The sequence below is a fragment of the Musca autumnalis genome, unplaced genomic scaffold (genome assembly GCF_047663935.1).
Source record: "Musca autumnalis isolate F117 unplaced genomic scaffold, ASM4766393v1 scaffold_5, whole genome shotgun sequence".
NCBI classification, from domain to species: Eukaryota; Metazoa; Arthropoda; class Insecta; order Diptera; family Muscidae; genus Musca; species Musca autumnalis.
Genome location: NW_027412088.1, coordinates 153,722,544 through 153,866,722, shown reverse-complemented (window position 1 = coordinate 153,866,722; position 144,179 = coordinate 153,722,544). Strand labels below are relative to the sequence as shown.

The 144,179-nt window shown below is 38.0% G+C and overlaps 3 protein-coding genes and 1 long non-coding RNA gene across 4 annotated transcripts; 1 reads left to right on the top strand and 3 right to left on the bottom strand.

Moving 5' to 3' along the window:
• Positions 1-11,216: 11,216 nt before the first annotated feature.
• LOC141405311 (odorant receptor 45a-like) lies at positions 11,217-12,977 on the bottom strand. The gene is made up of 5 exons (XM_073989512.1): positions 12,551-12,977; positions 12,306-12,492; positions 11,721-12,198; positions 11,505-11,660; positions 11,217-11,430 (listed from the first exon to the last, which is right to left on the bottom strand). Exons 1-5 carry the CDS (start codon positions 12,900-12,902, stop codon positions 11,374-11,376), a joined length of 1,230 nt encoding a protein of 409 aa, XP_073845613.1. The 5' UTR covers positions 12,903-12,977; the 3' UTR covers positions 11,217-11,373.
• A 9,544-nt stretch (positions 12,978-22,521) lies between these two features.
• LOC141386798 (odorant receptor 45a-like) lies at positions 22,522-24,052 on the bottom strand. The gene is made up of 5 exons (XM_073955709.1): positions 23,701-24,052; positions 23,451-23,637; positions 22,885-23,362; positions 22,672-22,827; positions 22,522-22,603 (listed from the first exon to the last, which is right to left on the bottom strand). The coding sequence occupies exons 1-5, from the start codon at positions 24,050-24,052 to the stop codon at positions 22,547-22,549; spliced, it is 1,230 nt and encodes a 409-aa protein (XP_073811810.1). The 3' UTR covers positions 22,522-22,546.
• A 21,529-nt stretch (positions 24,053-45,581) lies between these two features.
• On the top strand, positions 45,582-130,921 carry LOC141387714 (uncharacterized). The gene is made up of 4 exons (XM_073957806.1): positions 45,582-46,281; positions 123,596-123,837; positions 129,684-130,030; positions 130,095-130,921. The coding sequence occupies exons 2-4, from the start codon at positions 123,623-123,625 to the stop codon at positions 130,583-130,585; spliced, it is 1,053 nt and encodes a 350-aa protein (XP_073813907.1). The 5' UTR covers positions 45,582-46,281; positions 123,596-123,622; the 3' UTR covers positions 130,586-130,921.
• LOC141406699 (uncharacterized) lies at positions 114,113-115,701 on the bottom strand. Its single transcript, XR_012413476.1, has 2 exons — positions 115,603-115,701; positions 114,113-115,504 (listed from the first exon to the last, which is right to left on the bottom strand). It is a non-coding gene; the product is annotated as an uncharacterized lncRNA (long non-coding RNA).
• Positions 130,922-144,179: the final 13,258 nt, after the last annotated feature.

The following is a 144,179-nucleotide window of genomic DNA, read 5'->3' as shown; positions in this document are numbered from 1 at the left end:
AAATCGGGAGATACCGTTATATGGGGGCTATTCCAAAACATAGACCTATGTTGGCAGTTTTCGGTGGAGATATTTTGTGATTACTAGGAACCTCAACTGTCAAATTACAGGTAGTTCGGTCAAACATTTTAGCTAAAATCCTCAAAATACCGAAAATCGTGAGGTACCGTTATATGGGGGCTATACCATAACATGGACCTATGTTGACGGTTTTTAGTGGAGATATTTTTTGACCACTGGGAACCCCAAAAGTGAAATTACCAAAAAAAAATACCAAAAATCGAGGGGTACCGTTTTGTGATTACTAGGGACCTCAACTGTCAAATTACAGGTAGTTTGGAGATATTTTGTGATTACTAGGAACCTCAATTGTCAAATTACAGGTAGTTCGGTCAAACATTTTAGCTAAAATCTTCAAAATACCGAAAATCGGGAGGTACCGGTATATGGGAGCTATACCGAAACATAGACCTATGTTGACGGTTTTTAGTGGAGATGTTTTGTGACCACTCGGAACCTCAAAAGGCAAATTACAGGTAGTTCGGTCAAAAATTTTAGCTACAATCCTCAAAATACCGAAAATCGGGAGGTAACGTTATATGGGGCTATTCCAAAACGTAGACCTCTGTTCAGAGTTTTTGAAGGTGATATTTCGTTATCACTAGGATCCTCAACTGTCAAATTACAGGTAGTTCCGTCAAACATTTTAGCTAAAATCTTCAAAATACCGAAAATCGGGAGGTACCGTTATATGGGGGTTATACCAAAACATGGACCTATGTTGACGGTGTTTAGTGGAGATATTTTGTGACCACTGGGAACCCCAAACGTGAAATTACAGGTAGTTTGGTCAAAAATGTAGCTAAAATCCCAAAATACCGAAAATCAAGAGGTACCGTTATATGGGGTCTATACCAAAAAGTGGTCCGATATAGCCCATCTTCGAACTTGACTTGCCTATGGAAAAAAGACACTCGAGTGCAAAAATATAGCGCTCTAGCTCAATTATTTCGAACGCTAGAGTGATTACAACAGACGGACAGACGGACATGGCTAGATCGTCTTAGAATTTTATACTGATCAAGAATATATATACATTATATGGTCGCAAATGATTAGTTCGATGTGTTACAAACAGAAAAACAAACTTAATATACCCTCCATACTATGGTGGAGGGTATAAAAAACATTGAGCTTTTGCTGCAAATTTCATGAAAATCGATTCAGTAGTATTGGAGATATAACATATTGTTACGAATGTAACTGATAGGTTTAAGTTAGTTTAGTTTAATTTCTGTTAATTTAAAAATTTGAATTGTAACGTAACGTTTTATTACGCAGTTATTTTATTTAAGCAACAACAACTACCATGTAGAACTCTCTTCATCATTCTAGTCGTTACATTTTTGTTAATGTTCTTTTGTTTGTTTTGCCATAATCATGTAATTATCGTTTAGTTTGCTACTTCTTTTCTTGCATTTATTTGTTGTTGTAGTTACGTCATTACTGTGCTTGTCGTCCAATTGTATTCCCCCATGTATGTATGTGAGTATGGTTGTTCGCTTAGTGCGAATGTGCGTCTGTGTGTTCGCTGCACAGATTCGAGGTGTTGCCATATGTGTTCTAGAGGACTCTAGAACAGGGAGACTTTGGGGTATAAATACAGGGGAACTGGCAATGACGAGTTGAGTTGTGTTTTAAGCGTTGAACTGAACAGATCGGTTAAATAAGAGCTGCGTGCTAACTAGAGACTTGCTGTGTGCTTTGTAATTAAAGTCGGTTCTGAATAAGTGTAATAAAGTAAATAAAGCATTGTAGAAGCGTAATCTAAAACGAACCCTGTTTTATTTGGTACAAATTGTATCGGGGAATAAAACAACGTCTACACGGAGATTAGTTAAATCTAATTCCGTAACAATATTTAAAAAAAGCAAGCGTGGTAGGGTGTTTAGGCCCCAAAAAAGTACCTAGATTGTAGATTAATTCGTAAATTTTTAAACCGATACATTCATAATTTTGCAAATATAGCGTTTTTTTAACTATGGCATAGGGGAGATACCCTGCCCCCTCTGTAATTTAATGAAATATGTAGCTTGTTCTCGGGACCCATTCCCTAACAATTTCAGGAAAATCGGTTCAGTAGTTTTTGTAGAAAAAAAAAATAAAATTAGAAATTGAAAAATGTGGGCATGGTTCAATTTCCTGTCCATAGAAACCTAAGATGAGTTATGACGAACATTTCAAAAAAAGAATTATCCACATAGGTCCAGCCGTTCTCAACTCAAATGCAATTACCAACGAACAACGTTTGATTTTTATTTATAAAGGTATAGCATTTTTAAAGAAATAGGGTATAGGGGAAGTACCCCGTCCCTTCTGCAATTCAACAAAATATGTATGTATTCTCACCGGGGGCCATCCCTGTACATTCCCTGACAATTTCAAGAAAATCAGTTTAGTAGTTTTTTAGAAAAGATTAAAATTGAAAAAAGTGGGTATGATCAAATTTTTTAATAAACTATGTAGCCTATTTTCACCTGTGGCCAACCCTGTACATTCAGTGACAATTTCAGGAAAATCAGTTCAGTAGTTTTTGTAGGAAAGATTAAAATTGAAAATTGAAGAAAGTGGGTGTGGTTAAATTTGCTTTGCATAAAACCCTAAGCTGGGTTATGACGAACATTTCAAAAAAAGAATTATCAAAATCGGTACAGCCGTTTTCAACTGATATCATTACCAAGGACGGCATTTGATTTTTATACCCTACACCACTATGTGGTAAGGGGTATTATGTGTTAGTGCATTTGTATGTAACATACAAAAGGAAGCGAGATAGACCCATAGTTCCTTCTAGGGATATACATAGAATCACTTTCTGAGTCGATTTATGCATGTCCGTCCGTCCGTTCGCAACATACAGGTCGCATTTACTGACCGATTTCGCTGAAAATTGGGGAATACCATTTTTTTAGCCGTCGGAAGATCAAGTTCGAAGATGGGATATATCGGTCCACGTTTTGGTATAGCCCCCATATAACGGTACCCCCAGATTTACGGTATTTTGACGTTTTCAGCTACATTTTCAGACTGATTTGGCTATAATTTGACATTTAGGGTTCTTAAGTGTCAATAAACATATATAACAAAACTTGTGGACATAGGTCCACGTTTTGGTATAGCCCCCATATAACGGTACCCCCCGATTTGCGGTATTTTGACGTTTTTAGCTACATTTTCAGACCGATGTAGCTATAATTTAACATTTAGGGTTCTTAAGTGTCAATAAACTTAAATAACAAAAGTTGTGGACATAGGTCCCCGTTTTGGTATAGCCCCCATATAACGGTGCCCCCCGATTTACGGTGTTTTGATGTTTTAGCTACATTTTCAGACCGATTTAGCTATATTTTGACACTTAGGGTTCTTAAGTGTCAATAAACTTATATAACCAAACTTGTGGACATAAGTCCACGTTTTGGTATAGCCCCCACATAACGGTATCCCCGATTTGCGGTGTTTTGACGTTTGTAGCTACATTTTCAGACCGATGTAGCTATAATTTGACATTTAAAGCTCTTAAATGTCAATAAACTTATATGACAAAACTTGTGGACAAAGGTCCACGTTTTGGTATAGCCCCCATATAACGGTTCATTTAAGTTCATATTTTCGTATAGCCCAGATACCTCCGAACTAGCTGTTAATGACATTTGAAGTTCCCACGTTATGTACCGATTTTCGATATTTTGAAGATTCTAGCTAAATTTTTTAACCGAATTAGGAGTTATTTGACATTAAAGGCTCCCATCAAAAACTGTCAACATAGGTCCATATTTTATTATAACTTCTATATAACAGTACCTCCCAATTTCAAGCCCACCAAAAATTGTCAACATACATAGTTAGATATAGGCACCATAAAAAAGGGCCTCCCGAATGAAGCATAAATGTACATAAACATTATCTGACATTTTAACGTACCCACTTAAAGTTGGGGACAGGAATAAAAAGTAATTATTCCATTTTAGTTAAGAATATTTTATGGTGGAGGGTATGAAAAGTTCGGCCCGGCCGAACTTAATGCTTTTTTACTTGTTATTTATAAAGATGTGGTTCTGGTTTCTGGACTAGATGCGTCCATAAAGAATCAGGAGTCATGTGAGTGGGGGGTTAGTTGGGCAGCTAAAGAAATGCAGCATGTCACGCAACTGCATCAGGGTTAATGTTATTCAAGTCACCCTCATAGTCTCCTTGATCTCGCTTAAATCTTTCCAACTCTATCTCTCCAGATCATGGAGATCTCTACTGACGAGCCTGTGTGGTGGAAGCCCCTCCACTAGATCGTGGCATGAGGATGCACCCTGTTACAATTCTCAAAGCGGCTTCCAGACATGTTTGAATATTTTTCCACAGCGCCGCATAGCTTATCACAGATCGGCCTAAGATCGTGCAATCATTCGCAGATATTAAGGACCTGACGCCAAGATCGTACAATCATCCGCATATATTGCGATCTCTATGGAGGGTGTGGAATTTTGAAAAAGGTAGACGTTAAACAGTTCAAGAGATATCACCCCACCTTGGGGAACTCTCTGTTTCACTCCACGGGTCTTAGACTTCTTATTTCTGAATTCCTTAAGCAATTGGTGTCCACTAGGGTTATGACTTTTTTTACAACCTCCTATTTCGGTATCATATTTTGATGAGTTTTTACCTAAGTTTAGATAAAATCGTAATTATAAAGTGATTCGATAAAAAAAGTTCAAGCTAAATTTCATTTGAAACATTTTCTTTATGAGCTTTTTTGACAAACCTTTAAAGTCGCTATAAGCAGATACATATAACTGAAAACAAGTGGGCCGACTATATGATACCCTACACCACTATCCGTGTACATAAGCTTTTCTCCGGTAAACATTTATTCTAGGGAACATTATCCGACTATTACAATACTCAATATACATCTTCCTCCATGGGACCCCCATTAGCCACCAAAATTTCGACGATCCGATCAAAATTGCGACCTGTAGCATGATTACAGAAAATGAAAAACTTGGATCCATTACCGACTATTGTGATATCTGCATGTTTGACCTCCTTTGCCAACCTAGTTTAAATCAATGTAAAGGTGATATTTTCTTTTTCCATTGATAGTCCTTGCCTTTGGAATACCCCTACTAGAAGCCGAGATGAAAGGTCAAAAAGTCATAACCCTAGTGTCCACACATATAGTTGATGATCTAATGTTTAGAAACGGCTGAAGAAAAAGAACCACCATGACATTTCGGTGGTCGCACGGCCACTTCTGCTTCCTTCCTCACCTAATGGATATGGCGTGTGGTACTGTTCATTATCCGGAATCCATGCTGATGTACTTATGGGAAGTACTAGTATCTCTAGAATCTTTCCTACTGGTAACAAGAGATCAGCATTTACTATTCACTTCTGCTGGCATCTTTGACTGGCTTCAGTAGGGTACAATATGGTTGGCTAACGATAGATTGAGAATACTTGTTAAACACTCAACCCTGATGAGTTCATCCAGTTGCTTAAGCGTTATTATTAAGATTCCGTATAGGTCCAACGCTTTGGATACTTTTGCGTTTCGCATGACATCTGCAACATGGCCCATCGTAAATTGTGGTGTGGGCTTTTCAGCTGAGCACACTCCTCTTCGCCCTATCACTCTCGGGATGTTCTATAAATTATCGGTGAAAATAACACGCGCGCGCACCTTTTCATATCTGTCACTGTCGCGCCCTTTAAAGTAACAGCCTTTCTATCATCTTTCTTTCCCGGATTCTAAAGTGATTTCATCGTGGCCCACAATTTACTGAATACTGTACCAGTGTTGCATTGTTCAGGCGGTTTAGCCGCTTATGCTAGACTATAAATGTAGGTCTGCACTTTCATATAGGTAAAGCTCCATATAAAGGTAAAGCTCCACTGAATAAATTTTTATATACATTTTCTGACCTACAATATTTAGTTAACTGGGGTGGGTATTCCTGGTCAAAGAACTTATTCACCTAAAATTGTGGAAAGGAGGTGGAAGGTGGAGGGTATACAAAAGTTGGACCGGCCGAACTTAACGATTTTTTACGTGTTTTTTCACATTCAGATGGTACACAGAAAAAAAATATTTCATGAATTTTTACATATTTCCGTTCATAATGTAGTTTTTTATACCCTCAGCATTTATGCTAACGAGGGTATATGGCGAAAAACAAAAATTTTTTACAATCGATGAATCCGAGTTTCACCCTTTCAGAATTCGCGAACTGTTAACATATTCTATATAGTATGATATACATTCTTTAAACTGAAGTGTTTTAGGAGGAATCCCATAAGGTCGACCATTAAAATTAATTTACGTGGAAGCTGTGTTGGCATCAATGTAGAAAAATAGGTAAAAATGGGTTGAAGCCAACAAGTTTTTTTATGCTCCCTTCCGATTTTAGGCTTAACCTTACATTTTATAGACATATGCCCAAAGAAAGACTCAAAGAATACTTCATGGGCAATATGATACTAGTGTATCATTTTTCGATATATCCTCTGCATCCACCTAAAATCGATGCTGACATTTTGAAGCCGGAATTTCGGGGTTTTTTGAATTGTTTTAATAATTCGGACGCGCAACAAGATGATACTCAAAACTCACATTATGATTATAAAACTCGTGATTCTACGTCGTTTAATGCATATCTCATGAGTGTGCTCCTTACAGCATCCTAGTAATTGGAGTCTAAAGGCCAATATTTGATGCGTGATTTTTTTTAAAAAACCTATTTTTTGCGTTTAAAATTTACAAGTGCCATTCAATTTCCTTTGTACCCCGCGTGAATTTAGTTTTTTTACGCGACGGATTTAATGAGACCTTCCGCGATCGAATCCATCCACTAAAACCGCGGATATAGATACCCTGAAAATAGGAAAAGCAGCAAAAAATTATTTCGACAAATCCGCGTACTAAACCGCGATTTTCTTGAATTTTTTTACGTAAATGGAATCCTTTATACGCGATTATAATATTTGCGAAAACGCGTGTCATAAATTACAGAGATTCGCGTGTAATATGGGTTTTTCACCAAAAATAGAATGTGGAGGCACATCCGCGGTTCTTGAAGAATCTAATTAAAATTGGTATATTTGGACGTATTTTTGATAGGCGCTGACGAAACCGGATGCGCATCAAAATCGTATGTACATTGCGCGACTTTAACTTTAAGGTTTTTGGCAGTGTATGATGCAAGTGGCGGCACACAATGGCCCCTGAGTGAAACATCGAAATATGCATACATTTTGAAAGAGATTGATTCGCTGTATCCAAAAACGGATGCGCATTAACCTACTTAAACTAATTCGCGAATAACAGGCTTTTTAATTTTAATATTAATTGAATGATTGTAATTTCAATATTACTCTTAATTTCCTACCCTTATAAGTTATCACAGTAATGAGTTAAACTCTCGCGATGGTAAACCATATGTTTTGATGAAGTTTTAACTGTATACATTCATTACTCTATGGGATTTTAGCAAAATAGTTGGAGAACTCCCAAATATTTTTTTCTAATTTGTAGAATCAAACCAAAAAAATATTTGCAACAATATTTTCCAACAATAAGTTTTTCTCTTTTGTTGTTGCTATAATATGCAATTTACGTACCCAATCTCTATAAATTTGGTATCATATTTTTCTACGCATTGTCTAGATTCCGCATATATTCTTTAATTTATTTTTTGAGGGTTTGTACGGATTCTGGGACAGGATAATTTGGATTTTCTTCAAAATTTTTTTATTATTTGTTGACTTTCCGCGAAAATAATAATAAATTTAATAACTATTTAAACATCTACGAATAGATATGGACTGCTGTTAACGATTTATGCATACATTTTCTCATAACAACAAAAAAGATATTTTTAAATATTTTTTCTTTATATGGGAATAAAAACCGCTATAACTTTTGCGCGCATTGGCCAATTTCGTGAACGCGAGCAGATTTGAAACCGGATTTTTTTCCTTTACCTCTGTACCAAAAATCGTAGATGTGCTCGTAAAAAAAATTTTTAATTTTTTTCAAATGGAATTGTAAAGGAATTTTGTTATTCGCCATATACACTTTCATACGGGCAAAATGTGCCTCATCGAAATAATGGTTTTAGACCCCAAATATGTTTGGACGAAATGTGTTTTGGACAATTTGGAGTCGATTGGGCAATGTCCGTCCGTCTGTCTGTCTGTCCGTCTGTCTGGCTGGCTGGTGCGCACGATAACTCTCGAACGGATGAACCGATTTGGTCCAAAATTTGGCTTTCATAATATTTTGTCCAAACTTAGTTTAAGTTCGAAGATGGGCTATATCGGTCCACTCCCTCCGGTACCTCCACGATAACTCTTGAAGAAGGTAACCGATTTAACCCATACTTTGCACATCGTGATATTTCTACTATACTTAGATGAGGTTCCAAAATGGACTCAATCGGTCCACTCCTTCGGGTACCTCCCACACAAAATTTCGGATAAGTTCAGATTAGGACCTGCTCTCGAATCGCTTTGATTTTTGTTGCAACAACTTATATTCATTGCCCCCCATACGACGGTACAAGTTTCATCAGGGGCAAATCCATACTTCCTGAGAAAATAGCCTGAAAGCTGCAAAAAGCCCCTATAACACCGTGTGTAGTGGATGGAGCGCACGATAACCCTCGAACGGATCAACCGATTCGATCCAAAATTTGGCTTTCGTAATATTTTGTTCAAACTTAGTTTAAGTTCGAAGATGGGCTATATCGTTCCACTCCTTCCGGTACCTCCCCCACAAAAGTTCGAAAATGTTCGGAAAATTTGTGTGCACGATAACTCTTGAAGGGAGTGACCGATGTAATCCATACTTTGCACATCCTAATATATCTACCAGATATAGATCAGGTTCGAATATGGACTATATTTGTCCACTCCTTCTGGTACCTCTCACACACAATTTCGGATAAGTTCACTTTATGGCCTGCTCTCGAATCACTTTAATTTTTGTTGAAGCGATTTGCAATTGCAACCTCCATTACGACGGTAAACGTTTTTTCGGGGGCAGGTCCATATTTCTTAGGAAAAAAATCCCTATGTCACCATATGTGACTGTCGGAGAGCACGATTACTCTCGAACTGTTCAACCGATTTAGTCCAACATTTGGTCTTCGTCATATTATATCCAAACTTAGTTTCATGGGGCAATACCGGTCCACAACTTCCAGTACTTATCCCCAATATTTAAAAAATGTCACTAAAATGCTAGGACAATATCACTTGAATGGGGCAACCAATTTGGTCCAAACTTTGTATCTACTAATATTTTGTCAAAATTTTATTTAATTACTAAAATGGGCCATATCTGTCCTCCCTAAGTGTACCTCCCCTACAAAGGTTCAACATTTGTGTCTTAGTGCAGTTAATTCCTAATCCATAATTGTCGGCAAGTTCAAATGTCCAAAAAGGGCCACAAAATTCTGAATTTAAGGTCTCAAATACATCGATCAGTCCGTAGGTGAAAGTTTCACTTCACACTGGCTGAGGGTATATATCTGTCGGCAAAGCCGACTGACACTTTTTTACTTGTTATACTGTAACATAAGATGCATTTGCAGTTTCTTATGTCCATCCGAAAGCCACTATTTATTCAAAAATATGTAAGATTTTCATGAAATGCAAAATCACTTCCTTATTTTTCCCTATATTCCCATTATTTGCTCTCATATTTCCACTCTTGTTTGGTAAATGCTCTTTTTTTGAATGGTCTCATCGTCTCATCATCACATTGACACTGTATCAACAAACCACAGCCAACCAATACGAATGCAACCGCTATGTTTGTGTGCTCACAGACACGAGATTTTCTCTCCCTCTCTCGATAAACTTCGTGTGCGTTAATTCTTTGCTAAAATTGAAAATCACGAAAACAAGCGACCGCACCATCTTCCCCGTTGAAAGCTATGCAGACACTAATTTTGTTTGTTGTTAGAAAACAAAGAGTATGATCGGTGGTGAAATAAACGTTGAATCTCACCACAGCCGGTTTATTGCTGACATTACTTCTTCTTGGCTGGGCGGAATACATTCAATACCATCTTCTGGTATTGGATCTGTTATTGAACGCCAACAGCTTGGACAAATGCTCCTTTCATATCCTGAGCACATTATATGTATCAGCTACCAAATTACCTTGCTGGACTCTACAGGATGATGTGCCTGTACCAAAGCAATTGGACCAGTTGATTCGAATATGCTGTGGCTATCTGTTGTGATTGTAGCTTACCGATGTCTAACTTTTGTGTTGTGTCTGTTTGTAATTTATTTGCTACGTTTAACCGGGTACGTACCTTTGCTGCAACAAGGTGGTGGTCAGAGACTATATTAGCTCCTCGGAAGGAACGGATATACTTCCAACACGCTCGATGAATGTCTCCCATCTATCACAACGTGACCAATTTGATTTCTTGTTTTCTGATCTAGAGACAGCCAGGTGCCCTTATGAATGTCGAGATGCTTAAATCTGGTGCTGTAAAGTCTATCGGCCTCATACCGTTGTCAGATGTTTCACTGTGGAGACTGAATTTCCCGACTGTTAGGCCAAAGATATTCTCCTTTGCAATTTTGGCATTAGAATCGCCTAGAATAATTTTAATGTCATGGCCAAGACAACGGTCATATGTTTTTTCTAAGCGCTCGTGGAATATATCTTTGGTCTGTTCGTCGGTTGGAGTATGAGCGCGGATAAACCTAATGTTGAAGAATTTTGCTTTTATCTGTATTGTATCAAGTCTTTCATTCACTGGAGTGAAGCTAGAGACCAGATGTTTTAATTTCCGTCCAACTAAAAATCCGCAGCCAAACTCATGCTTTGTGTCATGGCAGCTATAATACAGTGCGTCACTTTTAGGTGTTGTTGCGACGCTTTTCCCATTCCATCGTATTTCCTGTGTGGCAGTAATGTCGGCCTTGTACTTTTCAAGTACATCTGCCAATGCGTAAACTGCTCCTTCTCTATAAAGAGTGCGACATTACAAGTGAAGATTCGCAAATCATGGCCCTTAAAACGTCAACTTTGGAGGGGATTGTGTTTTCTTTTCTTTCGTTTTTCATATAGGTATCTTTCATTCCCTACGTCACCCGATGATTAGTATCACCACAGCAAAAAATAAAAGAAATCACAAACCTCATTTTGAAAAAAGTGTTCGATTTTACTCAGAATTCCATAAATATATATTTTATATTTGTGATCTAAAATGTCTACGAAGTGCTACTAATTCACTAAGCCCATCCAGGTAAATCTAAGTAAGACACTTTGACTTATTATGTGCGTAGTTCGGGTAATTACTTATCTTCCATTGACATTAGCATTGTCATAAATGATCCAGCAGTTCTGTAAACCTAGAAATAAACAACGGAATAACAATTAGTCAAACAACGTCTACTTTTAAAACATTTACTCATACAAAACTCACCCATACAAACAAACTTAAATCAGTTGTGAAAAAAATTCCTCTTATTTCGCATGGTTTTTGTGTTCTTATTAAGGTTATCAAGAGCAATTTTTGTGATTTAATGCTCAAATCATGCCATTGAAAAGTCTCATAGATGGCCCAATTTACAGAAGTGCTCTTAAAAGTATTTGGGAAAATTTTTCTTAATTCAAAGAAAATAAATTACAAAACACCTACCGTATCTTGAATCTTCTGACCACCATGGCAATATAACATAAGCTGGGTTGTTACCGCTATCAAAAAGAATAAATTAAATAATTGATCGGCAATCTCACCACCCAAGGGAATTATGAATGAAAGGCCTGCCAGCTGCATACAAATAACCAAAATTTTGATAAATACCAAACCTTTGTAGACTTCGCTAAACCTATCGGACATTTGAATGATGCGTCGATGATAATGCACACAATCTATTAGGGATTTAATAAACGCCTCCTCATTGTGATTTCCCATTGCCTTTTGAGCAACAGTTTTCTCCGACAATTGGCGATAGCGTAAATTTAAAATACGAAACTGAGCCGATATATTGCGTACAAACCACGAGTACAGGGTATCAATAGACAGGGAACCGTTTGCAATATAATAAATACCAATGACATTCCATGTAAAGCAAAGTATATACAGCAAATATGAATCGTTTATATTAAAAAAATATCTGAAAAGAGATACAGAATTTATATTCAAAAAGAACTGTTCAGCGAAAAAAAGTTCTTCTGATTTGTAAGACTTCTTTTTTCGTCCCTAGCAACCTTTTGTACTTACTCAGCCTTAAACGGAGCTTCCAAAGATTGCATAAAATCCAGACCTTGCCAAGCCTTTATTGAAGCTACTGCCATCGGCGCCAAGGCTGCCAACGCCCCCGTAATATTTACCATTGAATAATAAAACTTGCAAATCTGTGCATCATATTTATTTTCTTCCTCAATAATGTGCAGCTCCTGCTCATTAGCTGAAACATAAAACCATAAGAAGCTTGGGCTTCACTATTCACTACAACCAACGTTTACCTTCCAAGGTCCATGTCCACACCTTACGCACCTGCTCCACAATTTTCTTTCTATTCAACATAAAGACAAAAAACTTTACCGTTGCTAAGAAGGCCTGCCAAAAGGGCGAAAGAGCCGACATGGCTTTACCCAAGTCAATTGTTATATTATTAACGGCATATATGCCCATGGGTCCCAAGAGGGCCATGATACTTAACAATGGTATAAATGTTAACCAGGGCCTGAACATTGTCCTCTCTATCGATGTTGGATCCAAACCAATTGCCGCAAAGCAAATTTTTTGAATGAAAAAGAAATTCCTCAATGATATTTGCGGCGGCAAAGCATCCGGTGCTTTCGGTACGTTAAACATTTTTGTTGTAAATTCTTTGGTTGAACTGAAAATGTTTGCTTCTGAGGCTATTCAATTCCTTTTTATAATGTGTATGAATAACATTATTGCAAGGATTAAAGGATGACCATAGACATTTAGTTAAATTACAGGTTTGCAAACCAATGACAACTTCCGGCATTCAACTGCAATGCCCATCATTAAATCTCTCAATTATGCATTGTGATTTCAATAATACGGAAATTGAAATTAGAAATATGAAGGATAAGTACATACTTCGTTCATCAATCAATGACGCTTTGTAAATTTTTTTCGTTTAGATAATTTCGAATTTTTTATTCGATTTAAATGGGTGACGTAGGGAATGAAAGATACCGAGGAACAGTCCTGACCGGCTTTAACATGACGAAGCCCAGGATTTATCTTGGTCCCTTTTTCATCTCAAGTCGACACTGACCTCCCCGTGGTGTCACCTGGGGAACTGCCTTTAACACCCGTTAAAGGTAGTGAGCCAACATGTGCGTGCGTTCACCCATAAGAACGTGAAAAACTTGGGTTTGGGCGTCGGGTTAGTAACCCTCCCCTAGAAAAAGCAGCCTACTATGAAAGAACGAAAGAATAGAGATACAAATCCCTCTAAAGTTGACGAACCCCGCAAACGTTTAAGGACCATGATCTGCGAATCTACACCTGGAATGTTCGCACTCTTTTTAGAAGGTGCAGCTTACGCATTTTCAGATGTACTTGAAAAGTACAAGGCCGACATTACTGCCATACAAGAAATACGATGGATTGGGAAAAGCGTCACAACAACACCTGAAGGTGAGGCAATGTATTATAGCTGCCATGACGCAAAACATGGGTTTGGTTGCGGATTTCTAGTTGGTCGGAGGTTAAAACATCTGGCCTCCAGCTTCACCCCCAGTGAATGAAAGACTTGCTATAATACGGTTAAAAGCAAAATTCTTCAACATTAGCCTTATCTGCACTCATTCTCCAACCGAAGACAAGGACGAACAGACCAAAGATATATTCTACGAGCGACTAGAAGAAAAAATTGACCGTTGTCCTGCCCATGACATTAAAATTATTCAAGGGGATTTTAATGCCGAAATTGGAAGGCAGAGTATCTTTCTCCCAACAGTCGGGAAATTCAGTCTCCACAATGAAACATCTGACAATGGTAGTTAGCAGTACTAGATTTAAGCATCTCGATATTCATAAGGGCACCTGGCTGACTCCAGATCAAGGAACAAGTTATCAATTTGATCATGTTGTGATAGATGGAAAACATTCATCGAGCGTGTTGGATGTATGATCGTTCCAAGGAGAACACAGATTCGGACCACTACCTTGCTGCAGTAAAGATACGTACCCGTCTAAACATTGCAAATAAAGCACGAACAGATACAACGCGGAAGTTGGACATCGGTAGGCTGCCAGCACAACAGATAGCCACAGCATATTCCACTCAACTAACCCAATTGCTTAATGAAAGCACCCCTCGTCCCGATAACATATCAGCACAATGGCAAAATATTACGCGCTCCATGCAAACAGCCGCAAAATCCATGCTTGGATACCAGAGATCTCCACCAAGGAATCCCATGGTATGACCAGGAGTGTCGTGCTGCCTCCGCAGAGAAAAAATGCCGCATATAGGTATTTTCTGCAATCATTACCAACGCGTAGCGCACGAGAGAGGTATCGGGAGAAAAGGAGAGAAGGGAAACGTCTTTTCCACAGGAAAAAGAGAGAAATGAAAAAGCGTGAGGGTGAAAAAAAATCGAGATGTACAGGAGCCAGAATGAAATCCGAAAGTTCTACCAAAGAGTGAAACATCAAACTGGTTTTGGTACAGGCACATCCTCCTTTAAGATGGTATTGAATGTATACCGCCCGCCCAAGATAAAGACAGCAATAAATCGGCTGAAAAATAATGAGGCAGCAGGAGCCGATGGATTGTCATCCGAGTTGTTCAAAACCGGAGGCGACACGCCGATAAGGGTTATTCATCAGCTAGTTAGCACCATCTGGCAGGAAGAATGAGTACCCGACGATTGGAACCTGAGTATCCTGTGCCCTGTCCACAAGAAAGGAGATAAGGCTGTATGCACGTAGAGAAGACATATTTTAGGAGCAATAATATTCTAAGAACAAAATAGCGTATTTCAAAAATCTGAAAATATTTATTGTTCTTTCAACCACCGCGTCCAGATGGCATTGAGATTGTAACGTATGCGGATGATTGTACGATCTTGGCATGAGATAACTTCCTTGATATTATTTGTGAAAGGCTCAACTCTTATTTGACTGATCTTAACAACTTTTTCCATGTGAGGAATATGCAAATATCCGCCACTAAATCTACATCCACTCTGAGCAGAATTCCGAGGACCCACTACGCCAAAGTCACATTCGACAGCATGTTCCCGTTGTCTGCGCATGCCACATTTATTTGCGACAAGCTGAGGTGTAGGAAGAAGGTCCTCAAGTGCCTAGCCACATTTAACGCCACAGGTCGGTCTGTGGTAAGCTATGCGGCGACAGTGTGGTTTGCCAAAGTAGGTGATACGTAGGGTTTTGGGTAGGGAAATCCCGCACCGGGAATTCCCGGGAATTCTCGGTTTTTTGGTTACGGGATTTTCCCGGGAAACAAAATCATATTTCCCGGGAAATATCTTTTTACATTTATCACAACTAATACTGAAGTAATGAATAAACTATGCCCGTCACTTTTAGACTATAGAATCAGAATTCGATCAGATTTTACGGAATCAATAAATTACAAATTAGTTGGAAATAACTTTAATCTACAAAAAGTGCGAAAGAATATTTTTAATTTTAAAGTCCCATTTTTATACCCTCAGCCATTGGGCTAAAGAGGGTCCGGCTTGCTGGCTGGTGCGCACGACAACTTTCGAAAGAAGCCACCGATCAGGTCAAAAATTTGGCATTCGAGATTTTTTCAAACTTACTTTTAAGTTCGAAGATGGACCATATCGGTGGTCCACTACTTCCGGTACCTTTCCCACAAAATTTCAATTATCGCTAAAATGGTGCGCACGATAACTCTTGAAGGGAATAACCGAATCGGTCATAATTTTGCGTATGGTCATATTAGTTCCAGGCTTAGAACGGGTTCCACACAAAATTGGGAAAAAGTGAAGTTTTAGAGCTCTTCTCGGGTCGATTTGAAATTTTTTCAGCAATTTGTCTTTACGGCCCTTTTTACGACAGTAAAAATTTTGTCGGGAGCAAGTCCATACTTCCTGATATAATGTCTTAAAAGCTCCAAGAAACCTTGACAGGAAGTTTCTGATTGGTCCAAACTTTGCATATCGTATTATTTCATCAAGTCATGTATCAGGTTGGAATATGGACTATATCGGTCCATCCCTTCGGGTACCTTCAACACAAAATTTAGGAAAAGTGCAGTTTAACAGTTCATCTCGAATCGTTTTGAAATTCTTTCCCAAAAATTCTACTTAAAGGCCCTGTTACAACGGCGCAACTTTTGTTGGGAGGGCATGTCCACTCTTCCTGAGGTAAAGGCACAAAATCTCAAAAAAGCCTACCGATACCAACTACATTGGGTAGTATGTAAGAAGAGAGAAATCTCCCATACTCTCTCTTTTAAATGTTTGGCAACATGTTTTGTGTGCGACCCTAGTTAAAACGGAAAATTTTTTTCGGGGCAAATCCATACTGGCTAAGAAATTTGTTCAAGAACTCAAAAAGTCCCTAGAAACGTAAGAAGTATTGTGTTTGATTCCTTTCTTTAAGTCCGAGTCCGAGGCTGAGGGTATATCTCAGTCGGCACAGCTGACTGATACTTTCTTACTTGTTTCAAGCAATCTTATCATTTCTCATCAATAACTTCATTGTTTGAGCCATATTACTTTGCATAGAGCGATTTCATTAGCTTTGAATAATGGAAATGGCCAGTGTGGGCAAAATCCGGGCAACATGATGCATTTTTTCCATATTTTTTCGTTTTTAATCGATAGAGCGAAAACGTGTCATCCATTTTTGAGCCCGCAACCCTTTGAAAATATGTATTGTATTTCATATAAGTAACTATGATAAGATAAAAAATATGACGGAAATATTGATCCACTCTCGTATTTCTAAATTTCCCGGGAATGATAAAAACCGGGAAAACCCAAAACCCTAGTGATACGCAATGGAAAAAAACAAGAATGCAGCACTGAGAGCCACAACAGGGTGTCTCCTCATGTCGTCAGTGGACAATTTACATGAGGAGACTAAGATTTTGCCAGTGCATCGGAACAACAGAACGTTGTCGATGCAATATCTGCCTGGATGCTATGGGCAAAACTAGCATCCAAGTCAGTAAAGATCTTCATAATCTAGAGGGGAGGTCCAAAGATGCAAAAGAGAACCTCTAGATCAACAGGTTTATCAGCCAGGATTGAGGGATATTCATACTGATGCAGACGTCGAGGTTATATAATGTCGTGCTCAGAGATCACCCACCATAAGGGTACGCACGATAACTCTCGAAGGCCGATTTGGTCCAAACATACAAAGATCGGGTTCGAACATGGACTATATAGGCTCACTACTTCGTGTACCTCCCACAATTTATTGAGCACCCCGACACAGACCAGGCGTATAGAAGTGTTTTACGTAATTAGTGATCTCTTCCAGCCAAGGCTGTTGCAGATGTAATGGTGATGCTAAAGCAGCTGGATGAATCAGTAGTCGAGTATCTGAGCAAGGTCCTCAACTTATCGTTAGCCACCCAGGGAGAGGTGATAACTCCGGAACTGCTAAACCTTTCTGCAATTCCACTCCCTCCCGACGGCATCATAATAATTACGTACGCGGATGAGCTCATGGCGTCAGGCCTCACCTTTGATAAAATTCTTTGAGTTCTTCTACGTCACATTCTGTACATTATACAAGTCGTTGGCGCATGTCACAGCTATCAAACAAGGTCCTCAAGTCCCTAGCCGGCAGTACATGGGGATGAGATAAAGAAACCTTGGGGATGAGATAAAGAAACCGTCTGTGGTAAGCTATGCGGCGCATATCTGGTTTTCCAACGTAAGTCATACGTCATGGAAATTATTGCAAACTTCGCTGAATATAGCCTTTGGAACCATAACAACGTGCCTCTTCGTCCCAGCAAAAAGTTTGCCTCCAAAGAGGCAGTTAAATGATATGTACAAGTGATATGGAAGTGCATCAAATTATGCATTTTCACTCATGATTTTTACAAGAGCGTGACTACTGAAAGAGGCACTCCATTGCACTGCATTTTAACTGACCCTTTGGCACTGCATTTTAACTGACGCTCTGGCACTGCATTTTAACTGACCCTTTGGCATTGCATTTTAACTAACCCTTTGGGGTAGAATAGGAGGCAGTCCAAAGCACGTGTTTTGATACAGGCATTCTGCGGAAATTGTGCAAGCCCTTACAAAATATGCCAGAACAAATAAAATGCATTTATTATTTGTGTAAAACAAAAATATTAACAACTTTGTTACATTAACAGAAATTATGAAAATTCTCCATTGAATTCAATCGCAAACATGCGTGTTTCCTCCGCTTGCATTTGTTCCAAGCGGAACTGTTTTTGCTTCATTTGCTAAATGGTTTGTCTTCCCATCCCCAGTTAAGATTTCGACACGTACTCCAACAGCACTCCATTCGGAAATTTTCTTCTCGTTAGTTGCCGGAAAAATGTTCACAATTTAAATATTATGTTAACACGCTTATCTCTTTTTGGAAATGTACGCCGCTGCCTGTAGAGATGTACAATCTGATTTATGTACATGTAGGGATCTCTAACAACTGCTAATAAAATGTAGCGAACGGAGTGCCTTTTTCACGGCTCCGTTTGGACTGCATCCGGATGCTGTTAAATTGTGAGGAATTGGAGTGCCTTTTTCACGACTCCGTTGAACTACATCCGGATGTTGTTAAAATGTGACAAGTGGATGTAATTCTTTGGATTGCATCCAAATGCAGTTAAAATGTGAGGAATAGAGTGCCTTTTTCACGAATCCGTTTGAATTGCATCAAAACATGCCGTGAAAGAACTAATCCACATCGCACTACTTCCAATTTATTTTGCTGGGGTGTCTTCTTGATCTTGCAGGTACATCGACACAACAGGATGTTGTCGATGCAATATCTGCTTGGATGCTATACCATCGAAATCACGATACCCTCTCAGGTATGTCAGTAAAGATCTTGATGATCTAGAGGAAGATATTCAAAGATACAAATGAAAACCTCTATACCACATTTACCACCCTAAACCATCACCCATCTTCTGCATAACCGCAAGAACAACAGCTGCCTAAACAAGCCAGAGTTGTTTTTGCACAACTGAGATCCGTTTGGTGTGACGTCCTCAATTCTTATTGGGCCAGCATGCACAACGCAGAACATCTGCCCAGCATGCAATACCAGACCGAAAGATACGCTGCACCTTTTCAACCGTCCAGCCAAACCAACTCAACTAACATCACTCTCATTGTGCCAATGCTGTACAGGTGGGGTCTCTTCTGAACTTGGAGTTGAAAGTTTTACGGGGGATATAGGAACCCGCACACCTATACTGAAAATTCTCTTCGGGAATATTTAATAATACAATGGAAGACTAAATAACAAATTTCAGTCTTTCGGTGCGTTGTTGTGGCCACAACCTTTAAAGTTTTATACCCCCAACGAAGACTAAGTACCAAATTTCAGCCATTTCGGTGTGATAATGAGTGGTACTGTTTTATGGGAGCAGCCATTTCGGTGTGATAATGAAGCTAAAATCTTCAAAATTCCGAAAATCGGGTGATAACCGTTCTATGGGGGCTATATCACGGCGTGGACCTATACCGACAAATTTCTTATGGAACGTTCAATACTCCAAATGAAGACCAAGTACCAAATTTCAGCCATTTCGTTGGATTATTGTGGCCACAACCTTCAAAATACCGAAAATAGGGAGGTACCGTCCTATGGGGCTATATGAAGGCGTTGACCTATACCGACAAAATTCTGGGAGAAACTTTTATACCCCCAACGAAGACTAAGTACCAAATTTCAGCCTATGGGGGGCTATATCACGGCGTGGACCTATACCGACAAATTTCTAATGGAACGTTCAATACCCCAAATGAAGACCAAGTACCAAATTTCAGCCATTTCGTTGGATTATTGTGGCCACAACTTTCAAAATACCCCCAACGAAGACTAAGTACCAAATTTCAGCCATTTCGGTGTGATGATGAAGCTAAAGCCTTCAAAATATCGAAACTCGGGTGGTACCGTTCTATGGGTGCTATATCAAAACGAGGACCGATATAGCCCATTTGCAATACCAAACATCCTAGGAGTAATATAGACTTCTATATCAAATTACAAAGCACTATCTTAAAAATTGCGAGCTGTATCTTGATTTCAACAGACGGACGGACAGACGGACATTGTAAATTGTAAAACTTTATAGAATTTTTATCTATAATATAGTCTACAGCGAAATTGTTAAAATTGTATGAAGTATCTTAGATTGGCATCCTACAGACAAGTCATGCTTCTGGCTTCGTAGGATAAGTTAAATAAGCATATCAATGTAAAAATCTCGAAAATGAGCAATAAGGAATTGAATAAATTGCTGTTCGAGCGCACTTTAAGGGCTGTTCGACGATCGCGAAAAAACTTTCCACACCGAAAGAAAGCTTTGATGTTTTGTTATGCATTTACACCAAGACCTCGCTTTGCGTCGTTGATACGTTCCAAAAAACACGACTTAAAGTGAAACGACGCAAAGCAAATTATGTTTTTCTAGGGAAAACCATGTAAAGTTCGGAGATAGGTTCCAGTGTAAAAATATTATTGTTTCTTATGCCCACAATTTTAGGCGGAACAAGTAAGAAAAGAGTTAAGTGCGGCCGGGCCGAACTTTTTATACCCTCCACCACGAACTGTATTGCAATGAATTCCAAAAATATCGAAAATTGGGAGATATCGTCCTATGGGGGCTAAATTAGGGTGTGGACCTATACCGACAAATTTCAGGCGGAAAGTTGTATACCCTTAACGAAGACTAACTACCAAATTTCAGTCACTTCGGTGGGATATTGAGGTCACAAGCTTCAAAATACCGCAAATCAGGAGGCACCGTTCTATGGGGGCTATATTAAGGCGTGGACCTGTACCGACAAGTTTCTGGGAGAAAGTTTTATACCCCCAACGAAGACAAAATACCAAATATCAGCCATTTCTGGGGAATATTGAGGCCGCAACCTTCAAAACACCGAAAATCGGGAGGTAAGTTCTATGGGGGCCACATAAATGCGTGGACCTATACCAACAAATTTCATATGGAATGTTTAATAGCCCAAATGAAGACCAAATACCAAATTTCAGCCATTTCGGTGGATTAATGTGGCCACAACCTTCAAAATACCGAAAATCGGGAGGAACCGTTCTATAGGGGCTATATGAGAGCGTGGACCTATACCTACAAATTTCTGGGGGAAAGTTTTATACCCCCAACGAAGACTAAATACCAAATTTCAGCCATTTTGGTGTAATAATGAATCTAAAAGCGTCGAAATACGGAAAATCGGGAGGTATAGTCCTAGGGTGCTATATCAAAACGTGGACCTATGTAAACATTTTATGGCAGAAATGTTTCTTAGCCTCTGGAAACACAAAATACAAAGTTACAACCGATTCTGTGGTCAAATGGGACTAATACATTCAAAATATCGTAAAGTGACGCGTACTATGTATATATGGGGCGTTATATGGGGCTATACCAAAACGTGGACCTATATAAACAAACTTTGGTACAAATATTTTTTAGCCTCTGGAAACACAAAATTACAACCGATTCGGTGGTAAAATGGGACAAATATCGTAAAAATTCCTTAAAACGACGACGCGTCACTTTGTATGGGGGCTATACGAAAACGTGGACCTACATTGCCCGCTTTCAATACCAAAAGTCCTATGTACATATAATAGATTTTACCAAAATTGCATCCACCTACTTCAATCCGTTCGGACGCCATCTTATGGTGGAGGGTATAAAAATTCTTGAACACTAGGAACCCTAGATGCCAAATCATAGCTATTTTGGTCTAATTCGGCCAGAAAATTTAGCTAAAAGAGGGCTGTATATGTGGGCTATAACAAAACGTGGACCTATGTTCATCATTTTTGGTGGAGAACCACGTTATGAAACGTGCACCGATGAAGCCCACCTTCGAACTTAAGTTGAGACCATATACACATCTGTACAAAATTTAAGCCCTCTATTTCAAATCATTCGGAAGATGCCGTGATTATAGCATACGGAAAAACGGACATTGCTAAATCAACTTAGAATTTTACGCTGATCAAGAATATAAAGTATACTTTATGGGGTCACAAATGATTATTTCAATTCGTTATAAACGGAAAAACAAAGTTAATTTATCCTCCCTACTATGGTGGAGGGAATAAAAAAATTAGACACTCAAACTAAAAACAACGCAACATCGAAAATCGAACGACGCATGGTGAAAATTGGTATTAACTAAGCAATGACGCAAAGCGAGGTTTTGGTGTATTTATTGAATTTTTATAACGACAAATACAACATTCTTGAGAATATATTTTCCGGTTAAATCGGTTTAATTATTTTATTTATCTTCCATTGACATCAGCATTGTCATGAAGGAGGCTGCGGTTCTATACACCTGAAAAGATTTAATGAAAATTCCAAAAATTTGAAGAACCTCTTATGTATTCTATGCTTTATACGCACCCATACAAACAAACTTAAATCAGTTGTAAAAAAGATACCTCTTATATCGCATGGTTTCTGGGCTCTTAGCATTGTTAACATTAGCAATTTTTGGGAATTTATACTCAAATCATGCCAATGGAAATACTCATAGATAGCTCCATTCACAGAAGTACTCTGAAACGAAAGGAATTCCGATGAATTGTCTTATTTCATAATTCACAAACTTCTTACCGTATCTTGAATTTTCTGACCACCATGGCAATATAACATCAGCTGGGTAGTTACTGCTATTAAGAAAGATAAGTTAAATAGCTGATCTGCAATCTGTCCACCCAGTGGAATTATGAATGAAAGGCATGCCAGTTGCAAACAACTAACCAAAAATTTGATAAACACCAAACCTTTGTAGACTTCACTAAACCTTTCGGACATTTGAATGATGCGTCGATGATAGTTTACACACGCGTTAATAGATTTAACAAACTCCTTTTCATTGTGATTACCGGCTGCCAGTTGTGCCGCAATACTCTCCGACAATTGGCGATAACGTAAATTTAAAATACGAAATTGTGCTGCGATGTTATGCACAAACCACGAGTACAGGGTATCAATGGATAAGGCACCGTTTAGAATGTAGTGGATACCCAAAACATTCCATGTATAGCATAGAATATAGGCCATATATGATGCTCTGGTGTTATAGAAATAACTGAAAGGATAACAGGAAAGTTGAGTCGACTATTCACCAAGGAAGGCAAAACCCTGTAAGTGTCATTTTGCCCAAAGATTCAACATACTCAGCCTTAAAGGGCGGATCTAATGTCTCCAAGAAACCATAACCTTGCCAGGCATAAATACCCGATATTGCCAATGGTGCCAGGGCTGCCAAGACCCCAGTCATATTTACCATCGAATAGTAAAACATGGAAATTCTTGCATCACCTTTCATCTCTTCTTCAATGATTTTAAGTTCTTCTTCCGTAGCTGAAAGTGAAAAATTCCAAGAAATTAAAGAAATCACACACATATCCAAACAAATTTCCTTACCTTCCAATGTCCATGACCAAACTTTACGCACCAACTCCACAATTTTCTTTCTATTCACCATGAAGACGAAAAATTTCACTGTCGACAACAAAGACTGCCAAAAGGGCGATAGAGCTGTAATAGCTGTACCCAAATCAATTTTCAAATAGTTGAAGGAATAAACACCCATGGGTATGAGGAGACCCATAAGACTCAGCAATGGTATAAAGGTTAACCAGGGCCGAAACATTGTTCGCTTTAGCGATGTTGGATCCAAGCCAATTGCCGTAAAGCAAACCCTTTGAATGAAAAAGAAGTTCTTTAATGAAGTTTGCGGCGGCAAAGCATCCGGTGGTTTTGGTACGCTAAACATTTCTCTGGGAATTTTCTTGGATTCTGATGAAAACGTTTTTTTAGTTGTATTTATATTAGCGTCCTTATTTTTGTATTTTAAAATTTCTTCACTGAAAAGCAAAGAAATGGCTACGGTAGGCATTTAGTTAAATTGCCAGGTTGGCAGAGACAATGGTGACGAGTTTAATTTTCAATTGTGTTATTCATTAGTAACTAAACCTCTGTATTATGCATATGACGTATTTAAATAACTATGACTTTGTTTATTCAACATGTCACAAATTATTACAATAATATTGCAGTTACCCCGCCCATTTACATACATATGTGGGAATTCGACAATTTGTGACAAGTTAATGTTATGTGAAATAGCACGAATCCGACAGAATCGTTTAGAGATTACCAACTGCCTCTAGGCATTGGTTATTTATAAACTTTCTCGGTGTAGGGGTTAAAAGATACCAAACAACGGTCAGGGTAATCCACTTCTGGAAAAAAACTCCTACTATGTACAAACAAGAAATATTTAAAACAAACACCCTTAAAGCTGACTCCCGCTAACGTAACATGGATCATGATCAGCGGAATGTCCTCACTCTTTATAGAGTAAGTACACAGAAAAAATTTGTAACCATTTGATAAAAAAAATCAAAAATCTGAATAATTTGTAATTGATTTTTTGCCGATAAAAGTAATGTTCATATTGACAATGGTCGATAAAAAATTTTTAGTTTTCATTACAAATTATTTTGATAAAGCAATTCTCATATTAAATAAGAATTTTGTTGAATTTTATTTGTTATATTAACAAACTAATTTATCGATTTTTTAATTTTTATTTCACATATACAATAAGGTTTGTTAAATATTAAAGTAAATATCGACACAAATATGTCCATATTTACAATTACTTTATTGATTTTTTCGTTAAAGCCACAAAATAATAGATACATACACACACGTTTATAAATGGTGGTGGTTGCTTCTTTTATTGAAATATATAGAAATGCCAAACACAAAAGCAACAACAGACGCTAGGTACATACACAATTACGTACAAGAAATAACAAATTAAAAAAACGGAATGGAACAATTTATAACAAAAGTAATAATTTAAATAGAAGAAAACAAATAAAACACTTTTAAATATAAAATAAGGGAATCTCGTTGAACGCTTCTCGTTAGTTGTGAAATAAAACAAATGTTAAATTAAAAATCATCAGCGGAAAATCGGCATCTGGAATAAGATGTAATAAATAGGTACAGCATATTGCAAATATATAAAATAGAATTACCGTGCGATTGTTTCTTTTTTATTCTCCATTTTCCGATTTTGGGATTCAATTACAAAATTTGGTTCCAATCATAAAATGTATAGGCACCATTATTTACACATTAACACTGATGTATTTTCACATTTTTCGATTTGATCACAGCGAACGTCTTAAACAAACTGCCTTATTGCTTTATCGAAGCAGAACAAAACATTTTTTCTTTCCCTCTTATTTGTTAGGTTCACAAAAACAACAAACCAAAGTTTTAGTATACATCATAGATGAACAAGATGAGCACTCGCCTTTACGTTTTCGTACGATTCATAATGCAAATGTTCTCTTCGTGTTCATCATTGGTATACATACAAGCATTCACCGGGGCAACAAGTTGATAAACTAACTAAACGCCACACACACGTTCCCTCTATGCCTCAAAAATGTCATACCCATGCTTTGACATAAACATAGCAACGACACACAGAAACACAGCACATTGTTGTAGCGGAAAACCTCTCTATGCCATAATAAGTTATTTTCTCTCGCTCTTGAGAGCGAGAACATTTGACAATAGTTATAACAACAAATATTGGTTAAAACGCTTAAACAAATTTCAATGAATTGTTTGAAAGCGTTTATCGGTCGCTTTTTAGTAACATTCTCATGTTTGATAAATATTTTCCCAAAATGTTTGTAATATTTTATCGATATTCGACAAAAATATGGTGATGAAACTTTTAATCAAAATTTTCGGAGTGGCTTTTTTGTGTATATTATAGTTGCCATGACACAAAACAAATTTTTCAACATTTGCTTTCTTTGCGCTCATGCTCCCACGGAAGACAAGGACGAACAGACCAAAAATATAGATTTCACGAGCGCTTAGAAGAAACTTATGACCGTTGCCCTAGGCGATTTTAATGCCAAAATTGGAAAGGAGAATATCTTTGGCCCAACAGTCGGGAAATTCAGTCTCCATAGTGAAACATCGAATGAGACTGATAGACTTTGTAGCGGCAAAAAAACATGGTTGTTAGCAGCACCAGATTTAAGCATCTCGACATTCATAAGGGCACCTGGCTGCCTCCAGATCAGAAAACAAGAAATCAAATTGATCACGTTGTGATTGATCGAATACATTCATGGAGCGTGTTGGATGTACGTTCGTTCCGAGGAGTAAACATAAACTCGAACCAAAGGTACCTACCCGGTTAAACGTAGCAAATAAAGTACGAACAGACATAACATGAATATTAGACATCGGTAAGCTGCGATCACAACATATAGCCATAGCATATTTCACTCAACTAGCCCAATTGCTTAATGAAAGCACTCCTCGCCCCGATAACATATCGTCAGAATGGCAAGGTATTGTCCACTCCATGTAAACAGCCGCATAATCCATACTTGGATACCATAGACCTCCACCAAGGAATCCATGGTATGACCAGAAGTGTCGTGCTGCTACCGAATAGAAAAATGCGGCATATGGGTTACCTTACCATTAGTAACAACGCGTAGCGCACAAGAGTGGTATCAGGAGAAAAAGAGAGCGAAGAAACGTCTTTTCCACAGGAAAAAGTGAAAAATGGAAAAGAGGGTGTGTGAAAATATCGAGATGTACAGTAGCCAGAATGAAGTCCGAAAATTCTACTAAAGAGTGAAACATCAAACTGATGGCTGGCACAGGCACTTCTTCCACTAGAGACCAGCAAGATAATTTGGTAACTGATACAGATAGTACGCTCAGGATATGGAAAGAGGAGTTTTCGAAACTGTTGTTATCTAATAGTAGCGAAGACGACCAAGATACCACAGATCCAATCCCAGAAGTGGGTATTGAATGTATACCGGCCAGCCAAGATGAGGTAAGACAGCGATAAACCGGCTGAAGAATTATAAGGCAGCGGGAGATGATGGCCTACCAGCCGAGCTGTTCAAAACAGACGTCCTGTGCCCTGTCCACAAGAAAGGAGATAAGAATGTACACGGTGTGCCTTAACCAAATTTAAATGGAAGGTGCTTACACCTGGGAAGTTTTTGCAGATTCTGAAACTACAACGTTCATAGATGAGAAATATCAAGAAACAAAAAAAATCGCCGGAGGGATTTTCAAATAAATCGGGATTTAACTTCACATTTTAGGGGTTCTTTATGTTTTCACGATTTTGCTTTAAAACCGCGAGTCCTATGTAAATAGGCTTAAAGAAAATGTTGTAGCTGTGAAAATTCTCCACAAGATTGGCTTTTATGATATTTTCGTAGGTTTTTAATAAAATAAACAGACAAAATCGCTGAAGGGATTTTTAAATAAATCGCGATCCAAATTGACAATTTTAGGGTTTTTTTAGGTTTTCACGATTTTGCTTGGAAACTGCAAGTCGTATCGAAATGAGTCTAAAGAAGGTCTTAAAATTTTTGAGATATGGAGGTTCAGTTAAAATTTTTATGTTTTTGTCTTAAGTCTTCAAGATTATGCTTGGAAACCGCAAGTCATACCAAAATGGGACTAATGAAAATGTTGAAGCTGTGAAAATTCTCTTCAAGATTGGATAATTTATTTTTTTCTAGGTTGTACCATTTTTAAGATATATAAGTTTAATTTGGGAAATTGCAGTAATGACATTGTTTTATAAGGAGGCGATACAGTCAGTGCATTGTCTCAATTTGAACTTCTATATCTCAAAAACGGTAAAACCTACGAAAATATCATAAAGGTCAATTCCTTAGGACCATTTACATAGGACTTGCGGTTTCCAATCAAAATCGTGAAAACCTAATGAACCCATAAAAATGTGAACTTAAATCGCGATTTTTTTGAAAATCTCTCCGGCGTTTTTTTTATTTCTTGATATTTCTCATCTATGAACATTGTAGTTTCAGAATCTGCAAAAACTTCCCAGGTGAAAGCACCTTCCATTTAAAATTAGTTAAGGCGCACCGTGTGTATGCTCTAACTATAGAGACATAAGTCTTCTCCCTATTGCCTACAAGATATTGTCAGGGATATTGTGCGAACGACTAAATCCTATGGTCAACGAAATAATTGGGCCATACCAATGTGGTTTTAAACCTGGCAAATCCACTATTGATCAGATATTTACGCTGCGGAAAATCCTGGAAAAGACCCAAGAGATTCAGATCGACATCTACCACCTTTTTGTCGATTATATAGCAGCTTTCGACAGCCCCCTACTTGCAAAAGTATTCCAAGCCATGTCTGAATTTGGTATCACCGCAAAGCTCTGTAAAATTGCACTAACTCGGTTACTCGGTCCTCGCTTAAAGTAGGAAATAACCTCTCCAAAGAGTTTAGTACCAAAAGAGGTTTCAGACAAGGAGACAACCGCTCGTGTGACACACATGTTACTTGCTTATGCTGACGATATATACATCATGGGCCGATCGGTACAAGAAATAACTGATACCTTTCAGAAGATCAAAGGAGAATCTGCTAAAGTGGCGGTAAACGGCGAGAAGGCCAAGCTGATGGTGTCGACTCGCAATGCCTCCATAGTGCTCGGACCAACTGTAGGAGTTGGTTCCTAAAATTTTGGGGTAGGAAAAGAATTCGTCTACATCGGCACCGCCGTAAACACAACAAATAAAATCAGTTGTGAAATAAGAAGAATTGTATTGGCCAACAGATGCTACTTTGGCTTAAGTAAGTAGTTTAAAAACAAAGCCACATCTCGTCAAACAAAAGCAACGCTTTACAAAATACTGACGCTACCCGTGCTAATGTATGGTTCCGATGCCTGGGTACTTGCGCATGCAGATAAGGCAGTGCTTTGTTAGGCAGTGTGTTTGGGAGAAAAGTTCTTCGAAAGATTTACGGGCCAATCTGCGTTGACGGCAAATATCGACATCGTATGAATCACGAGCTGTACCTGATATATAACGATATCAGTACAGTTAAACGTATCGAGATACAACGATTGCGTTGGCTAGGCCATGTCATAAGAATGAGCGATGATGAACCCGCTTAAAAAGAGTACAAATAGGGGCCATATGGCGGTACACGCAGAACTGGCAGACCAAAGCTTCGGTGGAGCAAATAAGTGGAAGAAGATATGCAAAGACGTGGTATTCAAAAAAAGCAAAGCAACAAACAGAGAGGAATGGAAATCTTCTAGTTCGGCTTATAGCACAAATGTACTGTATAAGACCAAAGTAAGTAATTTTTTTGTATATTTTTAGATTTTTTTTTGACTAACGGTTCCACAGATATCGCGCCTTAAAGAAGATCAAATTCTGTAAAAACTATATGCAAAGAAATACTCATAAAAGCTTTGTTCCTTTACTTCTTTAATGGTAAAAGTGGTAAAATTGCCCTCTCATGACCAGTTTTACCAAAAAAGTAAAGGAACGAAAAAATGGTAGATCTGGTAACAATGTCAAAAAGAAACAAAAAAAATCAATTTTCTTTTTTAATTTCACTGTTTTTCATTTTGTTTTGTCAGCGTTCGCTTTTTCTGTTTTTGTTTTTATCATTGCCAAGAAATTGTCAAACAAATGTCGAAAAATCAGTTCTGGTAGCCGGTGGTAAAAGAGAAAGTCATTTTGGTTTCTCTCTCTCTCTTAAAAATTGCTTCCAGTTTTAACACTTAGGGTTAAGGAACGCTTTGCAGTTTAATAATGGTAATCTCAGGCAAGTTAACGGAACACAACTATTATGTTTGCGTTATTTATATGTTGGGGGAACTGAGATCTACCATGGCAAAGACCTCCTTTACTATGGCAAGAATTCGGTCTAAATTCATTGTGGCGCCCAATTATCACTTGTAAAGTTTGAGCAGATCCTAAACATCTCAATGCATGCTCGAACTATTGTGTCATTCTAGCCTTTCTTTTGTTTATTCTGATGCCTGAAAACCGGAAAAGGTTCAGTAAAATCTTTTAATTAATTTATTACTCATCGCCTGATAACCAGCGATCACTAACTAGTCAGTTCTTCCGCACTGAAAATTTTGAATAATTATCTGTAGCTCTGAATGGCTACCCAAAAGCTCTCAAATGCTTGAAGACCTACTGAAAAAAGATAAATCTTCAATCGACATTGGCCGAAGCAACCAGTGCTGTCACCGACACACGGTGGTCGAAACCACTGATCTGGCGGCGCGAAATTAATAACTTGCAAACTAATTGAGATACGTTACTCAAATTTTGCACCCTGTGTCTGTGGGTAATAATGGGCCAAATATGAACAATATCGGTTAATTATGTGGTATAGCCCTCATATAACGGAACCTTCAGATATTCGATATTTTGAGGATTTAAGCCACATTTTCGTAGCAAATTTGATGCAATTTGGTACTTAGGGTTCCTACTGGTCACAAAACAGTTTTACCAAAAATTATGAACGTAGGTGCACGTTTTGATATAGTCCCCATGTAAACGTACCTCCCGATTTAAGGTATTTTGAATGACCAAATTTTTCAACCGACTTGGCTGCAATTTTGCATTCCGTGTTCTCACTGCGTGTAAAATCTTATTACAAAACATTTTCAATAGGAATTTATGTTTCGATATAGCCCTCTTTTATGGTACCCCCGAATTTTTACTTGTTATCCCATATTTATTAACATATTTAGCTATAATATGGTGTTATAGTGTCTCCGGGGGTAGAACTCCTCCTTGCAAACATTTCTCAAGATAGGTCCATATATTGATATAGCTCACATACAAATGCACCGCTAAATTTGTGTCAATTTCGTGCAAAATCCCTTATTTTAAAAGTGAAGTCATCAGAAGATTTACATATATTTGCAGCCCAAATGTGGTTGTTCCGTATCCAGAGAGTCGATTTTAATTCCCCAAAAAATAATCGAATCCAAGTTCGGCCAAGTTTACAAGATGCACTCTATAGAACAAGCTCGTACAACCCATAAAAACACAAAAAAAATATATTTTTTTTAAATTTATTGCTATAAAACTAAGTACTTCCAGACCCCAAACTACTTTTTATAATTTTAATCATACCCTCTGCTATTTATAAAAATTAATGTTGTCCAGTTTTATTACGAATTTACTTAACATTTGAACAAATATGAAGTTAATTTGTTAGCAAATTTTTTTTTAAATCTGATGCAAAAACATTTATTTTATTTTAAAGTGAATAACTGAGTGAATATTTACAACAACAATAATGACAAAACAACATTTTTGTCTGCAAAGTGTCTGTAATCGATACAATGGAAAAAATTTCGCAATTTTATGGTTCGATTTATTGACTTTCGCGCCCCTAGATCACTGGTTTCGAACAGTGTGCGACGGGGCCGAGAATTTTTATTTTTATGTTTTGGCTTTTTAGGGCCAATGCCATTATTTGTGCAATTTTTAAGACATTTAATTAATCACCTATATGACCTAAGGAGATTCGATTGAAAAAATAATATCTAGCGAAGTCCTACACATTAACCGCTATCTGACGATCGTTTCGTTAGGTTAACATCATCAGGCACATTAGATGTTGTTGTTGCTAGACAATTTTCCAATTTGTTTTAGACATTTTTTGTACATTTTACTCACTAACATCAAATTTTGTCCGTTAATTATCTTGAAAAGTTGCAGCCTTGTACTTTTCAGAGATGGCCTATCAACAATTTAGACTATTAGACATACCTATGCGACGTATTATACATAAGTCGTTAACGTAATTTTTTTCAATTTTGGACAAATCTCTTACTTGTCCTCTTTACTGATTCGCTGTTGTATGTATTCGGAAACTAACATAGAATGAGAACTTTAGATGGCTAAATGTTAGGATATTTCTTTTGCCAAAGTGGCAGCTTTGCCATCCGATGTAATGTGAGGACAGAGATTTAATAATAAATAATCTTCGGATTATTCTAAAATGCATTATCTAGAATATGACTTTTACTATAGCTTTTTGACGTTTATAAAATTTCCTACAATCGAACAACAACAAAATCGCCATATGGTCATCTCTAGTACATCTGCATAAAAACCTTTTTTACTTCTTGGTACATTTATACATATGTACATATGTACGAGTATATGTTGTCATTAAATATTTATCTTGAGATTATTTCCACACATTGTTTCGCAACGACCAATGAACTCTTAATCACACAACGTTAACGTGGCTATAACAATGAAGGCTACTTCAATAAAGTATTATTAAGGATATAAAGACGACAACTTAATTGAAGATGAAAAGAAAACATCAATTTCAATAAATATAATAAAGTTGTCGTTGTAGTTGTCAGGAAACACACACACCTACATAGATGTAGCGAACGAATCAATATTCGTAATATTCGTAATACACGTTGTTAAATTTAGAATAAACTGCCCGAGACATGTTGTGGTGTGCGAAAAATTTTGTGTAATAGGTACCCTAAGAACTGGAACGATATAGTAATACAGTACATATTCGATTCTGATCTATGTTTGGAAGAATTATAAAGATGTACACTAGGGCTATGACTTTTGTACCTTTTTTCTCAAAAATGATTTCCTGTAGCGGGGATGAATGAACTCTTGCCTATTAATGACTAAAATAACGTTTATTCAATTTAAGTATTAAAAAAGACCACTCACAAAGCAGAGACGTAGTCAGAAATGCATCTCGACACTATTTCGGGGGTCCAGCAGACAAAATTTGATGTTTTGTGAGTAAAATATATAAAAAATGTCTAAAAAATACCATTTCATTGTCCGGACGCATTTAGGGTTTAAAATATTGAAAAATTTTAAATTCTTAGAAACAAAATAAGTAAAACAAAATGTCCTTTAACGAGGCTCGAAAATCAAAATAAAATATTCTACATATTTATATGAAAACAAGCCGTTAAGTTCGGCCGGGCCTAACTTGTTATACCCTCCACCACGACTTGTATTGAAGTAAAATGGAACAATTAGTTTACTTTAGTTTATGAAGAAGACTGAATATAAAATTTCAGCAATTTCGGTAAAATAATGTGGCTAATCTTCAAAATACCGAAATTCGGGACGTACCTTTCACTATATCAAAACGTCGATCTATACCGACAGATTTCTGGTGGAAAATTTTTAGACTCAAAGAAGACTAAATACCATATTTCCGATGTTTAGGTAAGATAATGTGGATAAAACCCGAAAAAATCAAGAGGGGATATATGAAGACGTCGACCTATTCTGATAATTCTCTTCTGGAATATTTTATAACACTATGGAAGACTAAATAACAAATTTCAGTCATTTCGGTGGGATTTTGACGTTCAGAATTACGATAATCGGGATGTATCGTTCTATGGGGGCACACCGACGAATTTCAGTCGAAAAATAGACAAAATACCAAATTTCAGCACTTTCGGTGAGTTGTTGTGGACACAAACTTCAAAATACCCACAATCGGGAGGTATCGTTCTATGGGGGATATATGTAAGCGTGGACCTATACCGAGAAATTTTATATGGAAAGTGTTATACCCCCAATGAAGACCATATACCAAATTTGAGCCATTTCGTAGGAATATTGAGGCCACAACTTTGAAACCACCGAAAATCGGGAGGTACCGTTCTATGAGGGCTATATTAAGGCGTTGACCTGTACCGACAAATTTCTAGAGGAAAGTTTAATACCCCCAACGAAGACTAAATACCAATTTTTAGCCATTTCGATGGATTATTGTGGGCATAACCTTAAAAATACCGAAAATCAGGAGGTACCGTTCTATGGGGGCTATATTAAGGCGTGGACCTGTACAGACAAATTTTTGGGGGAGAGTTTTATACCCCCAACGAAGACTAAATACCAAAGTTTAGTCATTACAATTGATTATTGTGGCCATAATCTTCAAAATACCGAAAATCGGGAGGTGCCGTCTCATGGGGGCTATATCAAAACGTGGACCGATATAGCCAATTTGCAATACCAAACATCCTAGGAGTAATAGAAACTTCTGCACCAAATTACAAAGCTATATCTTAAAAATTGCGAGCTGTATCTTGATTTCAACAAACGGACGGACAGACGGACATGGTTATATCGAATTAGAATCAAGAATATATACTTTATAGGGTCTCCGACGAATATTTCGATGTGTTACAAACGAAATGACAAATTTAATTATACCCTCCATATTATGATACAAAAACCGTACTGTGACCTATTAGTTGGTTGGTTGCCACTGTAACTACTCAAAGGAAATGACTTCCAAAATAGATCCACTCCCAAGATGAACCATGTGGGTTCATTCCTTATGTATCACCTCTACATAAATTAAACACTGATGAAGTCTAATCCAAATTAAATTTATTAGCAAGGCGGCGCACAGTGGCCAGTGCGTGTAGTTATGAAAAAATATATACGTTTCTTGTTTAGTAAGCGGGTATATATTTTACCTATTTGGTAAAAATTTTTTCTCAATATTTAAGTTGTCATTTTTTTATTTTATAATATCCAAAATAAACAAGGGTTTTTAAATATTTTTTTTGTAATTGTAATGAAAGGTGTGTTGAAACGAGTTTAAAATATTCAGTGTCGCCAATGAAGTGCGCGTTTTTTATACCCTCAGCATTTATGCTAGGTTAGGTTAGGTTAGGTTGAAAAGAGGGGCGAATATAAGAATCGCCACATGCCCGTATGGGGCATACACTTAAGCCAGTATAGGCCTGTTGTGCGCTCTAATTTCGGAAGCCTAAGGGGAATAAATTTTTTATTGCTTAATTTATTGAAAAGAAAATAAATTTATCAGTTAAGAAATTCTGTGCCATTGACATAATCTCTTAAGTTTTTGAACTCGCTTGCCCTAATTTGGTGGAGTTCTGGTATAGTGTTATTTCCTAGAAATTGGTTTCTTAGCGTCGCGAAGGCTGGGCAATGACAGAGATAGTGTTCCAACGTTTCGTCGTCCTCTCCGCATGCTCTGCATTCGCTGCTTTCTGCACAACCGATTTTGTGCAGGTGTGCTTGTAGCCCTAGGTGTCCTGTAAAGATGCCTGTCAGTCTACTAATGTCTTTTTTACTCATTTGCAGGAGTTCCTTTGTTTTATCCTGGTCTGGGTTTCCCCAGAGGATTTTTGTATTTTTCCCTTTCTCTTCAGTGTTCCAGAGGGATGTATGGGCGTTTTCTGTCCATGCTTTTAACTCTAGACGCGTCGCTTTTAAAGGCTTAGCATTATCTAGGCTTATCGTAGCTTGCTCTCTGGCTTGCCTTGCCAAGGAGTTGGCTATCTCGTTACCCCTAATCCCTTTATGTCCTGGTACCCATATAATGTTAACAGAACCATGGTGGGAGTAGTCGTTGATTGATTTTTTACACTGCAGGACAGTTTTTGATTTCACCGTCTTGCTTGTTATTGCTTTAATTGCTGCTTTACTGTCCGTTAGGATGTTTACAGTGATTGGCCTTGTGTTAGCTTTAAACCAGTTCAGACACTCTGTGATCGCTCGGATTTCGGCCTGTAGGATCGTATTATGATCCGGCAGTCGAAGGGAGATTCTAGTTTCCTGGTCTTCGATATATAGACCCAGACCCGTTCTCCCCCCTAGAACGGCCCCATCTGTGAACCCACAGCTTCCAGTTGGCATCCGTTCTAGGGTTCCATCGATCCACATGTCCCTGTCTGGTATTAAAATTTCACACAAGGCGGATTCAATTGTTTCAGGTATACGGTCTGATACAATATGATCTATTGACTCACCCGTTGTAACCTGTAATATGTTTTGGTGGTATGTTTGGTGGTCTCTTACGATCCACTCGCTCATCGACTTAAGTCTTATAGCTGCGATGGCTGCCTCATACCTTACCTGAATTTCTATTGGGTGGACAAATAAAATTGTCTCTAAAGCCCTAGTTGGTGTAGTCCTCATTGCCCCGCTAATACTTAAGCAGCACGTTCTTTGGACTTTTTGCAGTACTTTTACGTTGCATTTCTTGTCCGTAGCTGTCCACCATACCACAGAAGCGTAAGTTAGAATCGGTCTAATTACGCTTCTGTATAACCAGTGTGTCATCCTAGGATTGAAACCCCATTTTGAGCCTATAGCTCTTCTGCAGGTTGACCAACATCTGTGGGCTTTATTAGCCCTTTCCTGAATATGGTCTCTCCATTTAAGTTTCCTGTCTAGAATTACTCCCAGGTACTTAATTGTTGGAGAAATGTTTATCATCTTATCTAGGAAAACGGGTTCTTCGTAAGCTCCTATTTTCGTTTTCCTAGTGAATAGACATAATTCTGTTTTTTCCGGGTTGACATTTAGACCTCTCGGTCTAGCCCAGTTGTATGCTATTTTTAGAGCCGTTTCGGCCCTTCTACAGAGTATATTTGGATTCTTTCCCCTAAGAAGTATTATAACGTCGTCTGCATAGCAGATGGGTTCAAATCCTTCGTCGGTTAAGTTCCTTAGTAGACTATTTATGGTGGTAACCCATAGGAGAGGTGATAGTATTCCTCCCTGTGGCGTCCCCTGACCAACTTTGTCTCTTTTTGTTACGTCTTGTAGCGCGCAGCTTATCCATCTATTCCTTAGCATGTGGTCTATCCAGTGCCTCAAGGCCCGGTTTACCTGAAACTCGTCTAAGGAGTGGATTAGCGTTTCGGTGCTGACGTTGTTGAACGCTCCTTCGATGTCGATGCAAACTGCGAGAGTATACAATTTCATCTCGAAGGTTCTCTCTATGTGGTGTACTACCTCATGTAATGCGGTTTCCACTGATCTACCTTTTACGTATGCATGTTGTTTGTACTTGAGCATATCGTTAGGGATGTTACTCTTTATCATGGTGTCGACCGTCCGTTCCATTGTTTTGAGTAAGAATGAAGTTAAACTTATCGGACGATAAGATTTTGGTATTGCATAACTTGACTTGGCGGGCTTGGGAATGAATACTACCCTTGCCTCTTGCCAGGCCAATGGAGTATACGCAAAGTTTAAGCAAGCATTGAAAATCTCGACCAGATTGGACGAAATATAGTCCACTTCCCTTTGAAGTAAGGCTGGGAAAATCTGGTCTGGTCCCGCTGCTTTGTATGGTGAGAAGCTCATTATTGCTTCTTTAATCATCAAGTTGTTGATTTTTGGTGCTTCTTCTGATGCATAAGCTATCTCCATCGGTGACACCGTATGTGCCGTAGTACTCGACGGGAAGTGCGTTCTCATCAGAAGGCTTAGAGTTTCCTCGGCTGTTTCCATCTTTTTACCCGTCTCATCAACCAGAAGCTCGGGTTGTGAGTGAGTTTTAGATAGAAACTTTTTAATTTTAGAGACGTCATTCACGCTATCTACCTGTTCACAAAAAAGCTTCCAGGAGTTCCGTTTGGCGTTTCTTGTCATTTTGTTGTATTCTTTTAGTTTTGTTTGGTAGTTGTCCCAGAATACAGCTGCTTTTTTACGTTTTGCCCTATTGTAAAGTCTTCGGACCTCTTTGCCTTTGTTACGAATTTCCCCTGTCATCCAGGGTTTTTCGTAGGCAGATTTCCTCTCTCGAAGTGGACAACTTTCTTCGAAAGACCTTACTAGAGCCTCTGTTAGTTTATTGACATTCCTATCAATATCTTCTTTGCTTAGGCAAACCTCAACTTCTTGCCCTAGTCTATCTTTAACTTGTTTTCCGAATTTAGCCCAATTAGTTTTGGATTTATTTCGGAAAGTTATCGGATTCGGCGGTGGCCTTGATATTTTAAACCTAATATACCTATGGTCAGAGAAGGAGTGTTCCTTTGAAACTCTCCACTCATGTACCTCGTTTATTAGATTTTCTGAACATATTGTTACATCTAATACTTCCTCCCTAACTCTGTTAACAAAGGTTGGTGTATTTCCTATGTTAAGGGTACTACCCCACGAAATGTGGTGAGAGTTAGCATCGCTACCTACTAGTACTTCGTTACCTGTTTGCTTGATTTTCCTCACCAGTTGCTGTAGCTCCGACGAAGGTGGTAATGTCGGCGAGTCGAACGGCAGGTAGATTGATGCGAGGTATATATTACCATTCCCTTGCTTCAACACTGTGGCGTCCGAGGTTGACAACTCTGGGGAGAAAAGAAAGCATAAGTTTTTATGGCATATAATACAGGTCCTCGGTCGGTTTCCTGTATTAGCGTAAAAGAGTTGGTAATTAATGTGGTTTAGTCCGGAAACCTTGTTCTTTACGGTCCAAGGTTCCTGGATTAAACCGATGTGTATTTTACCTTTGTTTATTTTATCCATCAGGGCTTGAGTTGCCGTTTCGCTCCGATGGAGGTTTATCTGGATGACCTCAATCATGAGTCATCCAGTAATCGTGCTTCTTGGGAGTCGCTGATGGCTTCGACCCCCTCTTCGGAATTGCTCGGTGGTTTGTCCTCCTTGCTGGTTTGGTGGGCATCCTCTTCTTCTTCCCCGACTCGTGCCCTTCCAACTTTAAAGGTGACTGCATTACAGATGTAGTACGCCTTACCCTTTGTCTTTGTAAGACTGGATAGTGAGAGGTCGTCAATTCCAACCACAAGGAGAGTGCCATCCTCTTTCTCCTCCCTGTGGAAGACTTCCCACCTCTTCACTTCCAAGGTCTCATTTTGCTTGCCAAAGACCTCGAGCATGCGTTCTGTCTCGAACTTGCAGCCATACCCTTTGACGTAAACCGTCGCTTTAGTCAGATGAGGTATCTCGTCCTTCCTCACCAGCTTCAATTTTCCGCCTTCCCAAGGAGTTGTCACACTGTTGATGACTTCCTCGAGAGCGGCCGGGTTCGCGTGCGGTCCCAAGTGGTATACTAAAAGGTCCCCTTTGAGCTCGCTGCTGACTATTTTTATTGGCCCACTCTTTAGAATGTGTTCCAGTATTTTATCGCTGACCATATTTTCGATGGCCTGCTGGTGTTCTTTAGGTAATCTGCCGGACCCTCTACTGGTATCGATCACTGCATAGCACCTCTCGTCCCTGTAGTTCTTCCTGGCCACCTTGGCGTAAGTAGATGGCGGCTCCGAGCTAGTCTCTGCGCCCATCTTCCTCTTCTGGAAGGCCCTGGGCTTCTTATCAGAGCCCTTGGTACTTCCAGAAGATTCCGCGGTCGCGCTCACCTTCTTCGTGCCCGAGCACTCCTTTTCGCCCTCCGTCGAAGGGTTCTTTGGGCAGTCTCCTTCGCGTGGGTTTTGAGAGGAATTGCTTGGGGCATTTGATGGTGGGAAGCTCATTTTCTTCTTACTTGGTTTGGCGGTATTTTCTTCCTCTGGAGATCTAATCCTCTTCGCCGCTTCCGAGGAAGTGGAGGGATTGTTGATCTCTTTTGGTGCGGCCCGCTGTTTTTTGTTTAGCTGTGCCTGGATCCTCTGGTACCTACGTCTCTGGGCTCCAGTCCACCGAACTTTTTTCTCCGTTGTAAGTTTAGATATGCTTTCGCTTACCTCTTCTACCATCTTGTGGACCTCCTCGTTAACGGGCTTCTCCACAACGGTGGTCTTGATTTTGCAACTGCTGTCTGATTCGGAGTCAGGGTCGCTCCCATCCTCGGATGGCTGGGTCCAGATTAAACTCCCCCTTCGCTTCCCTTTCTCCTCATCTTTTTTACCTTTCGGTTGCGTGCTTGTAGCAGTACCGTCGACCACAGATGCCAAGGCACCCACATCTGTGGGAGATGTTTGCTCACGATCGCTTGATGACGACGAGGTGTGACTCGCAGGCAGATCACTATTCCCCGCCGGTACTGGGTCATTTAGGCCCTGCACCGTAACTTTTATTCCTTCTTTGTCCTCCATGTTTGTTTTTTGTTTTAGGGGAACACCCCCGTAGTCAGTTTTTTGTCCGCGGGAACCTCAGAGGTTCCAGAGGTAGGTGGTCGTGCCACTCCACCCTAGACGGGTCATGTCACAAGTGATTTCCCTCGTAAATGATAGAGTCGCCCGACCATCCACCTCCCCCTATCCGCCGGTGGGGACGCGCCCGGTAGGAGAACTGACAAACACCCTCGGGAGCATTTATGCTAACGAGGGTATATAACTCTTGAAGGAAGTAACCAAATTGGTCCATACTTTACACATCCTAATATATACCAGATATAGATTAGGTGCGAATATTGACTAAATTTTTCCACTCCTTGGAGGTACCCGTCCCACATAAAATTTTGGATAAATTCACTTTAAGACCTGCTCTAAAATCACTTTGATTTTTGTTGAAGTAACTTGCATTCGCTGCCCCAATTACGGCAGTAAAAGTTTTTTTCAGGGGCAAGTCCATACTTCTTGAGAAAACAGCCCGAAAGTTGTAAAAAAAACCTCATGGCACCATATGTAGTGCCTGGAGCTCTCGAACCGAATACTGCCTTCGTCCACACTTCGGATATTGTAATATTTCATCGAGTATTAAATTAAATTCGACGGTGGTGCTTATAGGTCCACTCCTTCCGGTACCTCCCCCACAAAAGTTCGAAAATATTCGCTAAAATAGTACGCGCGATTTCTCACAGATGTAGCAAACGAATTGGTCCAAACTTTGGATCTCTAAATGTTGGCGAAACTTAGTTTATGTTCAAATTTGGGCCATATCTGTCCAATCCTTGCCCCCGCAAATTTTTGAGCTTTAATCCTGTCCATACTTTTGTCGGTGCATACGCCCAACATTTTGAAAACCATCCTAAATACATAGGTTTTTTTGGAAAAAAAGTATTTCAATCCACACAGGCTGAGGGTATATCTCTGTCGGTACAGTCATTTTTTACTTGTTTTTTTTTTTATACCCTCCACCATAGTATGGAGGGTATATTAGGTTTGTTTTTCCGTTTGTAACGCATTGAAATAATCATTTGCTACCCTATAAAGTATATATATTCTTGATCAGGATAAAATTCTGTGTCGATTTGGACATGTCCGTCTGTTGTAATCACTCTAGCGTCCGCAAAAATCGAGCTGGAGAGCTAGATTTTTGCACCAGAGTATCTTTTTTTCCATAGGCAGGTCAAGTTCGAAGATGGGCTATATCGGCCCATTTGTTCGTACAGCCCCCATATAACGGTACATCCCGATTTTCGGTATTTTGAGGGTTTTAGCTAAAATTTGTAACCGAACAAGCTGTAATTTAACATTTGGGGTTCCTAGAGGTCATAACACTACTCCACCAAAAATTTTCAACATAGGTCCATGTTTAGATATAGCCCTTATATAACACTGCGCAACATTTTTAAGGTGATCTTGTGCAGACAATTCGAACTGAGGATTTTTGAAAGTACAGACCCAAACGACAAGAAACCCTAGTTGGGTTTTGTTGTGTCAGATCCAGCTCGGATGTTATGGCTCAATCTAAACATGGTTAAATATTGAGTTTTTAAAGAAATTCCGGGCTATATCTCTGAAACCAATGCGAATCTTCTTCTGACATATGAAGCAAATTTGTAGATAAGGACAAGAATAAAATACTTTGAGAAATAATGAACTCGAAAAACTACATTTATTGCCTCAAATTGTAAAATATATGCAAAAATTCCACAATTTTTATACATTTCGCACCGTATCTTCAAAACCGTTAATTTTTTCTGAATATTTTCTTTTGGAATGTAATACACAACTCTTCAGATCATGTCATTGTTGTAAAATGCCTCTATGCCGTTGTTTTCAGTGCATTTCAACGACTATTTAATAAAAATGTCGATAATGTGGTGAAATCCGAAATGCGAGAATAAACTGTTGGTGTGAACTGTGTTTGAAATACGTGTTGTAAAAGATATGATGCAAAATACCGCTGAAACATTTTAGAGTTTCAGAATGTTCTAAAGAATTGTTGAGAACTTTATTTGGAAGATTTTTGCAAAAGGTTACTTGGTTCAACTCCCAAAAGTTTAGCCTCGTACCTCCCGATTTTCAGTATATTTAGGGGTTTAGCTACAATTTTTAATCGAACTGGCTGTAAATTAACATTTGAGGTTCCTAGGGGTCATAACACTACTCCACCAAAAGCTATCAATATAGGTCCATATAACGGTACCTCCCGATTTTCGGCATTTTGAGGGTTTTAGCTACAACTGTTAACCGAACTAGCTGTAATTTGACATTTGAGGTTATTAGGGGTCACAGCTCTTAGGTATAGCTACCTTATATAGCGGTACCTCCCGATTTTCGGTATTTTTAGAGTTTTAGCTACAATTTTTAACCGAACTAGCTGTAATTTGACATTTAAGGTTCTTAGGGGTCACAATATTTTCCACCAAAAAGTGTCAACATGAGTGTATGTTTAGGTATAGCCCCCATATAATGATACCTCCCGGTTTTCGGTATTGTGAGGTTTCTAGCTACAATTTTTAACGGAATTAGCTGTTATTTGACATTTAAAGTTCCTAGGGGTCATAACACTACTCCACCAAAAACTGTAAACATAGGTCCATTTTTAGGTATAGCCTCCATATAACGGTAACTCCCGATTTTCAGTATTTTGAGGTTTCTAGCTAAAATTTTAACGGAATTAGCTGAACTTCGACGTTTAAAGTTCCTAGTGGTCATAAAATATTTCCAACAAAAACTGTAAACATAGGTCAAACTATACCTCCCGATTTTCATTATTTTGAGGGCATTAGCTACAATTTTTAACGTAAATAGCTGTAATTCGGCGTTTGAGGTTCCCATTGGTCATAAAATATATCCACCAAAAACTTTCAACATAGGTCCACATTTTGGTACAGCCCCCATATAAAGGTACCTCCCGATTCCCGAAATTTTGAGGATTTTAGCTAAATTTTTTGACCCAACTAGTTGTAATTTGACATGTGAGTCATTCAGTGGCAATGAAACTTTTTCCGGCCCGACCGAACTTAACGTTTATTTACATGTTTTTTTCTTGTTTTGTCAGCGGCTGATGGGTATGTCTCCGTCAGCGCAGTTGACTAATACTTTCTTACTTGTTATATGCCTATTTAGAACATAAATATCTAGTTCTTTATCGATCGATTATTTAAAAAATATTATGTTTTACGGAAATGGTGGAACCAAACAGTCATAATTTAAATTTTTGGCTTAAAAACTGATGTTTTTCGTTCATAAAACGGGAAGATTTTTTTTAATAAAAGCGATCGATGGAAGCGATAAAAGCGATTTTGATGTCCTTGATAAGCCCACAAAATGTTGGCACCGTTTTCAAAATGTCATTTCGAGAAAAACACGTTTTAAGTTTCTATGCTACATACAAATCATGCTACATCCCTTCCAACACACATACACAGAAAAAAATATTTCAAGCATTTTTACATGTTTTCCTTCGTGATGTAGTTATTTCATACTGTACAGGTACCTCACATAAGATACATGTGTAGTTTCTTATTTCCATCCAAAAGCCACTATTTTTTCAAAATTATGTAAGATTTTTATGAGATACAAAATCGTTTTCTAATTTTTCCCTATATTCCACTATTTTCTCTCATATTTCCTCTCTTGGTTGGTAAATGCTCTCAACTTTGTTCTCGTTTTCTTTTGAATGGTCTCGTCGTTTCACAATGTATCAACCAATGAACGGAAAGAAACAAAACGATTCCCGTACCAATCACACAAAGCCACAAACTTTTCAGCTTCTATGAATCGTTTCATTCTCACAACCAAAACAAAAACACAAACTTTTCAACGTAAAAAGATGGAAACCGTACGATTGGTGAAATGTAACTTCGGCTATGCTTTGCCGAGTTGTTTCATTCACCACCGAAACGACAAGTATTTTTGGGAAACGTTTGCCGTGCGTTATGGTCAATGACACACTCAGACACACACACACACACACACACATGTGATTGCTTAACAACCCTATAAGTTAGCATCAGCATACCACAGTGAATTTTATCAACCACCAAACGTTTTTGATTTATTCACATGCGTTAAGTACTATTTAGTTTTCTATCTGTTGTTGTGGAGTTGAGTACTTTTCGCTTTTCGTTTTGTTCGTACTCACGAATGTAAACAAAACGAAACTAAACAGCGAGCTCGGCCAACGAGGGTTATGTTTCGTTTTGTATTGTTCCTATGGAAAATACGAAACGAAACGATTGGAAATTTTATTTAAAGTATTTTTACGTACTCTGGTATCAACAAACCACAACACAACCCCCACCATCGTCTGACCATCACATTAAGACTATATCAACAAACCACACCACACACATACCCACCACAACAACATACCTAAACTACGTAGCAACCATTTTGTTGTTAGTTAACTGACAAACCAATCAACTACAGAGCGTTTGGTGTCGAAAAAACAAAGTGTTTGGGGCTGTTTAGTTCGCAACTACAAATTTTTAATTTCTTTAATATAAAGCCAACATCCAATATCTCAACCTAGTGCTGATAGACTCAACATGTATGTACATATATATGGGTTGTATTGTTCTGCTATGTTCACAAGATGATAACAACTACAGTGAAAATCATTAGAAGAAACGGTAAGTTAGAATAATACAAAATAAAAGAATTAACAAAACTAGCAAAATTTGTCTCTGGTTTGGTTGGTGGAGGTTGTTAGCCTAACAAAAACAACTCGTCAAAATTTTTTTTCAATCTCTCAGAAAAAACCTCTATTTTTATTTGCTTTATGAAAGGCGTTCATGAAATGCAGAAATTTGAACTTTGGCAAGACTTTATGAACACTATTCCTGAAATGCAGTAATTATTTTTTTCTGTGTATTTCAGTCAATTTCGTTCCGATCGAAATTTTTACCACATATTTTATGCTACTTATACTTTAAAATAGGCCAATAAAATTTTGTCGATTTTCTGAAATTTATATGTGGGGGTCACCCCTTAACCAAAGTAACCTTAGGAATCTATAAAATTAAATGTTTTATGCATTCCACTTATGGTATTACCACCTTCTACTCCTTTTCGGGTATTGGCAATAACTCTGGCAATAAAACACAAATCACATACAAACGGCTTCACACAATCTACCTATAAGATTTTATTGGCTTAACATATGGAAATATAATAGAATTATTATAAACCCCGCCACCACCATGCGAACATACATATAAAATTATATGTATTTAAAATTTATTATACGGTCTAATGGTAATTCTTTAATAACTAACCATTCGTTCGTTTATTCATTCATAAATGAAAACAACAACAACAAAACGTTTAACAATTCAGGGCAGGGAGAGCACGCGACAAATAAACAATAATTTCATTTTCAATGGTCGTAGCAAGCTTATTCATTCGGCTTATTCTGTTGGCCACAAGAATTTGAAACAAAAAACTAAATCAAGTTTTCAAACCTAGTCATCAAACAAATCCATCAAACATGTGTGTTACACACATGTTTGAGTTGGGTACGACTCCACTGTGGGGGATAGGTTGTGGTGCCTAACCGTTATCAAAATTCAGTTTGTATTCAAACTTGAGCAATAACGGTTGGGCATAAAAGCTTAGACGGTGGATTTTGGATTTTGTTAAACAACGGCACGGAGCATAGGGAACGCGGCCCACGAATTGTTTTTTTTATGTTTTTCTTTCAAACATTTCTTTTGCATAAAAAATAGACAAACAAGTGGAAGTGACTGCAGTTAAAATCAAAGAAAATAAACGAAAGGAAAATAATAATAAATTAAAAAAAAAAAAAAAAAAAACAAATAACCACACCAAAAAATCTGTGTCGCATGCCAAACAAGGGAACTAAACACAAACGACAAAAATTCCCCCCGGGCTAGCCAAAACGGAAATTAATAACCGCCAAATATGTTCAATAGAGAACAGCAACAACCGCAACAACAGTCAAAGTGACAAGAGAGAAGAAAATATATAAAGAAAATAATTTAAGAAATTACTGGAAATACGTGCCTTAAAAAAGAGAAAAAGAAGAAGAAAGGTGCATTCAATGCATGTAAATAAAAACAACAACAACAGTAAAATAAAAAGGCAAACAAATTTTAGTTAAGCATATTTAAGTGAAATTTTATTAAACTTTACATAGCGGAAAACCAACCAAAAAAGGTATTTGTGGTCAACGCCAACAGTGGATTATCAACATCAAAAAAATAAGCCCCCCCAAAAAGGAATTAAGTAGCAGCTGTCGAAAAAGAAAGGTGATTTATTTTTTATTCATTTATTTGGCACATTTCTTTTTTTTACATTTAAAAAGAACACTCATCAAGCAATGCTTGCGTTCCAAGAATATTTTTAAAAATAATTGAAAATGGAGGCTTTTCAAGCCTCTTTGAAATGCATTATTAAAAATTCATTGTGCGTAGGTTCTGTTTCTTGAAAAGATTTTGTACTTTTGGAGTTTTTTTATGATAATATCTGTCATTGTTGTGTCACATCTGTTCATTGTAAATCAACAAAACAATCCTTGGATTTCATTACAATGGGTCGTATGTGCCTTCTACATTTTTGTTCGCGGCACACTTAAAATACCTATACTTTGTGTTTAACTTCATCGTGTGCAACACCTCGAAATTATGAAGCTGGACAAATATTTTAAAATTCCAATTGGTATTTATTTTGCTTTCCGATATGAAACTTTATTTGAAACAAGTACAAAAGTATCAGTTAACTTTACCGACAGAGATATATCCTCAGCCTGTGTGATCTGAGTCCTTCATCTATTGACAATATCGAATCAAATACCGGCTGCGCAATCAAAATTCTTTTCCCCAATAATTATGTATTTAGAAGGTTTTCAGATTTTGTGGCCCTTATTGGATGTATGAACTTGCCGACAAAAATACTCGTATATAAAAGTGTTGTTGCATATATGTATGTATATTTGGTGTGGTACCTATAAGAATGGATCCATTTTGAAAGTGGACCTTATTTTGGGAGTCATTCATTTCGTGTCATTCCTTTCGCCATCCAGACATTTGTGTTCGTCAAAGTATAACTTAGAGGCTTTTGGCCACTATGTCAGGAAAACATAATATCAATTTAAACAAGACCACAAGGAGTAATTTCGCTATAATTTTCCAAAGGATTTTCAAACAGATTCTAAACTGTTCCTAAACGATAATGTTGAAATTTTGTGTGGGATGTACCCGAATGTATAGTCCATATTCGAACCTGATCTTTGTCTCGTAGAAATATTACGATGTGCAAAGTATGGACCAAAGCTAATTATACAAAGCTCAAATTTTGGACCAAATCAGTAGATCCGTTCGAGAGTTTCTATCCACTTTCTCAGGAAGTATGGACATGTCCCTAAAAAATGTGCAGTCGTAAATGGGGGCTTGAGAACAACCTGTTGCAAGAAAAATCAAAACGATTAAAGGGCAGGTTTTAAGTTACACTTTTCCAAAATTTTGTGTGGGAGGTACCCGAAGGAGTGGACCGATATACTTCATATTTCATAGTTTTTGTGAAAATATTTGAACTTTTGTGGGGGATTTACCCGAGGAAGTGGACTGATATGTTCCACCTTTGAATTCGATCTAAGTTTGGACAAAATATTACTAGCGACAAATTTTTAACCGAATAGGTTATCATGAGCTCCAGGCAGACAGACGGATGGACATTGTTATATCGACTCCAACTTTTCTGAAACGGATTTCGTCCACACATAGGGCATATTTTGGTTGTATTCAAGTGTATATACCCTCTTTAGCCTAAAGGTTGAGGGTATAATGAATGTCTCGGGGAGCTGAGTCGATTTTTCTATGTCCATCCGTCAGTCCCTCCAACTGTATGTCCATCTAAACCTTAAAATCACGCTACAGGTCGTAATGTTGGTCAGATTTAATCTGGAGATTCCAGAGAGTAAAATGCATATTGATTTTGGTGATGGTCAAACAATATTCAGGGTCGGAATGGGCAAAAAAAAAACTCATGCGGCGAAAAATACAACGTTTTCACGGTGCTTTTGAACCAAATTTAAATGGAAGGTGCTTATACTTGGGAAGTTTTTGCGGATTCTGAAAATACAATGTCCATGGATGAGAAAATCAAAAAAAAAAACAAAAAAATCGACGGAGCGCTTTTTAAATAAATCGCGATTAAAGTTGACATTTTAGGGGTTTTTTAAATTTTCACGATTTTGCTTGGAAACCGCAAATCCTATCGAAATGGAGCAAAACGAACATTTTCTACAAGATTGACCTTTATGATAATTTCGTAGGTTTTACCGTTATTGAGATATGGAAGTTCAAATTGGGACAATGCATTGACTGTATCGCTACCTTAGGTGCAATTTGACATTTGAGGTTATTAGGGGCCACAGCTCTTCTTCACCAAAAATTGTCAAAAGAGGTCCATGTTTAGGTATAGCCAACTTATATAGCGGTACCTCCCGGTTTTCGGAATTTTTAGAGTTTTAGCTACAACTGTTAAATGAACTAGCTGTAATTTGACATTTAAGGTTCTTAGGGGTCACAATATTTTTCCACCAAAAACTGTCAACACGAGTCCATGTTAAGTATAGTCCCCATATAATGGTACCTCCCGATTTTCGGTATTTTGCTACAACTTTTAACCGAACTAGCTGTATTTTGACATTTGAGGTTATTAGGGGTCACAGCTCTTCTTCACCAAAAATTGTCAACAGAGGTCCATGTTTAGGTATAGCCACCTTATATAGCGGTACCTCCCGATTTTCGGGTTTTTAGAGTTTTATCTACAATTTTTAACCGAACTAGCTGTAATTTGACATTTAAGGTTCTTAGGGGTCACAATATATGTTCCACCAAAAACTGTCAACACGAGTCCATGTTTAGGTATAGCCCCCATATAATGATACCTCCCGATTTTCGCTATTTTGAGGGTTTTAGCTACAACTTTTAACCGAACTAGCTGCACTCACTAAGTTTTGGGGGTTGATGGAGTCTCACAGAGAAAGAAGCCTATTGATGGTTGGCGTACATCCCACTTTTCCATTTGTGTACCCTCAGCCTTTAGGCTAAGGAGGGTATATACACTTTTATACGATGAAAATGTGCCTCATCGAAATAATGGTTTTAGACCCCAAGTATGTTTGGACGAAATGTGTTTCAGACAATTTGGAGTCGATCTAGCCATGTCCGTCCGTCTGTCTGTCTGTCCTGCTGGCTGGAGCGCACGATAACTTTCGAACGGATGAACCGATTCGGTTCAAATTTTGGCTTTCGTAATATTTTGCCCAAACTTAGTTTAAGTTCGAAGATGAGCAACACCGGTCCACTACTTCCGGTACTTCCCCCACAAAAGTTCGAAAATGTTCGGAAAGTTTGTGCGCACGATAACTCTTTAAGGGAGTGACCGATTTGTTCCATACTTTGTATAGCGTAAACTTTCTATCAGGGTAATATGAGGTTCCAATGTGGTCTCAATTGGTCCACTCCTTCGGGTACCTCTCACACAAAATTTCGGAAAAGTTCAGTTTAGGGCCATCTCTCGAATCGCTTTGATTTTTGTTTTAGCAACTTGTATTCACTGCCCTCCATACGACGGTACAAGTTTCATCTGGGGCAAGTCCATACTTCCTGAGAAAATAGCATGAAAGTTGCAAAAAACCCCTATGACACCGTGTGAGGTGTTTGGAGCGCAAGATAACTCTCGAACGAATCTGCCGATTTGGTCCAACATATGGCCTTAGTAATATTTTGTCCAAACATAGTTTTAGTTTGAAGATAAGCCATATCGGTCCACTCCTTCAGGTACCTCCCCCACAAATGTTCGGAAAAATTGTTCGTACGGTAACTCTTGAAGGGGGTGGCCGAATTGGTCTATACTTTACACATCCTAATATATCTACCAGATATAGATCAGGTTCAAATATGGACTATATTGGTCCGCTCCATCCGGTACCTCCCACACAAAATTTCGGATAAGTTCACTTTAAGACCTGCTCTCGAATCACTTTGATTTTTGTTCTTCAATTACGATGGTAAAAGTTTTTTTAGGGGCAAGCCCATACTTCTTGAGCAAACAGCCCGAAGAGTGTAAAAACCCCCTATGGCACCATATGTTGTGGCTGGAGATCCACTTCAATAACGGTCAATGTCGATCCATTCCTTTTAGTATCTCCTCCGCAAAACTTTTGATATTTAATCCTAATCAAAATTTTTGTCGGTTCAAATGCCCAAAATTTTTAAAACCCCCTAAATACATACTTATTTTGGGAAAAAAATTGTTTCAATATACACAGGCTGAGGGTATATCTCTGTCGGCAAAGCCGACTGATACCTTTTTACTTGTTTTATTTGAGTTGTACTGACAATGCACTTAAATGCGTTTCAACAATATTGACCTTTATTAATGAAGACATTCAGAGCAAAGGCGCTAAGCTATCCCAATTTTAATTTTTTTCAATTTTACCAGACAAGAGCTTTTGCACAGGGGTAGTGTTGTAGGGTATCACATAGTCAGACCCGACCCGACTATAGCCTAGGCTCACTTGTTTATAGTGTGCTATTTTTATTCACATTCTTAATTCATAAAGACAGTTTTCTTGTATGAAATGCCGATTGATGCTGACCTATTCGAAGAAGCTTCATGCCGTCGAAAGCAATCTTATAATCGATAAAAGTGTCGATCTTTTTCTCTTTAGTCTCCATCAGCATATAGATCTGGATTATTAATAAGGTTCAATTATTTTAGTCTTTTATATAGTTGGAGCACATAATATAAGCTCAACGTTGTTGTTGTTGTAGCTATATCCTACGTAGAAGCATAGGTTTGATGCTGGTACAAAAGAATCCGCAGCCGTGGGATTGAAGATCGTCGTAACAATTGGGCTCGTTCCTGTTGCATTAATACGCTGATATGTTGCTTCATCTGTTGACATGCTTGTCAATTTGTTTGAAACAAGTAACGCTCTCAAACTTCTTTTAGTCGGTAAGTCCATCAGATTCATTATTGAATTTTGCTCGCGGAGTCTGAAATTACCGACTATAGTAGCAAAATTATTACCTCTTCTAATACCATATTAATATAAAACCCAGGACGTGCCGTACGCTAATTGGGCTAGAATTTTTTGCTTCTTACCAATCCTAACAGTTTTTCTCTTTATTTTGTTTGCGTTTTTAATAAAAACAGTTTACAGTCCACGATGTGTCATAGCTTTTCATTGAACATCAATTGCTGCAATTGTCTAACTTTTTGACAAATGACGGCTGATGTGATGACTTCCACCCAAGCCTTTTTGTCATTCGCATACCAAATAATACGATTCACATGACAAAGTGTTCGAAGCATGTCTTCTTTTTTACAACGCCTCTATGAAATAATTACCGATAATGATAATGGTGATCATCATCATCATCACCATCTTCAATGGTGTGGGCTTTCCTCTTCTCCATCGTTATGATATTTGTTTCAGTTCATTGAAATTTGTAATGTTTACAAATTTCACTTTATATGGTTCTTGGTTCGACAATGAAAAAACACTAATAAAAGTAACAAACGATAATAATAATGAAGCACTAACAACATCAATATGAAGAGGTGTTCATTATTGAAACATTATATGTATGTACACACATACAATATAAAATCTACAAATGTACTTACTTGCCTTATGAAGAAGATTTTTATTTTGGAAGTACACAAAATTTGTGTGGTGTGTACGTGGGTAATAAATTTTCTAAAGTTAAGAAAAAGAAGATGAAAAAACGCATTCAATTTAATGTTTTTTGTTGGTAATTTTCATTTCAATTTGAATTCACATTTGAATGATTATTTTCTCACATACAAAAGACTTAGGAAACAAACGTGTACTATTTGTATTGTTCACTTCGAGAAAGACTTAAGACCCAAACATGACCAAAAATGTTGTTGCATGTTGTGGGAGCCCACGAGCAATAGATTTGATGGCAATGATGATGACGATAATGATGACGTTGTTTATGTTCATTGTGATGATTGTTTCATTCATTCATATTTTGACGGCAATCGGATTTAAATGACACATGTAATGTGCTGGGATCTTTTTCTTTATTTTTTTCTTTTTGTTTGTGCATGCAAGTCTATTTGAATGAGTGTTTTAGAAGAATGCAGAGAACTAGTTGTATGAGCGGGGAATAACTAATAAGTTTCATTTAATTTGTATGAATATAAATTAGACGTAATTTAGAACATAAATTGTCTAGTTAAAGCCTTATTGAAAATTATAAACGACACTAAATAAACGAAAATAATTTATTCTTAACTTAACCAGCTCTTAATCTGGCTGGTGGATATACTATATTCATTAATATCTACTGGGAATATTTGTGTGGCATGGTCATCCTCGCTGCTACATAATACAGAGTACATGGGAAAATACTTCTCATAAGCTTAACATGTTACCTCATGTTATGTTACAGTTGTATTCAGGTGCATGTGCCTGCACCAACACCATCGGCTCCGCGAAAAATTGCCCCAAAAGGCATTGTGAAAAATGGCTCCAAATTTGGGGTGAAACTGTATAGTGAATTTTGACCCCAATATAACTCGAACAATTTTGTCCCAAAATAATGCAACATTGCCCCAAAAATAAAATAAAAAATTGCCCCAAATTGGTAATTTTGTCTTATGATTGTCGATTTTTAAAAATTATCTCTAATGGCTTCTTCAATTTATTAATCATACAATTTTGCGCCGCTTAATTATTTTTTATTAAAATAGATTCTAGTTTTATCAGAAAGTTAGAAGAAATGCTGTGAATATGTATTACGGAAGGATAATTTTTTTTAAATTGTTGTTGTTGTAACAGGTTGTCTGCAACCAATCGTTTTTCCCTGTAGAGATGTTGAAAAACATTAGTAATGTTTGTGTGTCAATTGTGGTGTGTGTGTGTAAGAGTTGATATTGTGGATGTGCTGGGTTATTGCCCAGCAAACCAATCGTACCGACATCTTAACGAAATCGGAACAAAACTCGGACGATACGTCCGATGTCTGATCCGAAATCGTAACGATATCTTAACGAAAGTTGTATGAAGTGGTTGACATAATTTCGGAACGAAATGTCGGAGCGACATCGTATCGATTTCGATCCGATTTCGTAACGAAATCTAAAGAAAATCCTTGGGAAATTCGGAAAGGAAATTTCTATCCGACATTCGTTCCGAAATCTGAACGAAATCGGTACAAAATCTGAACTATTTCCGCTCCGAATAATCGTTTAGAAATCGGGACGAAATCTGAACGACGTTGCTTCCGAAATTGTTCAGACGTGTCGGACATCCGACATTTGGTTTGCTGGGTGTGTTGATGTATTTGTGTGTGTGAGGGATGATATTACCCAGCAAACCAATCGTACCGACATCGTAACGAAATCGAAAATCTGAACTATTTCCTATCCGGACATCAGACATTTGGTTTTCTGGGTATGGATGTGCTGGGTTATTGTGTAGATGTGTATGTGCGAAGGGATGATATTGTGGATGGGAATGTTGTGTTAAGGTGCTGTGTTGAATATTTTGATTTGCTATTATTTTGGGAGCTTTAAGAAACGGGCCACTTCCACTGGTCTTGTCCATAGGTCCACAGGGCGCAAATCTGTGTGCCTAGCTGGGCATGAAAATAGGTGCTCTGTATTGTGTGGGCTTTGTCGGCAATTCGGGCACCTGTCGAGAGTGCCTGAAACTATTCTGGCTTGATAACAATTTAGAATAGTGCTCCATCCAGATCTTAATTGTGCCAAGATTGTTCTGGTCCGTCTGGGTAGGAGTCTTTCACTGTCGGATATGGCTTGGGGGTGTTCATTAAGGACGATGTTGCGGCGGTATCTTACGATAGTTTGGGAAACCGTCAGAGTATGTATGTGCCTCAGGCCTGCCGCTATTGACAATCTGTTGACGTCAGATGGAACTACGTCTTGGATGTCCGAACGGTAGCGCCTTATATCCTTCCGGATGTGGCTTGGAGGAAGATCCTGCATCACTGTGTGATGGTTGGGGTGACTTGGGAGATGGCAGGCCAGTAGGAACTGTCTAGCTAGCAACACATTAGCTTTGCCCCTTTACTTTTTTAATGGTAAAATGTTCAAAAGAGAAAACTGTAAAAAATGAGTTCAACGCACACATTTTTCCAAAATGTACGGGAACGGAAAAATGGCAGAAACGTCAACAAATCTGGAACAAATGTCAAAGTCGGCGTGTCAGCCAATCGGAAGCCGGCAAACATGTTGCACATTTTTGCTCGCTAAAATTTGTCGTGTAAAAAGTTTCTAAAGAGAAAGCCATTCAGCGCCATTTTTGTTCTAAGAGAAGTGAACATATTGCAACTTTTTTAGTGTACGGGAACGCATTTTGGGGGAAAATGTGCAAAATGTGTTAAATGTGTAAAAACTTTTTAGTTCTGGAACGAAGCTATTATGTTTCTGTACCGACAGTATTCTAGTCTCCTCATGTAGATGATCGACACTCGACATCTGCACACATCCGGTAGCAATCCGAATCACACTATTTTGAAGCACTTGCAGTTTACGCCACTGTGTTTTGCTCAGGAAAGAAGTCCAAACTGGGGCCGCATAACTCAGTACGGAGCGACTGATGGCCTTATATGTCGCAATGAGCGTTTCTTTATCCTTTCCCCAGGAGGTGCCTGTTAGCGCTTTCAGGATCTTATTTTTCGATTGGACTTTACTTTTTACGTACGCGGTATGTTTCGTGAATTTGAGAAGATTATCAAATACAACACCTAGGATCTTCGGATGTTGTACCGTCGGAATTATTCTGTCGGCGACTATTAACCTGAGCTTAGTTCTCAATTCACGCGTCCAGGAAGTAAAGAGGGTGGCGGTCGATTTCGTTGGCGAGATTACTAGGCTTCTTCCATGCATGAAGGCTGATATGGTGGCAAGGTAGCTGTTAAGACGTGCACTTATTTCCTCAATATTGACTCCGGATGACATTATGGTACAGTCATCTGCGTAGGAAACCACTTTTACGCCGGGTGGTGGTGCAGGAAGCTTCACAAGGTACGCGTTAAACAGGAGCGGTGACAGACTCCACCTTGCGGGACGCACATTTTGATTTTGCGATATTTTGCCAAGCCAGCACTTGGCAGTGTGGAGTCCATGATATCACCAATCAAGACCGAGTGATCCACTGTGTCAAATGCCTTGGAGAGACCTAACACAGCGACCACAGTACGCGCTGACGGTCGGATTCGATTGAGGCCATTCGCAATATGTAACGTAATCTCATTTAATGTCGTTGTGGTGCTGTAAGCTTTCCTAAATTCATGTTGGTGGTCTACTGGCTGTAAGTGTTCGTCAAGTGTTGCTAGCAGCAGCGCTTCCAAAACCTTGGCCATTGTTGACAATAAGGAGATAGGGCGGTATGACTCTCCCAGGTTGGCCGGTTTCTCTGGTTTTGGAAGTGGAATAACCCTTGCAACTTACCATATCTCCGGTATAACCAGTTGGTTAACCGAGAGAGATAGAAGTTGTGCAAGGAATTCCGTCGCTGCTGGGCCGAGGTGCTTCAGCATGACTATCGAGATGACGTTTTAAATTGTTGTGATACTTCCTTGCAAACACTTAAAATGTTGTTCTGTTTGCACATCAACATTGGCTAAATCGGAACATTTTCGTTGTCCTTACTGCATAGAAAATGTAAACGATACTATGGTTTGTTGTTTTTATCTTACAAATAAAAATTATACACATTTTGGGGCGAAATTGCATTTTTTTTTATTTTGGGGTAAAACTTCATAAAACAAAATTACCCCAAACTTGGGACAATTTTTATACCCTCAGCCTTTAGGCTAAAGAGGGTATTTACACTTTGATACGACCAAAAATGTGCCTCATCGAAATAATGGTTTTAGACCCCAAGTGTGTTTGTACGATATCCGTTTCTTACAATTTTGAGTCGACTATGCAATGTCCGTCCGTCTGTCTGTCTGTCCGTCTGTCTGTCTGGCTGGTGCGCACGATAACTCTCGAACGGATCAATCGATTCGGTTCAAATTTTGGGTATCGAAATATTTTGTCCAGATTTGATTTAAGTTCGAAGATGGGCCATATCGGTCCACTCCTTCAGGTACCTCCCCCACAAAAGTTCAAAAATGTTCGGAAAAATTGTCCGCACGATAACTCTTGAAGGGAGTAACCGAATTAGTCCATACTTTGCACATCGTGACATTTCTACCAGACATAAATGAGGTTCCAATATGGACCCTATTGGTTCACTCTTTCGGGTACCTCCCACACAAATTTTGCTTAAGTGCAGTTTAATGCCTGCTCTCGAATCGCTTTGATTTTTGTTGCAGCCACTTGTATTCACTACCCCCATTACGACGATATAATTTTTTTCAGGAGCAAGTCCATATATCCTCAGAAACTGCAAACAACCCATATAATACCATGTGTCGTAGTTGAAGTGCACGATAACTCTCGAACGGATCAACATATTTGGTTAAAATTTTGGGTCTTTCAATATTTTGTCCAAACTTAGTTTAAATTCGAAGATAGACCATATCGGTCCACTCCTTCCGGTACCTCCCCAACAAAGGTCCACAATTTTTCGCCAAGATTGTGGGCATGATAACTCTAGGAGGGAGTAACCGAATTGAGCCAAACTTTGCTATTGGTAATATTACTTTCAGGCATAGATCGAGTTCTAATATGGACAATATCGGTCCACTCATTTGAGTACCTCCCACACAAAATTTGGAAAAAGTATAGTTTAACAACTCCTCTCAGATCTTATTAATTTGTGACGCAGCAGGTTGCACTTGCGGCCCCTGTTACTACGTTGTAATTTTTTTTCGTGGGAAAGTCCATACTTCCTGAGATAATGACCCAAAAAGGTCCAGAAAATCCTACCGGCACCACCTAAACTGGCTAATGTGTAAAATAACACTTTAAGAGAGAAATCGTTTTTGCTCAAACTTTGTAAATTGAAAAGTAAAATTTTAATATATTTAAATTCAGAAAATTAAGTACAACATAATTATATAGTCTGTAAGGAAAATATCCATAGACTAATAAAGAAAAAAAAATATTTCCTACAGATTTGTATTAGGTCCGATCACTCCTATGGGTACACCCTACCCAAAGTTTGGAAAAAATGCACTCGTCTTGGATCATTCTGAATTTTGTTGCAACATGTGCCGCAACCTTTCCTTCCTGGAAAATTTTCCCAACAGCTAAAAAACCTACAGAAGTATTGTGTTAACTTTTTTTCTTCGGGTACGTGGCTGAGGGTATATCTCTGTCGGCTCAGCTGACTGATACTTTCTTACTTGTTCATTTTATTGTTGGGGCAATATTGCATTATTTTGGGGCAAACTTGTTCGAGTTATATAATGGGGTCAAAATTCATGGGGCCATTTTTCACTTTTTTGAAAATAGGTACATTTTCTATCATAGCCCCCACATAAAAGTACCGCCCGATTTTAAATATTTTGGGGATTTTAGCGATACTTTATGACCGATTCGGCTGAAATTTTGTACTTCGAGCTCTTGGACGGTATGAATCCTTCGTAACAAAAATTACTAACATAGGTCAATGTTTTGGTTTAGACCCCATACAACAGGACCACCCTGTTCAATAAATTTTGGCAGTTTTTTGGTAATTTTGGTCGATAAAACGTAAGAATTGCTGTTTTTACACATTTGTTATAAATAATTATTAATTTTAATACAAAATGGGCGTTGAAATAGTTTTGGCCAGAAAATTTGGATTTGAGTCCATAGTGCTTTGTTACAATACTATGTGACATTTGTATTTAATTTCAATAACAATTACATATATTGGCAATAAATAATGTTTATACAACGTCTTCCCAAACAACATCATTAAAACATTTCTTTGACAAATGGACATCTGCAAAACAAAATAACAATTGTGGCTAAACCGCTTTAAAGAACGCAATGCCAATAAATGTTGTAGACATTGCCTAATAATCTTGCCAAACCAATCTACAGGTGTGGGAAATTATTGGCATTGACTTAACAAAACAAAAAAAATCATATGTTTAAGTTATTTAAAAACGGTATAAAAGTTCATTAAATTTAAACTCAAGTACCTAAAAATAAGATTCTATTCACCTCAGATTTCATTTACTATTATTTGAAATCTTCTTTTATTAAATTGTATTATGACATGATTCATCATACGGATATATGAATGTATGTAGATGCACATAATGATGATTTTTGGTTTGGCGGCTACCATAAGTAGAAATGCGTGTGTTTTCAAAGAAGATACTAATGTGGGAGCACAATTGTCAATCGCATCATATTGCATCATAACACAAACCGCTTTGTTTAGGAAATATTACCTACTAATCCATTTCCTTATAAAAAATATGTTCTAAATAATTAAAAACAATTCGAAAACATTTATTAATGAATTTGACAAAAATGTGGGAGTTTTTTTGGCAAACACTTGACAATCTAAACATTTGTTTCTTTTTTTAATTAAGTAATCAATTCGGTTTAAAAATTATACTTCTCACGACATAGAATGTTTTCTTTTGAAAATATTAAAACAATAACGAACGGAAACTAAATACATAGGCTAAATGAGAGGAACTCACATTACTCAAGTGAGACAATTTAAGGTATTTGTTTCCGTAGTCTGGTATTTCCACTAACACATCATCTCAATCATTCGTCACTGTCAGTTATGTTTTAACTATATTCCTTTCAAAATATTTTGATAATAATATTGAATGGAATAAATGCTTATTTTATAGCCATGTGACAAGTTGTTTTGAAGTGTGTGAAGGACTTTGGAACAAAACACTTTGTTTTCAAATCATCTTCTCTTCTTGAATGGTATTAGCGAACAATTTGTTAATCTTCCTTGAAGAACACAAAACGCCAAATGCAAACAATGCATTATTTTTAACTTTAATACAAATGATCTTTGAAACCATATCATGACCAATGGACCCCGGAAGTTTTTAGCTTTTCAATAATAGAAATAAATCATGGAAGTTATTGAGATATGCAAAGATTTTTTGTTTAATTTTTTTTAATATGTATTTATACCCTCAGCTTTTATCCGAACGAGGGTATATACACTTTCATACGGGCAAAATGTGACTCATCGAAATAGTGGTTTTAGACCCCAAGTATGCTTGGAAAAAATGTGTTTCAGACACATCGAACGGATCAACCGATTCGGTCCAAAATTTCGTAATATTTCCAAACTGTCCAAACTTAGTACAAATTCGAAGATGGATTGTATCGGTCCACTCCTTCCGCTACCTCCCCCACAAAAGTTCGAAAATGTCCGGAAAATTTGTGCGCACGATAACTCTTGAAGGGAGTAACCGATTTGGTCCATACTCTGCACATCCTAATATATCTATCAAATATAGATCAGGTTCGAATATGGACTATATTTGTCCACTCCATCCGGTACCTCCCACACAAAATTTCGGATAAGTTCACTTTAAGACCTGCTATCGAATCACTTTGACTTTTGTTAAAGCAACTTGCATTCGCTGCCTCAATTACGATGGTAAACGTTTTTTCGGGGGCAAGTCCATACTTCTTGAGAAAACAGCCCGAAGGGTGTAAAAACCCCCTATGGTCTATGTCAGTCCATTCCTTTAAGTACCTCCTCCGCAAAACTTTTGAACTTTAATCCTAATCAATATTTTTGTCGGTTCATACGCCCAACATTTTGAAACCCCCTAAATACATAAGTTTTTTTTGGGAAAAAAGTGTTTCAATTTACACAGACTGAGGGTAGTATATCCCTGTCGGCAAAACCGACTGATACTTTTTTACTTGTTTTCTATCATTTTTTATAAATCACAGACAGGCGTAAAATTATTTTTCACTGAACAATAAATAAAGAACGTTAATATTTTGTAATTTCTACAGAACGAGGAATTAAAATCCTTCCAATTTGGACAGGTTTTTAAGCAAAAAGTCGATATGTGCACTGTTAATACCGCGAGTTTTCCAATTTGATTTGAAGAAAGAACATATCAAATTCTATGTATGGGCAATTTGTTTTCAAAAATAGTTAAAGCTCGCGGTATAATTCGAAGATAAAATCAAAAATTCGAAGACAAAATAAAAAAATGTTGAAAAGATTAAAACTCAGAGCAGAATTTAAACGCAATTTGTAAGAGTTCGGTAGTAATCAAATACATAGATATGATATTCAGTGGAATGGTGGCGGTGTGTACTTTCTGTTTTACGAAATAATTTTCTTCAAAATGTTAAGATTTTGTTTACAAAATTACACTTTTATATTATAGAATTTTACAAAATTGTCCACCGGGAATATCTTTAGCAAAGGGTTCTGAATCAACTACATAATATACCAAGTTGCGATTTTTGCCTTTTTTGAGTTATATAACTTTTTAAAGGTGCCCGTCCCCCTTGAGGAATTTTTTTTTTAATTTTTTGTTTGGTGAAGGATATATTAAACACAAAAAAAGCATCTAAAAATACATTTTTTTTAAAGAAGTTTTCTAAAAATGTACAGACGTGTGTGGTCAACATTTTTGTTAATTATAGCCGTAATACGTTCTAACTAAGGATCCCGATTGAGTGATTTATTTGGTCCATTAAAAAAATTAAAATTTATAAAGATCTCTTCGCGAATCAATATTTTAAACATATCAATGTTTATAAAAATCTTTTAGGGGATCAATATTTTAGTTCATTATAACCGTACTTATTTTGTTTTAACCGCCTTCATTGGGTTGGAACGAATAAAATAGGTAAAATAAGAATAGGGGATAGGAACAAGAAAATTTGTTTGTTATATCCGGCGTTCATTATAAACGAGTTCATCTGCAAAATTTTTATTGAAGCTTACTTTTGAATATCATATACATATTAAAATATTTGAAACAGTGCTTAAATTCGTCGGTATCCGCTTGTGCTTAAAAGAGGGCCTCTAAATCCTAACATATTGTAAAATATTCTATTCAATTTCTGTTCGTTATAATCGTGGTCGCTTTAAGAAGTTGAATGTGTGTACAAATATTAAAAAACATTCTTTGGGAACACAAAACCTTGTTCGTTATAAACGTAGTTTCTAATAACCGATGTTCGCTATAACCGAATTATACTGTGTAATTCTTTGTTTTAGCTTACTTTTGTATATAAAGCATTAAAAATGTATAAAAAGCCCATAAGTCCACCGCTATTAATTTTTGCCTCAAAAACAGGCCAAATTACCTATAGTGCACCGGACCGTTACTGCATGCTGTGTATATGTTCTGCGTTACGCCCAATAGGAATTGAGACACCAAAACGACACTTGTTTATCGAGGCAGCTGTTGTGCATCCGCTGCCTGGTATTTATCATTCGCTCTTACAGCCTCTGCGATTGCATCGCTATGAAGACTACTTTTTATATTTGATTGATTATATACAGATTCTATTTTATATATTTGGATCTCTCTAGTTCACGAAGATCTTTGCTGGTATGCTTGGGCAAGGAGTATGTACTTATCCACAAGATGATGATTTGTATGATTAGAGATGGGAAATGGGTAAATACCAAAGGGGTAAATACCTAGTTAAATGGGTAAATTGGGTACAAATGGGTAAATACCCAGGTTAGTCTGCGTTCGCGTTTCTTATTTCTAGGATTGAACTGGGCAAAAAAGTCTACTAGACCATAGGTCTATCGTGAAAATCGAGCCTCCCGATTTTGACTTTGTTTTTATCCACGTTTTTGGACGTTTGACATATAACAGCCAAACTATTGAGATTTTCGATCGAACACACGGACAACAATTGTAGCCAAGACAGTAGTTAAGAACTCTATAATACATCGCAAAAGCATTTGAACGCTCCTTCAGGCAGTTTTGGCCTTGAGAAAGTGCAAACTTTTCGAAAAATGTCGATAAATGGCACAGTGCTACAAAAGTTGACCAGAAAAATATTCAGCGTTCTGTTGCAAAATTACATTGTGTTGGGATCTATGGACAACGACAATACCTTTAGTTCGTTTGTATCACTTCGTTTTATTTTTTTATAACGGTAAAAGTAGTGAAAATCTGAGTTCCTTACATTTTCAAATTTAAACGGACATATCAAGCTTTTTGTAGAAAATTAACTTATGTTGAAACTGAGGTATGGGGTATTGTAACTCGCGATCAGTTTCACTAAACCATAACTTTTGACCGCATTTCGGTAAAATAAGCTGTTTTAGCCCGATTCACCGAGGGGTTTCTTAAAATAATAATTTGAGCGGAAGCTGTGGTCTTACTATTGTAAAAAAATCGGAAAAAATCGTTGAAATAAACGAGTTTCATTATGTTATTTTCCAATTAGCGGTTTTATAACACAATGTAGAGCTTAATGCTCAAAGGAGAAGTTAAAGAGTACACTTCAGAGTTGAAGTTTCTAATGTATGATTTTTTAATATATCCACTGTATCTACCTCAAACGGATGCTGACATTTTGAAACCTTAAAAATGGGGTTTTTTGAATTTTTGCTCTAATCGGGACGCGCAGCAGGATTTCTCTAAAAGCTTATTATTTGATTGTAGCGCTCTCGATTTCGCATTTTTTAATGTATAGCATGAGGGTGTAGCCCTCACAGGATCACAGTAATCTGCGCTCAAACACAAAATTTTTGTGCGTAAATTTTTCTCAAAAACCTATTTTTTTGGTTTAAAATTTACAAACGTCATTCGATTTCCGTGGAAACCCGCGTAAATTTAGTTTTTTTACGTTCTGAACCTAACAAGCCACGACGCGTAAAAATCCACCCAATAGATCGGCGGATATCATACCCCTCAAATTTCGAAAATTTGCAAAAAATTGTTTTGAAAATATCGCATATTAAAACGCGCTTTGGATATGTCAGTGCTACTTAAATAAATAGATCTATACGCGTGTTTAAACTGCGCGAAAACAGATATTTAAAAACTCTCGTAAATCCAGAGATATAATAGATTTTTTCTAAAAATTGAGTGCGATGCTACATCCACGGTTCTTGATGGATCGCATTGAAACGGCATAGAATGATGTATTTTTTAATGGTGATTATTGAAATCGGATGCGCATAAAATGTAAATGAACTTCGCGGAAATTATGACCATTTTACTGTATTTTGCACCCTTATATGCAGCAGATGCTACATCGTGGCCGCCAAATAGAATTTGACAAACTGTACATCAAATAAAAGGGATTGATTCGCTGTGTTGTAAAATCGGATGCGCATCATGTCATTTTCATAATTACGCGGTTTATATGCGTCTCAAATGTTGTAATATTCAATATAACATTATTTTAACGTTATGCCACAGTTGGAATTCCTTCTGATTTAATATAAGGTTCTAATAATATTATCCAATAGGAAAACTATAAGCGACAAATTTTTTACAACGGAATATCATCATTATTGCGTGAAATTTTGACGAAAATGCCGAAGAACTCAAACATTTTTTCTCCAACTTTTCCTATAAAACCACAAAAAAATAAAATTAGAATAATATGATTTTAATTTTTTTCGTAATATTTTCTTCGTATTTTTGCAAATAACATGAATACTATAGCTCCAACCTTCACAACTTAGGTTTCATTTTATTCCTCAAAATGTCTGGATGCTGTTATAATTTTTTTAATATATTTTTCGTAAGTATGAGCGCTATTGTTTCAAAAATATGTTTGTAAATACGTGAAATTATTTAACAAATTTGATTTTTCGCGAATCTATTGAGACTTTGCGATTATTTTTTGCTTCATCGCAAAGGTTACGAATTCAGTTAACCCTAATAGGATATAACAGCTAACTATATTAAGCTGCGATTTTTTTAGAATTTTTTCTAATTATCATAATTAAAACGGTCATATCTTTTGCGCGCAACGATCAAAGTTATTAACGAAAACAGATTTGGAATGCTGATTTTTTTCTTAATCTGTGTACCAAAAATCATTGATGTAGTATCAAAAAAATTTTTTGATTTTTTTGAAATGGAAAAAACAATTTTAGACATTTTTCCTGATATATATTCTTTTTTCACAACGAATTTCTATTAATCCTTCTTGTGACAGCATAATTTTGATATTTGCGAGCTTTTAGAGCGGTTTGTTGTAGTTCTCCATGCAGAAAAACATAAATGCTGGATCGAGATCCAAACTTTACAATGTATCAGATGGATTAAGCCACGATTTTAGTGGATAATCTTGAGATTTAAGTCCTCCTCGACAAAGCTATAATTTTTGCATTCATCGTTAAATTTTTCGCCTAAGCAACACCAACGACCGATTTGACACATAAAAAGTTTAGTCCGCGTGGTTAAACCGTTTATCTGGTATTCTTTTTGATTTTCTGTTTGACAGAAAAACAAACTTTTTGGCCTGTTCCCGTACTTTATAAAGTGGTAAAAGTCGTAAACGATTTTCATATAAATTTCGTGTACGGGAACGCAAAATGTGTAAAAGTGGTAAAAAATTGTAAAAACTTTTTAGTTCTGGAACAGAGCTTTTGATTTCAAAATAATTGTTTTTTACCCAAATAAACACCCACAAAAGAAATTTATCGGGTATTTATCTGGTATTTACCCATGTTTTGGGTAAATACAGGGTAGAATCCCATCTATATGTATTATCTTGTTTATAGCACCCAAGTAAATACTACAACATTTTGTTTCGCGGGCTCAACGGCAGAATCTTTGTCTCCTCCACCACACAAGACATGAGGAGGCACCCTGTTGCTGTTGTCACGGATGCATTCCGGCAGGTTTTGTAAATTGTAAATTTTATATATGCCATGGAATGTAATACCTAGGACTATGGCGTAATTAGTGTTAGGCATTATTGACCTATCGACCTGCATATTCCCTTGGAGCTTCATCTCCATGTAGCTATTGGCTCAATGGTGGATATTTTCATATTCCTCGCGTGGAAGAATTCGGTAGGACCACTGGAATAGGTATTTAAACTGACAGAAACGATTAAACCTTGTTTAAGGTCTGTTCAACGAACTTTGTAACAAATGTTGTGGTCCTGTTTACAATGATGTAATGCTTTTCGTGGACAAGTCCATACCTCCGAACTACCTCAAGATGGACTACAAAAGTTCAAAATATTCGATAAAATACAATTGTAGCCTGTTCTAGGATCGGTTTGAAAGTTTTACTGAATGTAGTTGTCGTGGTCCCGTTTACGGCGATATAAGGGTTTTCGTGGGCAAGTCCATACTTCCTGACATTATGACCCAAAAACTCTTTAAAACAAGTAAGAAAGTATCAGTCAGCTGTGCTGACGGAGATATACCATCAAAAAATAATAAAATACAAAAAAAAACAACAACAAAACCAAACACAATAATTATGCCGCATATAAAATATATTGCTTTGTATCACCAGTTTGCTTTAAAATATGTACGTACGAAAAATTTTAGTAACCAAACTTCTTCATAAAGGACCCGAAATATTAAATTACGTTCATATAAGTTCGGAAGAAATTGTTGAAAAAGTTTTAGAGTTATGGTAATGGTTAGCAAATAACCATTTTAGTATGTACCGGCAGTGTTTTGGATCTTTTGGGCCTTTTTTTTACTCCGGAAAAAATTTTACCCTTGTAAATAAGGCTGCTAGAACAACCTAATCAAAAAAGAATCAAAGCGATGCGAGAGGAGTTATTAAACTTCACTTTTTCCGGATTTTGTGTGGGAGGTACCCGAAGGAGTGGACCGGATTTGCCATTTTGGTTGTTGACGTTAGGGTTTCTTGGAGCTTTTAGGGCAATATCTCAGGAAGTATGAACTTGCGCAAGAAAACCAATGTATCGTCGTAAAGAGAGCCGCAAGGACAACCTACTGAAAAAATTCAAGACGATCCGAGAGGAACTCTTAAACATCACTTCCAAATCTGAAATGAATAATACGATGTGCAAAGTTTGGACCAAATCGATTGCTCCCTTCGAGAGTTATCGTTCACACCATTTTACAGGAAAATGTTGAACTTTTGTGGGGAGCTAACCGAAGGAGTGGACGGATATCGACCATCTTCGAACTTAAACTACTTTTGGACAAAATATTATGATATGATATATGGGAGCTTCATCCAAATCTGAACCGATTATCACAAAAAGCAGTAGCGTTCGTTAGGGCAATTGTATCGGTCACGTTACACCACTCTTCCAAAAAAACCGTTAGTTAATTTCTGTCATTAGAATAATTAGTCCCACTGTATATATGTATACACAATCTAAATGTTCCACAAACATCCCTAAGGGACAAGGGAGACTTCTCTCATATCAATATGAGATTTATATTAGCTCAATATGGGATCTACTGTTTATCGCCGAGTCCGGGAGGCGTGTCTTAATTCGCCACTTGTAGAGAAGTTTTACATGGCTGAAATACTCAGGAAATGTCGCCATCATTACACTGAGGATACTTTGTCGCGTTGTGCACTAGAATTATGACTTTTTTACAACCTCGTCTCTGTATGATATTTTAATGAGTTTTTACATAAGATTACATGAAATCTTAATTCTAAAGTGATTCGATAAAAAAAGCTACAGCACAAAAAGCATTTAAAGATTTTATTTTTCAGAACTTTAGATAATTTTTCGAAGTCACTGTAAGCAGATATTTAACTGTAAACGAGGTATAGGGACGTACGACCTAACCAAAATGATGCAATTTGGCTCGTGCGCCCCTATTGTTTCTCGCTAATTTTATCACCGTATTATTACTGTAAAGGCGAGAAAAGAAAATACAAACTTTCGGTTTGGTTGAGGATTCAATTCGACGTTTTTAATTTTTGTCGCTATTTTTGCTTCTTCCTTTTTGACTTTTTATTTTTTTTTTTTTAATTTTGTATTAACTTAAAGTTCTCTTTTCTCGGCGCCTTTTTTAAATTATATTTGTTGTATTTACCTCCTTTTTCTTTGTTATACTCTTGATTTTGGTTTTTTATTCATTTTTGTTTTAATTTATGCTTTTCTTTTATTTTGTTTTTCTCTTTTTTGCGCTTAGTTCTTCTCTTCCTTTTTAGAGAAGAACCGCTTCGTTTTTCCTTTTTTTTGAAGTGTATATTTTACCAATATTTTATTCTTTTTAATTTTGTTGCCACTGATTCTAATTTTCTCGTATATATTTTATTTTTATTCCGGCTCGAACGACCATGTTTGAGTAATAAACTACAACCGTGGGTTGTAAATTCTATTCTAATTTTATTAATGTTAAAATGAATCTTAAGAACTAAGTTACAAAATAATTCTTAGTCTATCTTCTCTTATTCTATGCGCTTATCACTATAAGAACCTGCTCCCTTGCTGAGTGCATTATCACTTGGGCGATGCCTTTATTATCAATGCACACTCAGCTGCATAAAGTGTTATCACTATAGCGCTAAGTACATTCATATTTCTGGTTGGGCTAGATTAATATTTATAGCCTAAAACACTTAAAGATGTAATTAAAATATTAAGAGAGCTAGTGAACCTATCTAACATATTAAAAGAAAATGTTGCTGCTGGAAAACTGGCTGATTAAATATTTTCCAATATTACACGAAGTTTCCCAACAGCGCCACCCTTACTAAATCATGTACAAATAATTTGTACAATTACATATAACTTTATTTCATATATCATAAAAATTAAAAGTGGTTTCTGAGAGACGTTTTTCAATATTTAAATGGAATAAAAGTTATTTTAATCATTAACAGACAAAAGGTCATTCTTTCGTGCAAAAGGAAATAATTTTTTGAAATAAAAACAAGTAAGAAAAGTCTATAGTCGGACGGAGCCGACCATGGGGTACCCTATACCACTATCCGTGGACAATCGCTCTCCACGGAACTTCTTTTCAATGATTGTGAAAATGTAATTATCAAATATCAGAGATGTAATGTATGTATAATACTTATGACCAAAACCAAAAAGTTATCTAGCATGACAAATACAATTTTGTAGCAGGAAAGGAAAATTTAGTTCACACAAACGTTGGTTTGTACGCTTCTTCTTCATCATAAACTCAAACTTTGTTTAAAATTTTGCGGGTTATTATTTTGACTTACAGAGCCGCTACAAAATTGGTTAAAATTTTGTTTTTGGTCTATTTCATCCCCTGAACATTTCACGATCATCACCAAAAACTAATCTTTTCTATTCTGGCCCGAACCCAACCTCCTTAAAAAATTCGTTTCTATCGGCCCATAATTGCGGCCTTAAGCTTGTTTACAATTTTTAATGGACGGACACACATCGCTAAATCGCTTTATCTCGTCGAGATATGAATTTTGGCATATAAAATAAGGGGTCTAGGTCGAATATTTCGTGGTGTTACATAAACTATTGGAGAGACAATATATAGCATGGGATAAAAATGTGGTTCTCTACACAGAACCCATTATATATTAGGCAGTAGGCCTGTTATCTAGCAAACACTTTATTGCAATTTACATCAGAGGAAAAGTCAGTAGTTTTTTCCATATGTAGGCTACTTTGCGAAATATATATGTCCTCAAGGAATTCACATATCGACCAAAAATAAAATTTTTATATTTTTCATACAAAAGTAGTGGTCCATTTCACCCGCTAAAGAATATCAGATAATCATTCAAAATTTTTAGTCATCTTTTCCGTCCTATACTCTTACTCGGTGCAAAATTTCGTGACTATTGATGTATAATTGCGACTTCTAGCGAGATTATTATTACACTACAAACAAATAACGGAATATATTAGGCTGTAACTCTGTTATCTGATCATGTACACCAACATAATTGCCATCAATTGAAAGGTCAAGCGTTCCACTTTCAAGTATATCTCACATGTCCGGAATGTCACTTCCAGGAATTAAGATATAAGCTGTATATTAAAATTTTTCACAATTTTCACACAAAAGTTTTGGTCCATTTAACCCTCTAAATATTATCCGATCGCCATCTCAAATTGCAAGCTACTCCTTTGTGATATACTCTTACCTTATTTAAAATTACGCGTTGATCGGACTATTATTGAGACCTACAGAGCCGCTAGAAAATTGGATAAATATTATGTTTTTGGTCCATTTCACCCGCTAAATATTTCACGATCATCACCAATAAGAATAGGGATCTATGCTGATCTGAACCCGTCCTCCATACAAAATTTCGTGACTATCGATCCATAATTGCGGCCTGGAGCGTGTTTACAATTTATAATGGACAGACGGACGGACGGACGGACGGACGGACTGACGGACGGACACACATCTCAAAATCGCTTTATCTCGTCGAGATATGAAGATTGGTATACCACATTGGGGGTCTCCGACGAATATTTCGCGGTGTTACATGAATTTTTACCAAAACAAACTTATAATACCCTTTTCCACATTGTGGTATAGGGTATAAAAATCATTTCATAGTATTTTTAAAATTTTTTTCAAAGTGGTTTGTGCGAAACCGTTTTTATAATAAAATGGAATGAACGTTATTTTAGGCATTAAAAGGCAAAAGTTCATTCATTCTCACTACAGGAAATCATTTTTGAAAAAAAAATCAAAAAGTCATAACCCCAGTGTGCACACCACGATAACACCTACTACACAAACATCTAAAAATGTACACTCAAAACTTCTTTGAGAAGAAATAACCAACGGAAATTCCATTTTTTTTTTTAATTTAGGACCTGTTCATAAGAAATTTATGTCCGCCACATTTTGTATAGCAATAACTTTATAAACATGTTTGTGTATGTTCCAACTATACCTACTTTCAAATTTGTTTACATCTATCTCAATATAGGTCAAAGTCATAGTTCAAAATACCTGTTGTTCCTGTCTATTACTTTCATTTAAATTTAAACCTACTTTATTTTGTTGTAGTGCCAAAAGATTTTATGCTTTCATTGGGTTGCCGAAACTTTCAAGGCCGCAGTTTTAGCATTTTTATATCAGCGAATATGGAAAATAAGAGTAAAGAAATCAACGGACAAAATTAAGTAAACAACAATGGTTATATAAGTATGCATACATCAACATTAGTAACTAGACGGAAGTATGTTAGATGTACATATTTTATTAGGTTTGTGTTTTTTGCATATAGTTTGGAGTTTTGCATAGATCCCATTGGCCATAAAGGGTTGGCTTTTATTTATTAGGACATCTTTGTGCCATATTTTATGTTCACTTTTCTTGGTGAATGAGATTTAACGCCTTCTTTCTTATTATCTTTCTAGCGATTACTTAATCCAGTCAAAATGGACATGCGTATAAGGGGGAAGTAGCAAAAATTCCCACAAAACTAAATTTTGGTGGAAAGCTAGGGTTTGCCATTTGAAGTAACGTCCTAAAAGTCCCCATCGATCCCATGTGTGCAAACGAAGTTATTCAGGGTCAAAGGCCATTTTGGAGGCCTTATTCAGTTTTTTTGATTTTTCTCAAAAACTGTAAGACCTATCAGAAATCAAATACAGTAAAAGTTTTAGGCTTAAAAATTGTCTACAAGAATGTTCTTTATGACTTTTAACTAGGAGTCACCATTCTTGAGGTATCGTGATGTTAGTGTAAAATTTCACATGTGAAGAAGAAAGCCGACTAAGACTATCATGAGGCGAAACGGTTAAAATGATAACGCCATGTGTTAGCTATTTCCATAAGCTTTCAAACGATACCCACTTTGTAATCGGTTCAGTGAAACCGGATCTAACCCGGTCAAATAACCGGCGAAGTGGATCCGTCGCCCATGAAAATTATACATTTCCGTAATCAGCGCAACAAACCCTACCTTTTGAAAAAAAATCCAAAAAAATCGGAGAGTCTTCGTTGGGTTCATTCCCGTTGGGCTTTCGATTACACATGAAGGTTAAATGGGCTATTTTTGCATAAAACGACTTTAACATGGAATCACTCTACTAAACATCCTTTTCAAAAAAAATATTTTTTTTGGGGGTACAGACCCGGTTACTCCAATTTTTTTAGCCGTTTCACCTGAATATGTGCGTATTTCCGTTATAAGTGCATATAAAAGATATTTTTTAGAACCAGAATGGTTCCTTCTAGGGAAAAATTGTAACACCAAACTTGTAGAGAATTTTGCTGTCTACAATATTTGCTCTAAACACTTTTTGATTACCCTCACCGTTTTCAAGAACAATCCGACACCCTTAAAAATTCCTAAATTTTGGCCTTTGATCCCGAATAACTGTTTTTGCACACATGGGATTGATGGGAACTTTTAGGACATTGCTTCTAATGTCAAACCCTAATTCTCCACCAAAATTCAGCTTTGTTGGAATTTTTGCTATTTCAATGTCTATTTTGACTGGACTACACTATTCATTGAAATTTCAATCACTAACCTTCATCACTTATTTTTTAATCGTACATGTGCATTTTAGAACTTATGTCCAATATTTTTTTTTTTTCAAATAGCCAAAATAGTGTCAATTGTTAAATAAACCATAATAAGAATATAACTAATTAGCAAAAATAGTCAAAACACCGCACTGACATCCATCGGGCATTTTTTGCAGGTGTAGCTAATTCTAAACAAATTTCATTTTCATTCAAAAATATTTTTACCAAAAATATTTCAAACAAATTGGTCATTTGTTTGTCTAAGAAAGTGTGCTTGTGAAAAAATTCCAAATACAACAATGACAATTTTATATTAAATACCCTATTCTAATTAGATTTAGTTTCAAGGTATCACGTTCCTACAAAGTACTCTATGTGTGTATGTATGTATATGGAGAATAAAAGATATTACCTACCTCACGTGTGTTAGACAAAAAAAAACTAAAAATCGCACCAAAGTTCTCCATTTGGAATGTGTGTTGGGCTTGAAAAGTCTACATAAGTGGCGGTGGCCCACAATACGTGTTGAATTGTGTTAGGGTGTCCATATAAAATGCCAGCCAGCGAGTCATTCAGCCAACATAGAACCTTTTTCAGCCAGCCACATGTCATTTGTTGAAAATGGCAATCGGCACAGACAATGGCCAAAAACTGAAACAAATAAAATTAGCATAAATATTTCAGTTCAGTTGAGAAAAGAGAAAAAATGAAATCGTTTTTTTACTGTTAGAATGACTTGTTAACAGAGACAATGTTGAGTCTAAATGTTTAGTATTCCCATTTCAAATGTAATGAATGAATCATTTAAACAAGATTTTGGAAATATTAAATGACAGTGATTAAAAATGATGGACTATTATTTACTTGGTAATTTGAATGTTTAATACAGTCGAAATCGATTATAACGTCGTCGTTTATAACGTCATATCGGTTATAACGACGATATCCAAAAGTCCGAAATCTCTGGGGCCCTTTATAGCCCTATCGCTTATAACGACATATCGGTTATAGCGACAAATTCCGTCGGTCCCTTGGACGACGTTATAAGCGATTTCGACTGTAGTTGTTAAGGAAATATAGTAACAAATAAACAAAACATGACCTTGTTTATGAAACTTTAAATAATTTAAATATTTTCAACTAAAACAATTTTAAACTAGCATGTTTCACGAAGTATTTGAGAGGCAACAATTTGCAATGAAGATAATTCAACTTATGTCGTTAATACTCCCTCTTAAAATTAATCCATAGACATTCAATTATGAGTGAATGACTGGTTTCGAAATAACAGTAATTAAAGGGTCAAAATAAGGGCCTACACCACTGTTATTATGTAAAAAAAAAAACAGTAAAAAAATCAGCTAAATACCATAAAAACAAAAACCAATAACAAGAGTGGTGGACATAACTTTTCTATAAACTGATCCATAATTTGAAACAGTGGTGCGTCAAATACGTATATCCAAAATCTATCCAAATCTGAAAAGTTTTCAATATAATTTGCCAAAATTTTTCTAGACTAAATTCCGGCACACATTTCAAACGTCATCAAAGTTGGATATGCACAGCGAGGCTGGTGGACCAAATACCTAAACTTCTTCCAAAATTAATATATGGGAGCTATATCCAAATCTGAGCCGATTTCGATATAATTTGGCAAACTTTTTCTAGACCTAATTCCGTTACACGATTTGAATTTCATCAAAATTGGGCATATATAGCGTAATTGGTGCACTAAATACATAAAATCGGTCGAAAATATATGTATGTAGAAGCTATATTCAAATCTGAACCGATTTTTACCAAAATAAATTGCGTCCTTTCTATGGCTAAAAAATAATCTACACCAATTTTCAGCTGAATCAGACAAAATATGTGACCTGTACATTGTGAACGGACGGACAGACAGCTGGACTAGAAAATGATTGTATGTATATCCCTAAGAGGAACTATGGGTCTATCCCGTTTCCTTTCCCATGTTACATACAAATGCATACATAATGCAGACGTAATAACCCTTACCACAATGTGGTGTAGGGTAAATAAATATATGGGTGAAAATAAGTTGTTGAAGTTTTTTATCTCAATTTTTAGGCCTTTGTGGACTAGGTATCATAAACAGTGGATCTAATTATTCCATTGACATATCCAGTAAACACAATATACACGATTAAAATCCATACGGACGTAGTATTTGGAACTTTCGGATCATTGTCGAGGGCAGCATGGAGAGCAAAATTATAACGTTTTAATAGAGTCCTCAAGAACTAACAGTAGTATTCCATAGGGCCTCCTCTGGTCACTATAAGTATGTATATAACCTACTTTTCAAAATAGAAACCTTGTGCTTTGTCTGGTTTCAATAAGTGGAACTCATGACTTACCATAAAGATACCCCCGGATGCCCGGATGTTCTTCTTGGTTTTCTACAAGTTTAGGAATAGGCCTTTCTTTTCAAATGAAAAGTTCCTTAAAAGCACCGTTTCCATAGGAAAGGATTCTTGGAAGCCCCATTCCATAGGAAAGGGCCTACAGCGCAAATTCCATAAAAAGGGCCTTTTGAAACTCCCTCTCCATAGGGAAGGGTCTTTAAAAGTACCTCTTCCATAGGAAATGATATTTAAAAGCACCCTTTCCATAGGAAAGAGTTTTCAGAAGCACCTTTTCCAAAGAAAAGTATGAAGTGGCTTAACTGCACTTTTGCGTCGGAGGTATATGAAAGAGTGACCCTAAATATTGAAACATTTCGGAGCCCATATCTCAGAAAGTACCGGCTTTCCTGAAAAAATGTACTACTATAGTAAAGATGACAACGAATACCCGCTATTAAAATTTCAACACCATCCGAAAAGTGACCTTAAGCTGTAGAGGAGATACCTGAAGGATATTGGAAATTGTTCCAATTTTTGGAGTCACTCCTTTTGATAGTTATCGTATCCACAAGCCATTTCAGTTCATCACCCTAGGATTTTTTAGAGCTTTCGGCCATTATATTAGGAATTATGGAATTGGCCACTAAACGAGTAAAAAAGTATCAGTCGGCTTTGCCGACAGAGATTTACCCTCAGTCTGTGTATATTGAAACAATTTTTTTCCAAAATACGTATGTATTTAGGGGGGTTAAAAAATGTTGGGCGTTTGAACTGACAAAAATGTTGATTAGGATTAAATATCAAAAGGTTTGCGGAGGAAATACTAAAAGAAATGGATTGACATTGACCGTTATGGAAGTGGAGCTCCAGCCACAACATATGGTGCCATAGGGGGTTTTTACACTCTTCGGGCTGTTTGCTCAAGAAGTATGGACTTGCCCCTAAAAAAACTTTTACCATCGTAATTAAGGCAGCGAATGCAAGTTGCTTCAACAAAAATCAAAGTGATTCGATATCAGGTCTTAAAGTGAACTTATCCGAAATTTTGTGTGGAAGATACCGGATGGGGTAGACAAATATAGTCCATATTTGAACCTGATCTATATCTGGTAGATATATTAGGATTCGACCACTCCCTTCAAGAGTTACCGTACGAACAATTTTCCCGAACATTTTTGAACTTTTGTGGGGGAGGTACCTGAAGGAGTGGACCGATATGGCTTATCTTCAAACTTAAACTATGTTTGGACAAAATATTATTGTGGCCAAATTTTGGACCGAATCGGCAGATCCTTTCGAGAGTTATCTTGCGCTCCAACCACCTCACACGGTGTCATAGGGGTTTTTTGCAACTTTCAGGCTATTTTCTCAGGAAGTATAGACTTGCCCCTGATAAAGCTTGTAGCGTCGTATGAAGGGCAGTGAATACAAGTTGCTAAAACAAAAATCAAAGCGATTCGAGAGATGGTCTTAAACTGAACTTTTCCGAAATTTTGTATGGGAGGTACCCGAAGGAGTGGACCGATTGAGTCCATATTGAAACCTTATCTAAGCCTGGTACACATTTCACGATGGGAAAAGTATGGACTAATTCGGTTACTCCCTTCAAGAGTTATCGTGCGCACAAATTTTCCGAACATTTTCGAACTTTTGTGGGGGAGGTACCGGAAGGAGTGGACCGATATAGCCCATCTTCGAACTTAAACTAAGTTTGGGCAAAATATTACGAAAGCCAAAATTCGAACCGAATCGGTTTATCCGTTCGAGAGTTATCGTGCGCTCCAGCCAGCCAGACAGACAGACGGACGGACATTGCTCAATCGACTCCAAATTGTCTGAAACACATTTCGTCCAAACATACTTGGGGTCTAAAACCATTATTTCGATGAGGCACATTTTGCCCGTATGAAAGTGTATATACCCTCGTTAGCATAAATGCTGAGGGTATAAACAGTCCGAAAGGTGTAAAAAACCCTATGGCATCATATGTAGTGGCTGGAGAACACGATAACCCCGAACCGATCAACCAATTTGGTCCAAACTTTGAATCTCCTAATATTTTGTTAAATTTAGTTTAACATCTAAAATGGCCCATATAGGTCCTCTTCTTAAAGTACCTCTCCCATAAAAGTTCGAAGATCGTTTGTAAATGTATACCGATGGTGTTCATTGTGGTCATGTCTAGAACGATATTATGTTTTCCGTGGACAAGTCCATACTTCTTGGCATACTGGTCCAAAATTTATACGATGACCCACTGAAATGACTAGTAGGCGCCATATCTACCGAAAAGATATGACTCCCTAAATAAGATCCACTTCCAAAATGGACTATGTCGGTCAATTCCTTCAAGTACCACCTCCGCAACACTTTTTAACTTTAATCCTAATCATAATTTTTGTCGGCAAGTTTAAATGACCAAACAGGGCCACAAAATTCTGAAAAGACCCCAGACATAGGCTGAGGGTATATCTCTGTCGACAAAGCCGAAGGATACTTTTTTACTTGTTTTATGATGATTTTTGCTGCTCGTGTCGCCAAAGTGGGTGGTAATGATGTTGTGGGTTGATGAAAGTATATTTTCATCAACAGGCCGCGAGAACAAAATTCCAATTTTAGTATCCAGTCCTTGTTCAGATTGATAGTTTCGCGTTCGCCGGACATACACATCGTGTCACACTGGCTGATGAATGATGTTATTTACCCTCTCCTTATAATTCACATTTTGAGTAAGCCAAGCAAACCAAACATAGAATGAGATCCCATGGGTAGCGTTTATGTCGTCCTCACGTATCTATTGGAGCTTAAGAACGTCAACTTCGTCGACTAACCAGAGCCTCATTTTTTATTGGACAAGGATTGGCGGTAGCGCGCAAAACATCTGCCCAGTAAGCGGTACAAGGTCTGGCAGACAAACGGCACATTTTCAACTGACAAGTCTAAACCCGTGGAAGTACGGACTTTATTGTGACCGGGAATAACTTCCACAGTGATTATAGGACTTAAGCCCGATTTGGGACATAAGACTCGTAGTTTGTGTCTGTCTAAGGCGAAAGTCTTAAGTCCCGGCACAACGCTATACCCATATTTGTTGGCCACTTTATTCAAACTTTAGTGTTAAAAAAACCTGTAAATCAAAAAACTTTTCGAACGCATGGTCGGGTTTGTCGTCTATCAAAGGATCAATTTCATAAAACCCTGGCGAAGACCAGACTCCTCCATAAACTTTAAATAAACCATCAAACTCATCTAAATATTGGTTTTAGACAAAAACTTTGTTGGGGGAAATCTGATTTAGACAATTTGGATTCGATTTAGCCCTGTCCGTCCGACCGCCAGTAAGGATGGTGCATACAATCGAAGGGTGTATCCGTTTTGGTCCACACTTTCCGCATCGTATGTTTTCGCGACATATGGTGATAAGATTCAAGTATATACTGTATTTGTCCGCTCCTCCCACACAATATTTCAAAATTTTTTCGCAAAAGTGCAGTTAAAACCTGCTCTAGGAATGTTTTGAAATATATCCAGCAGTTATTACTGGTGGCGTCGTATTTTTTTCGGGGACAAGTCCAAACTTAAGGAATATGCTCGAAATTGTGGTAATAAAACTAATTTATTATGAAGTTCAAACGATGACCTAAAGGGCTAGTACTTATGAGTGGTTGCCTAAATGCAGTGAACTTGAATGAATTTGTGAAGTTCAAACAATGACCTAAAGGCTCGTACTTATAAGTGGTTACCTAAATGGCAGTGAACTTGAATGAATTTGTGTCTTAAGTCTTTCGTTTTCTATTACATATTATAAAAAAAAATAAAATAATGAAATGGGCATCATTTATTTATACTGAGGTATCCAAAAAATCGGATTTGATTCGATTTCATTTTTTTGTACAAAAAATTAACTGTTAAGTATCAAACAATTATCATCCGATAAAGATACAATTAAAAACTCATAGGATGATTTTTGCAAAAATTTCAAAACCTTAATACCCCCTATAAAACTCCAAGCAATTCTGCAAACTCTATTATTTACGCAAAAACAAACGAAAAAAACTTGTTTGATTGTGAAATACAAAAGGCGTTAAAATCATTATCAAATAACGTTAAAACAATAACAAGTTACCAATTGCCCTCAAACTATACAATATATAGCAGAAAAAAAAACAACCTACAGCCTTTGGTTATGGGTTAGCCAAAAGAAGAAACAAAGCCAACCATAACCAACCATTCAACCAACCAATGATTTCAAATTTAAAAAATGCAAAAAAATATTCGCTCAATAAATCTAATCCGAATAGCTTAGAAACAAACAAACCACCAAATTTCGCATTAATTTGATGGTGTCAAAGGCTCTGCATTAATTACAGCGTAGACAAGAAACATGTTAACGTTTTTTGCTGTTGCTGTTGTTTGTTTTTTTTTTTTTCTTAAATTCATTTGAATTAATTTTGAATTTGTAAACAAAATTCCATGTGATTATTTGGCGATATATGTTTATTGATTTCATCAGATTTTTAAATAGAATTTAGCAAATATTTTAACGAAACATTAAATTGTTTTGTTATCTAACAAAAGAATATTTTTGGAATTTTAATCTAAAGCAGGTGTAGAGCATGTAATTAACCTAAAACTATTCAAAACAGAAGAATAAAATGAGAAATGATTTAGAAAGAATTTATTATTAACAATATTTTTTGTTTATGTTGCCTTCACTTTGTGGTGTGACAAAAATGACGGAAGCAATGAAAGCAAAAAAGGTTTCATTTTTTGGTGATAAAACTTTTCCAGAAATTAATCATTTCAACTAGCTTTGGTTTAGAAGGGAATAAAGAATCATAAAGCACATAAATAAATAATTAAATGTGTGTTTTGAGCTTCAGTTTTCATTCTTATGTCAATGGCGTAGAGTTTTTTAAAGGGGACTCAAAGAAAAAAAAAAAACAATACACCACGATCACACTTTATGCTGCATCATAACCAATATAAGTTGCATTTTTTATGTAACACCTTTTTAAACCCTCAACCTTTAAACTAACGAAATAATGATTTTGGACACCAAGTATATTTGGACGAAATCCGTTTAGCATTGTCTCTCTGACTGTCTGGTGCGCACGATAACTCACGGGCGAATTAACAAACTTGTCCCAATATTGACATCTTCTAATATTTTGAACAAACCTAGATCAAATTCGAAGATGGGCCAAATCGGTCAACCCCATCGGGTACCTCTCCCCCGACAGTTCAAAATTTATCGCTTAAGTGGTCTTTACGATAACTTTCGAAGGGAGTAGGTTAGGTTAGGTTTGGGGATGTGCAGCCACTAACTTGTGACTGCGTCACTCGGAGACCTTCCGGTCCATTGTGATCATCAAGTAAAAACCAGAGGAAAATGCTGTAAAGAAAAGAGGAGATGGAAAAGAGAGTAGAGGGGGAACAAATAAGAGGAAGTTATTAAAAAGTAAAGAACAAATAAATTACAAGAAAGTTTAAGAGGGGAGAAATCGTTTTAGAGAAGGAAAAAAAGTTTTATTTTGATGGTAGGCAGAATATTTGAAACATCAGTTACGCGTTCAGGTTGCGCTGTCCCAGCCAGTTCAGATTTTTGATGATGTTGTAGATCACAGCAGGTTCCACAGTTGAAAAGAAGGTTAGACACGGTGGAAAGTGAACACCTACTAACCTATGTCGTCTACGAGCCAAGGCTGGACAACGACACAGGATGTGCTCGATCGTCTCTAACTCCTCCTCATCCTCACAGAGTCTCATCCCATTTGATGATATGGGCCCTGATATAGCAGTGTCCTGATATAGCAGTACTCTAACTTCAGTTTTACTCAGGTTCAACAGTAGTGCGATTCTCTAACTCATTTTTGAGTTACCGACAATTGTCGGTAAAATTAAAATGCCTTTAACTTCGGTAATTACCGATGTTTTTCGGTAAGTTAGCGACGAATAAAAAGCAGTCGAGAATCGCACTACATAGAATTCGTGCTTTTGACTGACAGAGACGGCCATATGGATCTTGCCACAATTCACCTAGGTTCATCATGCCACAATTCAATGGCTCTTTCGTCAGATAACGCTTCAATTTTTTGGAAGAAATGACAAATGGGTGGTCTGATGTAGTCAGCGATATCTAGATCTGTAGACTCGTCTAGCTAATTCATCTGCTCTTTCCTTACTCAGATAGACGCGGTGTCCAGGTACCCAGCATAGCCGAAAGCCGTTAGTTAGCGTTCCCAAGACTGATCTGCACTTAAGGGCGACATCGGATTTGATGGCTTTAAGAGCCGCTCCACAAAGATAGTCACCGGTTCAAAGATTACTGCATCCAAACTTTTTATCAATTCCGCTGCCTTCCAAATCGCGAAGATTTCAGCCTGGAAGACACTACAGTTGCTGTCTAGCCTGTAGGTGTAGCCAAGAGATAGACTTTCACAGTAGACGCCAGCCCCGGTACCTTCCTCCATCTTGGAACCGTCTGTATAAAAAGCCAGACCGTCCAGAGGGGGGTTACTGCGGTTTCAGTACATCCATGCCTATAGGCACCACCGCGCCAGAGATCCTGTTCATGCAGCCGTAGGGCACTGCGAGTTGCCTGACACTTAATGCTGAGACTCAGCGGTTTTAAGTTCAGCATTGCGTTCAGAGCAGCCTGTGGTGTGCTCCTGGTGGCTCAAGTTATGAGAATCGCGGCAGCCCTTTGCACCTTATCAAGCCTACTGGATGTCGATTTTTGGGGCAGAGAGTACCACCAAACAAGAGAACCATAGAATAAGATGAGTCTAACCCCGGTGGTATACAACCAGTATATAATCGATGGGTTTAGACCCCAACTTTTCTCAATAGAATTCTTACATGAATAAAGTGCAATCAATCCTCTCTTCGCCCGCTCCTCAGCATTCCTGTTCCATCGCAATTGACAATCCAGGATTGTGCCAAGGTACTTTGCCTCGGGCGTGAGCTGAAGCTGCACTCCATCCAGTGTTGGTGGTACAAATACGCCGAGCTTACGCTGTCTCGTGAACATTACCAGTTCTTTCTTGATTGGGTTTACTCCAAGGCCATTGGCCTTAGCCCAGCGCGACAGCGTCGATAATGCTCTCTGCATAAGCTCCGAAATGGTTAACGGAAACTTACCGGAAATCAGTAGCACTACGTCGTCCGCATAAGCAACAACTTTTATACCTTGATTATCCAGATCAGTCAAAATATTGTTTATAACAAGTAGCCACAGTAACGGTGAGAGCACCCCTCCTTGGGGGGTGCCTCTAGTTACTGTTTTCCTAATTTTTGTCTCCCCAATGCTGGAGTTTATAATTCTGCTTTCTAGCATATTATTTATCCAACAAATTAGAGGTTCAGGTGTGTTAACTTTCTTAAGTGAGAGTTTTATGGACTCCATGGTACATGGTACTTTCCATGGTACCCATCATATCATCGAGCAACCGTCGGATATCCAGGTTTGGTGGGTCTGGGTCCTCAACAGGCATGTATACGGATGACAGTAGCGTGGTCATCCCGGACCATGCTCCAGCCTAACCGTGCACATGTCACCGTTGCTGTAATTAGATAGAATGATTAGATTTAAGATCTTTTTACCTACTATACGAAGATGTCGAAATTGGTATTGCTTAGTCCAGAAACCTTATTCTTATAGATATAAGGCACATGGACTAAGACAATGCCCACTTCAGAGGTCGTGAGGGACAAGAGTAGTTCAGCGGCGGCGGCTTTGCAATGATGCAGATTAATCTGCAGGATGCGCTGCCTTTGCCGCTTCCCTACCCTTACTGAGTTTCGTGGGGTGGACTCAGTCGAAACCGAACCCATCCTGAACTGAAATTCAGTTTTCCCTCACGTTCTCTAAGATATAACTCCCCAGGGGGGTCAACCAAACCACCATCCTCGTTCAAAGGGAGTAACTACATTGCAAAATTTCTTAAAATACCGTCTATATCTGTTCCCCACCTTTGGGTAACCCTCACACAAAACTTCACAAAACTTTTTGTAAAAATGCAGTTTAATTCCATCTCTAGGATCGTTTTGATTTTTTTACTGCAAGTAGTACTCTCGGCCTTTATAACGACGAACTCATTTTTTTCGACGGCAACTGCAGAGATGGTTATGTAAGAGAATTACCTCCATTAAGTCTTGTCTTTCTCCTAGCAAACACTTCAAGTTCAAAACTACTTAAACACCTAAGAGTCTGAGTGTCTCCAATCGCCCTACTGAAATCGCATTCAGAAATCCATGCCCAGTCAGTAAGAACCCCTGACTCATGCTAAATCAGAAGTACGAAAGTAGCGTCACGAATAAATTAGTACGTCAACATCCCTTTGTCGCTGTCCATCCACGTAGCCCTCCTCCTGGTAGGTCTGCAGGACACTCCTGTTTATATTGTACTACACCGCCTAACATTCCGATCTACCAGATCAGAAAGCCCGAACCATTCATCCTCAGCCAGCTACAAATCACGCTTCAATCTGTACAGAATAGCACTATATATGGGCAGGGTGCCGAGTAAATTCTCCAGTGAATTCGTGGACACTGAAGCCACCGTGGTGCAGTGGTCCGCCATGCACTCAGAAGGCCTGCGGTTCATTCACTGCGGTGACAAATCCCCTCAGTGCAATGTTGGCTCGCATTTCCTGATTTTTTCAGCCAATAAAAACTTCTCTACAAGTAGTGTAGTCCAATATGAATCGGTATGCACTCATTGATATGAGAGAAGTCTCCCTTGACCCTTCAGGGATGTTGTTGGAACATATGTACATATGTATCTATGGACACAGCCTGACACACTGCTAAAATGACCACACACTGACACGACAAAAGCCTTTTCCAACCCAAACCAACCAACCCAAATTAATCAGTTGTGGCATTCTACACAGGTGTACCATATGTTGCACTAGCTCAAACAGCCCACCATATATGGTACGCACAGAGCGCCTACTAATGTCCCAGTCAGTCCGCAAGAACTTCCTTATCATATCAGCAATAGCTGTCAACTAATCTTTCAGGCGACCAAAAATAAGTTATTTATCCTCTCAGCCATAGTTATACCCAGGTACTTAACTAACATACCTTATGCCATGTACACCTGCTCGAACGTTTTGTCGCCCGCCACGCCAACATTCACCCCGTCACTCCAGACCACTACGATGCACATAGCCTGCTGACCACAAGGTAATAAGTCGGCACGAGTCTTACCTTCAATAGTATTAAACAGGTCATCAGCATACTCACATAATAGGACCACAGATAGATCTCTGAGGGCAGCCTCGCTGCACTTCAGCCCAGACAGTCTCACTGGCTCCCCTTCTTTCACTAAAATAGCTAAAGCAGTGAACAAACTCCTGACACTTGATCTCTGACAATTCCGCCAGCACGTTAAAGGTACTCTTCTACCCTCGGGAAAACCGAACTACTACTCCTAACCTGGTAGATATTGCCAGCAACTTCAAAGCATTCCAAGTCCGGAGGCCCACCCATCCAAATCCCCAACATCGTAAGGATTTGATTCAGTAGCCGAGCCTGTTTTCAAGCACGCGAAAAGTAACCATGACGGACGTAACCACTAAGAATGGACTCAATATACTCAGACATGGCCTTTCCTTCCAGTCATATCGACGATATCAGGCGATTTTCAACTACTAACCCGGCAGATGCTATGCGCAACTTGAAAGCGTTCCTAGTCTGAAGGCTCACCCGCCCACTTCCCCAACGAGCGGAGGATTTCATTGAGTCCCCGAGCTTGTTTCCAAGCACGCGGGAAGTAACCCTGACGAATGCAACCACTAAGAACGGTCTTAATATAGTGAAACATGACCTATCGCATTTTATTCATCCTCCTACACCTTCCACAACTTCAAAGCGTTCGAGGTCCGGAGGATCGCCCAATTTCACAACAAGCGGGGGAAATGATTGAGTCTCCAACCTTGAAAATAATGTTCCTAACAACATGCCTACATTCTCACCTAACTCCGAGGTAGTCTTCATGGAGCTAGTACAAAAAGTCTGTATGTCGACCTGACGTTTGGACTCACCACAGTATACTGTTCCTCAGGAATCATTGATGATGTCCTGTATAAAGCCCTTCCAATTGTACTTTTACTACCAGATAGTCCGTCATTGCACGTCCTAAGAGCAACAAGGAACTTAGCATTACGCTGAACCGGATCCGCCGCATTTGTTAGCCTAGCTCTTTGCAATCACTTTCTCAGATGCGCAACTTCCCTCCGCATCAGACCCAGCTCACGGGTGCGTCATTTGAGCTTTCTTTGTTTTGCCATACGGCGTCAGCCAAGGACGCTTCTCGTCCACTCATTCAACTTGCTGACCTGGTTACCTAACGTCAGTACCTCAAATCCCGCTAATGTCATAGATTTCTCACCAACGCAGTTCTCATAATGGTCCCAATTTACGTCTCTCCTATTCCACTGCCTTGTGAAATTCTATTTATATACTGGTAATCACTGCTGTCCCATTTGCAAACGTCACGCCAATGTAAGCGGCATCGGAAGCACCATCAAAGATATGCGGATCTGATGACTCATTAAAATCGCCAAATCCCTCGCTAACACCCACTCTCCTTTTATGCGTTTGCGTCTAAACTTAGGATTGCTTAGACAACTACTCGCAAAGAGTAGTACTGCATTCATATACCCAAGATAAGGTTCCAATGACAAGCTGAAGCTACAATAGATGATAGCCAACAATGTCTTACCCGGCTTTTTGAAAGAACAGTACAGTCAAGGTCACTATTCCCAAAAACTATTGCAGAATCACATCTCCCATCCGTAAAGACCCGCATATAACCTGGTAAGCTAAGGGCCAATGGGCGGACACGTAGTGTCTACTAAAACTGTTGGTCGCTTGTTTGTTTTTAAGACTTCCCTGTCTTCTGAGCAACAATAAAATCGTTTAAATAAGGTTGGTCGATTACATGCCAGGAGTTGAGCACTTCCTCTGAACCTGCCCTGCATAAATGAAACGAAGATTGAAAGTCCTGTGACGACGGTTTATACACGATCTCGCTGAAGCAACCGAAACAAGGTATAGGACCAGCATATATGCCGAGTGGTGTAGTTTTCAAAACGGTATATTAAACATGCTAATTGAAGCAATAAAGGTTTTTAGCCACTGTGTAAACCAACCAAGCACAGTATATGTGATTTGAAAGAGGTTCACATCAACTATTGCAGAGCCATATCTCTCGGCCGTAAAGACCCGCATAGCCCCCGGCAACTCAAAAACACATGACCAAGTTCCTGCCACACCCTGGAAGATATGTGCCAGTTATACTGCATAACTCCTATCGTGGTGTCTGGAGTTCTAAGAGTAATGCCTGATGCCAGTTTTACCTCGGGGATATTTAGTTCAGGGACATCCTTATTATCGCCGAGTCAGAACGGCGTATCGAACACAATACGACACCACTGTAGAAAATTTTTATTGACCTAAAACGTTCAAAAAATGCAAGCCAACACTACACGCAGAGAAAAAATATTTTTCGCTTTTGTTGGAACAAAAATATCTGTTTTGGTTCCAAAAATGTATTTGTTTTGTTCAAACATCCAAATCCAAAAATACCATCTTTTGTTCCAAACATAGAAAACAAAAATAACTTTCGAATTTCCGCAATATTGTAAAAATCGTTAACAATACCGATTGTAGGAACTATCATATTCTAATTTTGTTTACAAAAAGTATTGTCAACCCAGAAAACCAGCCCAGAAATTTTTGATTTGAGTGTATATACTTCTCATATACACTTTTCACATAACTTGGATATAAATGTCGCGTATAATATTGCAATCATTGATGAACAAAATACATGGTTTGCTGCATTGGCTGACAACAAAGACAAACAAAAAGCTACAAGCACCCACCACAACATAAGGAATAATTAAACACCATAACAAACTCCAGTATAACACCAAACCTCAAAGCACAATGAAGATAGAAGAATGAAATCAAACAGAAACAAATAAAAACAAGAGTCTCATTGTTGATACACACAAAAACAAAGATAAAGGCATCATCTCATACAAACAAAACTCACCATAATTGTTTTTTTCAACACGGCATCGAATAGCGAGAGAAGAGAAAAAATTGTCGAAGAAAAGAGAGAACTATTGTCCAGTTGACAAAAACTATTTTTGGATTTAACAAAACCCAATTGTTGGAATCACAATACTACAATTGGAATTTAACAATATCTTTACAATACATATTTTGCTCTTCGAATATTGTTGGATCAATCATATTTTTTCTCTGTGTGAACCCTGAGGGGTTTAACCTGAGTTTCCAAAAACTGTTGCTGTCGGAGACACAAACTCGCTGCTCACTGCTTGTCACTGCACGTTGGTGACAAATGACTACTATTTGGTGTTAAGTGACCTAAATACCCCAATGTTTGTTATTCGATAAAATAAAATTATAAATTGTTAACTTATCACCTTAATGACAAAACTAACAGCAGTAGTACAAACATAAGCATCCACAGCAACAATGATCAATTTTCGTTTTGTTAGAGGGCATTGATAATAAAACAATACAATATACTTAATAAACAAATTATGTAGCAGTCATTGGATATACATTTCTTATATTTTATAACAATTACTTGATGCATTTGAATGGCCTACAGCGTGTCGTCTCCGATCATAATCAGTCTGGCCAATAGTAAAATAATTCAAGGCTTATTTTAACAGAAAAACACACCTTGTACTGTTGACTAGGAAATGCATAGGAAAGTAATGGCCATGACTCACTCCATCATCATAAGAAGACATAAAAATATCTTCACCAGACACTGGAAATAAAATACCCATTTTAATATCCACTTGTCATTTGTTTTCATAGCAAAGCTTATTGTATGTCAGTGATTCCCATATCAATGCCGCGCCTGCGCGTTTTGTGTGTGTGATTATTGCGCTTGTTGATTTTATGGTTGCTTCTTCCCATTTTTTATGAGCATATAGTTTGTTGGATTATCTATTTATTTATGCTGATTTTCGCAATTTATATTACAGGGGAACCCAATACAAACAAATAAAAGTTTTCACAAGGGAGCGCATCATGTGTCCCGTGTGGATTATTTTGTAAGTGAATAGTCAATGTTCCACTGTAATTTTTAATTTTTAACTATTTCTTCGATTCGACTTGTTGATATGTTCAGTTATTCTCTGATTCACAGCTTATGAATTTTGCTTCGAATGGACGGATGGGTTGGTGGTGCAAATTAATTCCACATTAGCAAATTTACGAAATATTTTTTGGCTGCCTGTGGATGATTTACAACACAATATGTTGCTGTTGGTTGGAGTACTTTGTTGTTTGTTGCTGTTCATAATTTTCGTGATTTATTGACGCACCCATAAAAATTTGAAGCGATTTAGAAAATATTATTTTATTTATTTATTTTGAAAAAAAAATATTTTTCTTTCAAACAATTTATTGAATGAATTCCATTGCCTGGCTGGTACGGTGAAGTGGGGAGGGGAGTAGTACTTATGTTGAATATTTTTACTTAAGAAATGTGTTTGAATGGGTAAATAGGTTAATATGCTCATAATTCATTAAGTAGTGTTTAATTCCAAAGTAATTAGATTTGAGTTAAGTGAATAAGTAAATGGAAGTGCAGAGTGTTGGGTTTAGTTTTCTTTTTTAATTTTGTAATAGTAGAGTTTTGGTTAGATTGCAACAGTTTACTTGACTGCATTGCTCCCGCTGAAAGTGGTTCAAGTGGCCATTATTGCACACATAGCATATCTCAAATCTAATTACTCTCTAATTTTCTCTGTTACAATAATTCTCTCTATAAGAACTTATATCTATTATATATATTTTTTTAATTTCAGGTAATTACGAAATATTCAATGAAGACCATTTTTTGAAAATATAGTCGAAACTACATTTTTTGAGTTTTGGTGAGTATCGGTTACTAAAATAACCCAATGCAAACAAATAAATAACACTGTACAACAAAATGCAACTTTTTTAAAATTACAAGAAACCTTGCACAGATTATGAAAGAGGGCCGAAAAATAGACGACACGTGTATCGGCGTTTTGAAGTTTAAATCGGAAAGTACCCTAAATGCGTGTGGAAAGTTTCCCCTATGAGGGCGGTTCGGAAACTTCTTAGCCTATCAATGAAAGAGAATAGTTAGTTTTTCAAGAATATTTTTATTTTTCAATATAATCTCCTGAAACTTCAAAACACTTAGTCCAACGCTTTTCTAGCATTTCTATCCCTTGATTAAAATAGTTTTCCTCAAGGTCTTCAAAATAGTGGTTTACAACTGTAATTGCATCTTCATTTGAGGTAAAACGCTTGCCGGAAAGGAATTTTTTTAGATTTGGGAACAAGTAAAAGTCACTGGGAGCTAAATCAGGAGAATAAGGTGGGTGGTCAAGCAACTCGTACTTTAATTCGTTGATTTTAGCCATTGTTAAAACACTCTTTGGTCGCTGGTGCGTTGTCTTGATGAAAAATTATTTTTTGTGTTGTAAGCCAGGACGTTTTTCTCGAATTTGTACATTTAATTGATCCAAAAGGTTGCAATAGTACTCTGAATTTATTGTTTTACCCTTTTGCAGGTAGTCAATCAATAAAATACCTTTGAAGTCCCAAAAAACCGTTGCCATAACCTTACCAGCCGATTGAATTGTTTTTGCCTTCTTTGGGGCATTTCCTCCAGATTCAGTGCATTGTTTGGATTGTTCTTTTGTCTCTGGAGTATAGTGGTGGATCCATGTCTCATCAACAGTTTTGAAACGACGCTTAAAATCCATTTTATTTCGCTTAAAACGATCCAAACAAGCTTGAGAAATGTTCATTCTTATGCGTTTTTGATCGACTGTTAACAAATGCGGCACCCATCTTGCAGAAAGCTTTTTCATCTGTAGTTCTTCATGCAAAATTAAATGGACTCGATCATTTGAGATGCCCATGATATTAGCAATTTCACGCACTTTTATTCGTCGATCATTTAATACCATATCATGCACTTTGGCTACAATTTCTGTTGTTGTTGCCGTTTTTGGACGTCCACTACGTGGTTCATCTTCAATGCTTGTACGACCACGTTTAAATTCAGCAACCCTATTTTTTACTGTTGCATATGAAGGAGCACTTTCACCTAACACATTCACCATATCATTATGAATTTCTTGTCCCGATAAACCTTTTTTAGGTAATATTTAATGGCAGCACGCATTTCTAATTTTTCCATTGTAAAAAAATTGCGGATGCGTCTTTTTTGAACACCTGTTTCTATATGAAGGAGTTGCCAGATCGAAACAAAATTTAACATGTGTTCATAACAGAGATGGAAGTTTCCAAAACTGTTTATACCGCGCTTTCTGTGCTAGGCTAAGAAGTTTCCGAACTGCCCTCGTATTGCATCTTTACATAATCTACAGCAGTCGATGCCACTGCAAACCCTACAGTGAACCGTAATACGTCCCATAGCGATTTTCATCCCTAATTTATCACTGATCATTTTGCTTTGTCCAATAAATCTCACGTAGTGAGATCCGTAATAAGTCCCATATTAATTTTGATCCCTTACTTATCCAGCGAGAAAATGGAAGTCGTTCTAAGATGAGAGATCACAGGCCAGAGTGCTTTGGATGCATTGCATCCAAGTTCCATAAGCCATTTGCTGTGTGCCTTCTCAAAGTAGATCTAACGAAGTTTGCCGATATAGTAACACATTGGTGGCAGGACCGATTCAACAATTAATAAATTGACTTAGAGCCACCTCGAGCTAGATCATCTGCTAATCCGTTTTCCGTTATATTACTACGATCTGGAACCCAGCAAAGTTTAACAACATAGCATAAATTGCATAAATGATGCAGAGTGGTTTAACGATATTGCATCAATGATGCAGAGCCTTCCCGCGATCAATGATACCCCCTTCTGATAATCGACATGTATAGCCGCATATATTGTCACTGGTCCTGTAGGGCTGGTTTCAAATCCTTAACCAATCCTGCAGCTTTCCTAATAGTAAAAATCACTGCTTGAAAAACGCTACAGCTAGCATTAAGCTTAAATGAGTGATTGATTAATGAGTTCTCGCAGTAGATGTAGAGGCCAATGCCTTCCTCCATATTGGAACCATCTGTATATATGTCCAGACCGTTCCGAGGAGAGATACCTTCAGCCCAAATGTCCCTACTTAGAAAAATTGAGTCAAACCTGTAGTGCGATTCCCTAACTCATTTTTGAGTTACCGACAAAAGTCGGTAAAACTAAAACGCAAAATTATTAATGAAAAGTTTAAATAAAAGTTGACAACACTCTTGCTATCGGTAGAACTTTACGACTGCTTCTTATTCGTCGCTTACTTATCGAAAAACATCGGTAATTACCGAAATTATAAGCATTTTAATTTTACCGACAATTGTCGGTAACTCAAAAAATGAGTTAGAAAATCGCACTACTGGAGGAGAAGGCCACATAATCGCTTATGCGATTTCTGTCGTTTAATTCAAACTGACTATCAATTAACTTTTAAACCTTCGCATGTCCGAAATGTGAAACCCTGACTCTCGAAGCCCAAAAACCGTGCTTGCAGGCTGAAACTGGACCAGTGCTTGGAGATCCAGGAACACGTCTAGAGCAGCCGGAGGGGCGCTGCTATCGTGCTGTGCTGCTTACCGAACACATGCTGAAGATTGGCAACTGGATAGCTATTTCTGACACTGGGAAGTAGTAACGCCTCAAGAGACTTTATCACGGACGACAAAAGCGAACTCGTTCTGTACGATTCACCATTACTGGCATCATTGCCTGGCTTCAGTAGCTGGACCACCCTGCCATTTTCCAGACTTCGGAAATGGTGTGGATGGTTGAGAACTTTGTTGAGATAATCAACTCCCATTACAATGGTCAGAGCCCAACGCCTTGGAGAATTTAGCGTTCCCAATCGAATATGCAAAATCATCCATCGTCAAGAAGAAATTTAATGCGACATAGTTTCCTTCTCTTAGCCCTGTCTCTCAAAAGAACTTGCTTACCTCTGCGGATCACTCAGCTTAACGTCGTCAAACGTGGCTGTGGTCCTATCTTCCTTCTTTCCGGGGTTCAAGAGCGACTTAATCGTTGCCCAAAATTCACTTATTCCGGCTCCAATTCTGCAACTCTTTAGATGACATAGACACTTGTTCCGCTTATGCCGACCAACCGGTTAACTTCCAGTGTCAGCTCCCTGACCCTGGGGTCGCTGGGGTTAGCTCGACGACGCTCATTTGCTAATCCCGTCACCTCTGCTGGTAAATTCGCTCTTATTTCGGGTAACGAGCGGCCGTAGCAGTGATGATGTGTCGGAACATCCTCTCTGTTACCCGAACATCAGAAGGGTTGGACAGATCTCGGAACCGGCGTTTAGTGATCTCTCAATTGACCGTGATCTATTCATTGACCGTACAAAACGTAAATCTATCAATCTGCTCAACCAGCGCTAAACCCATCTGGTCATTTGCAATGACCGAACGACACAACTTATGATTAGCATTAAAGTCCCCAGACCATTCGCTTATGACCTTCCAAAGGGGAGCTAATGTTGAGCTTATAACCTGGAGTATTGCTATTTATCGGAGGGATGTATACGTTAAGCAACTCTACCTCAGTAGGTCTACATCTGAGTGCTACCCTCATACATTTCATGTACGGGTTATGCGCGATAGATCTGTTTTGAACATACTGTTGAAACTTCTGGTGCAATCATTCTCCAGCACATTGTAACCATCACAACGCTGCAGTTGTAGTTGTTGTTGTAGAGCTTGGTTTCCTGCATCGGCGCAACCATGATATTCTTTCGACTCATAAAATCCACTATTTCCTCGATTTTACCTCGGAGTCCATTGCAATTAAATTGCAAAAAGGATGAATTTTAAGGGATTGCAAAAGCTAGTGTTAAGTGCTGCAGGGGACTGCAGGCGATGACTCATTGGGGGCTGTGTTCACTCAGCTTGCAGCAACATAGTCCCTGTAATAGTCGCTCACATAGCCGAGTCCAGAGCAACCGCTAAGATGCACCTAAGATTCCGGCATCTATTGCATATCTCCGATGTTTGAGTGTGGTGGATGCGGATGTGACAACAAAGCACATCCATTTTGGTCCCGAGTTTCCCTCCGTCCTGGCACGAACCAAAATAATACACAGCATGCATTTCGGGATATGCTGCTCCCAACTCAGAAAAACGATACAAACACAAACATATGTACACTGAGGTGGCTGCAACATGAGTGAGCATTTGTGTCGCATCTAAGGATTCCAATCCTATGCTCCCCAGCTTATCCCATAGCTCTTGCGTGACCAGAGTCCTCATACGGCATGTAGGTCCTACGATATTTTGGGGCTTTCGACCATTATAGCAAAATTATATCGCTGTAAGGAGTACCTGCGGTAAAATTTCAAAACGTTTCTCTAACAGCCCTTAAACTACACTGAAGCGACAACTTTAAACTTTTGTGGTACTCACCAGAAAGTACTCAGCTATCGTGCTCATCAGTCACATTAATTGGTACAAGCAGGGTATTTGGAGCTCTTGGGCCATTATCTTACGAAGTATTTATTTGCTCCCGAAAAAAATTTTTCAAAAAATATTACAACGATTTGAGAACTTTTCCAAAATTTTTGGAAATTTTATATGGTAGCTACCTGCGCAGATATCCATATTCGAACGTGATTTATGTCTGGCAAAAATATAACGATGGACAAAGTATCCAGTAACCAAATATTTTACTCCCGCGCGCACAATTTATGCGGAAATTTTTGAACTTTTGTGTGGGAGGTACCCGAGAAAATTTACCGATGTGGTATATGGTTTGATATAACTTTTGACAAAGTGACAAAGTTTGGAACAAATCGGTTGATCCTTCCTTTCAAGCGATATCGCGCAGCAAAACAGACGGACGGACAAGGCTAAATCGACGCAAAAATGTCTGATACAGATTTCAGGTAAGGTATAACTATATCATATATAAAAGTGTATATAAAAACATATGTTCCCACAAACATCTGCGAAGGGACAAGGGAGACTTTTATCATATGAATGAAAGCACTCTGTTTTACATGAACTGGGTAATTTTTATAGCCGAGTCCGAACTTTGAGTCTTAAGAAACCACTTGTAGAAGTTTTACAAGGCTGAAATATTCAGAAAATGTCACCAAAACTACTCTGTGTATGGTATTTTGTGCCACCGTTGAAAATGTGATGTTGCCTGGCCTGGGAATCGAACCGGGCAGACAGAGTGCAAAGCGGTTGTGCTTCCCTTGAACCCCAAAGTTTTTACATACGTTTATAAAAGTCGTCGACATTTCACCTTAAGAAAAAATCTATTTCAAGCATCTCAATGCAAGAAAGACGACTTGTGCATCCTATTTCAGATCAAGTGAAGATAAAATAAATTTCACTTCTATGGCAACTGATTTCAAGAACAAATATAACCAACTCCAACGTAACAACCAGCAGATTATGCCATGTAAATTTGTAAAATGAAGGTCTTTCTTGACTTTTAAAACATTATCGAAGGGAGCCAAGTGCAACTCCAAATGATGGGTGGGGAGAGGGCAGTTTAACAAAAGGCCCTGTTATTGTTGTTAGTATTGTATTTTCACACGTAAAACAAACAAAGCAAATGAAATAACAACAATTAATGAAGTGTTTAGCGAAAATGAAAAAAGGAAAAGAAGAAAAACAAAACACAATGCGATTGTGATTCCATGATGTCTGCAAATAATAACAAAAAAACGTGTGCTTCAGATGAAGCTGAATGGTTGTAATATTTACTTACATACACCCAAGTGACCGGTTAGTTATGTTTGTTGTATATTACAAATGAGATGCGATGCAGACGGAAAAATAAATAAATGACGGGAATTTGAATAAATTATGTCCACATCATCATCTCCATCTGCATTGGAGGCATCCGCACCATCATCATCTACTCAATGCTGGAATTTTTGATACGAAATTAAAGCAAGTTTTTGTTATTGTTATTGCTACACCCCTTTTGGACCAAGCTCAGAGCAGCAACAAACACCCAGCAGGGTTTGTTGAGGGCAAATTGTCTACAGTTTGAAAATTAGTTTTTCGTTTTTTTTTTTTTTTGTTGTTATTTTCAGTTTAATTACATTTGTGAAATTTTCATATTACTTACGGAAGATATTTGTTTACTTTTTGTTGTTATTGTTAAATGGGTTGTGTCGTCGTTGGTGCTCTTGTTTTTTTTTTTAGTTGTTTGGGAGAATTTAATGATGCATTAAGTATTAGTTACAGGGTTGCCACTAAATACTTATAGGTTAATATTTTTTATAAGATCCCACTTATACTTGTTCATAATTTCCTACCAACTCGTCTTTCGATAAGTCGACATTTTAATTTTTTTTTTTCATTTTAATTTCCTTCCAACGATTTTTTTTAACAAGTGTAGTTTAGTAAAAATTCGACGATTTGTTGAAATTTTTTCCATATTATAGGAACATGTTATTAACGTGTTGGCAGTCATTTGACACAAAATTCAAAGATCAAAGACCGGGTACTACTGAGAACCGATTACTTTAAAATCTAAAGGCCACGTGATAATTTGGCATTCAACCTCTACTACAGAGCATGCTGAGAATACGAACACATTTTGGGAGATATTTTTAGCACTACCGACTTCAGAAAATGTGACATAGTAAAAGTTTGGTAGTGGATAATCAAAAAATATAAAGTTAAATAATTTTTAGGTCGAAAAATCCACATGCTAAATTAGCTTTCAACTGCCCTTACTAGCCATCCTCCACTCAGCCTTAACATTTGCAAAGCAATATCCACAGATTAATGAACTTGCAACCCAAAATAAACTCAGGCGCATAATGTACACACATACATACGATTGTGTGTGTTTCTACTAGTCTCTTTTAAGTCCATGAAAATTATTATGTTGCATTGATCTGTTTTGTTCCACATGAAAATGGAAAAATTAAACATAGATGAAAAACAACAACAACATATAGCCACCAAAAATAAAGCAACAAAACAAAAACAATAATTAATGAAGTGGAAAGTTCATTGGCTTGGAGCACAGAGTGTTCACACAAAGCACATAGGCCTCTAATTCCATGTACGAAGGCATATTAAAATGTTGTATGCCTCAAGCTGAGGGTAACATATGAGAGCTTGTGTTTTTTTGTCAGTTTCCGAAAATTACACATTTGCATACAAAACTCAGGAATTCCCCTATGGAAAAATGTTAGGAAAAAATTGAAACTAATGAAGGGTAACGCTTGTTCAGCGAAGGTAATGCCGATAGCATTGGAATTATAATTGTTTTATGGTATAAAGTTAAAGTAGGATGTGTTTGTAATTAAAATAATTGTTATTGACTAATTGAGGAAAACATATTTGACATGCATGTTATACATCACCTGCAATTACACGATGTTCATGGTTATTATTTCGTCAATTGCGCTATTAATGAAAGTACATAAAAGGCAATATATGTATATCGTCGCATAATACGAGTGTCTGTTACCAGATTTAAAAACCAATTTCTCAGAAACATCCCAAAAGAGATAGGGGTATTTTTTTCTCTTATATAGGATTACTGCCCGATTATATTATTATCCAAACTACATGCGGCCATATGCGAACATAAGGAAAAGATGTGGTTTTCTTAAGTCCATTATTTCATTAGCCGCAGACGTTAGTCCGGGAAATACTTTATACACGATGGAGTGCAGGGCTCTAACTTCCGCAATCAATATCGCACGATTCTTTAATCATTATAAATTTTGGCCCCACGGGTCTCCCAGGCCCCTCCTGGCTACGTCGGTGATGTTAATGCGTCTAGCTGTTGGATAAGTTCAGTGGCGTATACCGCCGCACCTCCACCTCCGCAACATACTTTATTCGCCGCATTATATGTGAACCCTTCCGCAAAAAGAAAGTGAAAGTGTTTCTCGTACGCCGAACACATCCGATGTGTGCTTTCCATGTGTCACAACATTATCGATTTGGTTTCTTATAACTTGACATGGTGGCAGCGATGGACCTTATCATGTTTTTATACCCTCAGCCTATGGCTAGAAAGGTTATGTGCACATTGATACGACCAAAAATGTGCCTCATTGAAATAACGGTTTTAGACCCCAAGTATGTTTGGACGAAATTCGTTTCAGACAATTTGCAGTCGATTTAGCCATGTCCGTCCGTCTGGCTGGCTGGTGCGCACGGTAACTCTCGAAAGGATCAAACAAACCAAATTTTGGGTAGCGTAATATTTTGTCCAAACTTAGTATAAGTTCGAAGATGGGCCATATCGGTCCACTCCCTCGGGCACCTCCCCCACAAAAGTTCAAAATTTTTCTGTAAAATGCTGTCAACGATAACTATTGAAGGGGGCAATTGATTCGGTCCAAACTTTGCACGTCGTATTATTCCTTCCAGATATAGAGTTGGAATATGGAGTATATCGGTTCACTCCTTCGGGTACCTCCCACGCAAAATTCGGATAAAGTGCATTTTAAGAACACCTCTCGGATCGGGTTGAATTTTTTTCAGTAGGTTGTTCTTGCGGCTCCCTTTACGACAGTATTTTTTTTTTTCTTGCGCAAGTCCACACTTCTTGGGATATTAGCCTAAAAGCTGCAAGAAACCCTGACGGCACCAACCAAAGTGGCAAATCCGCAAGTAATTTTCGCCGGGAGTTTCTGATTGATGCAGGCTTTGCACATCATATTATTTCGTCCAGTCATGTATCAAGTTGGAATATGGATTATATCGGACCACTTCTTCGGGTACCTCCCACACAAAATTCGGATAAAGTGAAGTTTAAGAGCTCCTAACGGATCGTCTTGAATTTTTTTCAGCAGGTTGTCCTTGCGACTCCCTTTATGACGGTACACATTTTTTCTTGCGCAAGTCCATACTTCCTGATATAATGGCCTTAATGTTCCAAGAAACCCTGACGGCACCAACCAAAATGGCAAATCCGCAAGATAATTCTCGCAGGAGTTTCTAATTGGTGCAGACTTTGCACATCATATTGTTTTATCCTGTCATGTATCAGGTTGGAACATGGGCTATATCTGTCAACTCCTTCGGGTACCTCCCACATAAAATTCGAAAAAAAGTGAAGTTTAACAGCTCCTCTCGCATCGTTTTGATTCTTTTTTCAGTATGTTGTTCTAGCGGCCTCATTTACAACCGTAAAATTTTTTTCGGGAGTAAATCAAACTTCCTGAGGTTATGACGCAAAGGCTCCAAAACCCTGTCGGCACATATAGCTATTGTGCAAGGTAACTTTAAAACTTTTTAAAAAATTTTTCCAAAATGTTTTGTTTTTTGTCGGTGGCCGAGGCCGAGTCACGAAATCTATTAACTTAATTTCGTTATTGAGCGTTTCACTTGATTCTAAATTATGTGACAGTTGAATCAAATATATTTTCAAGTCCAATTTTGGTATTAAAATAGTCTAGAATCATGTTATGGAAGAAAAAATCTTCGTCCGCTGGTGTCATGAGGAAGTATTCTGATTCGGTTCCCAGTACGGCATGTTTGCAGGTTTGAATATTCTTCCACTGCATACCTCAACATTTGCACTGGCATATTGCTTTATAAGAGGTCAACATGGTATCTTTGCCAACTTAAAAATGCTTTAGAACGGTACTTCCAACATCTTGGAGTAGTTAGTGGTTGGAATCAGGACACCATCGGCAATGGAAATATCAGCCGCTAATTTTCATATTCCTCCGATGGAAGAACTGCACTAAATCAGACACAGTAGACATTTAACCTTTCACATATTTCATCGACGATTAGACCCGACGCCAAGATTGTACAAACATCCGCATACATTCATTACAATATCTCTACCATCTCGAAGGTTTAGGATTTCAGAAAGTTAGAGGTTGAACAGGTCCTAGAGCCAACATGACTGTTTGACCGCACAGCCTTTTCCGGTACAGTCTTCTCCTGATATGTTGCGTGCAATGCTATTGTAGTACTGAGCATTTTCAGGAATCTGTGCTCATGTTGGGCAACTGGGAAACTTTTTAGGCTTATGGTGGTTAACGACAGATTGAGGACTGTTGCCAAATACCCAACTCAGGATTCATATGGCTGCTTATGCATTAACATTGAGGTTTCGTGTGTGTCCAACGATTTGGATGAGAGGGCCCTTATAATACTACGTAGTACAATCTTCTTGGCCCTATCACCCTTGGGAGGCTCGATAAATTATAATAACAATGTCACGCCGTTCAAAGTAACACCCGTTCAATCATCCTTCTTTGGCGGATACGAGAGTGATTTAACCGTTGTCCACAATTTGCTTAATCCTGTATCAACGTTGCACTGCATCAGGTCTAACCACTTTTTTCCGGCTTCAAGAGTAAGTTAAATAACTCTTGGGTATTCAGGGATTGGTTGTAAGATAAAGCTCATCATGCTTATTTGCTAGTTTCGTCGCCTCTGCTGTGAAGTTTGGTCTAATTTCAGGTATTTGATCAGCAGGTATGTTGCGAGCGGCAGTATCTGTGATGTCCCCGAAAATTCTCTTAGTTACGCGAGGATCTGCTGGAATGGGCAGCTTTCTAAATCGGTAATTGGTAAATTCTCTGAAGTCTAGCCAATCAGCTTTACCACGGTTCAGATAATTATGCCTGTCAGATGTTATGTAGCTGTGTGATCTGTTAACGGAGACGATGATAGGGACAATAGGGTGGTCTGGACAAAGTGAATTGGCGGGTTACAAGGACACATCATCTGTCTGTCCGGGTGTCAAAATGGTGATGGCTGGCGAGCAAATTATCAATTTGCTCAGCCTCTGATCATTGGCAAGGACGGGATGTCAAAGCTCATGATGAAGATTGAAGTCCCCTACCAAAAGACGGTTATGTTCTTCCAAAAGCAAACTAACATCAGGCATATATATACATAACTCATAACACAACTATTCATCGGCGGTATATACGCATTAAGCAGCTTTACCTCGGCAGTACCGCACTTTACTGCTACCGCCATACATTCCATTTATGGGCCACTAGAGTCAAACTCAAGCGAGATAGGACTGTACTGGACAGACTGATGTATAAGGAAGACAAGACCGTGAACATCGCAACGTTGCAAGCTAAAGGTGGTGGTGAGCTTTGTTTCCTGGATCGACTCATAAAATCTACAATTTGGCTGTTTTGGATAGCAGGAACGATGCTTTTCCGGGGTTTAAGATTATGCGATTGTTGTTTATAGGTAGATTGTAGCATTGTCTCGTATTCCGACGACAACGATGAATCTGACGACGAAGTTAGAGATCAGCTACATATCTCCTATAACAGTTGTCCTCGAGGTAGCTAAGACAGGAGCAGCCTCGGAAGTAAACCCATTCTCCACATAGATACATGTCACCAATGTTGACTTGTGGTGGATGAGGATTTGGCAAACCGAACAGATTCATGAACCGGCGTTTTTCTCCATCCGGGCACGGGACTGTGACCAAATGAGCTGGAAGCAGGCATTACGGGATATATTGTCACTTCCATGGAATAAAGTATACGAACATTAACACATAATTGTTGAGGCGACGGCACCTGGTCGAAGATTCATCCGACCGTAGTGGGATTGACAGTGCTAAACTGGTTAGTTGGCCTGCATTACATCACATTTTTTAGTAATGCTAGAGAACCACCTCATAAAAAGCTACACACAGAGTATCTCAGTTTGTCTTTATGTGGTATCGTACTATGTTCGACGACCTGTTCCGACTCGAAGTTCCCATAAAACTAAACTAAAAATTTTCACAAAAACTCCCCTTTTCTCTTCGGAGATATTTGTGGGAAATATTTTCTGAAGACACTGCGTCAATCATATGACTTTTCAAGGCGCTCGTAAAATAATCTTTAGTCAGCATGTTCTTTCGATGGGAGGTATGAGGCCACCGAGGTGCAATGGTATGCACACCCGCCTTGCACGCTGAAGGTTGTGAGTTCGATTCCCCGGCCAGGCAACATCAAACATTTTTCAACGGTGGCTAAATACCCCTCAGTAATGTTAGCGACATTTCCTAAGTATTTCAGCCATGTAAAACTTCTCTCGGACTCGGCAATAAACAGTAGGTCCCATATCATTGAGCTAGTATGAATCGGGCTGCACTCATTGATATGAGAGAAGTCTCCCTTGTCCCTTCGGGGATTTTTGTGGAACAATTATTATATGGGGCCAGATAAGGCCCGGGTTGAGTCAGGATATGTTTTAGTCTCCCGCTAAATACAAAACCACAGCTTGTTTCATGGCAGGTATAATACCGTGCGTAACTTTCAACATCATCGAAGGCCTTTGCAAGTACATTCGCCAGTGCGTAAACGGCATTTTCTCTATGAGCACTCTGGACATTCCAGGTCCAGATTTGCAGCTCATGGCCATTAAACGTTTGCGTCAGTTGTTAGCATCAGAAAAGTTTTTCTTTTATTATATCCTCAGCATTTTTGCTAACGAGGGTGTACACACTTTCATACGGACAAAATGTGCCTCGTCGAAATAATGGTTTTAGACCCCAAGTATGTTTGGACGAAATGTGTTTCAGACAATTTGGAGTCGATTTAGCAATGGCCGTACGTCTATCTGTCTGTCTGGCTGGCTGGTGCGCACGATAACTCTCGAACGGATGAACCGATTTGGTCCAAAATTTGGTTTTCGTAATATTTTGTCCAAAAATAATTTAAGTTCCAAGGAGGGGTATTTCGGTCCACTCCTTCCGGTACCTCCCCCACAAAAGTTCGGAAATGTTCGGAAAATTTGTGCGCTCGATAACTCTTGAAGGGAATAACCGATTTGGTCCAAAGTTTGCACATAGTGAAATTTCTACCAGATGAGGTTCCAATATGGACTCAATCGGTCCACGCCTTCGTGTACCTCCCACACAAAATTTCCGAAAAGTTCAGTTTAGGAACTGCTCTCGAATCGTTTTGATTTTTGTTGTAGCATCTTGTATTCACGGCCTCACATACGGCGGTACATGTTTCATCAGGGGCAATACCATAACTCCTGAGAAAATAGCCTGAAAGGTTCAAAAAAAACCCCTATGACACCGTGTGTAGTGGTTGGAGCGCAAGATAACTCTCGAACGGATGAACCGATTTGGTCCAAAATTTGGCTTTCATAATAATTTGTCCAAACTTAGTTTAAGTTCGAAGATGGGTTATACCGGTCCACTCCTTCCGGTACCTCCCCCACAAAAGTACGAAAATGTTCGGAAATATTGTGCGCACGATAGCTCTTGAAGGGACGGACCGATTTGGTCCATACTTTACGCATCCTAATATATGTACCAGATATAGATCAGGTTTGAATATGGACCATATTTGCCCATTCCTTCGGGTACCTCCCACACAAAATTTCGGATAAGTTCACTTTAAGACCTGGTCTTGACTAACTTTGATTTCTGTTGAAGCAACTTGCAATCGTTGTCTCAATTACAACCGTAAAAGTTTTCTCAGTGGCAAGTCTATACTTCTTGAGAAAACAGCCCGAAAGTTGTAAAAAACCCCAACGGCACCATATTTAGTAGTTGGAGAGCACAATAACTCACGAACTGATAGACTGATTTGGTCCAAAAATTTGGCCTTCGTCATATTTTGTTCAAACTTGGTTTAACTTCTAAAATGGCCCATATCGGTCCTCTTCTTAGGATACCTCCCCCACAAAAGTTCAACATTTGTGTCCAAGTGCAGTTTAGTGTCTGTTCGGAGATCCTTTGGAAATTTATACCGATGATGTACAGCCGTATTATGTTTTCCGTGGACAAGTCCATGCTTCCTGGCATACTGGTTCAACAGGTGTACGATAACCCACTAAAATGACTAGTGGGCGCTATATCTATCGAAAAGATATGACTCTCAAAATAAGATCCACTTCCTTAATGCACTATGTCGGTCCATTCCCTCCTCCGCAAAACTTTTGAACTTTAATCCTAATCCACATTTTTTTTCGGCAGGTTCTAATGTCCAAAAAGTGCCACAAAATTCTGAAAAGACCCTAAATACATTCGATCTGTCCGTAGATGACGAAACCCGAAAATTTATTCTGGGCTCTGTGACAGTTCTGGCCGCGGTCATAAGACCCAATTTAATTCTGGACACTATGATAGCTATATAAGCCGGTCATAAACCCCATTGACATAACACCCCTACCTGACATTGGCCTTATGACCAGGATCTGACGGCTGGGCGTTTTGTCAGGTAGTTTATTGGTCATTGCGACTGTTTCAACAAAAATTTTACTAAAGAAAAGATAATTTTGAAATTTAATTCTGTCCAATTCTAGTTAAAGACACGTTTTTTTATTTTATGGCCATAGTTATGGAGGTCATAACGCTCAAAATGTAATTGGGATTGTTTCTTCGGCGATATTCGTGGGAAATAAACCCATAAGCTATTTGATATTTGGAAGCGCCAAATACATTTATATCGAGACTATCGGATTTCCCGCGTTGCATTTTTTCCGTAGCAAACCATAACGCAAATCGATATATAAATGTACATACTAGAACAAATTGGTCTCCATGTTAGGTTGTTGCGTTCAATAGATATTCCAAGTTGTTATTTAGTTCTTAAAAACATGTGTACATATAAATCACAAAGCTTTGTTGGTGGCATAAACATCCGAATTGATTTCAAAAGTTAAATTGAACTTGAAACAGTTGTAATGTGAAATCGAAACAAAACGGCCAACTCTCGCCTCTAAACAAATGTTAGATATCCGTTTCCTATTTTGGTTGTTTGTGTGGAAGTGGCGTTGCGCTCATCGTTATCTGGGTAATTATCATTTTTCCAATGAAATAAAATTGGAGATTTAAGTTGTTGGTTAAACTGAATTTGTTGCATAGAATAATTGCAATTGTTAAAAGCGGAACAATTAAACAAAAAAAACAATGATAACAATTATGTGTATGTTTGTATGTAGATATGTAGTACAGCCAAGGAAGTGAAAAACATAAATAGTTTCAGAGAAATCTATGTTTCTTGATAGTACAACAACAATAGAATTTCGTAGATAGAATATATGTGTTTATTTGTAATTTGTAATTAGAAATCATAGTATGGCAATATTAAGAAAGAATGATGGGACAAGTGAAGACTTCGTAGAGTTGTTAAGTTACCGTTGAAAAAATGACAACCCTGGACATTTGGATTGCAAGGCGGGCATGCTAACCATTACACAATGGTGGTAAACACTAAATTTTTACTTTTTTTGTTGTCTTATTAGGGCGAAGGTCATTATTACTGAAAGTTTTTAAGTAATTGAATTAATTGAGCTAACATGACCTAAGGACTTTGTGTTGATAAAGTGAATTCTAGCGAAGTCCCACACACCCAACCAATATGCTACGATCGTTTCGCTGGTGGTTTAATTCAGCTCATCACACATCATATCGCATGTGAATGGCTAGAAGACAAAGATAATTTCAACATTATGGTAAATAACGTCCAATTATTTATGTTTGTATGTAGCACTATAGGGACTTAGATGACCTGTGTATTTAAGCTTACATAATGCCCGAAAGTGTATTAGTTGGACAGTTTATATCCTTTGTGAAATGTGAAACCAAAACATACATATTTACTAAACCTCATCATTCTATGCCTCGGACTTATTGTATTTTTTTTGAGACTGTCAAATTTTTTTAAAAATAATTGCAAACTCATAATTATAAACTATTCTTTTTTTTGCAATTTCTCCACAAGTCGTTGCACTCATTAAAATATTTAACTTAACCAAAAAATACATTATTTTTTTATTATTTTTATTTTTAACTACAAATTATGGCTCTTTAACATGAACTTGGCCATATAAAACATCATTAATGTAATTGACCATAAAAATAGACACGACATGATTTGAAAATCATATCAAAATAAATGCAATTTTTATGTACCTCTCTTTCCCGTAGACTTCAATAAACGTATCAAAGACAGCCGCAATGAAAAGAAAAAGAAACGCTTAATGGCAGTAATAATTTGTACAAAATTAATTACTACCTAAAATTGAAATGCAGCAAAGCGAAACAAGGCATTAAAAACAAAAAAGAAATTTTGGCAAATTTTCTTTTTTTTGGAAAATTGTATTTGCAAAAAAAATTATGACTTTTTAAGTGAATCGTATTGGCGACATTTACTTACAGCTGACGTTTTTAGAAAATATATCTTTAAAGCCGAACGAAGAATAGAATACAAGTAACTTTGCTCGGGGTATCTATGCCAACCTAACATAACACAAAAACATAGAAAATGGAGCACACATAGCCTGAGAAAGATCAAAATTCGCGATACTTTTTGAATAAACCTCGAAAAAGGGTGATATTATCGTTTATACGAAGAATATCTTCCTGAAAGCTATCATTAATCTTAAATGAGTAAATACCGGCCATCTTGGACCCATCTATGTATATTGTCAGAACATCTAGGGGAGTGTTACCTTCAGTCCAATTGGCCCTTCTACGACAAATTACGGACAATGAGTTAAACCTGTCATTTAATTTATTCTGACTATCAATTAAGTTTAAGGCTTTCGCATGAGCTGGTCGAAACACACAAGAATATAAATTAAATTCTTCCAGAAGCCAGAGCAGAGGTGAGAGAACCCCCATTTGAGGTGTGCCTCTTTAAACAGTTTTCCTCACTGAATTCTCTCCTATGTTTGAGTTGGTAAACCTACTTTTCGCTATCTCATCAACACATTCCACTAGGATAGAGGAAACTCCTGTGTTGCTGAGAGAAATTTGGATAAATTCAAGCGTCACCTTATTAAAGGTCTCCTCTATATCAAGAAAGGCCGCCGAGGGGAAATGTGAAATCTCCTGTATTCTTCTCAACGTATCCAACCACTTCATGTATGACGGTTTCCACTGATTTACCCTTGATGATGTAACATATAACGGATAGACAATCAAGGATGTAGAAATCTTCTCCTAAGCAAAGACGGTGACACCAATAGAGATATAATTGACCGTATATAAAAATCCCGAAATGCCTTTCAGTCTCGGCATAGAAAAAAAATAAATAAATTACGTGCAATAAAATAAATATATTCCAGCTATATCCAAATCTGAACCGGTTTCGATATAATTTGGCAAATTCATTTTTAGACCGAATTCCAAATTTCATCAAAATCGGACTTATATAGCGTGTTTTGTGCAACAAATACGTGAAATCGGCCGATAAAATATGGGAGCTACACAGCGTTGCCGACAGTTTTTGATCAGAAATCGTCAAATCGTCAACAATATTTGAAAAATCGTCAAAAAATCGTCAACATGGTCCAAAACTCGGTTTGGTTACCGTTTAATGCGATTTTTCGCTGCTACTTTTGTGAATGAGACTGACAACATAAGATATACAATCCACAGCAATAAATCTTTCCCAATATCACTTAAATACTGCTATAAAAACAGCTTTCGGAAGATGATAGTTTTCCTATGGTTATCGAGTTTGAAGCAATGCAGCAGTATGGTAAAGCTGGGTACACATTGCCATTTTCAATGGTAGCTTAGCTCAAATATTGTTTGCTTGACAGTGTGACTGTCCATATTTGTCCGTACACGTACATTTTGGTTGTTGGGCAGTCGAAAATCGATAAAAAATTTTCATTCAAAACTGGCTGACAACTTAAAGAGGGCACTTGTAGGAAGTTAATAAAGCTGGACTCATATTTTTTATAACAAAAAATATATATAACTAATATTTTATCTCGAAAACTTTTTAAGGAAGATTTTCACCTATTACCAAAACTAAAGGAAAATTTTCAGCTCATGTAATTTGAATGTGGGGCAAAAACTATGAAATACCTGTGCCTAGATATGCCAGATATGTGCCTAAATATAGCCAATCCGTCTGGAAATTGCTATAAAATATTAAAAAGCTCAAAAATCGAGTTTGGAACATTGCTTTCCATAAAATCTTTCGTGAAACTTTGGTCAAAATGTAGTTATCGTCTTTTATTTCATGCATTTCTGACTTAGGTTAAAAATCGTCATTTTGGACCATAAAATCAAATCGTCATTTTTCAGTTTTGGGCCAAAAAGTCGTCAAAATGACGATAAATCAGCAAATTCGGCAACACTGGAGCTACATCCAAACCTAAACCGATTTTCGTCAAAAGCAATATCATTCTTTCTATGGCTAAACAAATTATATTCCCCAATTTTCAGGTGAATCGGACAAAAAATGCGACCTGTTCCTTGCGAACGGACGGACATGCATAAATTGACACAGAAAGTCATTCTATGTATATGCCTAGAAGGAACTATGGGTCTATATCGTTTCCTTTTGTATGTTATATACAAATGCACAAAGACGTAATACCCCCTTTCCACAGTGTGGTGTAGGGTATAAAAACGAGGGTGACCCTGAGAATACACTCGATTAGCAACCAATGACTATCACTAATACACCCATTGGTATCAGTGTTGTCAATGATTGCAACCCTCAAATATTATGGAATCAAACGTCGCACCGCCTTTTAAATATGCTTCGGGTTAGACGAGAATAGTTCTTACGAAGAACTGGGCTTCCCAATGACGCAGACGTACAAGATTGCTAAGAAGATGCACCAGCTGAGGGGTTTTGATCTCTTCAGTTGTGATCTTTTTACTAACCTACATCCAGAGCTCCCAATACTCGCTGTAATTCGCTCGAATTCCACTCGCGAGTGAAACTCCTCTTGAATTCGATCAATTTTAGGGGGGGTGGGCAAATTGCCCCTTCTCCCACACAAACAAAAACTTACCCCACTCTCAAAAAAATTTGACCCACCTCCACCAAAAAAATTGCACCCAAAAAAACTTACAACCTCCCCCCAAATTTTCACTCGCGAGTAAATCGGAGCTCTGCCTACATCGGCGCCGAATCATATGAAACCGCTGGTTGTGGTTTCGAATTAGACGATTGTAAGTCGACGCTCCTTTATGTGGTTGACGTTGTCTCAAACCGCCTGTTCGCGTATACACCTTTAACGGATGGTTTCTCTCTGTCCAACGGCCATCTCACCTTCATCACCCTTGTATGGGGTATGGGAAGTGAGGAGCCAACGAAACCATCTCAGACTTATTCACTTAGCCGAATTGGTCGAGGGCTTAACTTTTGCAGTAAATCGGTGATCTAGAGGTCTCTACACCTTCTCAATTCTCAGAGGTTGAAACTGAGTTAATACCTTTCCCAGCAAAAATTTGCATCCGATAGTCATTACGTAACCCTTTACAAAGTAATGTAAACAAGCTTCTTTTCGTATTACAAGTAACCTGAAAAGTAATAGGTTACTTCTTAAAAAATTTACAAGGTGAATCTACTTACTTTACTCCTCACTAAGTAATGAGGACGGTGGCACAGTGTGTGTCCGACTACAAATCCTAGGGTTGTGTGTTCAACGCTCACCGTCGGCACGCGAGTTTTTGACAAAAACAAAAATTTGTTAATTAATTCTCTTTCGAGTTGAGCTTATTAGACCTATTATATACATTGAAAAATTAGGAGTCTACCGAAGTCCCACGCATTCAACCATTACGCTACGTTTCACGGGTGGTTAAGACGATCTTCAGGCGTATTGAATGTTGTTTTTGTGGCAGACATAATTTCGCATATGCATTTATCTAAGTGCGATATATATACTAGTTCCCAAGCTTTGCCTTCGTCTGCCACAAAAACAACATTCAATACGCCTGAAGATCGGCTTAACCACCCGTGAAACGTAGCGTAATGGTTGAATGCGTGGGACTTCGGTAGACTCCTAATTTTTCAATGTATATAATAGGTCTAATAAGCTCAACTCGAAAGAGAATTAATTAAAAATCGCTATAAATGACCTTCGCCTTAATAAGGCAAAAATAAAAAAAAAATTAATTAAAAAATAACAGTTCGTGGTGCACATGTGCACTGCACATTTAAGTTCTGAAGCAACCCTTAATGTTCGGGTGCCTGGCTCTGTGTGTTTGGCTAGAAATCAGAGGGTTCGTGTGTTCAACTCGGGCAGGGAGCGAAATAAAATAGAATACTCCACTCAAACAATCGGAAATAAAATAAAGTAAAATAAAAGTAAGAAGTATGTTGAAATTAATACAAATTCTCCACATCAACTGTTCTAAAAATAGATTTTTTTCACATTACTTTTCAACTTCCATTGGCCACAGAATAACTAGTTATTCTAGTGGTCATAAAATACCACAGAATAACTAGTTATTCTAGTGGTCATAAAATAACTAGAAACTGAGTGCGACATGACCTTGTAAAAATAATGGGGAAGAAAGGGGATTTGAGAGTAGTTACGGCTGCCAAAAATCCCTTACGAAACCCATGATTTTGGGAGGACTTTTTTTGCTGGGTTGGATTTTTCTTTGGGTTTGATGGGATACCCGATGGCCTTGGCACCTTTACAACCATCCCCGGTTGCGGATTTGCCAAAGCCGTACTACCACTAGAACAGGATGTTACCACAGCCGTAAACTGCATAGGGATCTCGAAAGGGACCTCTCCTGCACTTCAAGTGTGAATTCGCTGATGGAAAGATCCCTTTTAGCTATGTGAGGATAGTTCCTTCCACAAACTTGAGTTGAGCTGTTATCATATAAAATTTCCTTTCACTGATAGTGTTTGGATCCTTATTTTTATATTGTACTCCACTTCGGTACGATTTCTTGTTCATTGCTTCCTTTGCTTTACATTTTTTGTGATCAGAGTTACCGGTAAACAATTCGTCTGTTTGATGCAATTTCCCCATCCAATGCTTTCTGCCACACAAGCAGTGGCTTGTCGATTTTATCCGACACTACCGAACCAATGGAACAGGTCGGCGCAACAGAGGTGGAGACATGGGCCAACGTTCGTATCCTTAGCTTGATTCTCTTGCATCAAAGATAAGTTATCCAAAATATCGTCCTAAAACTTGGGCAACATTTTCCTCAATTAGGTTGAGAAGCACATTCCCAACTCACCCTCTCTGCTGCAGCAGTCATTTACTTTGAATTCCAAGATGCTGTTACTCGCTGAGCCAACCCTTGAAAAATACCGATATTCACATGGTCGCTTATCACGCTGCCGTTAGGGCATATATTTTTAGGTAAAAGATCACAACCTGGGAAATCTTTGGTCCTTCGCAATATTCCAAACTAAAGACAATGTACATATTTCAGGTACATTGTCATAAATGAATAAAATTGTGACCTAAAGCTTTCGCATCGCATCAAGATTGTTACAGCTGGAGAGGGATGAAGCTTGAGAGAATCATGCAGTAAAATCCCAACTCCACATTGTACCACTTTCATTTTTTGCTGGGTTATTATAATATTACCGGGAGCCAACGCAGAACAGAAGGTCTGCGGTGGCTAATCCGCTCACTGTAATATCGGCCCACATTTCCTGAGTATTTCAGCCATGAAAAACGACGTTCGCACTCGGCCATAAAACAATAGGTTCAATTTCATTGAGCCAATATGAATCGGCGTGCACTCATTGAAATGACAGAAGTCTACCTTGTCCTCTCGGGGATGTTATGGAAACATATATACATATGTATCACAATATTACCGAGCCAATATACATACTTAGTTATTTATTTATTATAGACTTCTTTGTTACTTTCAGTCTAATGGGTACTTTACACGATATGTTATTTTACATATGTATGTGTTGTCACTTTGCATATTCCTTCTGTATATAAAAAGTGACAACCCATATGTAAAAAACATATCGTGTAAAGTACCCATAAATGTTTTCTTCAAATTATTCCCATTTAAAACAATTTGGAGATCCATCAGGTTTTGTTCGACTATATCCTTGCCTTATCAAATAAGCAACATTGTCTAACTAAGGAAATACAAAACGTAACACAATTTTCCCATTATCTGTTTTTGTTTTCCTGAATATTTTCCTCCTCAAAATTATTTCTCTAAACATCAGTTTTTGGGGTGCCACAATTCAACATCACACACACCCAGTTCAATACCAAAGACCGGCTTTTTCCCCGAATTTAAATAAAATCACACAGCACAGCAGCTACCAATCACGCAATAATTTCTTCAAAACATGTATGACAACAACAAATGTTGTTGTTATGTAACCAAATACGATACAAGTTCAAGTTTAAAAATGTGATACGCCATCATCGAACAAAACCAAAGTAAATCAAAACACAACAAACACGCTTTTTAAAGGCATCCAGTCCAGTTTGAAGCGCCAACCATTCCATTCCGCTGCGATATGTAATTGTAAAGCTTAGCAATTTCAAATATTATAAAAGCATTTTCTCGTTCACAAACGAAGAAAGCCGGCGGCGCACTCACAACACTCACTGCATCCATTTGACTCGTTAAAGCCTTCAATTTGACTCAACTTGTTTGACTGGCTTCAATAATCATCACCAGATGTATTGCCAATTGATGTCAGTTTTTTTACTGGCGCTCTAATTTGGTCATAAGCAAGATTTATATGGTCATCCCCATCATCATCATTGAAACATTGAATTTTGTTGTTATTGTAATAATTTCATATTTCATGTGAACTCTAGCCTAATTTCTTCCGCCTTGGGTTTAAAATATTACATCAATCAAAAGCAAAAGTGGGCAATGAAGGAAAAAATAACACAATATACTTCCGATGGATGGGTAACGGGCACAAATCACACACGATCTGTTTGCCCCGCCAGGAAACTATTGTTGTGATAAGTGTGCCATTATGATTCGATTCTCTCTCTTCATTGCCATTGTGTTGATTTGTGCAGCACAGAAAAACACTTCTTGTTGTGCATTTATTGAAAGTTGTGTTTATTTCCTTGGAAGTTTTGTTGCTGTTGGATGAAGTTGCTGCAAATCAGGTTTTCCTCCATGGAATATGTTTGTGTTCATGATGATGCTGAAGTTGTTGTCTTAAATGGATTTTCATGATCAATAAATTGTTTCTCCACATTGCTGAAATTATCATTGCCATCGGCGTCATCGTCCATTTTTTCTTAACCAGCTATTATGTCAGCAATTAATTTGGTTGGCGTTTTTTCTTTATTATCAGCTTATAAATCAAGATAACGCTTTTAGAGAACTTAAAAAGTATTTTTAAGGAAATCCTAAAAGAAATGAGGTAATTCATATCAGAAACTGTAGCCTCGATTCGATTTTTAACTGAATGAGGTGACACTTCATTTTTATCACAGAGTACTAACAGCGTGTCAAAACTGGTGCGACACCACTTGTAGAGAAGTTCTCCATGTCTGAAATACCCAGGAAATGTAGCTCAAGGTTATTCCAAAGGGTTAGACCACCACAAATTTTGTAAAGGTTGGGATTTTTGTGGATTTCGTTTTTCAGTATTTTTGAGGGTAGCCTTTAGGCTACCCAGAGGCTGAGGGTATGCTTTAGGCTAAAGAGGGTATACACACTTTGATACGACCAAACTTGTGCCTCCTAGAAATAATGGTTTTTGACCTAGAGCTGGCAAACTATCGATAGTCGTACTATCGTTTTAATCGCTGTCGTAAAACCTTGTTTATATCGGACTCTAAACCAGAGACGCGCTTCTTTGCAAAGACAGTATAGTGAGGGCGCCCACTGAGTTGTTTTTGCATTTGCTTCTCTCTCTCACTTACAGTGTAAGTGAATGAAAACAAACAATAAACATCATGTGGTTGTTGTTTTCTTTCACTCATACATACACACATACTAAAACATTGATGGAAATTCTTGGGCGACGCTGCTCCAATTCAACTATTTTTTAAATAGTTCGCGGCAGATAACTCAAAAAAATGTGTTGGTGGGCGTAGCAATATTTGTTATAAAACTACAATCAAATCGATAGTCGGACTATCGACAGTTTGCCTACTCTATTTAGACCCCAAGTATGTTTGGACCAAATCCGTCTCAGAAAATTTGGAGTTGATTTAACCATATCCGTCCGTCTGTCTGGCTGCCTGGTGCGCACCATAACTTTAGAAAATTTGGCTATAGTAATACTTTCCAAACTTAGTTTAAGTTCGTATATAGGCCATATCGATCCACTCCTTCCGGTACCTCCCCCACAAAAGTTCAAAAATGTTTGCTAAATTTGTGTGCACGATAACTCTCGAAGGGAGTAACCGAATTGGCCATAACTTTGCATATGTTAACGTTACTTCCAGGCAAAGATCAGATTTGAATATGGACTATATCGGTATACTATTTCGTGTACCTCCACACAAAAATTGGAAAAAGCACTGTTCAACCGGTCGTCTCGGATAATTTTGAAATATATTGCAACAAGTTCTTCTTACTGGCCCTGTTACGAAATCGTTTTTCGAAGGCTAGTCCAAAAAAAGCCTACCGGCAACAACTAAATTGGGAAGATGAGAAGATAAGATAACCCCCGAAGGGAGAAACCGATTTGGTCCAAATGTTGTACATCGCATTATTTCTTACAGACTCGGATTATGTCCAAATATTGACTACATCCGACCACTCTTTCAAGTACTCCACACACAAAGTTTGGCAAGAGTGAAGATCAAGGACTCGTCTTGGATCCTTTTCAGAATGTTGGCAACATATTGGGCCCTAGATACGGCGGTACAATTTTTTCGGGACAAATCCATACTTCCTGAGAAAATGGCTCTAAAACTCAAAAAACAGCTATTATAGGTCAGAAGCTGAGAGTACATTTCTGTCGTCACATCTGACTGATACTTTCTTACTTGTTTTAGGGGTCTTCGAGAATTGGTTTTGAATCTTTACCGATGGTAGTCTTTATGGTCCTAATTTTTTCGTGATCAAGGAAATGATGTCCTAAAATCTCTAACAAAATCTGTCGGCACCAACTAAAATGACTACTGAGCAAAATAAGAAACATCGCACGGCAGAAGGTTCTAGTCACCGAATTGACTTGGAGGAATCTTCGAATAGGGACCATATGTAACCTGCCCTCTACTGGTGTCGATCACCGCATAGCACAGTTAGTCCCTGTATTACCTTTTGGATACCTTGGCGTACGTTCATTATGGTTCCTTTCAATTTTATGCGGTCATCTTCCTCTTCCGAAATTCCAGGATTTCCTTTCAGATTCCAGAAGATGCAATGGTCGCTCAGCTCATCTGCTTCAGAGCTCACTGCTTCGCCCTCTCTCTGTGTGACTTGACGAGGTTAAGTCAGGGCACTTGAGGGTGGGAAGCTCTTTTTCTTCTTTGATGGTTTCACAGTGTTCTTCTCTAGGGGAGAACTTATCTTCTTCACCGCTTCTGGGGAAGTGGAGGAAGCGTCAGTCGTGCTTCTTAAACTTGCATCAGATTCATAGTCAGAATCGTTCCCAGTCTCTGTTGGTTGGGTCCGTATTAAAGACTCTCCCTAGTTCTCCAGTCTTCTTTTCCCTTTTTTGTTTTGTCTGTAGATTGTGTGCTTGTAGCAGTATCCCCGACTACATATGTCAAGGCGCCCACAGCTGAGCGATAGAGTTTCTCACGATCGCTGTATAATGACTAGGTGTTACTCGTAGGTAGATCACTCTTCGTAGGGGCCGTAACCTCAACATTTATGTGTCTGTGTTCCTATATTTTTCACCATATGTGGGCGGCAATATATCACGGAATGCCTGATCCGAGCACTTTTGGTCCGTGTCAGGATAGAGAAGAGCCCCGGGCCATGGATATGTTCTGTATGCCAAATCCACATCCATCACAAGTCAACATCGCTTAGATGTAATGGATTTAGGGAATGGGTCACTTCCGAGGCTGCTCTGTCCTTAGTTGCCTCCAGGACTAATGCGATAGGAGTTATGCTTATTGCTGCGCCAGTAAACTAGTAAAATGTGGAACTGCCGAGTAGAGTTGCTTACATACCGCCGAGCCCAAACGGAATCTCAATGGTAAGCAACTGGATGAACCCGGAATTGAGTATTTGAGAAGTGTCCTCAATATATCGTTTTTTACCAGAAGCCTGGACAGTTGATAGGGTGGACCTGCTACTGAAACCAGGTAACGATGCCATCCCAGTCGAATCGTATAGGCCGATCTCCTTCTTGTCGCCAGTAGAGAAAATTCTAGAGGCACTACCCTTCTGCACTGTGAGAAGCAGTTTCGCAGTTGCCCAACATCAGTTGTGTTCCTTTACTTACTTGAGGTTAACATTTTTACCATTTGTTACCATTTTTAACCTGCAAAGCGTTCCTTAACTCCAAAAAGTGGTAAAACTGGAAGCCATTTTTAAGAGAGTGAGAGAGGAGAGAGAACAAAAACGGCTTCCTTTCTTCCACAGGCTACCAGACGAATTTCTCCAGGTAAAAAATGGTAGAACTGATTTTTCGATATTTTTGACGTTTATTTGACAATGAAGAAAGAAATGAACAAAAAGAAAAACAGAAGAAAAAGGCGAACGCTGACAAACAAAATTAAAAACTGTGAAATAAAAGAAGAAAATTGAATTTTTATTATTTTCTTTTTAACATCGCTACCAGATCTACAATTTTTGCGTTCCTTTACTTTTCTGGTAAAACTGTTCATGAGGGAGCGATTTTGAGCAATTTTGACAGTTTTCTCTTTTACCATTTTTACCATTACAAAAGTAAAGGAACAAAGCTATCAGCAGGAACAGGATTCCGGAAAATGCACAGCACCACAACAGCATTACACACCATATCCACACATTTCAGTCGAGGGCTGAACCAGAACAGGTCTTCCAAGCGAACAGTTATAGTAGATCTTGACAAAGCTGTTCGAGGATATAGAGAGGTCTTCCCTCCAGCCGTTGTATGGTTGCAAGTCATTTTTGGAGTTCCGAAATAAGTAGTCGAAGACCCGGAAAGTAAAACAGGGAGTTCCCCAAGACGGAGTGATATCTCCGGAACTGTTCTGAAATTCCACACCCTCCGTTCACCACCTGGACGACTTTTCATTTAATCCTTTCATTTAACTCCTCCTAAACATATTAGATCATAGCGTCCTGATTCCGACCACTAACCCAAGATATTGTGTGTAAGGTTCGATAACATGTTTAAGATAGCCGCGCAAGCCACTGCTATTAAAAATAGGAACAAGACCATCAACTTGCTTGTCGATAGAATTCGGAGTGCTGATACGGAAACCTAGTTAACCTTTTATAATGCAATAGGCCGATCTGTGGTAAGCTATGCGGTGTCAGTGTGGTATGCAAATGTTAGAGCTACGCAGTGGAAGAATATTCAAAGCTGTCAGAATGCCGCACTGATGACTGCAACATGGTGTCACCTCATGACACCACCAGACCATTTCACCGGTAAATCAGCACAATAAGTCAATGCAGTACCTAGTTCGGTGTCAACGCCATGAGCATCCCAGTCACAATCTTGTTGACAATCTTCCCCTCATTTACGTCAGCAGAGATTTTTATGATCTAGATGGAGAGATGTCCAAAGGTATAAATGGGAACCTCTATATCAACTAGCTTATCAGGCATGCTTGGATATCATACGCATTGATGTAGTTGCGCAGGCTGTACAATGATATAATGTGAATCCCGTAATCGGAGTCCAACTCATCCATCGCAGCAGTAGAACGTCAGCTCCCAAGGTAAACACGAGTGGTTTTAGCACAACTAAGATCGAGACGGTGCAGCCACCTCAATTCGTATTGGGCCCAAATTGACAGCATGATATACGATTTTTAACCTGCATGAGAACTGAAAGATACGACACGGTTGAGCTGAAAATTTCAATGGGTTTCTCAACTCAGGTGGGACACGGTTTATTAAATTAATTTATTGCTTCCTAGCAAGAATATATCGACATAGTGATTTTGTATGTTTTTTAACGATGTTCGGCTTCTACAAATAAGAAAAACAATTAGTATTGCCTTCGTAGAACCTTTTCTGTAAAGGTTGCGCACAGGTTTTTTCCAAGCTGCTGCTTTTTAACTACTCACATTACTTGGTGGGTGGAGTCGCTGCCAGAACATTCCCATTTTGGTCTGGCGCCCACTGGTCGACGCTGCTCTTTCCTTTTAAACAATTGTTTGCATACTGAGCGATAAAATGTATGCACTCTAAATTATAAACGATTTTATTTTTTTTTTTAATATATCAATATTGGAACCAATTTAAACTTCAATTAATTCTTAAAGTTGTATTTTCTCCAAAACAAGTTTGAAATTTTGTAAATCCTTTAACATCAAAACATAAATCTTAATATGATTTTAAATTAAAATTAACACCGATTTAAATTAACGCTTGCGGAGTAATTCTGGTTTACATTCTCAACACCATTGGAAGGCGGCAGCACATAACACTACCCCAGGGTAAAGCGCCATATACATATTCTAATTCTAAATGGTAATTGTGGTTCAATGCTAAAACGGCAAGCGAACTTCAAATGCAATTTGCATTTTTTTCTTGTCTTGAGGAATGTTTTACGACAAAGTGACTTGCATGCATTACATGTACACTCATAGTTGCAGCTGCATGTTGCAAATTTCAATTTAGCGTTGGGCAAATATGAATGATTGAACAAACGAACAGTAATGGACAAGCAATTCTGAAATGGTCTGGTTTAAATGCCAACCACATTTTGTATTTTTCAAAGAAAATATTGCCAAGAGCTGTGCTTGAAATCGCCATCTGAAAAACTATGACTTAATGTGTGAAGTATTGAATGATTTTCAATTTGAAAATATCAAGTTCATATATCTTGATTTGGAATTGAGAATTCATGAAGATGTTGACTACAATATAACAGTTGTATACAAATGCAATTATGAAAAACATAGTAATTATGTTTGTGATGTATTAAATATTTATGCGCAATGATTGATAAGCATGCAACACAAGAAAGCAATTAAAACCGTCAAGAAGTTCGATTTTTGAAAACCTCAATCATAAGGAAAATTTAACAATCTGTTAAACAATGTCGAAAAGGAAATAAAGACAATCGAAAAGTCAAAACAAATATGTACATAAATGATTGTGAAATAATTCCAATAAAATTTACAATATCTGTATATTAAATGTAGCGATATATTTACATTGACAATATTTACGAGGATGTATTATATTTGCTACCTAAAACATCCAAAATTTGGCTATTGAGTTGAATGTTGGAAGGATATTGGAATAGTGTTGAATATTGTGTGACATAACAGAAACTAGATACGAAGGAATCATCCTGAATAACTCTAACGTCGTCTTTATTTACTTACTCCGTTGGCCCTCTACAGAACATTTATCCTATAAGCCAAACAAAGGAAGGATTACCATTACTCCCCAGCAAAATTAATTGGAAGAAGTGCAGTGTAGACTAGTTCTTTCACAGCATGTTTTGATGCAGTTCTAACGGAGTCGTGAAAAAGACACTCCATTCCTCACATTTTATGCGCATTCGGATGCGATCCAACTAACAACATCTATTTCTAACATTTTAACTCCATCCGGATGCAGTTCAATCAGAGTCGTGAAAAATGCACTCCAATTCCTTACATTTTAACCGCATTCGGATGCAATCCAATGATTGACATCCATTTCCCACATTTTAATAACTTCCGGATGCAGTCCAAATGATGTCGTGAAAAAAGCACTCCGTTCGTTACATTTTATTAGCAGTTGTTAGAGGTCCCTACATGCACAAAAGTCAGTTTGTACAATCCTATAAGCGCGTCGACATCAATTTTTCCAAAAAAAGAAAAGGGTGTTAACATTTCCAAAAAAATTTTATAAAATAATTTGCGAACATTTTTGTGGTAATTTATAAGAAGACAACTTTTTAATGGAGTGCTGTTGGAGAATATTTCGAAATCTTAAATGGCGATGGGAAGACAATATAAAAACACCTTTAACATATAAAGCAGGAACAATATAGCTTGGATTAAATGGAGAGCGGAGGAAATAAGTTGCGATATGTACAAACATATGTAGACTTCCGAATGCCGCCCAGAGATAGTAACTGGGTACCTCCTCATGACTCCAATGGTCCATCTACATGAGGAAGCAAATATTCTTCCAGTGCAGCGACACAATCACATGCTTTCGGTTCAGAACCTCTAGATCAACATGCATGTCAAGCACGTTTGAATAGCATTCATACGGCCGCAGTGGCAGATGCCATAAGCAGCTACAGTTTGAATGCGGTCCTCGGAGAACATAACCCATCCATCACAGCTGAGGAGCGTCAGCTGCTACGAAAAACCAGAGTAGTTTTGGTTCAACTACGCTCGGAATGGTGCAGCCGTCTGAATTACTATAGGGCAAGGATCGACAGGACTGTGCAAAACATCTGCCCAACATGCGGCACAGGCACGCACAACACACGGCAACTTCTCAACTGCCCTGCCAAACCTACTCAACTTACTCTAGTGGATCTGTGGTTAAAATGCAGTGCTAATGGAGTGCATCATTCAGTAGTCACGCTCTTGTAAAAATCATGAGTGAAAATGCATAATTTGATGAACTTCCAAATCACTCGCAAACATTTTGCTGGGTCTCTATTTGTTGCTTTATTCCAACTTACCATATCGTGTTTTCAATGTCGTCTTCCACTTGTTTACTTCATCGAAGGCCATGCCTTCCAGTTCTGCGTGTACCATCAAGCGGCCCGTATTTATATGCCTTCTTGGCGGGTTCATACGACGTCGATATTCACCGTCAACACATATTCCACCGTAGATGTTTCGAAAAATGTTCTTTCAAATACAACAAGCACTGTCTTATCTGCGCAAGTACCATGGCTTCGGAACCATACCGTAGAACGAGTAGTATCAGTGTTCTTTCTGGAAAGTGTTATTTTTATTTGTCGATATGTGTCTTCGTCGTCCCGATATTAACTGGGCTAAAATCATTCGTGTTTACCTTCGCAACTGTCTTCGATGGATGGGGAGGTGGTCTCCGAGTACGCCAGACAAAAAAAAGCATTTTCAGTTTTAGACCAAAATCGAAAAGTCGCACAATCGATTATTGCTTTTCTTTATCTATATTGTACCTTTAGACCTATCTCTAGATCATGAAGATCCTTCCTGACCAACCCAAGCAGGTACTGTATCGACAACATCTTGTTACGCTGATGCACCGGTAAAATCTTCGTTACCTCATAAAAATGGTACTCTGGTGTCATAAGAAGACACGCTGCGGCAGTCATCAGGGTGGCATTCTGATAGGTTTGAATATTCTTCCCCTGCGTAGCTCTAACATTTGCATACCACACTTGTTCCGCATAGCTTACCACAGACCGGCCTATTGTTTTGTAAGAGATCAACAAGGTTTTTTATAGTGATGCCGAACGTTACACCCAATATCTTAAGGTAGTTAGTGTTTTTCAGGGGATGAGGCTCCTCCGACAGCCGTCCATGTGGTGAACAGTGTGGCAGCGGATTAAACGATTGATATTTTCAAATACCTCAGAGGGAATAACTGCACTAAGTCAGGTATGTAAGCTTTAAACCTATCAATTATGAAATCGACGATAGGACCCGACGCCAAGATCATACAGCCATACGTTACGTTATCTACGCCGTAAGGAGGCTGTGGAATTTCACGACGCCTTTGAGAACTCCCAGTTTTACTATACGGGCTTTTTATTTCTAAATTCCGCAAACGAACGGCGTCTATGTCCTCGAACAGTTTGGCATGATTTACGGTATTGAAGACTTTGGATGGGTCAAGCGCCATCATGACTCGTCGGTCGCACGGTCTGTTCTGGTTCAGTTCTCGACTGATATGTGTAGATTAGGGTTATGACTTTTTGACATTTTTTCTCAAAATTGATTTCCTGTAGTGAGAATGAATGAACTTTTGCCTACTAATGTCTAAAATAACATTCATTCCATTTTATTATAAGAAAGGTTCCGCAAAAACAACTATGACAAATTTTTTTATAAAAAAAATTATTTCCTTTTGCACGAACGAATGGCCTTTTGCCTATTAACAACTAAAATAATTTTTATTTTACATAAATATTGGAAAAGGCCCCGCACAAACCACTTTTAATTATTATGATATATGAAATAATGTTATCTATCTATATCTATATATATATATAATTCTCCTGTCACGGTGTTCGGCTTTGAACTCCTCCGAAACGGCTGGACCGAATTTGATGAAATTTTGTATGTGGAGTTTTTAGGTCTGAGAATAGGTTTTTAACTACTTTTTATAGTGGTCAGTGGAGTGACCAGGGTACCTCCCCCACAAAATTTTTTAAGAAATCGTGAAATTAAAGTTATTTTTGAACGTTTTGTTTAAAAAACGTTTGCAATAATATGATTTTTACTGTCTCGATCTTGAATGGTCATCTCGGAAATGGAATATCGCGGTCAACCCAATTTTTAAAAAATGTATAATTGTAGATAATATCCTTAATTTTAGTAAGCGTGACTATAAAAACGCTTTTAACCGGGGCTCCAATAGGTGGGAAAGCGCGATCAATTCCACATTTTAGAATACAGTACAACACCGATAATGTGCATTGGTCACAAAAACGACGGGCCAACAATGCGGTTCGAAAATCTAGAGTGATCAATATTTAACTGATAAATTGTAAATAGATTACAAAGGCTTACACGGAAATCCAAAACGACGGGACAGCAACGCGGAACCGGGTCAGCTAGTATATATATAAAATTCTCCTGTCACGGTGTTCGGCTTTGAACTCCTCCGAAACGGCTGAACCGAATTTGATGAAATTTTGTATGTGGAGTTTGTAGGTCTGAGAATAGGTTTTTAACCACTTTTTATAGTGGTCAATGGAGTGACCAGGGTACCTCCCACACAATTTTTTTTAACAAAACGTGAAATCGAAGGTTTTGTTTAAAAATTGTTTGCAATGCTATGGTAATTATTACCCTGACCCTGAATGATCATCGCGGAAGTGAAATATCGCGATCCACAATTTTTTTCTCTCAAAAATGTATAATTGCAGTTAATATCCGTAATGTTAGTACGCGTGTCTTTAAAAGCGCTATAAAAACTGGCTTCAATAAGTTAGACATTGCGGTCAACTTCACAATTTTCACAGTAAAATTCCGATAATTTGAAATGGCACTTGACCAAAATTCCAAAACAATCGATTGGGAAATCAGCCAAAGTTCTTCAAAATATCGAAATAACAGCTTTCAATGCAAATTCTAATAGTGTAACGGGAAGTAGTGGTCTCGGGTGACTTCCCCCACAGCTGTTTTGACCAAAACGTGAAATTTCAGATATTATTATTGGTAATTGGTGTGTTGGTAGTAGAAATCCGTTGTAGAAAAAAGTTGTAGTTGTAAATGTTTATACCGGGACCTCAAAAACGGGCGAGCAACGCGGGCCGGGTCAGCTAGTATAATATAAAATGATAATAGAATAGTGAGAAACCAATGGTTATGCAATTTCGGTTATGTCGTGTGCCCCTATACCTTGTTTTCAGTTAAATATCTGCTTATAGTGACTTCAAAAATTGGTCAAAAGTTCTGAAAAATAAAAACTTTAAAAGTTTTTGTGCAGTAGCTTTTTTTATCGGATCACTTTATAATTAAGATTTTATGTAATCTTATGTAGAAACTCATCACGCTATGATACGGGGATATGAGGTTGCAAAAAAGTCATAACCCTAGTGTAGATATGTCGAGTAATGCTGTTTTAGTACTGTGCAAGAGTAATAGTACGTTTACATATAAGCGGATTTAACAGACCCACTGGGTTTCAAATGTCAATTTCATTGTGTATCGTCAAACAAATCCTCATAAAGAAGGTTATCCCCGCAAAAACATATAATATAAAAAGGCTTTAAGTTCCCTATCACTTGTGTCTTCAGGGTTTGTACGACGAAGCTCATCACGTTCATTTGCAAGTCCCGTCGCCTCTGCTGGAAAATTTGGTCTAATTTCGGATATTCGACCAGCAGGTACGTAGCGAGCGATTGCAGCTGTGATGATGTCTTGAAAAACCCTCCCAGCTAACCAAGAGCAGCTCGCTTAAGGGTTTAGAAACCCATTTTCTCATGGTTTATAAAGGGTACAGAGGTCAGAGGTTATGAAGATGGTCTGAGCCAAGGAAAATGACGGGTTACCGACACGACATTTAATGACTGAGACAATCTCTCTTATCCTGGTAGGAGCATCTTCGTTCACCGTGCAAAATGTGGAGCTATCAATTTGCTCGGCCAGTGCTGTACCCCTCTGGTTATTGCCTAGGACGGAATTCCAAAGCTCATAATGAGCAATGAAGTCCCCTAACACCAGAAGGTTATTGCCCGCCAAAAGCGAACTAATATCAGGGCAAAACTATCTATCGGGGCTATATACACATTAAGCAACTCTATCTCTGCAGTACCACACTTTACTGCTACGCCCATACATTCCATGTATGGGTCACTAGAGTCAAGCTCAAGCGAGATAGGTTTGTACTGGACAGACTGGTATATAAGAAAGGCAACGTCACAAGCTACAGGTAACGTCTAATGGTCAAAGATTCCTCCTAGTCAATCTTTGTGCGATGCTTGATCGAAGATCTTCGGATCTAGCCCCTTATGGAGAAGCATTGCGGTGGCTGTGGTTTAGACTCAAATCGTAGAGTCTAGTTAGGGCTTCGGCTAAAATGTGAGGTTACATTATCCACCAGGTATACTAACCCAGAGAATAACAGCAGATTTTGATAACCCCCGCTGGCTTTATGCGATTTCGATAACCCAATCGACCTTGTGTGTAGTTGCTTTACTTTGCTTCTCTTGTTCCTGCCTCTGCTATTATTTATGGTGGTACACAGTCAAAGACAGTCATATAGTCGGCGACATGTTTGTCGTGAGCTTTTTCCAGAATTTGTTAAATTTATTAGGAATAAATATTGTACTCTGTTATCTGTCTACCTATTCCTGAAACAAAATATGATAAGATTCAAAACATTAGGTATTCGTTGCTTAGCCAAAAGAGATCTCAAATGTATTATTTCCTTCTATTATATCGATTTATTGTTTGTGGCACATACTGTCGTATACATAACGACAACACTTATACGCCCATATTGTTTTCATTATGTGTACGACTTCAGAATCAACCTGATTACTTTCTAATTAAAAGAAGCTTTCATTACTATCATTGAAATTATGATTCTTCGTATTTCTCATGTTTTTTTTAGATTTTATGTATTTTAATATATACAAAAAGAATCTTGAATACAGTCGAACTTCTCTATAACACACGTCTCCTTAACGAATATTTCTCTGTAACGGGTCTTAATCCAACCCAAAATAGTCTCTGTATAAAGAATTATCTGTATAAAGTAGTAATTCTTTATCCAAAGCAGGTACATTTTAATAAAGTTCGACCCTCTATAACAGCCTCTTTCTGTATGTCGAAACAAAAATGTGCGCGAAGGAAATACGCCCAAACTTTAGTTTTCGAAATATGTTTACCTTTCATTCATTTTCTAATCAACATACAGAAACAGGCTGTAAGACTCTCTTAGTGCATTTTTCTTTATACCATCCATCAACTTATCGCTACACATTTGTTGCATATATTTAACTAGCAAGACAATTTTCAATAAAAATTGTCTAAACTTCAAAATTAAATTCCAATTTATAGTTTATCAATCATGTCTTTACAAAACCAGCCATCTATCGCCTTTTCTCCATCACATAACACCCATATAAGCGTTAACAGAATATCGATTAAAAACTAATTGATAATCATAACACAACACAACAAGTCCTTATGAAAACTAAACCAGTCTAGAAGAATGTCTAAGCCAAGCAATTGGCTGTACTTAGAACCAAGTAACAAAATTGTTCAAGTAACTAAACTAAGTACACATTTCTGAAAAAAATTGGTATAACCATATTTGAGATAATTTATGCAGAACTGGTTTAGTAAATCAATTGCCAATAAATTCTTATCGTTGCAAAACAACAAAAAAATATGAAAATAATTTGTATTTTTGTTTCTGCTTATTTCATCGTAGGTCTTTTTTGTTGTTGTTTGTTAAAAAATGCGTGAACGTAGTCATACAACCCCCCGCAGACGCGGACCCAAACAACCTTTACCCCAAGATGCCCTATACCATGATGACTCCTCGTATGAACAACACGAATCACCCTATTATACCATCGATAATACGGAGGATATTTACAGTACCACATTGCTACCATCACAGCGTTGTTACGTCGATCCTTGGGATTTGGAAAATTACGATTATGTTAGAAAGTAAGTAAACGTAGAATATATTTTAGAAGGGAAAATAATTTGGTAGAAGAAAATATTCCAGCATTGTTTTATTTCCCGAAACGATTCGTACAAAATAAAACGAATGAGAATTAATTCAAAAACAAAGATTCGCTTAAAGGGTTATCCCTAGCTGTGCAGGCAAAAAAAAAAATAATTTTCATAATTTTTTATCAAGTAAACTACCAATGTTTTATAGTAGATGTTTTTTTATGAAAGAGCACATCCTAAACTTCTTCCGGAATTTTTGATGTTGAAAATAGTGCATAGTTTTGTGGTAAATGGCTACCGGCGAAACTCTTTTTTGTAAAAGCGTTTTGAGGTGCCAACGACAGCCCGAAAACGAATAGGCCGATCTTTATAAATTTTCTGGGCGTTTTAAAATCCTAATAATCTTGTCTTTACGCGAAACAGAATTGTCAATTTTTTTTAAATGGTGGGCTGTCAAAAGTCAAAATTTCGATTTTAACGAAACTTTGTTAAAGATAAGATTTTTATAAGTTTCTATGCTACATACAAATCACAATAAATTTTTCCCTTGCAGTGTTCATATATCTGCCAATTTTGCTCCGATCGACTTGAATTTTTTGCGGTATACTCTACCTCAAATAATACATTACTAATCTACCATGTTTTACGAGTATTGACTTCAGTTATTTGTACACAACTTTACTTCACTAAGCACACAGCTTAACTCTGCTAAGCACAAAACTGTACACGCAGAGAAAAAATATTTTTCGGTTTTGTTGGAACAAAAATATCTATTTTGGTTCCAAAAATGTGTTTGTTTTGTACAAACATTGTAATCCAAATCCAAAAATACCATCTTTTGTTCCGAACATAGAAAACAAAAACAACTTTCGAATTTCCGCAATATTGTAAAAATCGTTAACAATACCGATTGTAGGAACAATCATAATCTAAATTTTTTACAAAACATATTGTCAGCCCTGAAATCCAGATACTAAGTTTTTTGATTTGAGTGTATATACTTCTCATATACACTTTCCACACAACTTTGATATAAATATCGCGTATAATATTACGAGCATTGATGAACGCAATACATGGTTTGCTACTTTAGCTGACAACAAAGACAAACAAAAAGCCACAAGCAGCCACCACAACATAAGGAATAATTAAACACCATAACAAACATGAAAAGGAAAGAAGAATGAAATATAGAAGAAGAATGAAACAAAACAGAAACAAATAAAAACAAGAGTCTCATTGTTGGTATACATACACACAAAAACAAAGATAAAGGCAGCATGTCATAAAAACACCACAACTCACCAAAATTGTTTTTTCAACACGGCATCGAATAGCGAGAGAAGAGAAAAAAGTTTTCGAAGAAAAGAGAGAAATATTGTTCAGTTGACACAAACTATTTTTGGATTTAACAAAAACGATTGTTGGATTCACAATAAGGAATCCAACAATATGTTAACAATACATATTTTGCTCTTGGAATATTGTTGGATCAAACATATTTTTTTCTCTGCGTGTACTTTATAACTCACCCACCCACCTGCTATTGTCCCGTATATATACTAACTCGCAGAATCATAGTCTGTTATAGGATCCTTCTAGGATGTTATACAATGGTGAAGCATAATGACAATCGATTCGCAAATACAAATGAATGTAAACAAAAAATGGGACAGAGGTAATAAATACGAGATAATAGAAGGGCTAATAATGAATGAGATCACAATATAGAAAATTAATTAAGCTAAAACAAATATGAGAGAGCGAGAGTACAACAAAAACGATGGCAAAATAAACATGTCAGATACTTAGTTGGCCCTCTACAGAACATTTGTTCTATAAGCCGAAATAAGAAAATATTTCCATTGCTCTCTATTTGTTGATTTATTTCTCCAATTTAGAATATCGCGCTTTTCGATTTCGTCTTCCACTTGATTACTCGAAGCTAGGGATAGGTAAGTCGATTAATCGACTTTTTGCAGTCAAATGTCCAAAAACCGTAATCGATCGGGAGGGATTATCTGGTGATCGATTTTCGACTTTGCTTTAGAGTTTTAAGACAACTGAAATAATCACCAGACCGAAAAATCGCATTTTTAGTCTTAGATCAAAATCGAAAAATCGATTATTGCTTTTCATTACCTATTCCTAATCGAAGCCTTTGCCTTCCAGATTTGTGTGCATCTCCATTCGGCACGTATACATACACCTTTTTAGCTGGTTCATCATCGCTCATACTTCTCTGACAGCATAGGGCCTTCCACGAAGGCTTCTCAGTTTCGTTAATTTTTTTAAATTCCAGCTAAATAGATAATTGCTTCTGCAATAACCTGTCGTTTCATAGAAACAACGACTTCTTGCATTTGTTCAGTGGTGTCAATTTCTTCTGGGGGAGCTATTTCCTTCTGGAGGGGGTTGTAAGCCTCATCTTAAAAATATTCGAAAACCACTTTGAAATAATTTTGTTCCTCCGCCTTGATTCGAACCTGACACCCTTCGGTTGGTAGTCTGGCACACTACGCCACACCCAGACGAAGTTTTTAACCACCTCAAAATTATAGGAACCAATGTCCACAGTTGATTCAAGTTTTCAAGTTTCAAGTCTTGTCAACCTTCCTAAAAAGTATCAGTTACTTCATTCACTAATCGACCCATGATGTCTATACCATCAGAATAACCAAGTGTAAATTGTGTAATTTTTTGATGTTTTCAACGCGTATAACCTTTTCTAGCACGATGTGGAAGAGATCACACGAAAGGCAATCTCCTTGTCTGAAACCTCTTTTGGTACAAAACTCTTTGTAGCGGTTCTTTCCTATTTTAACTAAGTACCGGGTATCAGTTAAGGTCATCTTACAAAGCCAAATAAGCTTTGCGGGGATACCAAATTCAGGCATGGCTTGGAGTACCTTCTAACGTACGGGGCTGTCGAAGACTGATTTATAATCGACAAAAGATGGTAAATGTCGATCTGCATCTCTTGGGCCTTTTCCAGAATTTGCGGCAGGCTAATTATTTGGTTTATGGAGGATTTGCCAGATCTAAAGCCTCATTGGTATGGCCCAATTATTTCGTTGGTCATATGCTTAAGCCAAATGACCTTCTCGGGGATACCAAATTCAGACATGGCTTGGAGTACTTTTGAACGGAGGGAGCTGTCGAAGACTGCTCTATAATCGACAAAAGATGTAAGTGTCGATCCGCATCTCTTGGATTTGCCGCAGGGTAAAATTCTGGTCAATGATGGACTTGTCAGGTCTAAAGACGCATCGTTTTCCATCCCTGATAGTAACACCCATGGAGAGTTTTCATTCAGAATAACCCCCACTATATTGTAAGCAATAGGGAGAAGACTATGCCCCTATAGTTGGGTCACGGAATACTCAGGTTTTTAATCGTCGGGTACGCGTTCTTCCTGTCAGATCTTGCCAACTAGGTGATGCATACACTTCATCAGTGTGTCGCCTCCGGTTTTGAACAGCTCGCCTGCTAAGCCATCGGCTCCTGCTGCCTTATTATTCTTCAGCTGGTTTATTGCTGTCTTTACCTCAGCTTTCCCGGGCGGTAGACATTCTTCTGCGATTATATACTTTATATTATACTTTCGTCGTATTGGATAAATCAGTTTCGAAAAATGCTCTTTCCATATCCTGAGCACACCATCTAACACACTATGGTCTCTACTGGAGGATATGCCTGTATCAAAGCCAACAGTTTGATATTTTACGCTTTGGTAGAATTTTCGAACTTCTTTCTGGCTCCTGTACATCTCGATTTTTATACCATTCCCTCTTTTCAATTTCCCTATTTTTAATACGGAAATGACGTTTCTCCTCTCTCCTTTTCTCCCTATACCTCTCTCGTACGCTACGCATTGCTACTGATTTTACAGTAGCCCTATATGCCGCATTTTTCTCTTCGATAGCAGCACGACGTATTCCAGTTGATTGGAATACGCTGTAATTATTGGTCATGATTGCAGCTTTGTGATGTCGAACTTTCGTGTTGTGTCTGTTCGTACTTTACTGTTCGTTTAATCTGGTACGTACCTTTGCTGCAACAAGGTGGTGGTCCGTTCGTTTGCTCCTCGGAACGTACGTACAACCAACAGCTCGATGAATGTATTCCACCTATCACAACGTGATCAATTTGATTTCTTGTTTTTCTGCTCTGGAGACAGCCAGGTGCCCTTTTGAATCTCGATATGCTTAAATCTGGTACTGCTAACTACCATGCTTTTTGCCGCTGCAAAGTCTATCAGCCACATACCATTGTCACATGTTTCACTGTGGAGAATGAATTTCCCGACTGTTGGGCCTTTCCAATTTTGGCATTTAAATACCCTAAATCATGGCAGCTATAATACAGTGTGTCACATTTAGTTGTTAGCAGATAAGGCTATTGTTGAAGAAATTTGCTTTTAATCGAATTGTAGCGAGTCTTTCATTCGCTGGGGTGAAACTGGAGACCAGATGTTTTAACCTCCGACCAACTACCAATCCGCAACCAAACTAATGCTTTATGTCATGGCAGCAATAATACATTGCGTCGACTTTAGGTGTTGTTGTGAAGCCTTTCCCAATCCCAATTTCCTGTATGACTGTAATGTCGGCTTTGTACTTTTCAAGTACATCTGCCAATGCGTAAACTGCAACTTCTCTATAAAGAGTGCGAACATTCCAGGTGCGGATTCACAGATTGTGGTCATTAAAACGTTTGCAGGTGTCGTCAACTTTGGAAGGGTTTGTTTTTCTGTTTCTCTGCCTTTTCACAGTATGTTGCTTTTTGGAGGGGTGGGTTACTAGTCCAACGCCCAACCCAAGCTTTTAACGTTCTTATGGGTGAACCCGACCCTATTGCACATGTTAGCTCACTACTTTCGACGGGTGTTAAAGGCAGCTCCCTAGGTGACGCCATGGGGAGGTCAGTGTCCACTTGGAGATGAAAGAGGGACCATTATAAGTCCTGGGCTTTACCCTGTTAAAGCTGTTTAGAGCCGATGCTTGGTTTACATTCTCTTCGACACCCACGGAGTTGGTCATTTATCCAAAATTTCTCAATATTTGCAAAAAAAAACAATTTCCTATTTTAAAATATTTTTAATGTCTTCTCTAGTATACAGAAGATCTTTTAATATCTCCTCTTGTGGACAGAAGACGTTTTAAGGTATTCTCTAGTAGACAGAAGACGTGTCTTCGCAAGTAGACCGAATACCTTTTGACGCCTTCCATAGTAGACAGAAGAGCCTTTAAGGTCTTCTTTAGTACACAGATCTTCCCTTGAAGACAGAAGACCTTTTAAGGTATTCTCCAGTAGTCAGAAGTCCATTTAAGCCTTTCTGTAGTAGCCAGCAGACCTTTTAGGTCCTTCCATAGTAGACAGAAGACCTTTTAATGACTTCTATAGTATACAGAAGAGCTTTAAGTGTCTTCGTTAGAAGACACATGACCCTTTAAGATCGTCTTTAGTACACAGGCCTTCCCTAGTAGACAGAAGACCTTTTAAGGTATTCTCCAGTAGACAGAAAACCATTTAAGCTCTTCTGTTTTAGCCAGCAGACCTTTTATGGTCTTCCTTAGTACACAGAATGCCTTCCAATGTCTTCTGTAATAGCCAGCAGACCTTTTAAGGTCTTTCTTAGTACACAAAATTCCTTTCAAGGTCTTCTCTAGTAGACATAAGATAAGTCCTGGGCTTGTCATGTTAAAGACGGTTAGGGTCGTTGCTTGGTATCATTCATCCCCTACGCCCCCCCCCAAAGTTTGTGATTTATCCAAAATTTCTTAATGTGGCACAAAAAACAATTTCCAATATTAAAATATTTTTCATTTTTTCAGGAAAATGGGACAGTCTCCCTCACCCCGTGGCTACTACGAAAGTTCTGGTTCGCCGAGCCCCATAGAGGAGCCAATACATTCACCATACTATTATGAGAGGGAACCATTAGAAATGACACCACGTATGGCTGCAACAATGCCACGCAAACGCCGTACTTCACATTATCAATGTCAAATGGAATGTTGCAACAATGTTCGACCATCATCAAGACGTCCCAGTGGTTTGTATGATGTGGATGTGGGCAGACGTGACAACTATGATGATTATATGATATCGCATATGGCCCAAAAGTTTCAAAATTTCAATTTGGAAGATGTTGAACCAAATCTATATGGGTTATATGGCGGTAAGTAGAACCTTGGGTAGGTACTAAAGGCAAATAATAACGATTTTTTTGTTACATTCTCCAGGTGCCTCCACATCCTCATCCACAGAACCACACAGTTCAATTGGTGAGGGCGATTATCTTACGGCAACCATGCCACGCAAGTCTTCGAATTATGGTGCTCTACCCATACGCAAATTGTCGAAACCTCCAAAATTGGAATTTCCAGCACCGCCACCATCGGTGCCTCCCACTTATGACTATTGTAATCCTTATGCTACACTACCATGTTGTAGCGTAAACGATTGCTATGAATGTTTGGCAGCTCAACAAGTACAACAGCAGCAACAACAACAATCCATTTATGGCACCCACTCCATTTATGGCAGTGCCACAACTCCAGACAATTGCTACGACTGTAGCCTTACAAGCAGCAGCCAGGGACGTCGTCCTTCATCATCGCTCTACAGTGGAATTTATAGCAGTAAATTTGGTATGAGCAAAAAGGGCCTATTGCAGATTGACTATTCATGCAGCTGGAATGATTTGGATCGCATTATGACCCGAAATTACTGAGGCATGCAGCAGCAGCAGTGATTTGTTTAATTTATTTTATTTAGTCAGTTATTATTGTCTAATGTCGCTTCCACACCCTTATTCTAGTTTATAATCTAATTGTGTGTGTTTTTGTGTATATTTCTTCGTCTTCTACTTCTTGTCTTATTTTCTTATGATTTTACATATAATTTTATAGGCGGAACTTGGTCCTTAAATGATGTACATTTGATGACCAAGATTAAGTTATAATGTAATAAATATATGTATAAACAATACTGTAGTCACTCTCTATCATTTTTATATATACAAACAAATTATGTTGTCACAAATAAAATTAATTTTATATAACCCAAATTTTTTTTTATAAAATTATTTTCTTGATACTCTTTGGAAAATTATCAGCATAATTAAGATCAGGTATAATGGACATTAAAGAAAGAAATATTAGCACAAAGAGAAATGGAAGAGAACACAAATCTCAATGCCTCAAGCTTTCTTTCCGTCCATGACTTGAGAGCCTTAAGGATCGCCTTACTATGGAAATATTCAGGTCCATTAACCAGCTCTGCTCCTTTTTGATATCAAGAATCTCTACTTGAAAAAATCACAGCTACGCTACGTTAAGTATTTAATTAATGGATTTCAGCCGAATGAATGTATTTCCGTAAGACACCAACTGTATTTGAACGGAACTTAGTTGATAACTCGGCGTCTCAACTAGTATTAGACTTAGTTGACAAGTCCTTGCTGCGGTCTACGTCAGTCCCTCCATAAATCAATATATCATGGAAAACACACACGAAATAAACCTTCAACTAATGAAGGTGTGGATGCCCTGGCAACCCCAGTCTTCATTTCTGCAAGTGCATCAAGCTCATTATACCTGGCCATCACAAATATGGACACTGGCAGCCAACACCTCACTAGACTGTATTCAAGGTAGGGAACGACTTTTCAGAACTGGACGACATCAACGACTGACTAAATAGACAGAGCGCAAGGGACTCTTCAATCTTTTTGACGAAATTTTTCCCCTAACTCTCAGGGAGAAGAGCATGTCGCACGACATTTGGGAGAATTTATCACTGACAGAAAAGAATGGCGGTGATCCATCCACCTCCAGTTATGCTACCGCACCGCACCCCAATCCCTTAAAAAAGTTGTTGAACCGACCTGTTATTCTGGCCCGAACGTTTTGGCGTCAGACAAATCCTATAAAACTTTAATTTTCGGGCCAAAGCGCCGGAGAAAGAAAGTGGTATGGAAGAAACGTCCATAAATAAGAGCAAAAATACCAAAGCCAAAGAAGAAATGCATAAAAAACATACCGAAGGACAGTCACATACTAATCTGTAGGCAAACAAAGATCCAAACACTATCACTGTAAGGGAATTTCTTCTGAAAAGATATGACCTCAAGTTTTCGAAGAAGTTCAAGAGGAACTAACTTCATGCAACTAAGAAGGAACTTTTTGTCAACGAAATTCCCACTGCAAGAACAGGAGAAACCTTTATCGTGTCCCCTAAAGAGGTGACGAACGATGTAACCTCTTGTTCGAATAATGATACTCCTGCGTCCAATGCGGCTAAGTCATAGCCTTAAAAAAAATTGGAAAGAAGAAGACAAACAAGTAAAAAGTCGTTAAGTTCTTTATACCCTCCACCATAAAATAGTCTTAATTAAAATGGATGGGTCAAAGTGTCGACGTATCTTTACAATTTTTGGTGGAAAAGTTTTATAACTGCAGGGAACCTCAAAAGTCAAATTACGGATAGTTTCGTCACACAATGTAGCTAAGACAATCAAAATACTGAAAGTCGGGAGGTACCGTTTTATGAGAGCTATACCAAAACTTGGATCTCTGTTGACGATTTTTGTGAAGAAGTTTCGTGACCATTGAACAATTTAATGTCAAATTACAGGTAGTTCGATGGTTGCTGGAAAAGTAACCGCTGAAAACCTCAAATATAAAATTACTGATAGTTCTGTTAAAAATTGTAGCCAAAATCCTCAAAATGCCGAAAATCGGGAGGCACCGTTATATGCGGGCTATACCAAAACATGGACCTATATTGACGATTTTTAGAGGAGAAGTTTCGTGACCGCTGAGAACCTCAAATATCATTTTACATCTAGTTCGGTTAAAAATTGTTCGGTAAAAAATCCTCAAAATACTGAAAATCGGGAGGTACCGTTATATGGGGGCTATAACAAAACATGGACCTATATTGATGATTTTTGGTGGAGAAGTTTCGTGGCCACTGAGAACCTCAAATGTCCAATAACAACTGGTTCGGTTAAAAACTGTAGCTAAAATCCTCAAAATACTGAACATCGGGAGGTACCGTTGTATGGGGGCCATACCAAAACATTGACATATGCCCATAATATTTGGAATATAAGTTTGTTGATCACTAGGAACCCTAAATGTCAAAATATAGCTAATACGGTTTGAAAATGTAACTAAAAACGCCAAAATACCTGAAATCGGGTGGTACCGTTATATGGGGGCTATACGAAAACGTGGACCAATATAGCCCATCATCGAACTTGACCTGCGTGCAAACAAAAGACGCATCTTCTCAAAATTTCAGCGTCCTATCTCAATTTTTGTGGATGCTAGAGTGATTACCACAGAGGGACGGACGGACGGGCATGCATAGATCGACTCAGAATTTTACCCTGATCAAGAATATATATACTATATAGGGTCGCAAATGATTATTTCAATGCATTACAAACGGAAAAACAAACTATAATATAACCTCCATATGATGGTGGAGGGTATAAAAAGGCAAAGGGTGATGGAAGAGAGACAGCTGATGGACAAAGTGAAACTATCCGATTTAGGTGTAACCTTTAGCAGAGGAGCAATTAAGGGTCTGCGAAAGTGTCAACTGCTTCAAAGGTCGCCGGTTCCCATTCGCCAAGTCAAAAAGCACAACCAGCGGTTGTAAAGAGGGTGACGTAAGGGATAAAAAATACCAAGCAACGATTCTGACCGACTTTAACATGACAAAGCCCAGGGCTTATCTTGGTTCGTCTCACATCTCAAGTGGACACTGACGTCCCCTGGGGAGCTGCCTTTAACACCCGTTAAAGGTAGTGAGCTAACATGTGCATCGCGTTCGCACATAAGAACAATAACAACTTGGGGTTGGGCGTCGGATTATTAACCCTCCCCTAGAAAAAGCAGCCTACTATGAAAAAACGAAAGAAAATAAAAACAAACCCCTCTAAAACTGACGACCCCCGCAAATGTCCGGACTCTTTATAGAGAAGGTGCAGCTTATGCACTAGCGGATATACTTGGAAAGACCGATTTTACTGCCATACAGGAAAATTCCATGTCCATAATGTAACATCTGACAATGGAATGAGGCTGATAGACTTCACCGCGGCAAAAAACATGGTAGTTAGCAGCACCAGACCAGAAAGCAAGAAGTCAAATTGATCAGAATTGTGATTGATGGAAGACATTTATACAGCGTAATGGATGTACGATCAGGGCTACTCTACAATCGGCACGAGAAAAGTAATGGCAGAAAAAGAGAGAGGGGAAACGTCTTTTCCGCCGGAAAAAAGAGGGAAATGAAAAAGCGGAAGTGTGAAAAATCGAGATTTACATCAGTCAGAATGAAGTCCGAAAATTCTACCAAAGAGTAAAACATCAAACTGATGGTTTTGGTCCAGGCACATCATTCTGCAGAGACCAACAAGGTAATTTGGTAACTGATACAGATTGTGTGCTCGGGATATGGAAAGAACATTTTTCCAAACTGTTAGTATCCAATACTAGCGATCCAATCCCAGAAGATGGTATTGAATGTATGCCGCCCGGTCAAGATGAGGTAAAGACAGTAATAAATCGGCTGAAGAATAAAATGGCTGCAGGTGCCGATGGCTTACCAGCCGAGCTGTTCAAAACCGCCATCTGGCAGGAAGAACGCTTACCCGGCGATTGGGACCTGAGCATCCCGTCCATAGGTTAGGTTAGGTTAGGGGATGTGCAGTCACTAATTGTGACTGCGTCACTCGGAGACCTTCCGGTCCATTGTGATCATCCAGTAGAAAAGAGCTACAGGAAAAAAGGAGGTGAAAAAAAGGGAGGATAGAGGAAAAAATAAAAAGAGAAAGTTGTTAGCGCAATGAAAGAACGAGTAGATTACAAGAATGTTTAAGAGTGGAGAGAAAGTTTTAGAGTAGGAGAAAAATTTATTTTTAATGGTAGGCAGAATAATTGAATTTATTTACGCGTTCAGGTTGCGCTGTCCCAACCACTTCAGATTTTTGATGATGTTGTAGATTACAGCAGGCTCCACAGTTGAGTAGAAAGTTAGACACGGTGGGAAGTGAGCACCTACTAACCTATGCCGTCTACCAGCCATTGCTGGACAACGACACAAGATGTGCTCGATCGTCTCTAACTCCTCCTCGTCCTCACAGAGTCTGCAGTAGTCAGTAACATCCTCATCCCATTTGTTGGTATGGGCCCTGATGTAGCAGTGTCCAGTAATGACTCCCGTCGTTACTCTAACTTTAGCTTTACTCAGGTTCAGCAGAGAGTTCGTTCTTTTGACTGACAGAGACGGCCATATGGATCTTGCCACAATGCACCTAGGTTCATTATGCCACAATTCACTGGCTTTTTCGTCAGAGAACGTTTTAAAATTTTGAAAGAAATGACAAATGGGTGGTTTGATAGAGTCAGCGATAGCTAGGTCTGTGGACTGCGATCCTCGCCTAGCTAATTCGTCTGCTCTTTCATTACCCAGATAGTCGCGGTGTCCTAGTACCCAGCATAGCCGGAAGCCGTTAGTTAGCGCTCCCAAGGCTGATCTACACTTAAGGACGACATCGGATTTGAGGTTGCAGGATTTGATGGCTTTAAGAGCCGCTTGACTATCCACAAAGATAGTCACCGGTTCAAAGATTTCTGCATCCAAACTTTTTATCAATTCCGCTGCCTTCCAAATCTCGAAGATTTCAGCCTGGAAGACACTACAGTTGCTGTCTAGCCTGTAGGTGTACTCAAGAGATAGCCTTTCACAGTAGACGCCAGCCCCGGTACCTTCCACCATCTTGGAGCCGTCTGTATAGAAAGCCAGACCGTCCAGAGGGGGGTTACTGCGGTTCCAGTCATCTCTACTAGGTATAACGACGTCTATATCGTCAAATCTCAGGACTGGTGATATATAGTCGCTCAGTTTTCCGCGTTGGTTCACATTTATGCCTGATTCATTCAGGATACAACCATGCCCATAGGCAAAACTGCGCCAGAGATCCTGTTCATGCAGCCGTAGGGCACTGCGAGTTGCCTGACACTTAATGCTGAGACTCAACGGTTTTAAGTTCAGCATTGCGTTCAGAGCTGCCTGTGGTGTGCTCCTTGTGGCTCCAGTTATGAGGATCGAGGCTGCTCTTTGTACCTTATCGAGCCTATCCGATGTCGATTTTTGGCGCAGTGAGTGCCACCACACAAGAGAACCATAGGATTAAATGGGTCTAACCACGGTGTTATACAACCAGTGTATAATCGATGGGCTTAGGTCCCAACTTTTCCCAATGGAATTCTTGCATGAATAAAGTGCAGTCAATCCTTTCTTTGCCCTTTTCTCAGCATTCCTGTTCCATCGCAATTGACAGTCCAGGATAGTGCCGAGGTACTTTGCCTCAGGCGAGAGCTGAAGCTGCACTCCATCCAATGTTGGTGGTACAAATACGCCGAGCTTACGCTTTCTCGTGAACATTACCAGTTCTGTCTTGGTTGGGTTTACTCCAAGGCCATTGGCCTTAGCCCAGGGCGACAGCGTCGATAATGCTCCTTGCATAAGCTCCGAAATGGTTGACGGAAACTTACCGGAAATCAGTAGTACAACGTCGTCCGCATATGCGACAACTTTTATACCTTGATTGTCCAGGTCCGTCAAAATATTGTTTATAACAAGTAGCCACAGTAGCGGTGAGAGCACCCCTCCTTGGGGGGTGCCTCTAGTTACTGTTTTCCTAATTTTTGTCTCCCCAATGCTGGAGTTTATAATTCTGCTTTCTAGCATATTATTTATCCAGCAAGTTAGGGGTTCAGGTGTGTTAACTTTCTTAAGTGAGAGTTTTATGGACTCAAGTTCTACTTTGTTAAAGGCTCCTTCTATGTCCAGAAAGGCAGCCAAGGTAAACTTTGAGTTTTCCATATTCCTCTCAATGAAGCCAACCACCTCATGCAAGGCAGACTCCACAGATTTGCCTTTAATATAGGCGTGTTGTGAGCTGCTTATAGAGGCGGTGTCTACATGACTCCTTATCTCCAAATCGATCAGTCTCTCGAGAGTCTTAAGGAGAAAGGATGATAAACTAATGGGTCTGTAGTCCTTTGGTGCAGAGTGACTAGGTTTCCCCGCTTTGGGAATGTAAGTAACCTTTACCTCTTTCCACAGACCCGGTACATATGAGAGTGTCAAACACGCCCTATAGATCTCCTCCAGGATTTGATATAAAAGCGGCGCTGCAAATTGAAGCATCGCCGGCGTTATACCATCCGGTCCAGGTGACTTATATGGCTTGAAAGTGTTGACAGCCCATTTAATCTTATTTCTGTTAACCACCTTATCAATGAGATCCAAATCCCTAGGCTCTTGAATTTGGAGGTCGTCACATTCATTATTGACGGTGTCCGCATCCTTACTGCCTGGGAAGTGGGTCTCTGCCAGGAGGTTAAGAGTCTCGGTAGCAGAGTCAGTCCACGCACCATCTTGCTTCTTGATACTTCCAATGGATTTAGGGTCCTTGGAAAGTATCCTACGAAACCTAGCTGCATCGTTGACTCCTTCTACTGACTAACAGAAATTCACCCAAGATTTTTTCTTAGCTCGCTTGATCTCACTCTTGTATCTCCATAAGAAAGGAGATAAGACTGTATGCTCCAACCACAGGGTCATAAGTCTTCTCGACTGTATCCTATGATGAACGAAATTATTGGGACATTCCAATGCGGCTTTAGACCCGGCAAGTCCACCAATTACGCTGCGGCAAATCCTGGAGAAGACCCAGGAGATGCAGATCGACACCTACCACCTTTTTGTCGATTATAGAGCACCCTCCGACAGTCCCATACGCTCAAAGGTATTCCAAGTGTCTGCATTTGATATCCCCGCTAAGCTCGTTCGGCTTTGTAAGATGACTTTAACTGATACCAGGTCCTTGGTTAAAATAGGAAAGAAACTCTCTGAAACTCTAAAAGAGGTTTCTGACAAGAAGGCAGCCTTTTGTGTGATTTATTTTTTGGAGTATACCCGAATACTAAAATTGAAATATCTTGGTAACAGCAAAATACCACAATTTAGGATGATTTAAAGAAAATTTTTTTTTCGCGTTAGCCGAGATTTGTTCCTGTCCATAGGAGAAAGTCTTAAATCGGCTACATGTGAAAAACTACGGAGCCTATATCTAGGGAAGTATGTACTTACTTCCTGTCCATGAAATAAATTTTGATAAGCGAAACCCCTAAAAGATGTGATGTAGAACTTACTTGTAACTTGTAGAATTAACTTACCGTATTTTTTTCAGCCTTAGCGGTTGGTGTGGGAGGTGTGGTGCAAATTCTGTAATCTGTTTAAGAAAATGTATGTGATGTGTGTCCATGTGTCGAAAAGAAAACGTACTATTTACTTGATATTGTATACATTCTTTATTTTTTAATTATTGTAAGCTGCTTTTTTTCTTAAAACAATTACAAAATCATGAAACCAAAATTTCCAAATTACCATTTTTTGTCAATTCAATTTTGGTTTTTGGTAGAGAAATGCGTTTCTGTTTGTCTTCCCAACCCTGGCACCAATTTGCGACAAACAGAACCAAAAAAAATGGTGGTCAATACCTCATTCTAAAAAATATATTTTATTAAATCACCCTGTTTATGTTTAAATAACGTGTGGTTGTTGTCAATACTATACACAAGAACAGTTATACTGGTGGTTACTGTTATACACACATAAAACACATTACGAAAGTTAATTTGAAGTTTGCACACTAGATGGTTCTTCAATTGATTTTGCTTTTAAAGAGCATTTACATCAAAAGGGATTTAGCATGGTTTAATAAGAGAGGTTAGCTAAAGCTTTCTGTCAATTTAATTTTTTTTCTTTCGACTGTTCCTAAATCGTCAAAACTATATACACAATCTGTGTATGTGTGTGCTGTTTAAATAATATGTCAAACAACTTTAAAACAAACGAATTCATTGATTTTTACCGCCTGTTCATGTATGTCGCACGGAAACCTGTACGAAAGGAAAGCCGTCACTCACTTCCGTCTGAAAATGCGTTCATGTATTTCGCAAACTATCGTGCGACTGTCCTTACGTATCCTATGCCAAATACTACTAATTTGAATGTAAATTTGTACAACTATGTTCCATAAATGAGAGCCAAATGAGAAATGAAAACAAAATCCACATATACATACAAATATTGGAATATGTGTGATTTGTTTTGTTTGAAAAATAAAATGTGTCGGTATTTTGAATTATTTTATTTAACTGATTTCTTCAAACTAATGAATGAAAACGCCATTAAAACGTGTCTGTAAAATTTTTATTTTGTTTCAAGAATGTGTTGCATAAATTTGTTTTAAGATTTTCGGTGTTATTCGCGAGTTTACGTTCTACTCGGCAGCTACAAAACAAGTGAGTGATTTTGACGTTCTCTTCCTATAAGATGCAGTACTTTCGAAATACATAAACCCAAATTTAATGGAAAAGTGTACGTTTACGTGTTATTTCGTATGGCTTATCGGTCGCATAGATTTCCGTTTCAAAGGTGTTTACCTGAACAGAAAATGATTTTTTCCACTTCCGAAGCGCAAGAATCACTTCGGTCGACATACATGAATAGGCTGTTAAATTTGTTTTTAGAACATTTGTATGGAAGAAATTCGTCAGCTTTGCATTGAAACAAACATTTTATCATATCCACACTTGACACTTCATTCATTTTTCGCGTTTCTTATAAAATGCTCAAAAATGGTATTGTAAACAAACCCACTTGTTGCTTTTGTGTTTACTAATTTGGACGTTTTAGGAATTCAGGAAAAAACAAGGGTTCTATAGATTATTTTCATTTAAATCTTCCTCTTTTCTTTACCATGGGATTTAGTAAATTTGTCAGATTTGCCATACAAACTTAAATACTTTCACGACTGTACTTATTTTTAATCCGCCTGAAGTAATCACGGCGTATAAAGGGCCAAATACATACGGTCCGTTGTGTGACGCGTTGCGCGTTGAAAACAACAACCACATGAAAAATGTGAAAGTGATGCCAAGTTTGTTCTTGATGTCTTCATGTGGTTGTTGTAACGCAACGCTTTTCCCGATTTTTTTCGGTAACTTAAAAAATATGTTAGAGAATCGCACTACTGCTGGGTCTCAAAACAGGGCACCGAAGTTTGTTGTTTCACTTAAGCTAAAAACAGATACAACGTTTGATTAAAGTTTTGCGTTGGGCGTCGAGAAAAAAACAACAACAACAGGGCGACGACGATACCAAAGTCCAGCGTTTATCTGTTTGTCGGCATATATTTCAAATGAATTTGAATTTTTCGGCATTATGCCCAACAGTGTAAAAACGGCCAAAACGACACAAAACTTTAATCAAACGTTGCATCTGTTTTCAGCTTTAATGTCAATTTTGCTTCCAAAGCACGCGGCTAGGATGATGCAGTCTATTTTGTATCCACAGCTTTCGATTGAATTTAAAGGCACTCTTCAGAATGTGTTTTTAATCACACCAAAAATGCAACAAAAATGCAAGCCATTGCAAAATATCCAAGTATAAATACAATGCTCCTATTATTTGTGTAAAACAAGAATATTAAGAACTTCATTATAAAAAAGTCCCCATAATAGTACGTTTACACATAAACGGATTTAATAAACCCAGTGGGGTTCCAATGTCAATTCCATAGCGCAACGTCAAATAAATCCTCATAAAGAAGGTTAAACCAGCAAAAGGCTGTAATATACACAGGTTAGGTTTTTATGTTGCCTTCCCATCACTAGTTCATAGGTTCCGTTGAGTGCCCCGTTACAACAACCACATGAAAACATCAAGAACAACCTTGGCATCACATACACATTTTTCAGATGGTTTTTGTTTTCAACGCGCAATGCGTCACACAACGGGCCGTATGTATTTGGCCCAAAACGGTCCGTTGAGTGTCGCGTTACAACAAACACGTGAAAACTTCAAGAAAAAACTTGTAATCACTTAAGGCCGCGGCACATACGGTTTGTTGTGTGACGCATTGCGCGTTGAAAACAACAACCATCTGAAAAATGTGGAAGTTAAGCCAAGTTTGTCCTTGAAGTTTTCATGAGGTTTTTGTAACGCGACGCTCAACGCGCCGTATGTGCAGAAGTCTTTACACTTTTTTTCATGTGGTTGTCGTTTTTAACGAAGCGCCATCAATTTTGAATTTTTCTTTATGCTTTTACCACAAATAAGGCAAAATTTTACACAAACTTTGGATGTATTTTCGGCTTAAGTTTTCAATTCCATTGAATATACGCCAAATAAAGGCCGGGCTTTATATAAAATGTTTGATGTAAATGTGTTATTAACACATTCCATTCGAGGAACACATGCTTGGTTTACATTCGGCGTCGTTTCGAGATTTCGAAGGCGTTTCGTGATTTCGCGCAGAATCAAGCAAAATTTATCATGATTTCGCATACAAAAATGAAATCATCTCATTTCGTGATTTCAGCGAAATCAACATCGAAATCACAGTACACGTGATATACAACCTTGCTTTTACCTAAAAAAGTACCAAAAGTTGCAACACTTTTCACGTATCACAATAAACAAGGTAGATGTGCGAATTGCTGCAACAAAAAATGTTAGTATCAACATTTGTAAACGATGTGAAAAAATATTAAATTACTTTGTTAAAATGTTATCTTTCATTGTGTTCCCGTTCTTTTTTAATGGTAATGTTAGAAAATAGAGCGAATTGTCAAAAATAGCTTCCCCATACAAATTTCTTAAAAAATACGGGAATGAAAAAATGACGGAAATTGCAAAAACTCCAGCAGAAATGTCAAAATCAACGTATCATCTATAATAGGTGTGTTCGTTTACTCAATAATTTGTACAAATTTGTACAAGTCCAGTAACTTCTTGTAAACGACTAAGGTCTTTTGCATTGTACTGTAGAGTAAACGAACAACATCCAGTAACAATTTGTACAAATTTTGAGTAAACGAACACACTGAATATTAGATTCCAATCATGGTGGAATAATAAGGTGTAACGCCAAAAACAGCTGATCTTCATACCAGTTATCAAAATGCGTTATTGTGTATAAAATCATATACAAAATGTAAACAAGCAATTCACAGTAATGCATTATTGTGAGCAAATTTGACGTTTGACATGATTTGAAGTAACACCTTCTTATTCCACCATGATACCAATGAACATATGAACATGCTTGCTAGCTTCTACTAGGCCAAAATTGTATGGCAGAAAACAGGAGAAGAGGGTTTTATTCGGCGCTATTTTTATTTAAAGAGAAGTGCAAGTGTTGCTAGATTTCGGAGTACGGGAACGCATTTTTAGCACAAAACGGAAAAACTACAGCAAGTGCTAATATTTTGTAGGTTCTGAGCACAACTTTTTTCTATCAAAATTTATTATTATGATGTCTAAACGATAAAAAAAAATTTATTTTTTCATTTGTTAGTACTATACACAATTAATACGATATACAGATAATTTTACTATAATTTTCCAAATAAAGTTGTAAAGTTCTATATTGTCGTATATTTTTGATGATTGATTCAATTTACAATAACTTGTTTTGAAAATTCATGTTCGATCAGCTGCGCATATGCATCTACCTTGATCATTGTGATATGTTTGAAATCAACAAAAAATAAGTGTAAACACCGGGGAGTATTTCAGAATTTCGTGAAATGCAGTGGATTTTGTACCGCAAGTGCAAACTTGGCAACATTTTCAACCCAACTTGGCAGCACTTATTGAAATGATTTGTTTCTGGTGGCAACTCTTGTGTTACCTCATGCTTAATTAACAACACTGATGTCAAACTCAGTACTGGCCGCGGCACATACGGCGCGGGGAGCGTCGCGTTACAACAACCACATGAAAAATGCATAACCAAACTTGGCATCACTTACACATTTTTCATGTGGTTGTTGTTTTCAACGCGCAACGCGTCGCACAACGGATCGTATGCACCGAGGGCTTACGAAAGAATCAACCCTAACAAAAATGAACAAACAAAACATTTTTCCACAACATCCCATACGGGACAAGGGAGACTTCTCTCATATCAATGAGTGCACCCCGATTCATATTTAGCTCAATGATATGGGACCTACTGTTTATCGCCGAGTCCGAACGGCGTGTCTTCAGACACCACTTGTGGAGAAATTTTCCAAGGCTGAAATACTCAGGAAATGTCGCCAACATTACTTAATAAGGCAAAAATAAAAAATTACTGAGGGGTATTTTGCCACCGTTGAACAAAAATGGCTAACGCCAAATTCAGCAAATTTTATTGTTTGGTGAATAAAAATATTTTCGAAATAATTTTTAAGCTATTTACGAAGTTCAGAATTTAATGAATTTATGCAAAATATTAACATTGAAATACACCAATGTGATTTAATTTAGGAAGTCCAACGTATATGGCTCCGGCATATACGGTCCGTTGTGCGACGCGTCACGAATTAAAAACAACAACCATATGAAAAAAGTGTAAGTGATGCCAAGTTTGTTCTGGAAGTTTTCATGTGGTTGTTTTAACGCGACGCTGAACGGACCGTATATAGCGCTCTGCACATACGGTGCGTTGCGTTACAACAACCACATGAAAAAAGTGTAAGTGAAGCCAAGTTTTTTGAAAAACAACAATATGGCTGACGCATTAAGCGCTCGGCACATACGGTGCGTTGTGCGTTGCGTTACAACAACCACATGAAAAATTCGAGAACAAACTTGGTATCACTTACACATTTTTCATCTGGTTGTTGTATTTAACGCGCGACGCGACTCACAACGGACCGTATTGGCCGGGGCCATTAAAGTTAAACATAATAGCTGTGTTCCTTTACTTACCTGAGGTTACCATTTTTCCCATTTGTTACCATTTTTAACCTGCAAAGCGTTCCTTAACCCCGAAAAGTGGCAAAACTGTAAGCAATGTTTAAGAGAGTGAGAGTGGAGAGAGAGCGAAAACGGCTTTCTCTTCTACCACAGGCTACCAGCAAAATTTCTGCAGGTAAAAATGGCAGAACTGATTTTTCGACTTTTGTTTGACGATTATTTCACAAATAGACGATAAACAGAAGAAAAAGTCGAAAACTAAATCAAAAACTGTGAAATAAAAGACGAAAATTGATTTTTTTATGTTTCTTTTTGACATTGCTGCCAGATATACCATTTTTCCGTTCCTTTACTTTTCTGGTAAAAATGTTCATGAGAGAGCAATTTTGAGCAACTTTGACACTTTTCTCTTTTACCACTCTTACCATTAAAAAAGTAAAGGAACAAAGCTAATTTAACTGTTTTGGGACAACGCATGTCCCAAT

Excerpts from the sequence above, each read along its gene's own strand:
- LOC141386798 (XM_073955709.1), bottom strand. The coding sequence starts at position 24,052 with ATGTTTAGCGTACCAAAACCACCGGATGCTTTGCCGCCGCAAACTTCA. Across the intron at positions 23,638-23,700 it reads TTGGTCATGGACATTGGAAG|CTACGGAAGAAGAACTTAAA; the intron begins GTAAGGAAATTT and ends TTTCACTTTCAG. Across the intron at positions 22,604-22,671 it reads ATTTAAGTTTGTTTGTATGG|GTGTATAGAACCGCAGCCTC; the intron begins GTGCGTATAAAG and ends AAATCTTTTCAG.
- LOC141405311 (XM_073989512.1), bottom strand. The coding sequence starts at position 12,902 with ATGTTTAACGTACCGAAAGCACCGGATGCTTTGCCGCCGCAAATATCA. Across the intron at positions 12,199-12,305 it reads GAAGCTCCGTTTAAGGCTGA|ATATTTTTTTAATATAAACG; the intron begins GTAAGTACAAAA and ends ATCTCTTTTCAG. Across the intron at positions 11,431-11,504 it reads ATTTAAGTTTGTTTGTATGG|GTTTACAGAACTGCTGGATC; the intron begins GTGAGTTTTGTA and ends GTTTATTTCTAG.
- LOC141387714 (XM_073957806.1), top strand. The coding sequence starts at position 123,623 with ATGCGTGAACGTAGTCATACAACCCCCCGCAGACGCGGACCCAAACAA. Across the intron at positions 123,838-129,683 it reads AATTACGATTATGTTAGAAA|GAAAATGGGACAGTCTCCCT; the intron begins GTAAGTAAACGT and ends TCATTTTTTCAG. Across the intron at positions 130,031-130,094 it reads TCTATATGGGTTATATGGCG|GTGCCTCCACATCCTCATCC; the intron begins GTAAGTAGAACC and ends TACATTCTCCAG.